At 38.7% G+C, this 121,896-nt stretch overlaps 3 protein-coding genes across 4 annotated transcripts in view; 2 read left to right on the top strand and 1 right to left on the bottom strand.

The window, feature by feature from the left end:
• The first annotated feature begins 8,149 nt into the window (after positions 1–8,149).
• Positions 8,150–94,814, top strand: tom1 (target of myb1 membrane trafficking protein). Of its 2 annotated transcripts, XM_039766443.1 has the most exons (16): positions 8,150–8,257; positions 27,747–27,831; positions 42,784–42,862; positions 44,812–44,961; positions 45,793–45,927; positions 46,344–46,502; positions 46,651–46,767; positions 50,163–50,296; positions 57,267–57,306; positions 57,406–57,556; positions 73,669–73,804; positions 78,158–78,233; positions 80,018–80,062; positions 84,071–84,130; positions 92,835–92,874; positions 93,332–94,814. In XM_039766443.1, the coding sequence occupies exons 1-16, from the start codon at positions 8,206–8,208 to the stop codon at positions 93,478–93,480; spliced, it is 1,608 nt and encodes a 535-aa protein (XP_039622377.1). In that variant the 5' UTR covers positions 8,150–8,205; the 3' UTR covers positions 93,481–94,814. The 2 variants fall into 2 exon arrangements, with proteins under 2 accessions (XP_039622377.1, XP_039622378.1); XM_039766444.1 differs by lacking the exon at positions 80,018–80,062.
• A 14,831-nt stretch (positions 94,815–109,645) lies between these two features.
• LOC120537478 (noggin-2-like) lies at positions 109,646–111,128 on the top strand. Its single transcript, XM_039766442.1, has one exon. It carries the CDS (start codon positions 110,047–110,049, stop codon positions 110,920–110,922), a length of 876 nt encoding a protein of 291 aa, XP_039622376.1. The 5' UTR covers positions 109,646–110,046; the 3' UTR covers positions 110,923–111,128.
• A 6,719-nt stretch (positions 111,129–117,847) lies between these two features.
• Positions 117,848–121,896, bottom strand: part of gcat (glycine C-acetyltransferase) — a 41,560-nt gene continuing 37,511 nt past the window's right edge. Inside the window, exons 7-9 of the mRNA XM_039766439.1 lie at positions 121,728–121,896; positions 119,581–119,702; positions 117,848–118,221 (exon numbers count right to left, since the gene is read on the bottom strand). The exon at positions 121,728–121,896 is cut by the window's right edge and continues 3 nt beyond it. Of these exons, the coding sequence (XP_039622373.1) occupies positions 118,070–118,221; positions 119,581–119,702; positions 121,728–121,896 (443 nt within the window). The 3' untranslated portion in view covers positions 117,848–118,069. The remainder of the gene's footprint in view (positions 118,222–119,580; positions 119,703–121,727) is intronic.

The raw sequence follows: 121,896 nt of genomic DNA, 5'->3' as shown, positions 1-121,896 counted from the left end.
CAAGGGGTACAATAAGGAAGCACAACTTCTTATCTCTGCCCCTCCACCAATATCCAGAGACCATGCAGGATCAAAAACCTATCAGCTCAGAAGCACAATGCAAGAATGAGAGAACTACCTGATATCTAGGCATATTGCAAAACTATACTTTCTAGTAAGAACAGCTGCTCATCCAGGTCATAATGTCAGATTCACTTACTTTGCTTCTGCTTTTGACATATTTAAGAATCTCATTAAGTGAATAAAGTTTTTATCTTGCTTTTCTGTTTAACTTTTCTTAATAAACCATTCTGGAGTCTAGAGATAAGAAATGGGAAAAAGTCTTTTAATCATAGGCTGTCATAACTAGTTCATCCTGACAGTGACCACAAGCAGAGCTGCAATACCAAGACAAGCTGGTAAGTGTGACTTAATAGAGTAATGGTCAATTAAATGATTGGGATACTCCGGTATGCACATAAAGACCTAAGGTGAAAATAAGAGTCACCACTGGACCCTTCCACAACAAAAAATTAATAATTGTAAGTTGGGTCTGAGAGGTAAGATAAGGATATGGTATTTAACAATATGTAACATGAAACACACATATAAATGAGAATATTTATCACATGGCAAAAGCCTGATGGCAACAGAGAAGGAAGAAACAGAGTAACATTCATTCTGTGTTGTACGTTGTGGAATACATGTTTACTCAAATAATGTGCCTAAACATAAAATGCATTAAATTTATACTTGTCAACTAACTGTAGCAGTCATCAAAATTAACATTTATGCGCTCGAGAGTTGCTGATTTATTATCTTGTAATATGGTGGATATAGCCTATTTGCAAGAAACCCATCTCTTGACGTTCACAGGGGTGCCTCCAACCGCTACTGTGTGGCGACATCCTCTTCTGCCATGAGTATGAAAGGCGGAGTTTTGGTATTAGCTCGTCGTGCTTTGTATCTGACGTTTCTCGGTTCCGGAGCTGATCTGGAGGAGAGATATTACTATGCTTTGACGGAGATCGATGGAAGGAAGTTTGCCTGTATTTCAGTGTATACCCGAACTCCATAAAATAATACTTTCTTCTGTGATAATACAAAACGCATCCTTTTCTTTCTGAATTCCAATTTATCATTAGTATGGACAAGAATACATCTACCAAGATCCTGTTTGATAAATCTCCCTCACTGATTAAACAACGCATAACAGCGAACAATCGTGTGACAGAAACCACAATCTCATAGGCTATCCAGCGGTCACGTTACGGTACTTTACCATGTGACATGAGGCTGCGGCAAGTTCTAAACCACGTGACATAAGGACGCACTCTGATTTGCCATCCAGCTCCGCTTCAAACCATGTGACATAAAGACGCAATCTGATTGCCGATCCATCGGCGCTGTTGAATCACGGAGCCTCTTGTTATGAGGTGCAAAGGATGTTTGTTTCAAATCTATTGATTTGACTAAGCTCTCACAAATTGGTTTTGAGATCAAAACCACAAAGCCCCAGACCCTGACGGTTTACAGCTAGAAGTATCAGGCTCGCTGTTTCAAATGACCAACGCGTCTCTCTCCTCATCTAACTTATACTGTACTGTACTCACAACCCAAATTTCTCCATTAGATCGCTCCTTCTCAAACAAGGGCAAAGATCCCACACTGTGTATCAGTTACTGTCCGTTGTTACTTAAGGACTCAGACGCCAATATGTCAACCACAATTTATGGCTCAAATGTGTGATTCCAAAACTGATTCACTCCAACCAAACCGACTTTACAGGGTCTCGTTAAGCAGTTAATAGCATGAGCCCTCCGGCTTTTACACATTCTAAGCCCGGCTCCTTAGCTCTCTGCCGTGACTGCGCTCTTCTCACTTGATACAGAAAAGGGCCCTGACAGGATAGACCGGACATTTTTGGTTTAGTGTAATGTGTGAAATGGGCTTTAATAGTTTATCAATATGATTACATTGTTGTACGCTTGTATTACGGCTTCTGTTTTAACAAACTCAGATTTGGCATGCTCCTTTCACGTGTTCAGGGGCGCTAGGCAGCCTTTTACCTCTGTTGCTTTTTATTATCTCACTCGAGCCCCTAGCCGTCGGCCGGAGTACATTAGACGCTTTTATTCCTACTGGCTCATAACACAGTCCACAAGGTACCTTTATTTTTTTTTATTTTATTATTATTTTTTTTATTAATTTTATTACAATCCATACAAAGCAATCAAGATTTTACAAAAAGAAAAATTGAGTTAAGAACAGATCGATCCCCACCCCTGACAGAGAGAGCAAGCCAAATAACGTTAAATTTAAGGCTTGTAAACATACCTAATTTAAAAAAAAAAATATCTGTGCTTTATGAACTTATTTTAAAATATTACTGATTAGATCCTGCCATGTTTTGAAAGAGGTCTGTACAGATCCTCTAACAGAGTATTTGATTTTTTCCAATTTTAAATAATATAACACATCAGTTTCCCACTGACTTAAAAGAGGAGAGTATGGATTCTTCCAGTTTATCAGAATGAGTCTGCGTACCAACAGTGTAGTGAATGCAATCATGATTTGTTTGTCTTTCTCCACTTTAAACCCCTCTGGAAGAACCCCAAACACAGCTGTTAATGGGTTAGGATGGATTGTGAGACCAAGGCTGTCTGACAGGTAATTAAAAATTTTTGTCCAGAATAATGTTAATTTGGTGCAGGCCCAGAACATGTGACCTGTTGAGGCTGGGACTTGGTTGCAGCGTTCGCAGGTTGGATCATGTCCTGGAAACATTTTGGAGAGTTTTAGTCGAGACAGATGTGCTCGATATATAATCTTATGTTGTATAATTGTATGCTTTGCGCATATGGAGCTTGAGTGAATTCTCTGCATTGCTACTTTCCACTCCTTTTCTGATATATTAATTGAGAGATCTTTTTCCCAGTGTACTCTTGGATCTTTGAAAGGGAGGGATTGTAAAATGATTTTATATATTGTAGAGATGGAGTCTAACTCCTTGAAATTGAGCAATAATTTTTCCAGCGTGGTTGAGGGTGCAAGATGAGGAAAATCTGGAAGGTTCTGTTTAACAAAGTTCCTGATTTGAAGATAGTGAAAGAAATGTGTAGCTGGAATGTTAAATTTGGAATGTAATTTTTCATAGGATGCTAAGACGTTGTCTATATAAAGATCTCTAAGGAGTACCTCCAAGGTACCTTTAAATGCGACATTCTTCTGTTTCTAGGAAACGCCCCTTCTGACATTTCTCATAGATTAACATTATTTAGTACATTCAAATCCTTATCGGGCTATAAAATCAACTGGAGCAAATCTGCACTGATTCCTATAAATCATGCCTGTCAATCTCCTTCTTCTCCTTCCGTCATTACAGTTGTTAAATATTTCACATACTAAGAAATCACCATTAGTGGTATTGTACAGGCAAACTTTCACACCGTGTGTAATGAAGTAAAACAGTTAATGCATTCCTGGAATAACCTCACTCTCTCTCCTTTCAGACTCGTTTGGCAATCCCTAAAATGAATACTGACCCCCGTGTGAAGTTTGTCAGCTCAATGCTCCCCTCTTCCCCCACCTTCTTTGTTTTGGTTCCAGGTCAGATCAGAGATCAGCCACCAGCTCCTTTTCATGGAACGATAAAAGATGTGCTATCAAACACTCCATTTTGATTCGAGCCAGGGCGGGTGGAGGTATCATTCTTACAGATTTTGAAATGTACTATTGAGCGTATGTTCTTAACCTGCTTTCCCCAAGGTTGAATCCCACCCCCCTTTACTATGTCCTAGCTACATATACATATAGGTGACAATTAATATTTTATCATTCATACTAATGGTTGCTTTTGAGACCCACTTACAAAGAAAATAAATAGACAGAAATTGGGGATGTCAACCACAAGCAAATTTTTTACTACAGTGTGTTAAGAGGATTAAAAGAAAAATCAAAAAATAAAAGAGCTCCATTTGAGAAAGAGGTATATTCACATGATTAGTTCAGTTTGGGATTGTCTAAGTTAGTGAGAACAGAAGGCTACAGCACTTGCTACTGCAACCTACCAGAACTTATGTTTTCTATATGGCTACATAATCAGACAGAAAATGTGATGGGAACTATATGAAGTGTTGGCTTTGCATAATTTTACAACAGTGGTGTGCACATTGAAACAACTGTGTATAACCTGCTATTTGAAGTAGACACATGAAGTTTTTAAAAAATATAAATCTAAGTAATTTTAAAAAATTATTTGATAAAATATGCAAAGCAACAACCAATCAAAAACAATAAACAAAAGAGTACAAACTTATACAGTATTTTGAAGGAAAAACATTACACAGCTAAATATCCAGTATTTACAAACTAACTTAAATATCCATGCTCTATATTCAGCCATTTTAAACTAGTTATAAGAAACTTTTTTATGGCATGTAAATGTAGTAGTAAATTACTTCTTCTGTAGTTTTGTCTACTAACCAATGATAGCATTAAACAGTGCAACAATTAAGAAACATTATTGTATATTTATTTTATATCTTTATCTAAAGTGACCACGATGTTAGGACACATTTCAAATGTTTACTGCGCAAATGCAGGTAAGCAATTTACTCAGAAGGCGTTCACTCAATGATGCACTTGCAGTGATTGAACAAACAACCTTGTGGATTAAAGTGCAAAGATTCAGTCACATGATCTGACAACACAGTAAAGACAAAGAGATGTGAATTAAACTGTCAGTATTACTAAAGAAGGTCAATAACTTTACTGTCTCTTAAAAATGTATATGTATAAATGAAAAAAGTGTAATATTAGCAAATACCAGCAGAGAGCAGCAAAACATTACACATATGCATTTAAAATACATCACATTACAGAGCAGTGTTTTTGGTATTAATCTATAAATGCACTTCCAAGTTAGTAGCTACTTTAAATATTTCTGTCATTTGATTGTCAATTCATAAAGCCATTTCAAATTGACCAGTTATTTATTAAAAAGGAGTTCTATGTAATTATTTTGTGTTTTATTTTGAAATGTATCTTGCAGGGGCATTTATGTTTATGTTTTCTTCATTTATGATGCAGAAGTTGTGACTAAGGACTTCATATAAATGACAATAAATCTACTTTAAAAGAACCATGTACACATTTTGTGAAATTAGTTTATTACTTACAGGATTTCGGGAGGGAGAGATTATCTTGGCAACACTGAATGGAAGGCATTGGGAGATTAGTTAGTCCATCACAGGTTACTCATTTACAATGGGCCAGCTTTGACTCACAAGATAACATAATGTGAAAACAAACCAGAGTAAGCACAAGAAATCCCTGTGGACACTCTCTTAATAGGATTTTTGTGAGCTGCATAACAATGAGAAAAAGATAAAATATACTGCAATCATTCCTAAACAATTTGAAAGGAAACCTGTGTCATAACCTAAAATATTAAAAAAGAAAAGATAGATAGATAGATAGATAGATAGATAGATAGATAGATAGATAGATAGATAGATAGATAGATAGATAGATAGATAGATAATTATAAGCAGTTAGATATGGTAAATCCTCATTGATCCATTACAGAAAATTCACAAAAGCTAAATTTTCCTAAAATGGTCTTTAGAACCAGTTAAGATGTGTCTCCGTTTTTTTTTTGGATTTCATGTTTTTAAATTTTAAGCAGAAGATCCTCTATACAACTAATCATAACATCAGTTTATCTCAGACTGAGATATTGACACATTCTCTGTTTTATATGGAATCAGATGCTGGATGCCCACTTTCATAATAAAACAAAGACACATTTTAAAAAGGACTCCATTCAAATCCATTAAAAGGTATGTCAGTACTCATGCAACTCTTTTTATGTTTACCTTTTCACAACCTGTATTAATCCAACCACACATCCATCAACAAACCTGCTCCATTAATTTTACAGGCAGGTGGGATTGGACCATATTCTGAAATAAGGCAGAAACCAAACCTGAATATGGTGTTAGTCCATCACAGTTCACACTCAAGAACACACCTATGCTCACTCATGTAGGGACACTTTGAAGTCACCAGTTAACTGACAATCATGTTTTCATATGTGGGTGTAAAATCAAACTACCATGAGAAACTTCCACAAGCACCCTTAGTATTACCTTATTACACTGCATTATATTACAAAAACAAGGCAGTAATCTAGTAACTGAAACCACATCCTTTACACAGTATTGCCATACCATAAATAATTAACTTGATAAACTCACTATTTACAAACACTCAGCTGAATGGGTGATCTACTGCCATTTAAATAGAGCTTTGGTGCCTTAGGAAACTGACAAATTATTTATAGGTCATGCAAAAACAGCACTGTTAAATAAGCAACAGTTAATGCTGTAGATTTTTGGTTCTACAGATAGATAGATAGATAGATAGATAGATAGATAGATAGATAGATAGATAGATAGATAATTATAAGCAGATGGATATGGAAAGTCCTCATTGATTCATCTAAACTAATCATAACAGTAGCTTCTCTCAGACTGCGATGTTGACCCTCTGGACCGGGAATCCTGTATGCCTCAGGCCATTTTATAAAATTGTAAAATAATAATTCCCAGCATCTGTGATTGGAATGGGGCCGAGTATGTCCACAGCCACTTGCTTTATTGAGCCTCCTATCTGTAGAGGCTGGAGAGATGCATGCAATTCGGAGGAGGGACCTTTGGAGCAGTGCAGTCATGGCAGCAGTGGACAAAAAGCTCAACATCCTGCCTGCAGCTTGTGCGGTTACTCAGAACCCCCTGGAAGTAGCAGCAAAGGAGAGAATTAAAACAAAACGGAGCGCCATTTTCAAGAATGCTGTACATCCTCTCCACAACATACTAACGAAGAGGACTTTCAGCCACTTAATCATTTAGCAGAAGTGTGGCAAAAGTGGGGCTCCTTTATACTAACAGCAATATGTCTGCATATTGCCTGTGACTACCAAGTCAGAAGTTTATTTGTTTTCAAATTTTCTTTCTTTTTAGTTATTCTTGTGTGTGTTTAGACCATACTGTGTGTATATTTGTTTATCTATTTATGTAGGACTAAGTTTACAGTTAAACTCTGACTGGTTTATTGTACCAAAACAGTTTAATATTAGCACAAACCAATATTGTACCCGGCTCTGCATATACTGTATCCTACCACAGATGAACCCAAGACACACTTGAGGACCACATCTCTCAAACTGCTCAGTCTCAGAACTTTTGAATTATCACTCACAACCTTCCACTTTCCTAACGTCTGCATAGCAGGAGAGCACATAGTGATCACAACAGCGGGAGCTAACCTCAGCATTCATCTCTTGTCAACTATTACCATTGTTTTCTTTGCATGTAACTACTTCTTTGACATCTTGTAAAGCACTTTGCACTACACCGTTTGTATAAAAATCTCCTACAGAAGTAAATGTCTCCTGGCTGAGACTGATTGTGGATCTGTATGTTGAAAGATTCTTAATATATGTTTAGACTTATTATTGAAGGGATTATTTTGTGGCCACACTGTAAGCGGATCAGCCTTTCCACAGTGAGATTTCCATCTTTGAATCCAGTCCACCCGTGAACCTAATGCTCTCTGCATGGCACAGACCCTAATGTGGAACAAGATCACACCTAAAACAAAAGAATGGAACCTACTTAAAGGATGTAAAACTATCAGTGTTACGGAACTGGCCTTCCATCAAAATGGAAAAAAGGGGCAAAGGTTAACCTTACACAGAAACTGTAAAAGAATTACCTAAGAAGCACAAATGTTTGGGCTACTTATTATCACAGCTTACTTGTCAGTCGCTTTTACGTAAAGGCGACTTAAAAGATTAGTTTTTTACTGCCCGGCTACTATGCCACCTTGCCTGACCGATATTCAACAGAAGAAATTTGACCATTGTTTCATGTTATTTTTCTGAAGTCGATTACCTTTCACCAATTGTTTCTGGTTCAAACACACGTTGTAATGATTTGACAAACAAAAACATGTACGATTCTTTAAAGCAATCGTAGTATTTTCAAATGCCAAATATCACGGGAACATGAACAGTCCTTACGTTTAAGGAGTTTAACTGAGTTTGCTCGATTTACTGGCCACAAAGACGCCACGCAACTATACGTGCCGCCCCTCGGGGCTGCGCAAAAAGTCACATGGGATGAAAGCTGTTGGCGCGCCGCCGTTCAGACGAGACGAACGATGGAGTTCCTCATCGGTAGCCCTTTCTCTTCTCCAGTCGGGCAAAGAATTGGTAAGTAATTATCACAATTAAATCCGAAACTCCTTCTTTTGAAATGGTTCTTTGGCGTCCCCCCTTCACCGACACATCAGCTAGGACTTTGCTAGAATTAATTGTTCGCAGTTGAAAACTACTGAGTTTACGGAAGAGAGTAAGTTGAAGGAGGGTGGATCTAGCCAATCAAAAGTGAGAGGCTGGATCTGAAACATTTCAAAGACCAATCAGCAGACGAACTGCTAAGATAGACAAGCAAAATTACCATTGAGAACTCGGTCTATGGTGGCGTTGAGCTGAAGTTCACTTAAGTTCTGTATGACCTGATTTAAGAAAAAAAAATTATTGTTTGTGATTTTACACAAATAGCTTTTAGTTTTAAAGCTGTATTCTTCGAAAACTTAGTTTGTCACATCGACTAATTTCAAATATAATATGACGTAACTGTACATTTCAAATTATGTATTTAAAAATATAAATGAATGTTTATTGATGACTACTCTCAATATTCTGAAAACCAAATAAGCTTATTTGTATGTCTCTAAGTGGAAGAACAAAATTATAACTAATGACATTGTGGGGGAGGGTATAGTAATCTAAAATATCAATGCGATTAGAAATCCTTGGCTTTTTAAATTAGGCTAAACAAACAGAAACGAAACATTACATTTAACGAGTTTAAGAAATAAAAGTAAACATTTATCATATTGTATACACTACACATAATACCGAGAGACTTCCAGATTGCAAACTGGGTGCTTAGTTTTTATTGTATGCCATCCGGTCATATTTTGCCTTGTTTAGTGCTAGGTTTTGCTTCAGTTTACTAAGTTGTTCATTATTCACATTTTATGGAAGTGCATTCTGGGTTAACTGGCACCTTTAAATTGGTCCAGCATGAAAGAGGGTGGGGCTATCAAAGGTTGCCATGTAGCAGGGTGGCTTCCTTAACGGGCACCCTCTGAGTTAGAAGTGTTGGAAACAAGATCAGGTAGTGCATGTGTTGAATTTCATTATGCTGAAGCCCTGCAGACAAATACGGTTATTTGTATGACACTAACATACTCATTTCTGTTTTTATATACAGATAAATAATAAAAACACTAAATAGCATGACAGGCTTATGACTTTCTACTGAAAAGAACTTTGTTTTGTCCGATTCATGGTTTGGCAAAATAAGCTGGTGTAAACCTGTCCTAACGATTATACAGTATTAGAGTAGGGGATAATCGCCCAATGGGCATGTGCAGCATAAGACATAAGGAGGGAATAAGTGTTCATAAAACCCTCAGATATACTAGGAGAAAATGCAAATAACACACAGGGCAGTGCAAATGCTGCAATTAGAACCCAACAACCCACGTACAGCTGTAAAGAAGCAGGGATAACCCCTCTGACACTGAGCCACCGTATTTTAAATATACTTGAAATATTAAAATTACTATTGTTAACATTGATATAAATGTTTGGGTGTCGAAAAGGCCCGATAATGTCAGCCATGAGAGATCACTTTATTAACAAAAGCTTTAACATTATCATCATACAGAGCCCACAACCATTTTAGCAACTGACTCCCTTATCACCCTTTTTGCATGAATAAACTATAGAACTTAACAAGATAAATATTAACATGGTTTTTGTTTTCCATGTATCAGAAGGGCAGACTGTATGTTGGCACTGCGGTTTTTGATGATGCCTCGCAGCTGTGGGAGACTGGGTTTGATTCCCCGCCAGGTCACTCCACATTTGCATATTCCCTTTGTGACTGCCTGGGATTTTCTCTGAGTGCTTCAGTTTTTCCTTCTGCATCCAAAAGAAATGTATTAGGCTATCTGGCAAGTTTAAATATGTAAGCAGAGAGTGTGGATGTGGTGTCTATAAGTGTGCCCAGCAGTTCTTAGCATTCCATCCAGGTTGTGTCATTGCTTGCTTCCAAAACTCCCAGGATTGATTTAAAATCACAGTAACACTAAAAGCTGGACTGATGTATCAGTAAATTATTGAATTCTAAAAAAGTAATTTATTTATTCCCAAATTCCCCACACAATATTCTTTCACTTTTCTTTAAAATGCAGTACATTTTGATACAGTATCACACCCACATATGTGTATTATCAACTGTTTTTTTACTGATAACAAGCTGTCCATCTATTATCCAACCTGCTATATCCTAACTGCAGAGTCACAGGGGTCTGCTGGAGACAATCCCAGCCAACACAGGGGGCAAGGCAGGAAACAAACCCCGGGCAGTGCGCCAGCCCACCACAGGGCACACACACACACACACACACACACAAACACCAAGCACACACTAGGGACAATTTTAGGATCACCAATGCACCTAACCTGCATGTCTTTGGACTGTGGGAGGAAACCGGAGTACCCGGAGGAAACCCACGCAGACACGGGGAGAACATGCAAACTCCATAACAAGCTATATAACTCTAAATACATAATTTATAAATGAATGATTTGGGTGGAAATGGAAAGACCACCATTCCTCAGTTTCTATAGCTGGACATTTAGGGCTTTCTCAAAGAACAGTGCTCTTCCTCAGGAACATACTGTATTTTATATACAGTTTGTCTAATGTCATGGAAAAATTGTTAATTGAAAATTGACTGAATTTGAACACAAATAAGGCAATTATCTTTAGACAATATAAAACTCTGTGGAATCCAGTTTCCCTCCAGCCAAAATAATGGCATTGGATGGACTAATTTCTGCCCAGTGTAATGAATTAAAGGTTCCCCAGTAGCTGAGATTCTGTTTAAGTCTTCCAAATTGCTCAGTTTGAAAAGAACAGAAGCTCATTGCTGCAAGGTCCATTTTTCTTATGAATCTCAAAGTTAAATATATAAAAAATCTTGTCATATTCAATCCTGTTGACTTCATTTGTGCTTTTTACCTGGTTAAAATTATCCTTTATTTTTTCTGCTATTCATTCTACGCTAAAATATAACCAACACTGTTTTGTTTGAGCAGTACAAAAAAATAACTGAAGTTTCTTTCTCTCTTTATAACCCAGCTTTCCAAACAGATATAAAGAAAATGTGTGTCTTAGAAAAATTAACTTTGAAACTGTATTTGTGGTGGATATTTCTGTTGAGAATATGTAATAATGAAAGTCCTGGGAGAGTCATCCTAGCCTGCCTTAGAAATATAATCTGAAGTGTGTAAAAACTATTATTGTAATTCTCCTTACCATGTGACTGACTGTCAGCTGGTTGAAAAGGGCGTGCCAACAAGACAACCAGAGCTGCTTATCCTTCTAAATGCTGCTTGGGGGTGTGGTTATTGAGATGACTTACAGAAATAGCAGTGTACAGATGGTATGCTGTTAATGCCTTTCATTATGTAACATATTATAACATTCTTAAACACACTTACTCCAGGTTAGGGTGGTGGTTGGCCTGAACTTGTGCTGGCTGTATTGGATGAAAGAGAAAAACTAAGCCTAGACTTCGCATCATTTAATCACTGGGCCCTCCCATGCATGCACCTGCATAAAAACTCACACAAGATCAGCTTGGAAATGCCAGTTACCCTAACAAGTTTGTATTTGGAATGTGGGCAGAAACCTAGAAAACCCAGAAAAAGATCCCACACAGAATAAAATAGCTCACGGTTTCATAGACAGTGAAATGACATAGGGCTTAAACCAAGGGCACTCTCTATCCATGAATCAGCAGTGCTAACCACTGCACCACTGTGTCTTTCATCTTTGTTTAAGTATTGTGGAGAAATTAATTTTGCACACATATTTTGATACCATAGTGCTTTGCCAGTTAAAGTAGATTCTCCTTGAATGGTTGCTAGGAGGTCTTGTGCAATTCTAGGTTACGTTCATAATAGTGTTTGGCACATTTCTTCACTTTTTATGTCATTCAATTTTTTAAACCAATTTTCTTTTTCTCTAGTAAATGGTAATGGTAAGGAGCACCCCCCCTCCACCCCCAGTAGTTGTCCATCTCAGGTGTACTTATGCCCACACTTATACCTGGTTATACCATGATATTTTAGAATCGCATGCACCATATCTATAAATTGTTTTTTAACTGTGCATATGGAATCTTATTAGAAAAACAATTGTATTGTTTTTAGCCATAATTTGGAAAAAAGCTATTATAAGAGGAGATAATAACCTAATGATTATCTAATTTCTAAGTTTAAAACCTGTAACAAGAATCCTCCTTCTCAGAGATAAAAACATTAATCATTATTTTATTTTTAATATAAAGACATGCCAAATTAATGTAATTAAAAACTACATGTGTTTAGTGAGGGATACATAAAAAAAGATAAGAATGCATCTCATGATGTTTATAGGATTCATTTAAAGGACAGTATATCCAACTAAATACGACCTTTTATTAATACTTGGATATATTGGCGAGGTAGTGCTAGCATTAGTAATTGAACTTTGTAGTTATTATTTATTTTTATTTTGGTCTGAGGCAAAAGCTGCAACATTTAAATGCATATATTTATTCAATCCACTTTTTTTGAGATGCTGAGAAACCAAAAAAAAAATTAACCTGGTCTGGCCCATCTAAAATATTTTTATTTTTTGACATTATCAGCTAGGGCTGGGAGATATGACCACAAAGGAATATCAAGATAATTTAACATCTTTAAATCAATAGCGGTACATTAACAATAATTTTGTAACAACTCTAGTCCAAAAGTGGCACTTTTTAACAATGTCTAGTTGTCATGGTACCCAGATATCTAAACTTGTGTGCAGTATTACATAATATGCTTTAAATATGAAAAACTATTAAAGCTGCACACATGATCTTTCAATCTCACAAACTGTGAAAATGCAAAGACATTTTTTATTTGACATTTTTTGAATTGTGCAAATGGTTTGAATATTTAACAGACTGAATATTCATAAAATGCAAACTAAATTTATGTTTCCAGTGTCATTACTATCACATACACAGAGTACTGTGAACATCTTGCATATGTGTCTATAGTTGGAGGTTTGTTTTTTTAATAAAATTCAAAGCCTTTTTTAATTGTGTTTTTCATTCTTCTAAACACATCAATGCTGGAAACAATATACATTTTGTGAGAAAAGATCAAAGTTTTTAATTGTTTTACAGTAAAAGTCAAGTTAAAATTAAATTAACTGATTAAACTGGAAATTTATGTCTTCCATCTTTAAAAATGATGTATGTAGTAGTGATAGTTATGTTGTTCCATCTATGTGAATATTTAAATGTTTTGCATATTGCATGGTTATTAGCCCAGGCCCCTCATGGACCCTGTGATCATCAGAGGTGACTGTGTGCAGAGGGTACAGACCTATAAATACCTGGGAGTGCAGCTGGATGACAAATTGGACTGGACCGCCAATACTGATGCTCTATGTAAGAAAGGTCAGAGCAGACTATACTTTCTTAGAAGGTTGGCGTCCTTCAACATCTGCAATAAGATGCTGCAGATGTTCTACCAGACGGTTGTGGCGAGTGCCCTCTTCTACGCGGTGGTGTGCTGGGGAGGCAGCATAAAGTAGAAGGACGTCTCATGCCTGGACAAACTTGTTAAGAAGGCAGACTCTATTGTAGGAGTAAAGTTGGACAGTTTAACATCTGTGGCAGAGCGACGAGCACTAAGCAAACTCCTGTCAATCATGAAGAATTCACTGCATCCACTGAACAGTGTCATCACCAGACAGAGAAGTAGTTTCAGTGACAAACTGCTGTCACTGTCCTGCTCCACTGACAGACTGAAGAGATCGTTCCTCCACCACACTATGTGACTCTTTAGTTCCACCCGGGGGAGTAAATGCTAACATTATTTAAAAGTTATTGTCTGTTTTTGCATGCATTTTCATTCCTCTTTGATATTGTTTTTGTATCAGTATACTGCTGCTATTGTTTTTGTATCAGTATACTGCTGCTGGATTATGTGAATTTCCCTTTGGGATTAATAAAGTATCTATCTAGCTATCTATCTAGGTAGCTAATGCTTGTATTAACAAATGCAGCTTTGGGAAATCTCTTTGGAGATAAGTGTGTTTGTCAGTGTCTCTCTTTTTTATTTTTTGGCTATAACACTTTATATTTCTCAACTTGATTATGTTTTCAAGTGATGAAGCAAGCTGTTTGGGTTATGTTTATTTGCAGAAATAGTTTTTTGTAAATGTTTACTTATGTCTCTTGTTTGTTTAGTATCCTGTTTGCTGATGCCAAAATATCATGATCGACAATGCATCTTATTTAGATATCAGCTCATCTTTATTTGTATCCAGCTCATTACTGCCTGTCTTTGGTTCAGCACAGACACTCATGTTGTCTCATGCTCGACACACTGCTTTTGTTTTGAGGGAAGTGCAAGGGTTGCATGAAGTGGAAGCATGTGACTGGATATTAAGTCTAGGTGCTGTGGTTTTTTAAGGTGACATCTACTGAAAGCACAGTAGTAGGAAAGAGATTCTTATTGTTGGTATTGGTAAATTTTTGGTGTATCACCTAGCCCTATAGGGGTGGCACAATGGTAGTGCTGCTGCCTCACAGTAACGAATCCAGGGTTTGTGTTCCAGGTCCTCCCTGCGTGGAGTTTGCATGATCTCCCCGTGTTTGCATGGGTTTCCACAGTTTCCTCCCATAGTCCAAAGACATCTAAGTTTGGTGAATTGGCAATCCTAACTTTGCCATAATGTGTAGTTGGGAGGTGTGTGTGTTCATCTTGCAATGGACTGGCGCCCTGCCCAGGATTTGTTTCTTCCTTGCATCCTCTGCTAGCTGAGATAGGCTCCAGCAGCCCTCCACGACCCTGTTCAGGAATAAGCAGGTTAGATAATGACTGACTGATCTAGCCCTGTTGTCAGCTATGTGATATGTGAAAAAATTTTTTTACATATTCACCACCCCTGCCCAAATCGCCCCCTCTTCACTGTCTAACTTTGGAATTTGCACTCTCAGAAATATCTTATTCAGAAGATAGGCTAACATATGGAATGATGAGGATTGACACGCTACTCTGTTTGCACAAAGCCTGAATGTTAGATGTTAAATGTGTATCAGTGCAGATCAAAGCCTAAAATCTTATACAAGTATTTTATGACCCAAACCTAAAATCTATTTACTTGGATGCATAGGTAATTTAATTCTCTCTATGGAATATTTCATTTTTGTCTGATGACTATTTAGAGAGCATTAGGGTCAGTTTTTACTCCCTGCCAGTTGAGAATTAATTTGGATATACTTGCACTACTATTAGATCTGGATCAAATGCTACAGCTTTAAATTTTAACAGTTCCATAAAGCCAATACAGTAAAGCATTGCCAATTTTCAGTTCACAATTTACTTTTACACATTTCTTAATGCAGCCACCCTCAGTAACACAAAACAAAGTGTTAATGCTTTTAAAACAAATTAAGGCAACATATGTATCTAAAATTCCGTTATACTTCAGTCAGTTCAGCTGTGAGGTCTAATTACAGAATACTGACTCAATGAGAGCTGAAATGATTACTAATGTATCTGGTTAATGGGAGTTTATGTAATAGGGTGGCAGTCTTGCATGAAGCTGGCTTCCTGTAGTATGCAATCATCAGAGTGTAAAAAACAAGCTGCCGTCCATTCCAATTTTTGTTTTTCAAGGTCTTTTGGCTGTAGGTGCTTACTTGTAACTAAGTCACAGGGCACCTCATTTGCAATGACCTAAACAAACAGTACCTATTTTAAAAAGTCTGCTTTGCTCTGGATTTGTCTATGTAGATTATCATTTAAACAGGGTGAAAATTCATGTTTTTTTTTGTCAAGGAGATTTTTTGTTTTTCTTTTTTAGTTCAAGAGCTGACTAAGAAAACCTCCAAAGCAGCAGCAAAAAAAGGGGCTTCATGCAACAGTGAAATTAAAAAAAAACAAAAAAAAAAAACGACATTAATATTGCAAGTCAGAAGTTTTTTTTTCTTGTGTATATTTGAGGTGGGGGTTATTAACGTTCTTTGTTATAATATGTCTTGAGCTTTGGAGCACAAAAGCACATTTATTCCATGTTGTGTAATATAAAATATCTTGGGTATGTACTGTAGTGTTCAGTTTTTTGGGGATAAATTCCTAAAACATCTAATTTTTTGTATTTTATTTAGTTGATATTGGTGTACAAGGAAGGTTTTTATTCATATAAAGACTTTATTTTAAAAATTTGATGTTATACACCCTTACAAATTTGATGTTATACACCCTACTCAATCATTTGAAGCTCCTTTATTACATAATCAGAATAGTTGCCATTCATTTTTGTGTATATAATTTAGGTGCAATAATGACAAAACCTCCTTGGTGCATAAGGGATTAACTTGGTAATCTTATACTATAATCAGGTTTTTCTTTGTGGAAATTTGATGGCACCAATTCAATTGTGAAACTAGCAGCCACCAACCTTGTTTGATGATAAGTGTCCAAGTAAAATGTTTCCAAGAAGGTAATGACATATTTTAATTGCCAGGTTGTTCTATTTATTGTTGGCTTAAAATGCTTATTTTAAAATAATTTGAGGGTACTTTTCTTTAATGATGTAGCTGCTAAAAAATGGGATATTAAGCCTTGACAATTTGACCTTTTTTACATTTTGTTTTTAAGTTCAGTACAATCTATTGTTCTAGTGAAAAGGCTGCAGTCTCTCATGATTCATTCCCCAACTCCTGTTTTTTTCTGTTTTTGTTTAAATTTTGTGTGTATGTATGTATGTGTGTATATATATATATATATATATATATATATATATATATATATATATATATATATATATATATATATATATATATATATATATATATATATATACATATATACATATATATACAGTTGTGCTTGAAAGTTTGTGAACCCTTTAGAATTTTCTATATTTCTGCATAAATATGACCTAAAACATCATCAGATTTTCACTCAAGTCCTAAAAGTAGATAAAGAGAAAACAGTTAAACAAATGAGACAAAAATATTATATTTGGTCATTTATTTATTAAGGAAAATGATCGAATATTACATATTTGTGAGTGGCAAAAGTATGTGAACCTCTCGGATTAGCAGTTAGTTTGAAGGTGAAATTCGAGTCGGGTGTTTTCAATCAGTGGGATGACAATCAGGTGTGAGTGGGCACCCTGTGTTATTTAAAGAACAAGGATCTATCAAAGTCTGCTCTTCACAACACATGTTTGTGGAAGTGTATCATGGCACGAACAAAGGAGATTTCTGAGGACCTCAAAAAAAAAAAAAAAGTTGTTGATGCTCATCAGGCTGGAAAAGGTTACAAAACCATCTCTAAAGAGTTTGGACTCCACCAATCCACAGTTAGACAGATTATGTACAAATGGAGGAAATTCAAGACCACTGTTACCCTCCCCAGGAGTGGTCAACCAACAAAGATCACTCTCAAGAGTAAGGCGTGTAATAGTCAGCGAGGTCACAAAGGACCCCAGGGTAACTTCTAAGCAACTGAAGGCCTCTCTCACATTGGCTAATGTTCATGTTCATGAGTCCATCATCATGAGAACACTGAACAACAATGGTATGCATGGCAGGGTTGCAAGGAGAAAGCCACTGCTCTCCAAAAAAACATTGCTGCTTGTCTGCAGTTTGCTAAAGATCATGTGGACAAACCAGAAGGCTATTGGAAGAATGTTTTGTGGATGGATGAGACCAAAATAGAACTTTGGTTATAATGAAAAACGTTATGTTTGGAGAAAGGAAAACACTGCCTTCCAGCATAAGAACCTTAACCCATCTGTGAAACATGGTGGTGATAGTGTCGTGGTTTGGGCCTGTTTTGCTGCATCTGGGCCAGGATGGCTTGCCTTCATTGATGGAACAATGAATTCTGAATTATATCAGAGAATTCTAACGGAAAATGTCAGGATATCTGTCCATGAACTGAAACTCAAGAGAAGGTGGGTCATGCAGCAAGACAACGACTCTAAAGCACACAAATCAAAGTCCTGACCTTAATCCAATGGAAATGTTGTGGATGGACCTGAAGCAAGCAGTTAATGTGAGGAAACCCACCAACATCCCAGACTTGAAGCTATTCTGTACGGAGGAATGGGCTAAAATTCCTCCAAGCCGGTGTGCAGGAATGATCAAAAGTTACCGGAAACGTTTAGTTGCAGTTATTGCTGCCAGGGGTCACACAAGATACTAAAAGCAAAGGTTCACATACTTTTGCCACTCACAAATATGTAATATTCAATTATTTTCCTTAATAAATAAATAATTGACCAAGTATAATAATTTTGTCTCATTTGTTTAACTGGTTTCTCTTTATCTACTTTTAGGACTTGAGTGAAAATCTAATGACGTCATATTTATGCAGAAATATAGAAGATTCTAAAGGGTTCATAAACTTTCAAGCACAATTGTGTATATATATATATATTTATACACACATATATAATTTGATACTATCCGTATGTATGGTGTTCGAATCAATACCCCGTATGTATGGTGTTCGCGTCAATACCTTGTTTCAATACAAGTTAGAACCATGCAATGGGACTCTGCCTCTGTACTTAGAACATAACACGGCAAACGTGGACGCAGTATTGCATGATTGGCTAAGAATGTTCGAATGCTTTAGTGACGCTGCTGGATGGCTGAATATAGTAAGTCGGTGTTGGTTTGAGCAGATAAGAGTAAGTTCGGTTGGTTTTTGGAACGTTTGTTTGGTGGGGCGTACTTTCCAGGACTAACATCGTCGACTGACTTAAACCCTTCGACAGCTCCGGAATCGTAAGTAATTTGGAACACGTCGCCATTTGCTTGGTACGTCGAAATTTATCTTTGGGCAGTTTGGTTTTAGCATCCGTCCTTCTGTAATGACGGCTGGGTATTAACAATGGTTATTGTTTAAATTTTAGCAGATCTCAGATCTAAAATGACCACACCAACATAATTATTACTGCGACTCTGATTAGAGTCGTAAAATACAGTTTGTTTTGAAAGTTGTTTGTCGGAAAAAATCAAATGAGGTGCGCTGAAGAGCTGAGTTCACGTCTCGCAGCCCCGTTTAAACAGGAAGCTCTTCATTACATCAGCGGAAAAGCTCTATTTTAAGCACAAATCAGTGCCATGATAACAAAATAATTTCAAGGACTTAAAAAAACAAATAATTCCTTGCAGAGAAAGTATGGATTTCACAAACGTAGAATTTGTAGCCCGATTTGATCGGGCTCCCAGTCGTTAGTATATATGATATGTGTGTGTGTGTGTGTGTGTGTGTGTGTATATATATATATTTGTATGTGTATATTTATTTTTTAATGATTCTTATTTGTTTTTGTATTTATTGCCATTTTGTGTCATGTTACTCACAGAGGTTGCACAGATGCTGCTCCTTTGGCGTGGCAGTATAAAGATTGGTGCAACAGAACCATAATTATGTGAGTTTGACTGTATCTGAATAAAAACTTTAAACTTTTTTTTCTTTTCTTCTTTTTTTGTTGATGCCATGCCCCCTGACTTCTTGCTTCTGTGTTAGTTTATAGACCTTGGGTACAATTTAGTTTTGACACTCTCAGTTTTCCGGTTACAATCTCTTGTCTATTTTAATGGCTCCTTTCTTGGAGTCAGATTTATAAAGCTTACATACTCATAAAAACAGTCTTGAAATGTGCATATGCAGCTTTCTACACAAAAGTCTGAATTTATAAAAGAAAACTTGATGGGAGATCCTGCATATATTTACAGCAACTCTAACCCATCTTTACACAACATTTGGAGAATGTGGAAAATGATGACACCATCAAGGGTACAGAAGTAGGAAAATCGGCTAAATGACAACTTATGAGTATAATAATTCATATCACTGAGCCATTATTATAATATGCATTGATGTGACAAACACATTTATTACTTTGGAGGTTTAATATGATGTGTAGACTCTTTTTTGGTTCCCTTTTAAGCTTGCTAATGCTGCATATTTGCATTAAAGAATGTTTTTATTTTTTTGTTTTCGCTTGAAGACTATGTAAATGGTCATATAAAAAAGGGAACAAGATTGTGGAGATTGTGTTTTTTTTTTTTGCCTCATGATGACTGGCTAATGAGCCAATTCAGACTTTCAAGATCAGTTCTCTTAGATCCATTCTGTTAGAAGTACAGTATGTGCTGAGTTGTTCCCAGCATTAGAATGACAGACTGCCCTAAATTGGCTCTACCTGTTTATACCCAAGTTTTAACAGAGGTTGGCTTTCTGGCAACAGACACCTTTGTGTGGAAACTGCCTGATGGGTCAGGTATATCTTGGCCAAGCTTCAGCTTCTTCATGCCTACTGTGCTGGAAGCCATAAATCAGCTGATGGGTGCTACAATCATTTTCCGTATGGTCCAGTTGTACATGCCAAAACAAAAAGGTAATTTGTGGCAGTGTCCAGTTTTCCCTAACATAATTCACGCAATTACGTTATTTGTATTGCAGTAAAGGTAGTGTTGGCCAGACGACTTACTCATAGTGCTGCTGTACATGATGGGTGGCTTCTTGGTGTAAGGTAACTGACTGTACTTACAGCTAATCATACGGCCTATACTAATCATTGTAACAGGAACCATGTCATTACATGTGGTAGGTGATAGTGGCTACCTGCTCATACACATGCACCTTATGCCCTTCTGCGTTCTTGCACTTCAATGCCATGCAGAGTGCATGCACCTCAGGACACCTCGCATGTAGGCAAGATGCTGGTGGCTGTGTCTCGATGGGAGGCTGCTCTGTATGCCAGTGAAGTTCTGCAACATCATGATTGCATATGTCCATACAGTATATGGTTGTTCCAGGGTGGTAACCTGGCAGTGTTAAAGCCATGTTCATGTGCTCACATTTACCAGATAATTGTAATTTATGAAGGTAGATTGCATAGAAATATGTGTACTCCAGGTTTTATAAACCTTTTTTTTATTTTGCCATGTGTATTTTCCTGTTTTTGGCATACAAATATTTTCATGTTTTAATCCATGTAAAGTTTTCTAAATAAGACTCTTGGTCTTTCCATTCAACATGGTTCCGTACAGTTCTACCAATACTACCTCAACCCAAGTACCACTTTGCATATGTGGCGTGATGGGTATGTTATTACGGCACTCAAAACTGATATATTTGCTTTAAAAGCAAATAATGCATATTGTGTTTGCAATGGAAAGATTAATTTGAGGCAAATATAAAAACATTTATTTTTGTGCCCAAACCCCAAAAACTGTTTTAGGAGAGAATTGGTATTATAGTAGAATAAAAATATAAAACATTTGATAGAAAAATGTTTTGCATGGTGTAATATCAAGCTTGCATAACATTACTTTCATAAAACTCTTAATTCTTTGTCTGTTTTCAGTTGCTGTTTATTTTAGGGGTTTGTAGCTTCAGTGTTCTTTCTAACATGTGAAGTACATGCTGTTTTAGGTCTAAATAAGGAAACTGACTTGGCCAATTTAAAACTTGGATGTTTTGCCAGTGCATTTTGGCTTATTGTCCAGCTAATAGTCCTGGAGATGTTTTCTTATACAGTACATACAGTAGACAGATAATATGTTTCTCTACTCTTCTGAAGTCATTCTTCCACTGTGAACATTGTACTCATAATATGAAGGACTTCATATCATAATTGTCTGCTGTGGTATACAAAAGAAATAATATACTATTTGTCTGCAATAACTGGTAAATCTTTTTTATAACTTTCATTTTTAGTTTGTTAGAAAATTTCCTTTGTTGTCTCTTTGTTCCAGAACCATTGCACATTTCATCTACTTGTGAAATTCTAGCCAAATCTTTCTGTTTCTTACCATGAGAGGTTTGTGTTAAATTGTGGTCTTTATAACTCTACTATCAAATTGTCTCAGTCATAGTCCATTGTAATACCTTGGTGTCAAGGGAGATGAAGGAGAGACAGTAAGAAGATGTGTACGAGAGTATAAGGACTTGGGAGTATGATAGTGAAATGGGAGAAACTGGTGGTGGACATATTGAACAAAAGTAGAGTAGATGTGTTCTGCATGCAAGAAATAAGATGGTAAGGTAAAGCTGTGAGAATAGTGGCAAGAACAAGTTTGTTTTTTTTTTGGCAGGGAGCAGTCGTGGCAATTCTATGGGTGATGTGCTTGTGCTGAAAAATGGGCAGACAAGGAAGCAGAGGTAAAAAGGGCAAGTGAGTTGTAGTTGTAATGATCATTGTTAAATGACTGATGAATATGGTAAGAGTAATGAAGAGAACGATGAGTTTTGGGACAAGTTGATGTTGGTGACATCTGATCTGCTTTAGGGGAATGCGATTGTCATTTGTGGTGAGTTGAATGTCGGTGCCAATGCTGATGATATGTGGAAGCCGATGAATAACTTTGCTTATCTTTAGCTTTGGTACCAGGGGTAATGAGGATGAGAGCATTCTTGGGTTTAGTGTTGCAATGGAAATGATTTTGTGCACCAACATGTTTAAGAAAGCAGTTGGTGGCATATATGTCTGGTGGTTTAAGGAGCACAACAGAGTATTTTCTGATATGGAAGGTTGATTGGAACACTGTGAAAAAATATGGAAGTGATCCTTGGAGAAGGCTGTGTATCATAGCATTGTTTGGTTGTAGGAGATCTTTTCATTAGGTTTAATTCAGATTAGCCAACCCGTGGCGTAGCATACGCCGCATAATTATTTATTGATGAGTGAACACTTCCTGAAAGACACAGTTGTCCAAATGGGGTGGGTTTGAGGATACGACTGTGAGTGAATGAAAAGATGGAACTCTGGAGAGAGGAACATACAATTGTCTGTGACTGAAAACTGGTTTTGGCAGATACAGGCATATCTTTTTGAAAGTTTGGCCCTGTGCCTTATTAATTGTCATTGCAAAGGCCAATCTAACAGGAAATTGTCTGCGTGTAAAAGTAAAAGGCAAATTTGAATCTGATGGGGTCAGGGAAATCCAGGGAATAAGGACAGTTTGTGAGGTAGCAGCTGCGATAGTTTTATACTCCAGTACGTTGCGGTGAATGCTGGTAACAGTCAGGCAGGCGGGCAAGCCAACAAAAACACTATGCTGTTAGTATGGTATGAATCAGGTTTTTAAAGACAAGGTTTTCCATGTTCCTGCAGGACCATCTAAGAAGAAGCATGTTTGTCGCGGATGGGAATCGCTGTTTGCAGCTTGTAAAACAGTTTGCAAGGCTGCACGCGGGAGGAGGGTTAGACTTGGCGGGTGGGGCTCTGTCGTGCGTATCCCATGACGCGGAAGGAGGGTTAGAGTTGGTTGGCGGGGCTCTGTCATGCGTATCCCTATCTCATGGTCTTTGTCTTGCGTGCCATGGTTGGCTTAGTATATAGAAAAGCAGCCGGAACCGAAAAGAACAATGAAAAGTCAACGTGGCTCAGAGGTGCATGTGGACTGTAGCAGAGACGAAAGCGACTGAGGCTGTGTTTGGTGAGGTGTTGCGTGCAGGCAGTGCGCATGCCTCGAGAGCGAGGGTGGACGCGGGAGGAGGGTTAGACTTGGCAGGCGGGGCTCTGTCATGCGTATCCCATGATGTAGGAGGAGGGTTAGAGTTGGAGGTCGTGGCTCTGTCGTGCGTATCCCATGGTCTCTGTCTTGCGTGCCGTGGTCGGCTGCTTAGTGAATTATATATATGGATGTTGTATTGAGTGTTATTTACTGTTACCACTTGTTATGGGTTTGTGCACTGATAGCTTTGATAGTTCTTTTTTATTCTTCATTATGTGCCTGGGTCATATATGACCAAAATATTTATGTTATTTCAAAAGGTAAACAAATGTTATTGCTAATACTGTGCACTATTTTGTTTTTATGTACTTTGTGATGTGCCTAGGTTATTTCAAAAGTGGAAAAATGTATAATACCTTGGATTATGTTCAGTTACAGTTTTTTTTTAATTGTTTTTTGTGCACTTTTTGAGGTGCCTGTGTCAGATGTGACTAAATTTAAAAGAGAGATAATGAATAAACATTTCCGTACATTAATTTATGTTGGATTAAAATTTATTACTTGTTATTTACTGGCCGCTGAAAATTTCTGGCCCAGCTAAGTTTCTTGGTTTGAAAATCTGGCCCAAATGAATTTGTGATTGAATAGCCTTTTCATACAAGAAAGCTGTCAGGCACTCATGCACAGCTGGAGACATGTGATATTCCTGAGTTTAGCTATAGTTTAGCAGGAGTACACTGTAGCTGAGGGAAGGTGGCCTGATCAATGTGTCATGCACAAAGCTTGAATGAGAAGAGCGTGGGTATCCAAGTGCTCATGGTTTTGGCTCTGTACATTTCTATTAGTTAACTATCCTTAAAATGATCACTGTGGGAGCATAAGTTTGTCTGGTTTACCCATTTTGCAGAGGCTCCCTGAAGCCTTTTATTTGTGGGATGGAATGTCAGGATATATGGTGGATGACTGATCCCAAGGCTAATGCAACTTTACCATTCGTTTTCGTAACTCACTAATTCTGAGCTGGGTTGCGGAGCAGCTGGAGCTTATCCTTGTGGTGTTAAATTTTATTTAACCTATGCAGTGAAATTTGGGCACTTCGATGTTAATTAATGTTGATTTATTTTGTTTTCTTATTGTGTCTTTTATTTTTCTATTCTTTATTATGTAAAGCACTTTGAGCTACTTTTTGTATGAAAATGTGCTACATAAATAAATGTTGTTGTTGTTGTTGTTGACAAGCAAGGCGGTGGCATGGTAGTGCTTGTTTGGTCTTGCAGCCAGTGCTTGTAGTGGCCTGTTAACCTGCAGCGCTCAATACTTCGTGGGTATCCCCTCTCCTTTTGATATCATAGATTAATATATGCATGCTCTGACCTCCAAGGGCTGCCTACTGCCCTTTTGTTTAAAAATAATAATGAATTGGTAGGTTCCACTTCAAGCACTGCTTGTTGGAAAATATTTATGTAGATATACTGTGTACATGAGATAACAAATGTGAAATAAACTGAATATACTCTATATCAAAGCAGTACCTTACAATTTTTTTAAAAGCCAGTACCATCGTCCTGCATGCACATCATACATTGCAAGCTCAATACCCGGCGCTATGCCCTTTTCATAGCATGTTGTTTATATACATAATAATAAAAGGAAAAATATACACTATAGCCAAACTAGTAAAATGAAAAAACAAAGTACAATTTTTACCTATAACACATGCAAAATCTTTTTTTATGTTCAGAACATGATAGGAAGAGAACAACTGAAGACACCATGTTTGAGGGAGTAAAATGAATTAGTAACTCCTAGCTTCCTATTGGTAGACATTTATTCAAATCCAGCTTTTTTGTTTGTTTTTATTTTAAATTAACTTGGAACAAATAACCTTATCTTGGTAATAACATTACTGGATACTGCTTTCGTGTGCTGAGTTGCGGAAATGTACTACTGCTGCAGAATCAATGAGAACTTTTAAAATAATGGAGGTAATTGTGGTAATGGTGCCAGTGTCCCCAATAAGGAGCTTTAGCTGCAGTACTAGGAAATGCTTCCACTTGCAGAACTGCCTCAAAGCAGCAAAATAACAATATAACAACAACCAAAACAAGCTATAACACAAATAATTTTATGTTTAGCCTTCTACTAAACAATGACTCAGCAAGTATATACTGTTATGGTGAATATAACTGTAGCAATTACAATGCTGTCTCTCTCAGACTTTCTCTCTGTCTGTCATTAGTTGAGCTGCACTGGCTGTTACCTTGTCAGGGTGCTGTAACTGAATAATTGTAGAGAGCCACAGTTCAAAAATGCCAGGATTGGGCAAGTCAGTGGTTGCAATGCTTGAACGTGTTTGGGGGTCTGAATGCCAGGGTGCATTTTTTTAAAAAAGCATTAAGATAATACAGTTTAGGTATAATTTACCAGTCTGTGTTTAACTAAGAGCTCCTGCCTTGTGCTAGAAATCTGGGATCAAAGAACTTTCCTGCAGTTCAGGGCAGTTTGCTACTAGATGTTTAGAGAAGAGAGGTTAGAACACGGGTGTCGAACTCCGGTCCTGGAGGGCCGCAGTGGCAGCAGGTTTTCATTCTAACCATCTTCTTAATTTGTGGCCAGTTTTTGCTGTTAATTACCTTCTTTTGCCTTCATTTTAATTACGTTGACTCAGACCCCTTAGTTGTTTCCTTTTTCTTAATTAGCAGCCAAACAATGACGAGACACAAAACAAGAATCCATATGACCAGCTCACCTGTGCCCATCAGAAAATATGTGAAAATAAAGAAAGGTGGAGGTCTCAGTAAGGCTGATCTCTCAGCTCACCAAAACATTGTGAGGGTGGTCTTAGAAAACACAGAAACATCAACAGTTCTGGAAATGTCTGCTGTGGCAGAATGAAAGCAGCAACAAGCCATTAATTAATTAAATCATGACTTTAATTAACAGCAAGAATCGGCTTCTCATTGTGAAACTGGTTGGAGTCCGAAGTCCCCATTTAGCTGGTCATCTGTTGGCTCGTTTCATGCCTCATTTCTGTTTGGCTGCCATTTAATGAAGAAAGGAATTAATTCAGAGGAATGAATCCTTAAGAACAGGGCTATTAAAATTAAGGGAACAGGAGTTAATTAGCAGTGAAAACTGGTCACTGATTAGGAAAAGGGTTAAAATGAAAACCTGCAGCCATTGCGCCCCTCCAGGCCTAGAGTTCGATACCCCTGGGTTAGAAGCACCACATGACAAACCAACTCAGAATCCCAGATTAGGACCCAAGCGCAGCCATGTTTGAGGGAGCACCACACTCGGCACCTCACTAGTTCAGATGGAAATGGAAGAGTGTGAGGTATGCCACCAACCCCCAAGGTTTTCCCTTCAGGTTGGAGTACCTATATGCAGGGCTGGAATGGATGCAGATTAACGTCATACCCTGGACGGAGCAATTGCAGGTTAAGGGCCTTGCTCAGCGGTCCAGCAGAGTAGAGTTGGTTTTGGCATTTTACGGGATTCGAACCGGCAATAGATCCCTATCCTCAAAGCCACCACTCCACCTTAGATGTTTAGACCCTGTACAATATAAGCAAAGATTTTAACAACTAGTCTCCAGTGTTTATAAAGAGTAATTGCTGTTTTGGCTAATTTCATTATTACAGATGATTATCCATTTTATTTTGTAGCACATGGACTTTTGAAAGGCTTTCACAAAATATTGATATTAAGGCACATCCATCCTAACCTGCAAAACCTGAAAAAGTATATATTGTATGAGCCAATTGGGCTACACTTGCATGCATTCCTTATACTGTATTTTTAAAGGCACTATGGAAAAGAAATGTATAGGGTGAGTCAAAAATATGTTAACACTTATGGTACTGCTATGTATATACTGTACTTGCATAAAATGTTTGTGGACAATTTATGTGCCACATATGGTACATGCATTGAACATGATGGTGAACAGGTTGAGACATTTCTGCAAATCACCTTGCACATGTGAAGTATGTTTCCACCATTCAAATGTTAACATAATTTTGACTCACCCTGTATAGTATATATTTTCTTACACCTTATTTTCTTTTCTTTAGAAAGTGCAACTGATGGATCTCTTCAAAGAGAAGACTGGGGACTCAATATGGAAATCTGTGATATCATCAATGAGACAGATGAGGGGTAGGAGTGCCTTTTGTATTTTTCCAGACTGCTTATTGCTAAAAAGAAAAGTCTTTAAATGTAATAGGGCCTACTTGCGCTTTTTCTGTTTTACTTCTTTAACTTCAGTGCTGTTCAAACCTCTTAGGTACATGTTAAAAATTCTGTAATTGTGAAGATACTTTCAAAAATAATGAAATGTTTGTCAATATATGAAAGTTTATATATTAAAAGTATATAAACTATATTAAACAAATATTTAATGTGACCACCCTTTTAAACTTTTAAGAGTACAGTACTTGCTGCCATTGTTTACCATTCCAGTCCTTATGTTTTTGTGCATAGGCGAGTCTTTTTGCCTTGTTTCCACTTCAGGAGCGGGGGGGTGGGGGGGTGATGTACTTGGGTTTCAGCGGTTTCTGTGAGTTCAGAGCAGAAAGCAGTGTTAAACATTCTAATTGCTAAAGAATGTCAGATTACTGTATATCTTATCTGCTGCACAGAATTTCCATGGCTGAACACTATGCATTTCTCGTCCTCAGCCTTGCATATTTCCATGTACTACTTCAGTACACTGCATCTTGAAACTCCTTTCTGCCATGAAATTTCTCCTTGTAAGACACCTTGCTAATGCAGTATTGAAAAAATTGTTGGTCAATCTTAAGACTATCTCTAACTTTACTCCTAAATAAGGGTCCGAAATATTTGAAATTCTGTATTTGAGGCAGCTTCTTAAACATTACCTGCAAGGAGTCAGACACTTGTTTCCAGGAGACAAACAACTTTAACTTTGAAGATATTGATTCTCATCACAGCCGCACTCTGATGGAAATAGTTCCAGTGTGCACCAAAATTGACAGTCTAATGAGGCTAAGAATAACATCATTTTCAAGCTGAAAAGATGCAGCTCTTATTCTCAAATTATTCTCTGTAATATCCTCTAAGCCTTAGTATCCTGATCATGTAAATGGTGAATAAAGGAAGGTGAGACAGCGTGGGTCAGCTCCATGCTACCAGGTCCTGCCAGGAGCTTCTTGATCCCACCACTGCCGATGACGTACCCAAGAGATGAGCCTAGCAAATGAGGACACTCGCACAAAGCAAGGGGTAGGTGCAGAAAATGAAATAGTACAGTTATAAAAATAATCCAGTAAAACAGTGTTCGAACTTCAGTGCAAAAATTCAGTAAATAAGTGGTGCCATAAAAAGTCCAAGTGATAGTGGAGGTTAAAAACAAGGCCTAAATAAATCCATTTACAGTCATGACCGAAATTAATGGCACCCCTGAAATTTTCCCAGAAAATGCACCATTTCTCCCAGAAAATTGTTGGAGTTACAAATGTTTTTGTATACACGTTTATTTCCTTTATGTGCATTGAACAACAAAAAAAACAAAGCAAAAAAAGCCAAATCTGACATCATGTCACACAGAACACCAAAAAATGGGCCGGACAAAATTATTGGCACCTTTTCAAAATTGTGGGTAAATTGTTTTATTTCAAGCATATGATGCTTGTTTGAACTCACCTGTGATAAGAAACAGGTGCTGGCAATATAGCAATCACACCTGAAGCCAGTGAAAATGGAAAAAAGTTGACTCAACCTTTCTGTTGTGTATCTGAGTGTGCCACACTAAGCATGGAGAACAGAAAGAAGAGCAGAGAATTGTCTGAGGACTTGAGAACAAAAATTCTGGGAAAATATCAACAATCTCAAGGCTACAATTCCATCTCCAGAGATCTTCATGTTCCCTTGTCCACATAATCAAGAAGTTCACAACACATGGCACTGTAGCTAATCTCCCTGGACGTAGACGGAAGAGAATAATTGATAAAAGACTGCAACAAAGGATAGTCAGAATGGTGGATAAACAGCCCCAATCAGCTTCAAAACATATTCAAGCTGTTCTGCAGACTCAGGGTGCAACAGTGTTGTCTCAAACTATCTGTCGACATCTGAACGAAAATGAAACGGTATGGCAGGAGAGCCAGGAGGACCCCACTGCTGACACAGAAACATAAAAAAGCCAGACTGGAGTAAGCCAGACTGGAGTTTGCCAAAATGTACTTGAGGAAGCCAAAATCCTTCTGGTCGAACGTCTTGTGGACAGATGAGACCAAGGTAGAGCTTTTTAGTAAAGCTCATCATTCTACTGTTTGCAGAAAACGGAATGAGGCCTACAAAGAAAAGAACACAGTACCTACAGTCAAACATGGTGGAGGTTCTAAGATGTTTTGGGGATGTTTTGCTGCCTCTGGAACTGGATGCCTTGACTGTGTGCAAGGCATCATGAAATCTGAAGACTATCAAAAGATATTGGGGTGCAATGTAGGGCCCAGTGTCAGAAAGCTGGGTCTGCGTCAGAGGTCATGGGTGTTCCAGCAGGACAACGACCCCAAACATACCTCTAAAAGCACCCAGAAATGGTTGAAGACAAAGCGCTGGAGAGTTTTGAAGTGGCCTGCAATGAATCCGAATCTAAGTCCGGTATTGAACACCAATGGAGAGGTCTTAAAATTGCTGTTGGGAGAAGGCACCCTTCAAATCTGAGAAACCTATAGCAGTATGCAAAAGAAGAGTGGTCGGAAATTCCAGTTGAGAGGTGTAACAAGCTTGTTGATGGTTATAGGAAGCGCTTGATTTCAGTTATTTTTTTCTAAAGGGCAAGCAACCAAATATTAAGTTGAGGGTGCCAATAATTTTATCCAGCCTGGCTTTTTTTCTGTTTTTTTGTGTTGTTCCAATGCACATAAAGGAAATAAACATGTGTATAGCAAAACATTTGTAATTGCAACAATTTTCTGGGAGAAATGGTCCATTTTCTGGGAAAATTCCAGGGGTGCCGATAATTTCGGCCATGACTATAAACAGTGTTAAAATCATGCAGGGGTCTCCTCTTTAAAATCACAGTCGCTGTATACCGGTCACCTGTGTGTGGACAGTACAGATGTAACTTTTCCTTTAAAACTAAGTTTGTATATCTGAGTTAGGGTTGGAAAGGGGTGCTGTTTTTGTTCTCATTATATTGCTTTTTACTACCGGTACTTATTATTTTAGGATAAAGTATTAATCACAAAAACTGAAGTTACTAGTGCTAAGAGAGTAAACACAGCACTTGACTATTGCTTCTTACCAGCCTTTTATACAAAAGCTAGAACACTTGTGCTGTTGGTGATCATTTTAAATGTTTCCTGATTTTATAAATGCACTGCTAAGATGGAAGCAACATTCATTCATTTTCTTATCAGTATAGAATTACACGGAATCTACAGCCCATCCTGACAGCACTGAGCAGAAGTGATGACACAGATGTTGTTTGATAGAGTTTATTTACAGCTCTGATTTAGAATTATAATCCAACATAAGAATGTGTCTTTGGGAGGTGGGAGTAGACTGGTGTACAGTACCTGGAGGAAACCTGTGACAACATTCAAGCAACATGCAGAATTTGCCTCTGCCATTTTTTTTTAAGCCAGCATTTTGGAGATGTCCACTATGCCGCTCAATGAATTAAACATCATGAAATAAACAAAGGAAATTCTACACAAAAAATCAGTCCTATTCATTGCCAAAGCCTAAAAAAAACAAAAGTCGTCAAAAAAATCGAAATGAAGAGCCTTTATGCTGAAAGTCAAGAAATAAAGCTAAGACCACACCACAAGTAAGGCATTTTTGTCCAAACACAGATGACCCAGGAGTACACAGTGCTAACCTTTTATACCATTGAGCTTATGGCAATATGCACCGCACCCTCCAAGATGGTAACCATAGCCTCTGGAAAAATATACATTCCACAAAATGGCGACACCCTAAACAAAAATTGTCATCAGAGAAAGACATGAAATTAAACAAACATCTTTAAATACATTTAAATTAATTACAGCATTGGATTCAGCTTATGTGAAAATTTCTCATACAGAGTAAAAAAAAAATCAAAAGATTAATAATAAATCCAGGAACAATTTAAAAAGAAACCGAATCATAACACAATCTTATTTGAGTTTCGCTTTGGGTGTGATATCATTATGAGTAATAACAGCAATGGTTAGATAATCACTCGATTGTTACTTTATTGTTTACCTCTTTTGTAAGTCACTTTGGATAAAAGTGTCCCCTAAGCAAATAAATGTAAATGTAATCATGTTTATATCAACTCCAGTTTACTTTTTTTCAGGTTTTAGTCAGAGGCAGCGGTAATAAGATCCACTGACTTACTCTTTAGAACATTATTTAGGGTGAAATTTGTAGTCTTTTAATATACTGTATTTCTTTTGATGTAATTTTTTTATGCACATATGCATACATGTATGTAAGCATAACATAAACTGGTACATTTTACACAATCTATGAGTTTTATATTGCTGGACTAGTTCTATACATTTTGTTTTTTTGAGTGTTCTATTGTAATGGTACTGCTTTTGTTTCAGTGTGAGAATCATGGAGACTAATTAAAACCCGAATGATGTATTTTTTTGTTACACTTTTTAGTTCCTTTATACATTCTTACGGTCACACCTGTTTAAACAACAAGGCACACCTAAAACCACAAGTTGCTTAGAATAGCAACCTGAAAAATGTTTTAATCAGGGAGGTGAGTATTAGACTATCAGATTTCTCAGAGTTACTCTGTAGCAGTGGTGTGAGACATTTAGATGTCATTCTTATAAAATACACTATAGTCATAAATTGATTTACTTACTTTAGGTTCAGACATTTTAGTAAAATATTACTTTCCAGTTGTATAAGGTGGTAAGGAATCTTATGAGCATTATGCAGCTAATTAAGGTTCAAACCCAACTTAAGTTTTGTTCGTCAATCTTTAAATGTCCCATTCATGAATCCATCTTTTACAATTTGAAGACTAACAACTGTGGTCCATGGTAGGTTCTGCTTATATTTATGATCTAGGCTAAAATTGTCATTTTCTATAATAATGTTATGAGTCCATAAACCCACTTTTAAATTTTTATCAGAGTAATATACATTGTGTATTTGATGGCTATATGTGAAATGCCGGTACAGGTTTAATGTGCTGTTTTTATTTTTATTCCATTGTCTTCAAAACCTAACTCGAAAACCATAATAGCCTAGGTATTCTCCTGAAGATTTTATAGTTAATTCAAACTATTTCTATCCTTGCAAAACTTGAGGGTGTCATCTTTGTTGCTTGTGCTTAGTTTTTAAATCTTAAGGGCTTTGTGTCATTTGAACAATGCATACTTTACGTACAGCTTATAATGACTCCAAGTACTGGAAGATCTGACACTTCAAGTTTCTTTCTGTTTTTGGATGAGCTGCTTGGCTTATTCTGATCAAGGCACAAGTTTTACATTCATCATACTCTCTTAAAAGATTAATAATATTAATATTTTTGAGAAGAGGGGACTGTCTCATGAAGAGAGAATTAATTTTTGCTTTCATACTCTTATTTGCTTTGATTTGGTGTAATTTGATGATAAGTTCTAAGTGAGCAGGAATTGGATTGTTGTAGCTTTAGACTTACCTATCCCACAATTTTGAAATTGCTTTAAAAAAAAAATCAACAGTATGTCTGTATACCACCACCTTTACATGTAAACAGACTGCCCTTTAGTCAGATAAAGCAAAGCTAAATACAACAGCAATTAAAGCAGTGATTTGCATTAATTGTGCAGTCATTCAGCTATGAATATACTGTAATCTTGAATCATGGTCAACTTATTCTGTAACATAAAAAGCATATGCAAAAAGATACACAACTGGCTATATTTCTGTAGGTGACTCAGGATATTTAGCATGGGTGGAACATTTCTGCATACTGTATATTATATGAGTCTGTTGTTACAGGTGTGCTGTTTTTATGCAGTAGGATGTGGGGACAGGGACATTTTGAAAGGAGATGCCAACACAATGAGCAAATATAATCAGGAACACTGTCTCTTTTCTGGTCACTTCCTTGGACACCTTTGCAGCAGTAGCAAAGAAAAAAATGTTGGATATGCTGCTGACTGTCATGTACAATGTTTTATACCATCAGCAGCATGACATCTTGGTAACGCATTTACCTGCAGAACACATTTACCAAAAGCCTAATTCTGTCAGCGTTCCAGGGGACACTACCCAAAATTTAAATTTTTCATCAGCAATCATTTGATGTTACAGCATAACCTCTTAATGCATTGATTTTGTTTCTTCTGCAATTTCAATGTTTAATTAGACGAGAGACATATTAATTTTTCTTGCTGTAGCTGTATTCTATGTCGTTTTTGCATGTTGGATTCAGTGTACCTCTGCGATCAATAAAGTATCTTATCAAGTCTGTTAAGAACGAGAGAGGCTTGAAGATCCATCAAGCCAGGATAGAATGCTTGCCAGAGGAGGCAATGGCACAGTGCACAGGTACCTCATCTGGTTAGACGCAGGAGGGGCCAGGCCCGTAGTCAACCCGCAGCACCTGGAACCTGTGGCACTTGAAACCACGATAAGCAGACCAACTGTTCAAAGGATCCATTGGCCTTTATTCAGCAAGAAAAATGAGTAGCAACAGTTTGATGGAGATGTCGATAGAGTGCTGGAAGCATATTTAAAAGTGAGTATGGATCACTGGCTGAAAACAATGGCAACCATTATCACCAGCTTTGCCCCAGAAAGGTTCAGGACAGAGGATTCCAAGCCAGCACAAATTTTTTACTTTGAACAGTGAGGATCCAGCAACTAAGCAAGCAGCTCAAGTCACTTAATAAGTGGTTCAAGGCAGAAAGAAAGAGCAGCTCTGGCAGAGCTTTGAGCAATACTCAGGAAGAAACTGTTGATGCTGCAGAGAGCAGAGGGGCACAGAAGCAGGAGAAAAGAGAGGGCAAGGAATAGAGCAGCATTCCTTGCCAACCCTTTAAGCTAACCAAGCAGTTCCTAGGATCAAAGCGTGCTGGCCTGCTGAAGAGCACCAAAGACCGCTTTGATGACTATCTGAAATAGACAAATAACCCTGAGAGAGACCAAGCTCTTGGGCCTTGCAGCACGTTAGTGCCTCCGCCAATACCTAAGATAGAATTCAAGCTTAAGGAGCCCAGTCTAAGTGAGGTAGAAGCCATGGTGAAGAAGGGGTACCGTACATTATCAACTTTGGAAGGGCTTGAAGGTAATCTGGAGGAGAGATAAGGTTGTTGAGTCATGAAGGTATGTAGAGGGTGTGTGGATACCCAAATGGGAGAGAACATTGATCAATCCCACATAATCACTTTACTCTGTGTCGAAAGGAAGGTCTTGTTCAACATTGTGGCCAAGCATCTCTCCAACTTCCTATTGAGCAACAGATGCATTGACACCAGTGTACAGAAGGGAGGTACTCCCAATGTCCCAGGATGTTTGGTTCACACAGGTGTGTAGACTCGGCTCATCAGTGAATCCAGAGAAGGCTGAGAGGACATAACAGTATTGTGTTTGGATCTTGCCAACACATATGGATCAATCCTACACATATTGGTGGAAGTGGCACTCATGAGACACAATTTCCCAAGGAAAATATAAGACCTTGTCATGTCATGTGATATTTGAGTGGCACCAGCTGTAGCTATGAATTATCACCGTTGCACCATCTCTGTAGCTATTTTTACGCTGGCTATAAACATGCTGGTGAAGGCAGCGGAGCTGGAATGCCGGGAACTGATTAGCAAGACAGGAACAAGGCAACCATCAATCAGGGCATATATGGATGATCTAATAGTGACGACAACAGCGGTTTCAGGAACCAGATGAATCCTGCAGGGACTGAAGAGGATAATGACCTGGGCTTGTATGAGGTTTAAGTCAGCAAAGTCCAGGTCAGTGATGCTGAAGAAAGAGAAGGTAATGGACAAGTTTTGCTTCAGAGTGGAAGAATAACAGATACCATTGGTAACAGAGTGGCCAGTGAAAAGTTTGGGCAAGGCGTTTAACAGTAGCATAAAAGACATGGAAGCTATCAAAGACATAAGAAACAAGCTGAAGGGATGGCTGGAGGCAGTGGGTAGGTCTGGGCTTCCCAGAAAATCTAAGGTGTGGATCTACCAGCATGGGATCCTACCAACAGCAATAAGCCAACACTCACATTTAGCTCAGTGAAGCAGGAGTTTATGGTCAGTAGAGCGAGAGAGCAACTGCAGTATACCAAGTCAGATGACTCTAAGCGGCCAAAACAGGGATCACAGTGAGGACAAGGAGGACGTGAAAGGCAGCCAAAGTTGTGAGACAAGCAGAAGCCCAATTTCAGTTCAGAATCCCAGTGGGAAGAGTAGCCCAGCGCAGAGCTGGGTTTGGGAGTGTTTTGACAGAAAGGTGTGATACTGTCCATGGTGGAAAAAAGTGAAGGGAGTTTGTGCTATGGAAACTTTGAGCAGCCATCGAGGAGGAAAGGAATCGGAGAACAATGGCCGTGGATCAGCAAGTAGCATGGATGAGGTGGGAGCACATTTTGGACTGGATGATCATCTAGGAGGACATCTGTAAGGGAAACCCCCCCCCGTAGGATTAAGTTCCTGATTCAGGTACTCTATAACTTCCTGTCAAGACCATCTAACTTTTTCTTATGGGGTAAAATAGATTCACCAACCTGTTACCTGTGTCCAAGGAAGGAAACATTGGAACATATCTTAAGTAGCTGCTCTAAGGCTCTAGGGGAGCACTGATATCGATGGTGATATGATCAAATGCTCAGATCAGTGACAGGAGAGATCAGCAAGGAGACAGACACCAGTATAAGTGTCTGCATGTCCATCAAAGTGGTTGTATTTATCTAGGAGGCAGAGCAGCCAAGGCAGCCATTAAAGCCCAGTGAGACTTGTCTGCTACACACAGCACGGGACTGGGCAATGTCAGTTTACCTAGAAAAGCAACTTAGAATACCATCTAACATCATCCAGACCACACTGAGACCTGACTTCGTTATCAGTTCAGAGACCACAAAACAACTCATCGTGGTTGAGCTTATTGTTCCATGGGAGGAAAAGATGGAGAAGGCCTGAGAGGGGAAGAAGGCAAAATACCAGGAGTGGGTTGAGGGCTGTCAGCGGCTAAGGTGGAGAACAAGGTGCTTGCTGGTAAAGGTGATGTGCAGCGGGTTAGAAGGACAATCCCTTTGGAAAGTCTATGGGACCCTTGGCATTATTGGTAAGCAAGGCAAGAGCCATCAGGAGTAAACTTGGATGCTTTAGAGAATGCCTTCCCGATGGCTCTGGTTGAAGAGTGGAGAGCCATGGCACTGTAATAAGCCAATTGGACTCGGGCTGAGGCCTGATCAACTTCAGTAGGGTCACCTGGAAAAGGGTGTATTATAGTTCGAAAGACCCTAAACACCCTATGACATCAGGTTCTATCACTGATGATGCATCCAAGTACTTGCATCAAATGATATATCATGTAACTACCAAAGTAACAACATAATCCACACGGACATGTGGCAACATGTACAAGTATGGCCAACTTGTGCAGTAACCATTTGTGTATCCTTGATAAAAAGCATAATACATTCTGTACTTACTGTGACTCAAACAGTACTTAAATTATTGAAAAATTCACTACTTCAATAGGCAAACAGATTCTCACACTGTCCTTTGAGGCACAGGAATGTCTTTGAAGGTGGGGTGTTGCCAACAATGTAATTTCTTTATGTCAATTGCTTTTTACTATTAATAGCTGCTTGTATTGCAGAAATGCACTTTGGAATTGCCAACATTAATTACCGTTTTTACTCGTGTACCACGTGCCCTCGTATAAGACGCGCACCCTAATTTTTACAAAGAAAACGACATGCATTGTAATTGTATAGGAAGCGTTTAGGGCATGTTTTCCGCAAAATGCCCTTCTGTTTTTGTTGCATGACGAAAGTTTTTCTTTCTTCCGTCCCCAATCTTGAACACATGACTCTGGAACACTGTACTTGCGACCTGCTGCCCGATTTCCTATCTTCTCTGCTTCCAAAATTACTTTTTGTTTCTCTCCTGCCGTTAAGGAGCGTAAACACTTGCTACTATCCATGCTGAATGACGACGCCAAACTGATTCAAAAACAAGAGAGAGAGCGAGAGCGCAAGTGAGAGAGAGAGAAAGCAAGCGAACCCAAGCAGAAGAACATTACAGAATTACATTTCCTCATGTATGACGCGCACCTGATTTTCTAATGCTAACTTTCGGGAAAGCATGTGTGCGTGGTACATGCGTAAATACGGTAAGTACCATACCATATAGTGCCCATAAAAAAAAAAATGTGTCTAAAGTGCAATTACAGTACAATATAATGTAAAGCAAATGTTCAGTTTTAACACTTTTAGAAATAATCAGGGTACAAAATATTTCTTTTTCATATTATTTCAGATTATCTCCCCATACTACTGAAACATTTTTTTAACATTCACCTTATATATATATGCATTGACTAGAACATTTAGCAGCATCACAGAAGAAGAGTTTTGACGTTTTACATGCTCAAAAAATAAATAGTGTGTAGTCCCTGAAATTATTATTGAAATTATACTTCATAAACGCAAAAATAAAATGATACTGATGTGTATCTTGAAATAATTCTGGAAAGTTGCAGACTTATTAGCATTCTTACCTGATTAACAGTAACATCTCTTTCTGTCATTGGATCCTTCAAAAGTGTTTTTTTATTTTTTTTTATTTGGGTCTCATCATTTGATTTCTTCCTTGTGCCAAGTGTTGCTAAGAATGGTCTCTGACACTCTGAAATGAGTTCAGCAGGTTGCCAAATTTTCCCCTGGGGACAAATAAAGTTCTACCAATCTATAATGTATGCTTCTGTTTTTGCATATCCAATATGTGATGAGGTGTCATTCTGCTTTTAGCATAAAAGTATGGTAATCTGTTATTCACCAATATTGAGTGGCAGCACTCTTGTTCATCTTTATTCCTTACCAATCACAATCTTCCAATAGTGATATCAATAGCTCCTTCTTCCTGAACCTTAGCAGTGACCATAGACAAATTAAGGATATTTCTAATGAAGATGAACACTCATAAAACTGCTGTCCAGGCAACATTTTAGGCCATGTACTCTGAGCATTTTTTGAATAGACAGTGGACATCTTCAGTAACATCTATAGCTTGTCCCTCGTTCAGGCTACAATACCTTCTTGAGATCCTTATCTCTTATAGGTGGCAGCAAATACTGTATTATTGCTGAACCTGTTACATTTTTAATCTGTCTTTTATCCAATTCCATTCTAAAATTTGGAAAGCTGCTTATATTTTCTCCCTACTTAAAGGAGGAGACCCTTCAGATATGAATAACTACCTTGAATCTGAAGTCAATCTGCAGTTTAAATAGTTTCTACTTGATGATAACATTTTAAATGACTTTCAATCTGGTTTTAGGCCTGGTCACAATACTATTCTAAGCAATGAGATGCTGCATATGTTCTATCAGATGGTTGTGGCGAGTGCCCTCTTCTACGCAGTTGTGTTCTATCTATCTATCTATCTATCTATCTATCTATCTATCTATCTATCTATCTATCTATCTATCTATCTATCTATCTATCTATCTATCTATCTATCTATCTATCTATCTATCTATCTATCTATCTATCTATCTATCTATCTATCTATCTATCTATCTATCTATCTATCTATCTATCTATCTATCTATCTATCTATCTATCTATGATTCAGTGGACCATGAATTGTTGTTGAACAAACTCAGGAATGTTGGTTATGGTCCAGAAATTATGTTGTAGGTTGAACACAGTGTGTTTATGCAAAGGGCCACAAATCAGATTTTCCAGAGATAACCTAAGGTGTGTCCCCCAGGGCTCCATTCTGTGTCCTATTCTGTTCTCTGTTTTTATAAATGACTTAAGTAAGGACAGTCAAAAAAAATACATATCTAGGCTGATGATACTCTTATTTATGCAGTACTTATGCTTCTTCTATAATGCTGCCAGCGAATGAGCTTCAGATTACATTTAAATAAAAACAGACTACTTTGTTGAGCTAAAAATTGGTTTTAAAAAAACAAAATGTATGGTCTTTTCAAAAGCTCATTTGCAGTTGTTTGGTAATCTTTGGATTTTCACAGTCAATGGTAAATCTATTGAAAGTGTACCTTCATATACAGTGCATCCGGAAAGTATTCACAGCGCATCACTTTTTCCACATTTTGTTATGTTACAGCCTTATTCCAAAATGGATTAAAAATAATTGTTTTCCTCAGAATTCTACACACAACACCCCATAATGACAATGTGAAAAAGGCTTACTTGAGGTTTCTACAAATTTATTAAAAATAAATAAACTGAGAAATCACATGTATATAAGTATTCACAGCCTTTGCTCAATACTTTGTTGATGCACCTTTGGCAGCAATTACAGCCTCACTTCTTTTTGAATATGATGCCACAAGCTTGGCACACCTATCCTTGGCCAGTTTCGCCCATTCCTCTTTGCAGCACCTCTCAAGCTCCATCAGGTTGGATGGGAAGCGTCGGTGCACAGCCATTTTAAGATCTCTCCAGAGATGTTCAATCGGATTCAAGTCTGGGTTCTGGCTGGGCCACTCAAGGACATTCACAGAGTTGTCCTGAAGCCACTCCTTTGATATCTTGGCTGTGTGCTTAGGGTCGTTGTCCTGCTGAAAGATGAACCGTCGCCCCAATCTGAGGTCAAGAGTGCTCTGGAGCAGGTTTTCATCCAGGATGTCTCTGTACATTGCTGCAGTCATCTTTCCCTTTATCCTGGCTAGTCTCCCAGTTCCTGCCGCTGAAAAACATCCCCACAGCATGATGCTGCCACCACCATGCTTCATTGTAGGGATGGTATTGGCATGGTGATGAGCGGTGCCTGGTTTCCTCCAAAAGTGACACCTGGCATTCACACCAAAGAGTTCAATCTTTGTCTCATCAGACCAGAGAATTTTGTTTCTCATGGTCTGAGAGTCCTTCAGGTGCCTCTTGCCAAACACCAGGTGGGCTGCCATGAGCCTTTTACTAAGGAGTGGCTTCCGTCTGGCCACTCTACCATACAGGCCTGATTAGTGGATTGCTGCAGAGATGGTTGTCCTTCTGGAAGGTTCTCCTCTCTCCACAGAGGACCTCTGGAGCTCTGACAGAGTGACCGTCGGGTTCTTGGTCACCACCCTGACTAAGGCCCTTCTCCCCTGATCGCTCAGTTTAGATGGCCGGCCAGCTCTAGGAAGAGTCCTGATGGTTTTGAACTTCTTTCACTTACAGAAGATGGAGGCCACTATGCTCATTGGGACCTTCAAAGCAGCAGAATTTTTCTGTAACCTTCCCCAGATTTGTGCCTCAAGACAATCCTGTCTCGGAGGTCTACAGACAATTCCTTTGACTTCATGCTTGGTTTGTGCTCTGACATGAACTGTCAACTGTGGGACCTTATATAGACAGGTGTGTGCTTTTCCAAATCATGTCCAATTAACTGAATTTACCACAGGTGGACTCCAATTAAGCTGCAGAAACATCTCAAGGATGATCAGGGGAAATAGGATGCTCCTGAGCTCAATTTAGAGCTTCATGGCAAAGGCTGTGAATACTTATGCACATGTGATTTCTCAGTTTCTTTATTTTTAATAAATTTGCAAAAACCACAAGTAAACTTTTTTTCACGTTGTCATTATGGGGTGTTGTGTGTAGAATTCTGAGGAAAATAATGAATTTAATCCATTTTGGAATAAGGCTGTAACATAACAAAATGTGGAAAAAGTGATACGCTGTGAATACTTTCCGGATGCACTGTAAGTGTCTGGGAATATGGATAGGTGATAAAATGTTATTTAAAGTACATATAGCTACATTTAGTTAGGAAGCTGAAGGTTTTTAGTTTAGAAATAGATCTGGCTTTACTTTCAATGCCAAGAAAAAATTTGTGGAAGCTACTGTTTTTTGCCTGTGATTGATTACGGTTGGCATATTGTATATGCAAATGTCTTCATCTGTCTTACAGAGTCTTGATTCAGTGTACCATGTTATTCATTATTGTATTCTTTATGATTGGGAGGTTGGACAACTCTAACTTACTTTCATGAAACAAACAGTTCATTGACTTTTCTTGAGCATGTATAATTTTTATCTCGCTGATATTAGCTATAAAGCTTGTGGTCCCAGAACTAAATAACACACTTTGTAATTAAATTAAAGACTTCTAGACTGTCAGGCTTGGAGAATACACATCTAACACTTTCTCACTGAAAATCAAAGTACCACAGTCATGTGTGCTCAGCCCACTGTAGTTTTTCCTCTTGACTCATGACACATCCTCTGAAACCAAGGAACAGAAGTGATCATCAGTATTTGTGGAGGAAATTAAATTCTTTTCTGAGTCAGGTAGAAAAAAAAATCTGTCCCACAACATCAGCAATGACAGATGATTTTTGACTACAAAAACTTTGATGAGTTCATGCTCTGGTTATCATATATAGCAATTACAAAAAAGAGAGGTAATACCTGTAATTTCTGAGAGGTTCATATCAATGAGGATCTCTTATAGTTGATTAGCAGTACTTTTTGAGTTGACTGGGTGAGATCAGTCTGTAATGTGTTCTCCTGAAATCCTCATTAATATCTGTAGATGATCAGCACCTTCAATTTTTGATGTTTTTTGGGCTGTTTGTTGTGGCATTATATGAACGCATAGTAGCAAAGGTTGTTTAAGCAAGTAAGCCAAATAAGTCTTAATGTCTATAACATCTTTCAATGTCAGTGATTTTCAATGTGCAAGTATCTGTGTATTATCAAAATGTTTTTTTTTTTGGTATTATTAACTTACATTTAGTAACCTTTTCTTATCTACATTAATATTTCATGTCATCTTAAATTTGCTCTATTCACAATTCTTTACATGCTTATAGTTTCTGCTTTTAATATTTAATCATCCAGCATTTCATATTTGACTGCTGTTCACAGTATTTTCTCCTATTCGGTTTAACTATTTGTTGTAGCTTCTTATTGGAAATTGACTGATTATGTCCATGTTTTTGTGTTCACAGACCTAAAGATGCTATTAGGGCTCTAAAAAAGCGGATTGTTGGGAATAAGAACTTCCGAGAAGTAATGCTGGCATTAACAGTAAGTCTAAGATATTAATATGCACCTTTTAGTCATGTATTTGTCCAAACTACAGTATATGTGGTTCATATAAACTAATGAGAAGTTTTGAGTCTTTGGAGTTTCTCTTGTTGCTCTCACTTGAAGCAGCCTGTGAGTATATTACTCAGTTTTACTGCCTGATCTAACTGAAGATGCATCATTTTCAATGTTATTCTAATAGCTTTTCGGAGATATGTTTTTAGTTTTGTTATTCTCCTAACATTTGCTTAGTGAAAGAGTTATCTGTGCTCATGTGACTGGAAATATTATGAGGATTTTTGTGATAAACAAGATTGACCAGACAATGGTTTTCAATTGCAAAGCAAAGAATAGTAGAAGATACCAGGTTTGAAACTGGGAAAACATGAGAATTATAAAAATGTCTTGTATTTAATTGGTAAAAGGAGGGCAAAAGGCATAAGGAAAATAAGAGATAACTAAGGGGCTCTGCCCCCTGCTTGTTTCGCTTGCCAACCCCTGTGCGGGTCCTAAAGCACTAGTCATTTCCTGTATCTGCCGCTTGCAACGAATCGTGCTGTGCTTTTGGATATCTCTGTCTTTTGAAACTATTATCGCTGACAATTCGTCACATGTTGGTTTATTATATATGCATGTTTTTCAGATAAATTTTGTGTAAAGTTGGGATACTTTTGGACGTATGGATTTGTATCCATTATTGGTTGTAAAATTTCTAATACGTCCGATCATTTAACTCTTTTGATTCTATGTTGCATCGTTTCTCTGTGATCATAAATATAAACCTGACCGAATTGAGGTTTCTTTGAAATTAAACTTGTAGTAGTATGTCCATATATTCGATCTCTTTTCGCTGTTCCGTTATTTCACCGAATAATAATTTATGTTTGTTAGCACTAATGCAATCTTTACTATACATTTTTTGAGACTTTCGAATTTTAGTACCTTCATAATCTCTAACCTGCTCTGCATGTGTATTGTGCCAATGTTTTTTGAACCTCTTTACGACATTCTACTTTGTCCTCTACTCTTTATCTTTTCTTTTACTACTGTTTGTCTTTTATTTCCACCCCGCTTGGACCGGTTAGGTTTTCAATTCGTCTTTTATTTCCACCCACGCTTGGACCTGTTAGGTTTTCAATTAATCTCTTGGCACAAAGTCTCATCTCACAGGACGTGAAATTATCTCTGAAAATGTCTTGTTTCGTCTCTCTGAAAAAGTCTTGTCTCATCCCAAGATCACAAGATAAATAAAAACAACTTAATTACTAATAGAATTAACATAGACATAATTAAAGACCTTTGGAAAGTGCAAATGTCCTTAAAAGGATAGCGTGGAAAAAAAAAAGGAAAAGAAACATAATCACAGCAGGAAAGAGCAAGAAAAAATAAATAAAGACCTTGGTCTTTATCAGTCCAAGAGTTTTATTTTTTTTAGTTTTATAATCTAGCCTAATTAATGTAGTTCAGGATTATGTAGCCTGTCTTGGCACAGCATTAGACGTAAAGCATGTATCAATCCATCATATTCACAACCACACTTAACCTGTATAAGGTCAACTTAGAGGCATTACTTAACCTAACTCTTACATTTTTTTGGATATGGAAAGAAAACCAGAAAAAAATGTGTGGGCACTAGACACCACACAGACAATTCCTGGGCTACAACTTGATTCCAAGACTCTGGAGCAGTGAGACAGCTGCACTAACATGCCTCCTTTGTTTAATCAGATTCTTCTTATTTATGATTTGTGATAAGAATGTCATTTGTCAAGTAGATTCATAGGTTGGGAGCATGTGCTGATTACAGTGCGTTGATGCACCCATCATCCGACAATAGGATTGCAGATAAATGTAAAAGGTTCACACACTTTTTCTCATCCCTATTTTATGTATGTGTATTCGTGCAAATAAAATATGAAATTAATCATGCATTCTTATATGATTCTTAGGTGTTGGAAGCCTGTGTGAAGAACTGTGGCCACCGTTTCCATGTTTTGGTAGCAAATCGGGAGTTTGTGGAAGGGGTCTTAGTCAAAACAATTTTACCAAAGAATAATCCTCCAGCTGTAGTCCACGACAAGGTGCTCAGCTTAATTCAGGTAATACTGAATCTTAGTTCCTAGAAGCAATGCTGAGACTACTGGAAGATATACATTAGCATCCACAAACAACAGTAAACCTCATTAACTAAGTATACGTGGCACTGAAGTATGTCATCAAGATAAATATACCTGCATATGAGGATAATGATATGTCTGATTTAGAACAAACAAACAAGGTTGGGTTGGCACTGCTAAACCAATTTAAATGCATTAAAAAGTATTAGGTTGAGATGAAAGGAAACAGTGAAGTGAAACTCGTACTCTCTCCTGCATACTGATGGTAAATAATAGCTAATCCCTCTAGTGAGGAGTATTTCAGGGGCAGGTCACTGGTCATCATCTAGATCTTTTTCTACTGTTCTGACAGCACAATATGAAACTAGATAAAGTGGCTGTACTGCCTTTAAATCCTTCCCTGTGAACCTATTATTAGCCCCCAAAAGTGACATGTCGTACCCATGTGTGTCGATGCTTAACACTAGTAAATGTCTATAGCCAAGTCAGCTAAACATGACAATCCTCAGATAACACAGCTGTATGTGCTATCCTTGTGGAAAAAACTGCTCAAACCTTGGTAAGTCCAGTGTCTTCTCTAGTAATATGAGTGCAGTTGTGAGCATTTAAACCGATACTGTAAAGTACACGCTGTCATATTTTAAGGTCATAAAGTTATATTTATTGCTACTACTCCCAAAGAGCAAAAATTTTTCAAAATTAAATTATTTTAGTTTACAGTACTTGTATATGGAGTCTTACAGTATATAAGTGTAGATAATTTCTGAGAGGTGTTCGGTGTTTCCCATTCATCATAATTTTCTTATTTTATAGGCCTGGGCTGATGCGTTCCGTAGCTCACCAGATCTCACAGGTGTAGTTTTTGTATATGAGGATCTTCGCAGAAAGGGGCTTGAATTCCCCATGACTGATTTGGATGCACTATCACCTATACATACACCACAAAGGGTAAATCGTTTTACTGTATTTTATTTCCTTAACAGTGTTTGTTGTATAGAATTTCATATGGCGAAACTCGTATACAAATAAAACATTAATAAAGACATGGAACACAAGGACTCAAGTTATCATTGCTCTCCTAAGAGCCCTCAAACAAGTAATTAGACACCAAATATGAAACTACTGTAGAACTCTCTTAAAGAAATACTCCACCCAAAAGTGATATTTTTTTGTTATTTTCTCCAAGTAGAGTGTAGTAATGTAATGTTTTCATTCATAATGGAAAGAGAACAGTAATATATTTTAGATCTATTGAATGTGTCCAAACTTTGTTTAGAAAAGAATCTAATAAACGTTTCTTCCTGATAACAACACAGTATGTTTTTCCTTCCTAATAGTGTTTTTTTTTTAACGTTTTCTGTTAGAGTATCCCAAATTTTGACTCTGTATCTCGACAAAATTCAGTTACAACTCCGGGTTCACCTTCTGCTGCAGAAGGTGGGAGATTGTTCCCAGTTGTTGAGCAAACTGTTCAGCCTCATGAAAGCAGCCCTGAAGGACCAATCGTCCCATCAACAGAACAGGTATATTATACCTACATTTTTCTGTCATTTGTTTTTGTTGTTTTATAAATAGTGGCTCCAACAACCATTTTTAACATATGCCCAGTTGTGTAAAGTTGGCAGGTGTTAAGGCAATTTGTATTAATTCTGTGTTTCTCTTTACTCCTAGATGGCTAAACTTTCTGGAGAGCTTGAAATAGTCCGTGGAAATGTCACTGTGATGTCAGAAATGTTAACTGAAATTGTTCCTGGCCAGGAAACAGCCTCTGACCTAGAGTTACTTCAGGTAAAATGACGGACTACCGGTTGAATTAAATTGATCAATGCTTCCATGAGTCTATACTAATAAAAGGCAAAGCCCTCACTGACTCATCACTAATTCTCCAACTTCCTGTGTGGGTGGAAGGCTGAAATTTGGCAGGCTCATTCCTTACAGCTTACTTACAAAAGTTGGGCAGATTTCATTTCAAAATTCTACGCGTAATGGTCATAACTGGAACCTATTTTTCTTCATATACTGTAATGGACATTAGCTTGATGGCCGTGGGGAACAGAGCTGCTTGTGACTTCATCACACCTCCCACATAATCACATGTGCTGACTGTGACCGCAGTACGTAGAAAAGAAGGAAGAGCTTCCAAAGAGCGCTGAAGAAAAACGCTGAATACTTTATTCGCGAGACACAAGTTTAATAAGAAGACACAAGGTATAAACGAGACTTTGGATCACTTTGTAACGGAGTTAAAATTGCTGTAGCGAGAAACTTTTAAGTGCCGGGTCTTAGCTAACATTAAATAAAGCCGTGGACATCGCAACATCACACAAGAGAGCAGCTCACGTGAACGGACTAAACGCAGTACGAGTGATCACTTCCATGCATCAAACCTGCTCAAAAACGCTTTACACAATTGACAAGGTGATGGCTTTATATGTCGTTCGTTTATAAAACAGCGGAGAGGCTGTGTAAAGGCTGTTTCACAAAAAACCAGCGGAGCGTCTTATATGAGCAGGCAGTCAGCTAAAGAAGGGAATCAATAAATATCTATAATCGTAATAAACAAGCAAAAAATATCATACAAGCCGCGGATTAAATAAAGGAAATAGGTACCTGAACAGTAAAGTAAGTCTCGAATAGCTACACAATAACTATAAGAATCGTAATAAACGAACAATAAAACAGTACAGAACCGCGAAGCAAGGAGAAACGATCTCCTTATATGGCATTCGTTTATAAAGCAGCGGAGAAGCTGTGTGAAGGCAGCTACACAAAAAAACAGCAGAGCACCACACTCTGAATGTATTCCTGGCATCACCATTATACCCTCTGATCTCCCATTTCAATTGAAATGCCTCAAATTTCCAGTAAGGCTCTGCTTCGTGATGACAATTAATAAGTCTCCGGGACACACCCTACAAAAGGTTGCCATTGATTTGAGGCAACATTGCTTTCCTCCTGGACAAAACTATACGTTGCATTCTCAAAAGTAAGCTCAGTGCACAGCTTGGTCATATTACAACTGCACTGCTGAACTGACAACATGGTATACAAAGAGATCCTTAACAGATAGTTATTGGTATATTTTCCCTCAGTTTAAAAAGATTTTCTTTTCTTCTTAATAAAAATTTAAAAGCAGTTCTTCGTCGCTGCGAAGCGCGGGGATTTTGCTATATACGGTGTGTGTGTGTATATATATATATATATATATATATATATATATATATATATATATATATATATACACACACACACAGTGGTGTGAAAAACTATTTGCCCCCTTCCTGATTTCTTATTCTTTTACATGTTTGTCACACATCAAACACATTTAACCATTAGTCAAATATAACACAAGTAAACACAAAATGCAGTTTTTAAATGATGGTTGTTATTATTTAGGGAGAAAAAAAATCCAAACCTACATGGCCCTGTGTGAAAAAGTAATTGTCCCCTTGTTAAAAATAACCTAACTGTGGTGTATCACACCTGAGTTCAATTTCGTAGCCACCCCAGGCCTGATTACTGCCACACCTGTTTCAATCAAGAAATCACTTAAATAGGAGCTGCCTGACACAGAGAAGTAGACCAAAAGCACCTCAAAAGCTAGACATCATTCCCAGATCCAAAGAAATTCAGCAACAAATGAGAACAGAAGTAATTGAGATCTATCAGTCTGGTAAAGGTTATAAAGCCATTTCTAAAGCTTTGGGACTCCAGCGAATCACAGTGAGAGCCATTATCCACAAATGGCAAAATCATGGAACAGTGGTGAACCTTCCCAGGAGTGGCCGACCGACCAAAATTACCCCAAGAGTGCAGAGACGACTCATCCGAGAGGTCACAAAAGACCCCAGGACAACGTCTAAAGAACTGCAGGCCTTACTTGCCTCAATTAAGGTCAGTGTTCACGACTCCACCATAAGAAAGAGACTGGGCAAAAACGGCCTGCATGGCAGATTTCCAAGACGCAAACCACTATTAAGCAAAAGAACATTAGGGCTCATCTCAATTTTGCTAAGAAACATCTCAATGATTGCCAAGAATTTTGGGAAAATACCTTGTGGACTGATGAGACAAAAGTTGAACTTTTTGGAAGGCAAATGTCCCGTTACATCTGGCGTAAAAGGAACACAGCATTTCAGAAAAAGAACATCATACCAACAGTAAAATATGGTGGTGGTAGTGTGATGGTCTGGGGTTGTTTTGCTGCTTCAGGACCTGGAAGGCTTGCTGTGATAGATGGAACCATGAATTCTACTGTCTACCAAAAAATCCTGAAGGAGAATGTCCGGCCATCTGTTCGTCAACTCAAGCTGAAGCGATCTTGGGTGCTGCAACAGGACAAGGACCCAAAACACACCAGCAAATCCACCTCTGAATGGCTGAAGAAAAACAAAATGAAGACTTTGGAGTGGCCTAGTCAAAGTCCTGACCTGAATCCAATTGAGATGCTATGGCATGACTTTAAAAAGGCAGTTCATGCTAGAAAACCCTCAAATAAAGCTGAATTACAACAATTCTGCAAAGATGAGTGGGCCAAAATTCCTCCAGAGCGTTGTAAAAGACTCATTGCAAGTTATCGCAACCGCTTGATTGCAATTATTGCTGCTAAGGGTGGCCCAACCAGTTATTAGGTTCAGGGAGCAATTACTTTTTCACACAGGGCCTCTGTAATTCAATGCTCTTCCAGACCGCAAGGTGGTGTCCGTCCTGGTTATGTTGGGGGCTTCGGGTAAAGGGCTTGGAAGCCCAGCCCTGTAGGGACCCGTGGCCACCGCCAGGCAGCGCCCCAGCTGATCCGGGTTCCTATCTAAAGGGGCCGCCTCCCTCCAGTCATCGGCAGAAGTCGGGTGGAAGAGGACGGAGCTGGAGGGAGGACTAGAGGCGGCCAGGAGAAAGGCAGTGGAACTGTGTGGCCTGGACATTGGGGGAATCGGTGCTGGAGGCACTGGGGTTTGTGAGTGCACGAACATTGTAAATATTGTAAATAAATGGGTGTGTTGGGTGAGAAACCGTTGTCCGTCTGTCTGTGTCCGGGCCAGCGTCCACAATATATATATATATATATAAATATAAATATATATATACCTGTATATATATATATAAATAATATATACCATGATTGTAGATGAGATTAAAGATGACCTTGAGTTTGCATGTGATTTTTCCAATTTTATATTTTACAGGAACTTAACCGAACATGTCATGCTATGCAAAAACGAATTCTGGAATTGATCCCACGAGTTTCAAATGAGAGATTAGTAGAAGAGCTTTTGCATATTAATGATAATCTTAATAATGCCTTCTTGAGATATGAAAGGTAAGGCCGGTACCAGGCACAATTTACTGTTTTTTGCATGTAATATTAATTTCCAGCTTTTGGACTACCTTTGTTAATAACTGGAAAATTTTAAATGTTTATCTTCTTATTAGCATTAGCCCTTATGACCTGTAGGGGCCATAGCAGCACCCCATACACCCAGACATAACTTAACCACACAACCATAGGTTCAAACAAAGAATATTGAATAGAGTACCTTTTACAGGTTCTTCCTTCACTCATCATAATCCATAATCCCAGTCACAGTTCCTTTTCCTTTCTCCTCCTCTACTCTACTCCACATAAACCTTGTCCACCATCTCCCAACTCCAACTCAATGAGTGAGAAAGAGCTGGATGCTTTTCATCCCATACCCAGGTGTACTAGCCACCTGGTAGCTCTTCCAGGTCAGGTGGAACCTCTTTGTGATAGGGGAACTTGCCTTGAGCAGCTTCTCCTAGTGACACCAGATAGGCTGCCCATCAAAACTACAATTCCCATGTAGCCCTGTGGGTGTCCAAAGGGTGCAATAGCAGAGGGATACCACCACCCAGTGTACTGGAGAAACACATGGCCCTGTGAAACAGCCTCCCTTTGTCATTCTCTTATATTGACTTCCTGGCCACTAACCAACCTGGTCCAGACACCTGTAGATCCATCTCATTTCTGTATAAAGGCTTTTCGGTCAGGTAAGGAACGATCCACCCTGACCAGGATGCCAAGCAACCTGTGTCAACTGTGACATCCTGTAAAGTCAGTCAGTCAGTCAGTGTCCAACCAGCTATATCCTAACCACGGTCATGGGGGTCTGCTAGAGCCAATCCCAGCCAGCACAGCGTGCAGGAACAAACCCCGGGCGGGGTGTCAGCCCACCGCAGATCCTGTAAAGTATATTTTTCAAATCATGATTACTTTTTAATATGTATAATTTGCTGTGCTATATAAGTTGCCAAAGCATGTGTCTTAATATATTACATGATCATTTAAAATATGGCATATGGAATAAGAATAAAAACATACATAGTTGATTTTCATAAAGGGCAAAATTTTTGATATCACCATTTTTTTTACAGTTTTGTCTAAACTGATGTGATTTATTTGAAATAAAGTTATGTTTTACACAAAATAGTGTTGATATTGCTTCAAATATAAGGTTTTCTTGTATAAAACTGTGAGTCTTATACTGTGTTTCCACATTTCACCACCACAGAAAAATTTCACTGTACTGTGTACATGTGACAGCCAGATTTAATATTATTAGACATTATAAACTAGAGACCGTGGAAAATCAGTTTGGGAAAACCCAGAATATTTAATAGTAATCATTTAAACTAATATTACAGGTAGTGTGGCCTTTGTATGAAAATGCAGTACATGTTCTAGCAGTAGTGTGAAATTAAAAACTTTGCTGTTCTTTTTCCAACATCTTATCTGACTGCAGTCAATTCTTATTCTAAGAAACCAGTACAACCTTCAGTTTTTTTGGCCTGCTCTGAAATCATTTACTTACTATATTAACACTCTTAATAAAACATTGGTGTTGTTTACAGATGTTTTTTATACTTGTTTACAAACCTTGGCGGAGTGGTGGCTCTGAGGCTAGGGATCTGCACTGGCAATCGGAAGGTTGCCGGTTCGAATCCCATAAATGCCAAAAGTGACTCTACTTCATTGGGTCCTTGAGCAAGGCCCTTAACCTGCAATTGCTCCGTCCTGGGAATGACATTAATCTGCATGTAGACCCTCCAACCTGCAGTGAAAAATTTGGGGGTTGGTGGCAGAATTGGCACTCCAGCCACCATTAAAAAACCTCACACTGTTCTACTCCATCTGAACTAGTGTGGTGCTGAGGTATCACCCATTGCATGGCTGCACTTGAGTCCTAATCTGGATCCTGAGTTGGTTTGTCGTATGGTGGGTGCGGCAAAGAGCTGTATAAGTGCGTTCTCCTAACCTCTCTCTCTCTCTCTCTCTCTCTCTCTTACAAACCTTAGAAAATCAATGATGTCATACATCTAGGGTGTAACAGTAGGTTTTCTGTTTCGAGGCGAGTTTTCTGTTTTAAGCATTAAATACATTTGGTGCCTTTTAAACAGTTTTCCATCACATTTACAAATTTAACATTTTCCCTGTTTTACTGAACAATCTCCTTTTTGTAAAAATTTTTCAGTACAGTTGTTACTCCTTAATTCCAGTGTCAGTTTATAATGCAGCCCCAGTGCGCCCATACCCCCCAAATATTTAAAAAACTCTACATAAAGTAATTGGGTGATACAAAATATTAAATAAATTTGTTTATTTGCACAGTGTGCCTGGTGTTGGCACATGTCAACATCCATTAAAAATTGGTTCCGACTTGTTTAATTTCTGTACAAATAACGTATATTTTCTGAGTGAAGGGCGCTATCCAAATGTTAGTATTTGTAAATTCTTGATCTTTCGGCAAGCAGGTGACCTGCTTTTTACTTTACTTTACTTTACTTTACTTTTTACTTGGTTGCTTTCAGATTCAGACTCCCAAATTTATTGGCAGGAAATTACTATTGTTTTAGTTTTTTTTAATCTAATCAGATTCACATCAGTAGTTTACAGTACACACCCGCCATTAATATAACTATAGATGAGCGACTTCAAGTGGAACTTCAGACATCAAAGAAAATGTGGTTATTTCTTCAATGAAATACTCCTTCATAAAACAGAAGATAAAGAAGGTTGGACAGGACTGACCTGACTTAAGAACTGAGCAGCAGGCAAGTGATTCAGGACAAGCTTACGCACTGACTTTTTTGCTCTTATGACAAATGGAGTTGGCTGACTGGATGTGGTTCAAGTAATGCTTTTTTTTTTTTCTCTGTTTAATGGTTCGAAGTGTTGAAGGATTGTGGACAATGACGAGAGTACAAGACCTCAAACATCTTTCTGAAAAATGCAAGTGGCATGAAAGTAGTCACAGTCATCTAGAGGGATGTTTTCAACCAGTACACTAAGGCACAGTGCTGTGGCATGGAAATAATAGTGTAGTGCACTTGGGTCTGAACCTGAGTGATACCAGCTCCATAGGTGGTTGAGACCTGTCTAAGGAGGACAGGTGTACCTGGTGAAGCTGAAAGAAATGCAGCTCTGTGATCGCTATATTGCAGACACAGCACTTTGGAGCACTTCAGATGCATCACCGGGCTGCTAGAATCCAACTGCCCTAGTTGTGTGGTCGCCAGAAAGCCTCACAGTGCTGGTGGATAGTGGGTGTAGAAGTTGCCTTTGAGGCAGAGAGGGGTGGGCAAAGGGGTGAAGCAGCTTGGAGATGCCACCAAAGTGTCTGTGAAAGCTGATCTCTGAGCTGCTTTTTTACAGGCTTCTCTGGTAGTCCCAACCCTTTGGACAGTTGAGGTAGTGTAAGACATATCATATATATTTGTTTGTGAGATAGCGGTGTGCCTTGAGATGATTTTGGTTACAAAAAAAAATTTTGGGACACTGATATAGACAATAGTATGAGGCAATTTTTTTTTTTGTCAGGCTTAGTGCTTTGATTCAATTTAATCAGAAAGTAAATGAGAAATATTCAGGAATACAGTATTCAAGGAAAGGAGGGCAAAACTTATGTTCAAGGAAATACAAGTATCCTAATTATAAAGGCAGATTAAGATTTAAGTTAACTTGCCCCCCATCCTGTCTTGTACTACGCCCACAGGACAAGTTCATATTTTAAGATGTGGGGGTCCCTGGATCTTACAATGTGGATTTGTGCCCAGTTGGGTTAAGCCTGGCAAACTTGCATAGGACTGGGCAGACTGGCAGCAAGTGTAGAATAAAATTAGGGTCGGAATGACTCTATGGGTGTTGTAAATGATAAACTGGGATGCAAGACTTGAGAAAATGTGTATGACGTGGATTTATGGAATACAGTGGAAATGGCCAATGACTGGGCACTCTTATTAGCAGAGGCAGAATACGATTTGAATTGGACTTAAGCTATGGATGTGTTGTAGGACAGACAAAAATTCACTTTATTGGAAGATTGCAGAGGTGGGGGTGCGGACATTATGGTGTGGGTTTTGGCAGAATGGGGAACTGGGCAAGCTGGCAGAGGATTGGGCAATTTAGAGATACAGTGGGTGCGGAAAGTATTCAGACCCCCTTCAATTTTTCACTCTTTGTTATATTGCAACCATTTGCTAAAATCACTTAAATTATTTTTTTCCTCATTAATGTACACACAGCACCCCATATTGACAGACAAAAAAAAAGAATTTTTGAAATTGTTGAAGATTTATTAAAAAAGAAAAACTGAAATATCACATGGTCCTAAGTATTCAGACCCTTTGCTGTGACACTCATATATTTAACTCAGGTGCTTTCCATTTCTTCTGATCATCCTTGAGATCACCTTCATTTGAGTCCAGCTGTGTTTGATTATACTGATTGGACTTGATTACGAAAGCCACACACCTGTCTATATAAGACCTTACAGCTCACAATGCATGTCAGAGCAAATGAGAATCATGAGGTCAAAGGAACTGCCTGAAGAGCTCAGAGACAGAATTGTGGCAAGGCACAGATCTGGCCAAGGTTACAGAAAAATTTCTGCTGCACTTAAGGTTCCCAAGAGCACAGTCGCCTCCATAATCCTTAAATGGAAGATGTTTGGGACGACCAGAACCCTTCCTAGAGCTGGCCGTCCAGCCAAGCTGAGCTACCTGGGGAGAAGAGCCTTGATGAGAGAGGTAAAGAAGAACCCAAAGATCACTTTGGCTGAGCTCCAGAGATGCAGTCAGGAGATGGGAGAAAGTTGTAGAAAGTCAACCATCACTGCAGCCCTCCACCAGTCAGGGCTTTATGGCAGAGTGGCCTGTCGGAAGCCTCTCCTCAGTGCAAGACACATGACAGCCCGCATGGAGTTTGCTAAAAGACACCTGAAGGACTCTGAGATGGTGGGAAACAAGTCTCTGGTCTGATGAGACCAAAATAGAACTTTTTGGCCTTAATTCTAAGCGGTGTGTTTGGAGACAACCAGGCATTGCTCATCACTTGTCCAATACAGTCCCCACAGTGAAGCATGGCAGTGGCAGCATCATGCTGTGGGGGTGTTTTTCAGCTGTAGGGACAAGGGCGACTGGTTGCAATCGAGGGAAAGATGAATGCGGCCAAGTACAGGGATATCCTGGACAAAAACTTTCTCCAGAGTGCTAAGGACCTCAGACTGGGCCGAAGGTTTACCTTCCAACAAGACAATGACCCTAAGCACACAGCTAAAATAACGAAGGAGTGGCTTCACAACAACTCTGTGACTGTTCTTGAATGGCCCAGCCAGAGCCCTGACTTAAACCCAATTGAGCATCTCTGGAGAGACCTAAAAATGGCTGTCCACCAACGTTTACCATCCAACCGGACAGAACTGGAGAGGATCTGCAAGGAAGAATGGCAGAGGATCCCCAAATCCAGGTGTGAAAAACTTGTTGCATCTTTCCCAAGAAGATTCATGGCTGTATTAGCTCAAAAGGGTGCTTCTACTAAATACTGAGCAAAGGGTCTGAATACTTAGGACCATGTGATATTTCAGTTATTCTTTTTTAATAAATCTGCAATAATTTCAAAAATTCTTTTTTTTTTGTCTGTCAATATGGGGTGCTGTGTGTACATTAATCAGGAAAAAAATTTATTTAAATGATTTTAGCAAATGGCTGCAATATAACAATGAGTGAAAAATTGAAGGGGGTCTGAATACTTTCCTTACCCACTGTAGGTGTGGTATAAATAAATATATAAAATAAATAAATATATAATAAATAAATATATATATATTATATATATGTATATTATATAATATATATTATATATATATATATAATAAATAAATAGTATTAATAAAGTATCTATCTATCTATCTAAAATTTGGGTGGCAGGTACACCTGTTCCTTTCCATATCTATAAGGCAAGTTATGGGAACTATGGATGTCATGGACTGAAGTTTTGCAGCACAGTCGAAATGGAAAAACTGACATCAAATTGGGCATCTGCACTATGATAAGGACCGCTAAAGCATGTGGAATGACCAGACAGATGTGAAAGGCACTAAATAATGGGCATATAAATGTGCAATGCACTGTATAATAGATAAATGCTACTTCAGTTTGTCCCCCCCAAAAATTGCGCACCCACCCAAATTTTTTTTCACCTGCATCCACTGTTTAGTTCAATCCTAGAGAAACGGTGTAAGTCTTAGTAATAAACTCCTAGTTTATCCAGTAGTGTTGTAGCCAGTAGTCTAGGAATTGTGAACCAAACAACAAGCTTTATTTTAAAAGTTGTACTTGTACAGATGCTTTACTAATCATCATTTAAAAATCTACCAAACTTCTGCTACAGGTTAAACACTATCTCAAAACAGTGTATTCCATTTTAACTCTTGTCACAAAAGAACAGGACACATGACAGTGCACAATTAATGTAGTCCACTTGTACTTGCTGTCCTCTCTGCACTCATACATCTTTCTACAGTTTCTTTAGTTACTGTACATAAATTGCAGTACATCACAGCTGCTCAAGGCCTATTAATTTATTCGTTGCAATGTTTTCTGATCTTTCTTGTTTGTTTCTAATGCCTTTTGACCCCGGCATCCTGTTTATGGTTAATTTGTAAAAATGTACCACTGTGATTATTTGGTCCTAAATAATTAATAATAATCTCAAAGTGCAACATAAAAAGATTAAACAAAGGCAAGGCATAATTATTATATATATATATTATTATTATAATAATTATAACATTCTTGTTAATAAGCTTTCCTAAATAGAAAAGCCTTTAGCTGTTTCTTAAAAAATAATTGACACATGAAGTGAAATTATTGATGTTTATGTAGTCTTAAGTTCATGTTATATGTGTTTTTTGTTCATTTTATAAGATCACCTGTATATATATTGCATATAAAAATATTTATATGATAGATATATTTCATTCAATTACATGCAGGTTTGAAAGGCTGAGAAATGGACAGGCTTCCGCCACCCAGGTGAGAATTCTACAGTACTGCAATCTGTAATTATCTCATCTCTATTATATAGATGTGGAATTTATTTTGGTGGTTTTTTTTTCCCTCATCTTTCTTTAGGAACAAACTTTAGAAGCAGTTTCCAGTAATGTCATTGACATTAGACCTGCTTACTCAGCTACCGGAGACACCACTTCAAATAATTTCCATCCTTCACATCCTGTTAGTCAGTCAACCATAAACTCTCTTTCATCACAACTTGCTGCTCTTGGTAAGTATCCTGCAGCAACAAACGTATGCTACAAACAATCTCTAGGTACTTTAGTGCACTACTTTATAATGATAGTTAGAAGGAAAGTGTTGACAATGTTTATGGAAGGCCAGGAAAAAAATAAATGGAAGCAGGATGACCATTAGTCAGAAGTCTAAAATAGATCCATCTGACCTGATGAGCTTCATTCAAGGGAAGCAAATACTCCAAGTTATATTTAGCGAAAAAAAGAAAAGTTCATCTGCAAATTAGAGGTTAGCTAAATTGTGCTCTTGGTTACCAAAAATAGGTAGTCTTGAATTTGTTCAGTTTTCGAACCACTTCTGAAATAACTTGGTACATCACAGTTATTTCTGTGCTAACCTACATAATATATGAAAAACATAAAATGAAAATTTAACATTTATAATGTAGACAGGTACACATTATTTAGGAAATATGTGGAAAAAAACAAAAAGAATTTGAATGTAGGTCTTCTTTAATTAGATGCTGAGATACTGCTTAAAGAAAATGTTTGTATTCAACTGGGCAGCATTAGGGATCAAGGCCTTATATAAGAATGTCTCACATATCACCTCATACAGATAAATAGCTTTAATTTACATTTTTAATACCATTAAAAAAAAGACAAATTTAGAGGGAATGTTATAGTTTTGAAGGACTTTAATTACCGAAAATGTTAATTGGGCTACCCTTAAAAATAGCAGAGCACAAGAACAGGAGGTTTGTGGATGTAATCAATTACTTTTTTTTAACATTGTATGTTAAAGCATGGATGAAAGGAAAGACTGTCTATATTTAGTATTCAGTAATAATCTGATCTGCAAATTTCCCCTTGACATTAATATAGTTTATCTAATCAGGATAGGATTCTGAGGATACATGTGATCGATCCATTAGGATCTAAAAACTAAGACAATCATGTAATTTTAGTAAATGAGATAAATTGGGACAGGCTTTTAAGTGTTGAGGCAGCTTGAGCAGATGTGGAGCAGGTTTAAAAGTATTTTATGTGTAATGCAGAACAAGGTCATCCCAAAATTTAGAAGCAGTGAGAGATTGTAATTATATATTCTTTGGAACATTGCAAACTTTAAGATGTAAACAGAGGAATCAAGTAAAAACTGTGTATATAATTGAGTAATTTAATTGAGTAAAATTGAGTATTCAGTAATGTCCATCAGGCCAGCTCATGTAGGATACTTCCTTTCCTTCATCAGAACTAACTCTTAAATACCCTTAAAAGGAACTAACATTTTGATAGATCAACAAGAGAGTGCATGTATAATCAGAATGCTCAGTGTTTTAAGGTTAATTTGAGGGTCAGCCCTGAAGGACATTTTACAGTACTATTATTTCTCCTGTGCACTTATTTAATTAATGTCAGTTCATAATTCACTTGTAATAGAACTGGCAGTTGAAAAAAACTCAGTCCATTATCAGCTGTTTCCTAATATAAGTTCTCAAAATTTCATTAGTTCTGCTCCAGATGTTTCATGTGTATCTGTGTGGCAGTACTTTGTCTTTATAAGAAATGATTAGCATTTCAGAATTTGAGAACCCCAAGATATATGCAAGCCTGTATGCAAGAATTTCAAGCAAGTCAATACAAAAACTTTTCGAGAGTTATCTTATTCCTAAATTACGCCAATATTAATAAATATAAACCAGTAAGCTGTTGCATTTGAAGCAGAGATGTGGCAGTTAAACATTTTAACCTGTGGAAAAAAATATTTAGCCAGTCAAAAGTTTAACACATCCTTGGTATGCCCATATACAACCCCAATTCCAAACAAGTTGGGGTGCTGTGGAAAATGTAAATAAAACCAAAGTGCAATGATTTGAAAATCTCACATACCCATATTTTATATACAATAGAACATAGAAAACATACCAGATGTTGAAAGTGAGACATTTTACTATTTCATGAAGAATGTTAGCTTATTTTGAATTTGATGGCAGCAGCATGAGTAGTGAGAAAAGCGCTATATAAATGCAAAGAATTTATTTATTTATGTCTCAAGAACGTTGGAACTCTCAGAAGTAAGGATGTGCAGAGGTTCACCAATCTGCAAAAACCTACATCTCTAAATTGTGGAACACTTTCAGAATAATGTTCCTCAAAGTAAAATTGCAAAGAATTTGAATATCCATTCATTTACAGTACATAATATCATCAAAACAAAAATTCAGAGAATCTGGAGAAATCTGCGTGCGTAAGGGACAAAGCTGAAAATGAATATTGGATACTCATTATCTTTGGGACCTCAGGTGGCACTGCATTAGAAACATGCTTGATTCTGTCATGGAAATCACTGCATGGGCTCAGGAACACTTCCAGAAATCATTTTCTGTGAACACAGTTCACCATGTCATCCACAAAAGCTGGTTAAAGCTCAGTCCTGCAAAGAAGAAGCCATTTGTGAATGTAATGCAGAAACGCCACTGTCTTCTCTGGGCCAAAGCTCATTCAAAATGGACTGAGGCAAAGTGGAAAACTTCTTTTTTTTTTTTTTTTATCAGACATATCAAAATTAGAAATTCTTTTTGGAAAACATAGACACCACATTCTCTGGACTGAAGAGGACAGAGACCATCCAGCTTGTTATCAGTGCTCAGTTCAAAATTCTGCATCTCTGATGGTTTTGGGGGTGCATTAGTGCATATGGAATGGGCAGCTTGCACATCTGGAAAGGCACCATCAATGCTGTCATGTATATACGGGTTTTAGAGGAACATATACTCCCATCCAGACTAGTCTTTTTCAGGGAAGGCTTTGTATATTTCAGCAAGACAATGCTAAACTGCATACTGCATCTATTTCAACAGCATGGCTTCATAGTAGAAGAATCCAGATGTTGAACTGACCAGCCTGCAGTCTGGACCTTTCACCAATTGAAAACATGGCACATCATGATTGCAATACTTCAATTAACATTTAATGACATTTGTTTCATTTCATTGTATTACTGCAGTAACAGTATTTGTTTGACTGTTGACTGGATTTAAGCTTCTTTTTATTGTTTGCAGAACTTTACTTATACCTTTTACAAGAGATTGCACTATCAGAAGTATATGCATTTATTTACTTAAATTTTTATTATTTGTTTTCTGAAATGTTAAGATTTTGATCCATACAGAATTTCAGTTTATTTAAATACATTTTTATGGAGTTAAATTGTGCATTGTATTGGTTATAGAAAATGGTTCTGAATTTGAACACTTTTCTTAGTATTGTATTGAAATTTTGAGTTTTGGTATTGTGACTACCCTAGTGTATGAGATAAATAATATATTTATGGTGTTATTTTGCATGTGTGGTTTATGCAAATGATAGCCAATAGGTAAAGTGAAGTTATCTTGAGAGGGCATTTTCTTTCTTAATCTTAAATCTAGCAACATACTGTAGGTACAGTTTACATTAGTACATAAGAAATTTGCCAAACAAGTTTAGACTATTCAGTCCATCAAACTCAGATTTTTAGCCAGTACCTAAGTTGTCCCATTATCTCATCCAGACATTTCTTAAAGGTTGTTAACGTGTCTGCTTCTGTGGTATCTGGGGTGAAATTCTCCAGGCTGGTGGTAAGGCTGTCTTCCAGGCATTGCAAGCAATCTTTGCTTCCATTTGGGAGACAGGCGTCATCCTAACTAACTGGAAAATGGGACTCTGGATATCTGGAAAGCGAAGGGTGCTCGCCTGGATTGCTGAAACTACAGGAAGATAATACTGCTCTTGCAGGGCTCTAGACTAACTTTTTGCACTGGTTGCACTGGTGCGCCTAACTTTTTTTCTTAGGTGCACCAGCACAAAAGTTAGGTGCACCCAAATTTTCAACCGCATCACATTTAACACCACAGTTTTACAAGTTCACTTTATTTATTTATTTGTTTGTTTGTTTGTTTTTTTAAACGCTGTCCATATAGGCAATATTGACTTGTAAATGATTAACTAACAATCTGGTCAATATAAAGTTCTTTATTTGAGGGCAAGCACAATTCTACAAGAAAGGTAACTTACTGAAAAAGTGTTGGTGCTTAAAGTGCTTTACTGAGCTGAAATTTAAACTTAAAAAATCTCAAGATAAATTAACTAAAAAGAAAATCTAAATTATGTGTTTTAAGGGCTTCAAACTGAACATCTCATGGCTCAATGTCTTATGGACTATCCTCCATTGCAGTCACATGCCCCTCGGATGATCTTCTTGATCTTTGGCCTTGACTAAACCAGCTGGCCACACTCTCTCTAGCATCAAAATCTTCCAGACTTGGGCATGAGCATGCTCGACCTCAATGTGTCCAATAAGTATATTCACCGGTCTTCCTCTCCGCAAGATACGACCGTACACAATGACGCATTCCTTTGTGGCGATATCGATCAGGAATGTCATGTACGCACTGTTCGCAATTTGCACAGACGTCTTTTTTTTCAATGTATCTGCGATGACTCCTATTAATTGGGCGCACGCGACATCATTGCTGTACGTCGGGTTTACGTTCAAGCCATTTTTCTTCATAAGAATTATTTCGGACTTGGATTTAGTGAAGGGAAGTTCTTCTTTTGCAATATTGTAGGCAACGTTAAACTTAATTATCATCTTGGCCTCGTCTGATGATCTGTTTGCTGCTGCCTGCGCTGAAAGGCAGCGGGAGAGGGGATACTTGAGCAGTGCATTTATCGCGGCATGTAATGTGTTTTATAGATGCATTGTGCTTTTTCAGCGTTTCAATTCTAAATGTGTTAGAACCAGTCACAAATGCACTACTGCCGGCCATGGTCTTCCCACACTCTTTACAGTAAATACAGTGCATTATATTATCAGCTTTACTGTATCTTAGCCAGGGAAACTGGTCAAGCCACTCTTTTCGAATGTATACACTTTACCCTTTTAATTTCAGTGGGCTCGGACTCGATCGTATGTGGCTCATTATCTAATGCCGTCTCCGGACCAGGGCTTGCTATAACGGGAGATTGATGGCTCCATGTCAGAGCATTGGTTATGATTTTCGGACGGATCAGGCCCTAACTTAACATTCTTAACGAAAAAGCTGTCAATCGTTCTTTTCATCTTCTCTCATAATCCGCGGCTACTTCCACTGTTTACCTGATGGGCTACTCACCTCTCTCGGTCTGACTGCATCACATGCATTTTCAAACGTACACACACGTACAGGAATATCTGGACCACGGCCAATGGGGGGTGGCGGGATCCGCCCTTCACTATCTCTAATTGGTTTAGACCACGATATGGGCCTAATGTGTGTCTGTTGTTGAACAACAGGGAGACTTTAAGAGTCACGGAGTTTCGTTTTTTTTCCCCCTCGAACAGCTGGTCGCACCGGTGCAACCTTTGATTTTTTTTAGTCGCACCATTGAGAAATTAGGTCGCACGTGCGACCAAATTGGTCGCACTCTAGAGCCATGTCTTGGTGCCGGGCAAGGTCCTTGCTGGGAGCATCCTCATTAGGATCTGTGATCACTTGCTGACCTACTAGTGACTGGAGCAATCAGGTTTTACACCTAAGAAGTCTACCATCGACCGCATCCTGGCACTGTAGGTTCTCACTGATTGTAAATGCGAATATTGGCAGAGTTTCCTTGTAGCTTTTGTTAATTTTTCATAAAGCGTTTGAGTCAGTTGATCGAGCTGCCCTGTGGGACATCCTGAGACTTCGCAGGATCCCCCTGAAGTTGCTGGATATAATGTCCAGCCTGTACATGGGTACTGTGAGTGCTGTGCAGAGCGGAGTCAAAACCTCTCTTTTTCCCAGTTGATTCTGGGGTTCATCAGCAGTGTGTTCTTGCACCTACTCTTTTCAGTGCTTGAATGGAGTGGGTGTTGGGCAGGGTTGTGAGGTCCGGCAGCTGTGGGACATCTGTTGGTGAAGAGAGATTCACTGATCATGACTTTGCAGACGATCCTGTGATCTTTGCGGAGTCAATGGAGGCTCTGATCGGGGCTCTCAAGAGACTGAGGAAGGAGTCTTAGTGTCCGGTCTTATGAGTGTCCTGAATAAAATCAAAGATCCAGGCCTTTAATGACATCTTGGGCATTGTTTGTCTGCGGAGAGAATGTTGACCTTGTTGAAAGGTTTACTTACCATGGCAGTGACATTCATGTGTCTGGTGACTCTAGAGTGACTCATGTGTCTTTAGAGTCCTGGTGCTTCCTGTTTTGCTGTATGTTTGCGTGACATGAATGCTATCCAGTGACTGCACTCCTTTGGTACTGTGTCTCTTTGGAGAATCCTTGGGTACCACTGGTTTGACTTTGTGAAGAATTAGTGGCTGCTCACAGAGTGCCGACTGAGGCACGTCACCTGCATTGTGAAGAGGCATTAGTTAAGGCACTGCAGCCACGTGGCACGTTTCACCAAGTGTGGTCCAGCTCACAGGATCCTTATTACTGAGGACCTGAATGGCTGGACTAGGCCAGAGGGACACCACCGTAACACCTGGCTGCATCAAACAGATGGTCATTTCCAGAGGGTGGGACTGGACCGCATGTCTGTTTCAGGGGTTGCTAACCAGGATCCCGAGCTGTTTCTTTGTGTGGTGGGAGCAGCAATGCTCTGTACCAGTGCATGCTCCCCAACCTGACCTGAGCTGATATTTGTCATATTAAGGAAAGTAATGTACAGGCTGTAAGTGCAAACATATTTATTTTCAGTGCTACAGCTATAGGAGATGCCAACTGATCCAGCACCTCTAGCTCAGGGTCGTTGAACTGGAGGAAAAGTTGGTTGGCCTGTGTTGTAGTAGAGAATTGGCGGACCTGGCCCAGGTATACTTTAGAGAGAGAGAGTGTGCACCCCTAAGGGAGGAGTTTCCAGACCAGACAGGTAGAGAGATAGGTGGGTCACAGTCAAACAGCGTAAGGTAAAGGGTGCATGTTGTCTGGGGGCATTAACTTCAAAATTGGAAGTGTCAAACCATTTTCAGGTCCTTGTGGAGCTAGATGGTGTCTCTGATGAGGAGGTTGTTGGCAGGGATGAGGAGCTCCAATGGGCCACCTCAAAACCAGCTCCCTGAAAGAGAGAGGCAGTAATAGTTGTGGACTCAATCATTAGTGGGATTGAAGCGCAGGTTTGCTCCAGACACAGAGAGTCTCGCACGGTGTGTTGCCTTCCGGGTGCACAGGTAGGAGACCTCCCTGAAGGCTGAATGGTGAGAACATGTGGCTTCGCCTGGAAAGCATTAAGGAACGAGGCCTTATTTTAGGAATGTGTTATAGACCACCCAATGCAGACAGTAACTTCAACACACATCTTTTTAATAATATTAAAAAGGCAAGTTTACAGGGGAATATTATAGTCATGAGGGACTAATTATCCAAATATTAACTGGGATAACCTTGCAAAGGGCAAAGCACAAGAGGAGTTTTTAGAAGTAATCAGTGACTATTTTTTAACACAATATGTTAAAGCACCAACGCAGTGTGTAGCTAGTCTGGATATAGTATTTTGTAATAATCAGGATAGAATTGAGGGTCTATAGGTGATTGTACCACTAGGGTCAAGTGACCATAATATAGTTTTCATTGTTTTATAAGAGTGCAAATGCAAAGACTAAAATTGTCAGGTTTAACTTTGGTAGGGCAAATTTTGAGCCGATGCAGCAAAGTCTAAGCAGGATAGACTGGGATAAGCTTTTAAGTGTGCCGACAGTCAAGAAGTAGTGGGAGAGGTTTAAAAATGTTTTACATATAATGCAGGACAGGTACATACCTACATTTGGAATTAATAGGAAATTAAAAAAAAACTCCACAGTGGGTTAATAAAGAGTTAAAAAAAAGAATCTGCAAAGGAAAAAAATTCTTTGTAAGGCATTTAAAACTAATGATTGCAAAGTGAATCGTAGAGCTTATGAGAACATTAGGGCAACCATTAAGAAGGATATCAGGGAGGCTAAAAGAGAGTTGGAGAGTGTCACACACGTGTGCATGGGAAGCAGCTGAAGGGCTTAGACAATACTGTTTATACATCTGCCCAGGGGGGGGCGGGGTACGCTGACGCTCTTTCTGAGTTCTCTGCAGGTCTTACCCGGGAAATCCCACCAGGAGCCGCCATTTCCAGGAAGGACACACCACCTCGGTTCCGCCCCAAGAATGAGGTCACTTCGGTTCCGGCCCCAAGGGTGATGTCACTTCCAGTTCCGGCCCAGAGGACGACATCATTTCCGCCCTCTGAGCTATAAAGCTCACTGCCTTTGCTTAGGCAGGCAGTTCTGTTTTGGACTCTGTTGTGTAACAACTGTTTAAATATGCCTCAAAGACTTTTGCAGCCGGAAACCGATTAAGCGGGTGGCTGCCCCAAACCTTCACGTCTCTGGTCTCCATCTTACAGTGGCGTAGTCGGCAGGATGGTGTCCCGATGAACCGGGACACGAACTTCATGGAACCAGGTGGGTGAGTACGGGGCCGAGTTTCAGGGCAGGGAGTGCCGGAGGGTCAGGAAGGACGCTGTGCAGGCTCTGCTCCATGAGCATAACCGGGCTGACCACCCATCTCGTGGAGAAGGTAGAGGGGACCCACAGGCGTGGGCTGGCTTCTGGGGAACACACTCGAGTGGCTCAGTATGCTCTCCTTGGCAGGAAAGCCGAGCTGCCCATCGTGACCAAGGTCCCTGTTAGCGATGGGTTGTCCCCAGGCTGGCAGGTGAAAGAAATAATAAACTGGGAGTTTAACCCAAACAAAGGGCTGTCAGAGCAGGCTATGGCTCTCTGGCAACAGGTGGGTGAGTGGCTACGGCCATTTGAGTTGACCCCTTACAAATAGTGCAGCAAGTGGCCTGTTTTTTGCTGCTAAAAGCTACCCCAGGAATTTGCCCAGCCGCCTGGGGCGAATTCCATTCTATGGACGAGCTGCTAAACCTTGCAACCCAGAGGCCGGCTGTGAAACCTGGGAGGCAGAACAGCCGCTCTGTGGACTACCCGGGAGCTATGTCCTACTAAAGCAGTCCCTTCCACGCAATCCAGAGCCTGTTCCGAAGTCGCCGGGCCGTCTGGCTTGCGACCTGTCGGGGAACAAGGCGGACCGTAGGGGACAATGGCGGGTTGTTTGTGTGCCCTTAGCAATCCCTGGCGGATAAACATACGGGGAGCTTATTATTAATGGACATAATAACAGCGGTGTTTGATTCCGGCAGTAACGTGTCTGTCGTTGCTTGCCGTTTTATTCTACCGCAACAATGGATTAAAAAAAAGACCAGTCTAAAATGTATACACGGAGATATCCGCGTACAATACCGCCCGGTGTTACGTATGTCTCGGAGGAACCCTTCGCGCTTACGTGCGGTACCCCGGATCCTCCGTTTCCCGTAATCCTCGGGCGGGACTGGTCTGACAGTAACCGCGGTAGTTTAGAAAGCATTCCCCGAAAAGCTTTTGGCCTCGTTATAGATGATAAAGACTCATCTCAAGCTGCTTCCACACCGTGTAATCAGCCGACAGGGAGTGGGGCGGTAGGCCAAGAGAGTGACGAAGATACTCCCGGACCGTCGCGGGCTACTACGTCATCCACTAGCGCCCCGGCAGCGAGGAGGATTCTCCGCCCCTTGAGGTCAGACCGGACCCGCTCTCTGAGTTGCACTTTCAGTTTAGAGCGACTCCGGCTTCTTTCAAGAGAGAACAGTGGAATGACGACTCTCTGAAGCACATAAAGAATGCAGTGGTTCTCGTTAACGCCAACGCGCATTTGCCCATGCCACAGGGACCTCACTTTGTCATGGATAATGAATTATTGTATCGGGTTGCTGAACATGAGGGAAGGTCCGGAAGTTGTTGCTAGTCCCGCGGACCTACCGGCAGGTTTGCGAAGTAGCCCACTCTCACCTTCTTGGAGGCCATCTCGGCTCCGATAAAACATTAGAGCGCATTAAGCTCCGTTTTTTGGCCGGGATTAATGAGGAGGTTCGCGCTTTTGCATTTCCTGCCGGAGTGTCAACTGCGGCAAATTCCTAGGAAGGACCGTGCTCCTCTGATTCCCCTTCCCCTTATTGACGTTCCCTTTGACAGGATTGGGGTGGATATAGTAGGACCCTGGAGCCCTCAGCCGAGGATATAAATATATACTCGTCCTCGTGGATTATGCAACCCGATTCCCTGAAGCCGTTCCATTGCGCCGCTACCACTAAAAATATTGCACGGAACTAGTAGGAGTCTTTTCACGTGGGCATTCCTAGAGAAGTCCTGACGGACCAAGGAACGCCTTTCACCTCGGAAACGTTCAAGGAGACTGCCAAGTTACTGAAAATAAAGCATTTAAAACCTCGTGTATCATCCTCAAACCGATGGGCTAGTGGAGAGATTCAATCAAACTCTCAAGCAAATGCTACGTAAGGTAGTCAGCAAGGATGGGAGGAATTGGGACCAACTCCTCCCCCTTGTCCTCTTTGCCTACCGGAAGTCCTCAAGCCTCTACGGGTTCTCTCCCTTTGAATTACTATACGGAAGACAGCCCCGGGCTTATTAGATATTTTAAAAGAGGGCTGGGAAGGGGAGGCACAGCCCTCCACTAACATTTTGGAGTATATCGCCCAATTGCGCGATAGATTTGATGTAATAAGACCTATACTAAAAGTCATATCGAGGAGGCACAATCAGCACAGGCCCGCCTGTATGACCGTGTACGACTCTCCGGGAGTTCCAACCGGGGGATCGCGCCATGGTATTGGTTCCTACTTCACACTCTAAACTGCTCGCACATTGGCTAGGCCCCTACGAAATTAAGGAGAGGAAGGGATTGGTCGACTATTTGGTGAAACAGCCCAATCGCCGACCAGCTGAGCGAATATATCATGTAAACCTGCTGAAACCGTGGAAGGAGAGGGATCCCGATCCCTCCTCCGACAGCCCTGCTCTCTCTCGGAAGTAAGTGCCCTTAATTTCGCGAACAGCTATCTCCCAGACAGAGACAGGAGCTCAAGCAGCTATCCGCCGGTCCCAGAGGTGGTAAGTGAACAACCAGGTCGGACCTCTCTGATTGCGCATCGACATAGTGACTGACCGGGGTGATCGTCCGTGAGCGACCCTACAGACTCCGGAGGCAAAGAAAGTAGAAGTGGAACTGGAAATCAAGCGAATGCTGGCACTAGGAGTGATCGAGGAAAGTAGTAGTCCCTGGTCCAGCCCCATCGCCTTGATTGCTAAGCCTGACGGCAGTTGGAGGTTTTGCAATGACTTCCGTCGGCTCAACCAAGTTTCCGATTTGATGCTTATCCCATGCCTCGCGTGGGCGACCTCCTCGAGACTGGGACCAGCCAAATTCTTGACTACACTTGACATGACAAAGGGGTACTGGCAGGTTCCTTTTACGGAGTCCGAAGGAAAAACGCGTTTAGCACTCCTAGCGGACACTGGCAGTATCGTGTCCTTCCATTCGGGTTACACGGGGCGCCTGCGACTTTTCAGCGTCTGGTGGACAAAGTGCTCCGCCCCATAACTCGTTCTGTGCTGCCTATCTGGATGACGTTGTCATCTATTCCAGCACCTGGAAGGAGCACATACAGCAGGTCACAGCAGTATTACGGACATTGGGAGAGGCGGGCTCGCATCAACCCCAAGAAATGTTACTTGGGTTGAGAGAAGCCAAATATTTGGGCTACCTAGTGGGCGGGGTACTGTGAGGCCACAGTGTTCCAAGTTGCAAGCCATAATGGCCTGGCCCGTCCAAAACCAAGCGGCAAGTCCAATCCTTTCTCGGTTTGGCGGGTACTACCGCCGGTTTGTGCCTCGTTTCTCCGAGAGCGCGCCTTGACCGACTTGACAAAGAAAAGAGCTCCTAATACGGTGGTATGGTCTGATAAAGCGGGGCTGCATTCAGTGACTTAAAAGGGCTCTGACTTCAGCACCTATCTTAATCTCCCCTAACTTCTCTCTCCTTTTGTCCTCCAGACGGACGCCGGACACAGGCTTGGGAGCCGTGTTGAGCCAAAGCGTCGGCGGTGTTGAACACCCGTTATGTACCTGAGCCGGAAACTGTTGGACCGGGAGACCAGGTACGCGGCGGTGGAGAAGGAGGCTCTGGCGATCAAATGGGCGGTGACGCAGCTGCGGTACTACCTCTTGGGTCGCGTGTTCACTCTGGTGACGGATCATGCGCCTTTAAAGTGGATGGCCCTTCACAGGGAGTCAATCCAGCGGGTCACGAGGTGGTTTCTTGACCTGCAGCAGTACAAATATACGCTCGTTCATCGACAGGGGTCCCTTCATGCCAACGCCGATGCCCTCTCCGGCCCACGACCTCGGTGCAGGTCGCCCGACCCGGCGGGTCTGGGCTGAGGGGGGAGTCTTGTCACACACGTGTGCATGGGAAGCAGCTGAAGGGCTTAGACAATACTGTTTATACATCTGCCCAGGGGGGGGTACGCTGACGCTCTTTCTGAGTTCTCTGCAGGTCTTACCCGGGAAATCCCACCAGGAGCCGCCATTTCCAGGAAGGACACACCACCTCCGGTTCCGGCCCCAAGAATGAGGTCACTTCCGGTTCCGGCCCCAAGGGTGATGTCACTTCCAGTTCCGGCCCAGAGGACGACATCATTTCCGCCCTCTGAGCTATAAAGCTCACTGCCTTTGCTTAGGCAGGCAGTTCTGTTTTGGACTCTGTTGTGTAACAACTGTTTAAATATGCCTCAAAGACTTTTGCAGCCGGGAAACCGAATTAAACGGGTGGCTGCCCCAAACCTTTCTACGTCTCTGGTCTCCTCATCTTACAAGAGGAATATAGCAATTAAGGGGAAAGAAGACCCTAAGATATTCTTTCAGTATTTCAGTAGTAAATGAACAGTCAAGGATGAGGTAAACTGAATCAGGAATAGTAAAGGGGAATTAAAAGATACTTAAAGTGAAATAGTGGACACTGTAAATTTGCATTTTTCTGAGGTCTTCACAAGTGAGGAAGTGGATAACCTCCCAGAGGTAAACGTGACTACTAAGGAGGTTCTGAGTGTTTTAGAAATTGTAGAGGGAGAAGTACTGCTCAGATCAAATAGTGTGAAATCGAACAAATCTCTAGGACCAAATAATATTTTCCCTCAAGTTCTTAAGGAGGCTAGTGAGTACATATATAAACCCTTGACACATATTTTTAGGAAGTCACTGGGCACTGGGAGATTCCGAAGTACTGCAGAATAGCAAATATTATCCCATTATATAACAAGGGTGACTAGGCAGATCCAAGCAACTATCGGCCAGTATGCTTAACATGCATCACAGGAAAATTAATGGAATTAGTTACTAAGGATAAGATTGAGCAGAACGTGGCAAGTACAGAAGTTTTTCTGAATAGTCAGCATGGGTTCAGAAGAGGGAGGTCGTGTTTTACTAACATGCTGGAATTCTATGAGGAAGCAACAAAAGAATGCGATCAAAGTGGAGCTTATGATATTATTTATCTTGACTTTCAGAAAGCATTTGATAAGGTGCCACATGAGAGGCTGGGCATCAAATTAAAAGAAGTGGGAGTTCAGGGTGATGTTTTTAGATGGGTACAGAATTGGCTCAGAGACAGGAAGCAGAAAGTGATGGTGTGAGGAACCTCATCAGAACTGGTTAATGTTAAGAGTGGCACTCCACAGAGAAGACCGACTAGGCTCATTCCAGGGCTTTAGGGGATGAATTACGAAGGAAGATTAAAATAGTTGAGCCTTTTCAGTTTAAGCAAAAGAAGGTTAAGAGATGACAGGATTGGAAGTGTTTAAAATCATGAAGGGAATTAGTACAGTGGATCGAGACTGTTCTTTTAAAATGAGTTCATCAAAAACACAGTGACACACAGTTGGAAAGTTGTAAAGGGTAAATTTTGTACTAACATTAGGATATTTTCCTTTACACAGAGAACCACAGACACTTGGAATAAGCTACCAAGTAGCGTGGTGGGCAGTAAGACTTTCTGGATTTTCAAAACTAGATTTGTTGTTTTTTTAGAAGAATTAGGTGGATAGGACTGGCAAATCTTGTTAGGCTGAACGGCTTGTTCTCGTCTAGATTGTTCTAATGTTCAAGGTGGTTTTAGTTATGAAAACCACAAAAACAAATTATCTCAAATTGCCCTGCTGTTTATTTTTTTTTTTTTATGTTTGTTGCAAAATTTGAGAACAAGAATTACTATCAGCGTAATTAAATTAAGTTTTCATCAAGACATTATTTTACCTATATCATTACAATTACCTTTTATTTGTTTTGTTTTCCTTAATATTGTCTATATAAATCTCAGACTGTGGTTCCCTGTGTGTTTCTTACTGTGTTACTAATAGAGCCACAGAGTTAAACCAGAGTCCTGGTTAACAATTACTGTATATCAGTAACATTTCGTTATTCTTTTACAACTGTGTTGCTTTTATGTTATCCTATGCCAGAACACATCATTTACATATGGTTAAATGTTTTTCCTTTTATAAGTGTGGGCTCTCAATATATTCAAAACAGAATAGTTGTATCATGCTGTGCTCATGCTGAATATTTTTTTACCTATAATGAAAGACACCTTTTTAAAAATATTTAATCTAGCTTACATTGATCTTCTCATACTCAGCCTTCAGCAGTTTTCTATCATATCAGCTGACAAATTAGCTAATGTTACAAAATTATTTTCTAGGGGGTTTACCTGACAGGCTGAACCTTAAATTTTAGATGTCAAATTGCTGTTTCAGCTAGATTATCATTTGATTTGTGTATTTTTAATTAGAGTATCATATGACAGTGTATCATGGTGCAAAGAAATGTTGGCAACCAAATAGAGCATTGGAGAATGTTGAAGGCACCAGAAAGATGAAGGATTATAGCAGCCAGCACTGCAAAGGATATGAGACATGAGTAGTCAGATGAACAAAACAAAATAGTGTTTGTCCCTCACTTATTTTTTATTTCTTCCAAGTGTTTATTATAGAGTTATCATTTAGTATTTGTAGAGCATTTTGTAATATCTACAGTACATCTCCTAGATCAGTTAATCAGACCTTAAAATCATACTTGGAGATCTTGTGGACTTCAAGATTCTGCTTTATATCCTGACCTCATCAATAATTATGTACTCAGATTTAGACTATGTCACTTATTTATTTCTAATGTCAGTAACATAATATCACTGACTTACTGCTTGAATGTTGACAGTTATACTGTAGGGTTTATACTACCTCTTAGCACTCATCCTATAGACTCATAGCAGGTTAAACAATCATACCTCTGGAAAAGCTATGTTAAATGTGCGGGTAATGTTTTAAGCACAGTGTAGCTGCTTTTTTTTTTAATTAAAAAATAGTAATTTCAACTACTCCGGCTGCAGATGGTAAAATCATTGTTTTTTCATTTCTGGTACTTTGATTATGATCCTATCAAGATGGTTTGAGGACCTGTTGGGAGTGGTATTTGGAAAATTCTAATATTTGTCTGTGTCTTCAGGTTCTGGTATTCTGTTAATTTACCCCTACATAAATATATTATTATTACTGAATATACCTAGTTGGTCACCATGACATTCAGGTATTATCCAATGCATCAATATAGTCTGTGTGATTAATGTGCTTTGGACTAATATAACATTCCTATGAAAATTATTCTTCCATGTAAAAAATATTTTATTTCTAAATATTATTTTGCATTGCATGGTTTTCATTTTTATTATACATTCTTGTTTTTTGTTATTATTATCATGCTGTATCAGTCTGTCACAAAATTATTTTTTGGGCTCTGCCAGGAGAAACAATGAGAAGGTTCTCTGTTTCCAGAGACTTCAAGATTTATTATCTTCAAGTTACAAAAAGTATTACCAGACACACTGGTACTTGAGACCCCACAACCACTGATCCCCAGACACGGTGGAGCACCACAGTTGCTGACCTTTTCAACCTTGGAACTTGCGTATTTTGTCCCTCCATAACTCTCCAACTGCATGCTGTGACAGCATGTGGAGAAGATAACAGCAGGTTATCTAAAAGATTTTCTTTAGATATTGTCAGAGTGCACACCATCTTGTTTTTAGCCAGTCTTAAGGGGTTTGCTATTTTTCTTGATTGTTGTTTTCCACGTTGAAATAAGCTTCATAATCTGTTGATAAACTTTTCATGCTCACATTATATTTCTTATTTCTGATTTGCCCTTTCATATATTAACACAGGTTCAAACCCTGCTTCTGTTACTTCAACTCTGATGACTCTGAATGCAGAACCAAAAACTTCTAAGCCAGGGGAAGAAGACGAATTTGACATGTTTGCTCAGACAAGAACTAGTTCATTGGCTGAACAACGAAAGAAGTAAGTGAGCTAAAAATGGGAAAACATATGGAAATAAATACAGGTAAAATTTCTGTTACAATGAACTCCCAGGGTGCCAAAAAATATTTTGTTGTAATGAAAATTTCGTTATAATGAGATTCTGTATTTGTTACTATAGTGCTTTCTTTAACTTGCGCCCAGGCATTTGCAATCATTTCAATAGCTTCTTTTGCGTTAATTTTAATCTCTTCCTGCCTATAAGTTATGCTGATGAGAATTTTTCTCAGCATTTCCTTGTGATAATACACTTTCATGGTGTAAATGATGCCCAAATCCAATGGCTGAATCACTGCTGTGCAATTGGGTGGGAGTAATTCAATGCGAAAATTATCTAAATGCAGAAGCATGTTGTGGGCAGCACAGTTATCAATCAGGAGCTGAATCATCCTTTTCTTCTTCATATTGTGAGGTTTCTGAACTCTTTTGAGACACTCACCCCCACCCCTACTCCCCACTCAACAGGAACGCACCCTGAAGTGCATCCTAAAGCGCGATTGCAGCGTCTGTGGAAGATTGTTTGTCCATTGCTGGGACAGGGCAAAAACAGGCTCATAGCGTTGCAGTGAAGCGACACAGAAACCAATCATAATAGATCAGGGTAGTGCTATAAGTCCCTGTCTTACACCCCAAAACACAAGGCTTAGTCTCAGTACTTTAGCAAAACCAGCTTTATTCAGCTTGAAACAGCAACGGCACACTTATAGTGTGATCTGCCACTCTGCTATACACAGACACAGCAGTCAGGCAGGGTCGTGGCCAGATCAGTGATCAAGTAATCCTGTTACCTGCATTTGTACCTGCAATGTACCTTGCACCAGCCATCGAGATCTTTTCTGTTTGCTTTTGCTGGAGAGACGCAGCATAGCTTTGAGCCTACTGCTGCCATGGCAACAGTCTTCCATAGATGCGGAGATCGGACTTCGGGATGCTCTTCGGAGTGTTTTCTAGTTGGGTGAGGTCCCAAGAGAGTTTACAAACCTCACATTTTCTTGAATGAGTGCCACATTAATAGGAATGTTTCTTGAACGAGCATCACTGAAACACATAAACTGCTTTTTTGACGTCTTCAAATGCAGCAGTTCACATACGTTTGCAACCCAAGATTTTCAAGAAAGTTGACAGCGTTGATGGTGAAATTCCGAAATCACTGGCAATGTCTTTTTGCTTTTTGCCACAATCGAGAGCTGCAAAAATGTAAAGTTTTTTTTTTTCCTTAATATGAGCTGATATCGTTTTTTCATGTCCGCCGTTTCTATAGGAGGGTCACAATGAGTTAAATTCCAATGGATGTTTTTCAAATGTTGACAAGCAATAACCAAAAGGTGTCACTGAAAACCACAGGAAACAAAAAATGCAAAAAAAAAACCCAACAAGTACGAGGAAAGTTTGAAAAAAGAAAAAAAAAATACAATATTTCTGTTTGGGGATCGTTGTGCACAACTGAGCTGCGACCACAGAACTACAGTAGCTGCTCTGTGGATGATTTATTCAGGCATTTCAAGGTCTTTTGTGGACTTCGTTGCAATGAAAGTATCTGCTGAATGTACTTCATAGTAATGAGATTTCTATAGACTTGCGTCATATGGGGAAACTGTCAGGATCATAAAAATACTTTGTTGTAATGAAAATTTCATTTTAAAGATATTCGTTGTAACGGAATTTTACCTGTATAATAAAATAAAACTCCAGTGTAATATCTAAGGTTGTTTAGTACTGTGTGGGCAGCTTACTACGTCTGTGTGTGTAACCCATAGTTAATAAATTGTAGTCTTTTATTAACCAGCATAAATGTACATAAAACTAGCCAAAACCTTGTTTTCTCATGGAATTCTGGCAATTAGACTAAACCACGAAAAAGCAGAATACCAAAAGAGTACCATTACTGACCAAGCTTCAAAAGCAAGAAAAGGACGTTCCTCTTTTGATTGCATGACCCACATGTCATTACTATCTTTAGAACGTGTGTATCTAGGAGCACACAGCACACCCTTTTATCTTATAGCCTCCTGGAAGATTATGATTATGTTAAAAGAGGGTTTACCAAGTCATGTACTATATATGAAATGACATAACATTAGGGCTGACCTATTATAAGCAGAAAAGGATTAATCTACTATATATGGGTATCAGAATATACAAAATTTTTGCCATTTAAATTGAAATCCTGATTAACTTTTTAATTGCTTATTTAGTTACTGGGACACTGGAGGCCTGCATCTGTCACTTTTATAATTTTAGTCAATTTTATTATTTAATAAATAAGCACTTTTTATGTTGTACATTTGACTTTACATTTAAATTGTATGATATTGTCCACACCCTCATTATTTGCAAGAAAATTTTATATCAGTAAAGTCTATTTGTCTGATCATATTTTCATAATTAGCATTTCACCCACATTTCATATGTCTAAAAGAAAATGCAGTAATGCCAGTGGAGTAGATTTTTTTTCTTATCATTACTGAACTGTTGTTTATAAGAGTTCATACCAACATTTCTCATATTTAGGTGTCATAATTGGTGGTTCCAAGGAGAGTAATTTTGAATGAAGTGTCCAAATTTCATAGAGTTCTGTGGCTGCAAATTATCAAGAGATTTATATAATGCAGCAGCAGGCAAATGAAGGCATTTCTGTCGTCTCAACCGCCCACATAGTCCTTTCTAACCTCAGTGTAACCTAATACACTGTAACTCTAACATACCTGATTCCTTGCACTAATTTCCCTGAGTGAGCATATTTATATATTTGGCATGATGAAACAGCCTTGTCACTTCTAACTGGTTCTCTGACTAGAAGATTTTTGGCAGTCAGCACACAAGCAACCCGTGCTGCACTGCCTGGAACAACATAGACTGAGATCCCAGGGAAAAAATATGTTTTTGCCTTGAATTTAAATAAATCTGAACCTCTTCCCAGATTTTCTACATTTTGGGATTTGTGGAAACTTTCTGAAGATTTATGTCAAGGTCTATCAAGAAGCAACTTCTCAAATTCTCCATTTTCATTCACAGGATCTTTTCAGGCAGCATTACTACAGGGATTATTTCATACACCTATGGATGAAAGATCGTGAGGATAGTTCTTCAGTATTTAAAGTATCTGACGTCTTTTCATATGAATGTTAAAAGGAACAAACTGAACCATTCACTGGATTATAGATCTTGACAGAAATATAGTCAAAACAAATGCTTAAGAGTTTCAAGTTTACTGTGCTGAAAAAACATTTTTAAAGAATGGATTCCAATTGAGGGAAAAGAACATATTCTCTGATGTCAGCTTTTTGAAAATTCACTAAGTTACTTTGTGAAATATAGCCTTCTGCTAGTCAGAAAGTTGAAATCTATATCAATTTTCCTTTTTGTCCTGCGAAGCCAAGCACCCTGGAAGGTACTGAAAGTCTTGAGGGGGAGTCTTCATTCTCCCCCTTTCCTCCTCCTGCAAGCAGTACACGCCGTCCTTCTCATGTGCGTAACATAGGAGGTTGTGGCTACACAGCTAGAGTATACTGGATGCATCTGCGGCCCTTTATCCCTTTCTTCCTTATCAGTGGTATGGTTGTGGTCCTGATTTTTATCCTACACTCCATTATTCACAGTGGGCCTTTTACTGATCCCAGTTTCTTTGAAAAATTTGACAAACGCTGGCCTAAGCCACTTGGCTTAAATCTCAACCAGGTACACAGTAAGAATAGCAGCAGTTAAAACCAGATGGTTGGAATGAGCCCAAAACCTGCCATGGTTTAAATCTGAAAGTTCCAGTTAAATTGCTTAGAACAAGTACTTGCATTTGGGGATAAACTTTGATTACATATGCATCTTTCGTACTGCACCTGTCTTATAGGTCTTACTAGCTGAAACAGAGTAATTTTGAGTTGATGTGGAGCTATATCATATGATGATCTTTTTGGTCTATAGCACTGTGAATCCTATTGCTGCAACATGAAAGAGTGTACCATGCCTATCTTTTATAAGGGCTGTTGGACTGTTTCTCTCATATTCTTGCTCTTGGCTCACTGTTCAGAGATTTCGATAATGCTTTATCCTTTTTGCAATGGATACCACTCAAGTCAAAGTAGCAAATCAAACTATAAAAAGGTACAGTCTTTGTCCTTGACATTGTTTTTTTTTTTAATTCTGAGAAGTTTCTTTCCTGAGCTTGTCCTGGATCACGTGCATGTTTTTTTTTTTTGTTTTTTTTCCTGCATGGCTTTGGTGTGTTTTGTGATCCAGCCATTCTTCTCCCCAGCCAAACTCAATCCCTGTGCCAGTTATAAAGCTGAGCCAACCTAGGAAATGTGAGTAGTAAGAAAATGCTCTCTTGCCTGTTTACAGTGTTCGCTACGAAGACCCCCAAGCTGTGGAAGGGCTTGCTGGTGCTTTGGATACTAGGCTTCAAAACACTGGAGCTGTGAGTATGGAGAATTACATGGAGTATAAAGCTGTCAACACATGTAGACACAATACATTTCAGTTTGTTTACCCAGAGAGGGCTCATTGAAATTGAAAAAGGTGAAAAATGTTACTGTGCAAATAATTCAAATTATGTAGTAAGACATCTATAAATACAATTAATTATTAACCCAGAATACTAATTACTGCTATATGGAAACTTGCTTGATGCTAAAACAAGCTTTCATTACATGTTTCTTGCATTACCTCCTTCAGCCTAAAGGATCATGCTGATTTATTAAAATGAGCAATAACCGTGTAATTAACTTGTGGCCTAGCTACTAGGTTAGTCTGTAATTCTACGTTACTAATGTTATTAATGTCCAGAGATAATGTTGTTAATGCTATGATTGACACATTTACTTCAGGTAAAAGTTTCTTAACTCAGACAGCTTAAATCATGCTTGAGTTTCATATAGTAATTCGAGCACTAAGAGAATTTGTTGTCTTCTGTTAGACAGGTGCCTTTCTGTTTAGTGTAGTCATTTCAGAGAGTAAATTCTAAGGTAAAATTAATTGAGAATGGGCTAAAATATAAAAGCTGCGAGCAGCCATACAGCAGGTAGTGTTTCTGTGTTACAATTTCTAGACCCCCACATTGATTCCCGCCTAGGGTGCCTCTTTTCTTGAGTTTTGCCGTTTCTCCGTAACAACAACAACATTTATTTATATAGCACATTTTCATACAAACAGTAGCTCAAAGTGCTTTGCATAATAAAGAACAGAAAAATAAAAGACACAGTAAGAAAAGAAAATAAGTCAACATTAATTAACATAGAATAAGAGTAACGTCCAATGGCCAGGGTGGACAGAAAAAACAAAAAAAACTCCAAAAATAAAATCTGTAGGGATTCCAGACCATGAGACCGCCCAGTCCCCTCTGGGTAACCACAACTGTCTTCCAGTATTCTGGCAAAAAAAAAAAATGGTTGACGTTCGGGCTCTTTCGTTTTCAGAAAGTCCAATCAAAAAGCATAGTAAAAGAATAAATGTTTTCCATCATTCTCATAATACATATGTGTATATATTTTGCAAGTATTGCAGATGTCAGGAAAGTGTAATATGTTACTTTTACATACACAATACCCCCTTATATCTGTATATGTACTGTTTTAGGTAGAGTCTTTGAAATGACTATTTTCAGTTTGGCTGGGTTATTCTTGATACTTAATTTATACTATATGTTCACATTTTCTAATTAATATTTTCATTATTCTTCATTTAAATGTTTTACTGTACATTAGGATGGTTGCCACTAAGCATTAGAGATTAGACTCAACTACTGTAATACTTTAGAGCATTAATTTTAAAATATGCCCTGTAAGATAGTCACTAACACACCCCAGATACGAACAATTAAAAATTACTTAAAAAAGAATAAGGCATTACTTTTGGAGTAACTCTGTACTATAAAGCCATATAAAGATATGTGCCTTATTAGATATTAATAAGAAATAAGAGTAGTTGGATCCGTTTTCCCTGACATAAAGCAATGTTTGTCCTGTGACTGTGGGGTTTTATCTACTTTAGGACATCCTTGACTTTAGTGAGTGTGTGTGAGTGTGGGTTTATATAATCTAACAAATAGTGCCATTGTCATGAGCAGTAATTGCAGCAGATAATTCTACCTGGTTTACATTGTGTATAGCTATTTATAAAATATATATTTCTATGGATGTGTATCTTGTTCCCATTTACCATGTCTATGATAGCATACTTAACCACCCCTGTATCTTTTTCAAGGATTTAAACAAGCAGCTACTGGAGAGCCCTCTCAGTAACTGGATGGTGAGAAAGGGCATGGTGGGTCATTTGGTGGGCGACAGGTTGCCTCTTTTTAATACGATGGTGGATTTTTATTTAGATTGTAAAATTCTTTTTTCTGAAACATGCAGGCTGAGAGCCACAATCAAATAAACCATCCATATCTAAATGCCTATCATTTTGAAAAATGACACCTACCTAAAAATCCACACCAGACAGCATATATCTTTATTCTGGTGGTGACCTGTATCATTTCTGTACAACTGGTTTCATTTTTCCTTTTTTTTTTCTTTTCAATGCTCTAATACCTTATAGTATGTTACATTTAATTTTAATGCAAACTATAGAGCTTATTAGTTTGGTTATAATTCTGCCATCATATTAAATAGGTTAAATGAATGTTATACTTCTGGCTATGTAGTTTTTACACAGAATTACAAAAGTAAATTCAGTTTATCCAGTCTTTTTTCCACATTTTTGGACTTCTCATCCTAACATTGGTGAGAATTCCTTTGTTTTGGCTGGTAAATTGGATGAAATTGCAGAGGTGATGTGCACTTTTCATTTCTCATGATGCCTGTTTATGTACATATTACTTTTGATATTTTTGCATAAATCTTGGCATAGATTATTAGCGCTGGTTTGTTTAGTGGTACAGTATGTGTTTGCTGCAGTGTGTTGTTATATGATGTACTTGTTTTGAACCTGGATGTTTGACATTTCTGCCCCATGGAGCTACCACCAAGTAATTTTCATTGTAGTTTATGATATAAATTGAACTGAATTGAATACTAAAATATGTAGGGTGCATTGTTTATTTTCCCTTTGGAACTATTTTATATACTATAGCAATGAATTTATGTACTACACATATCATATATACATTGATATTGCAAAAACATAGGCAAATTTATGTGCACAAACTGGATTCCTTTGTTTCCTTTTAAATTGTTCTTTTAAACTGTAGATGGCAGTAATTTTGCATTTGATAAAATGAGAAAGCATTCTATATTCACTAAATATGTACAAACAGATGTGAAGACTGTTGTGGAATGGGAACATAAAACATGAAATCCCATTTGGGCAAAGAAGCATGTACAGTATATAGCAGGAACCATTATCATTTGCTGTATAATTCCACAGTTTACAAAAAGCAGAAAATGTTTTGGAAATATCCATCCATTATCCAACCCGCTATATCCTAACTACAGGGTCACGGGGGTGTGCTGGAGCCAATCCCAGCCAACACAGGGCGCAAGGCAGGAAACAACCCCCAGACAGGGTGCCAGCCCACTGCAGGGCACACACACACACCAGGGACAATTTAGAATTGGCTTTGGCAATATTTTAACTTCTTTTTTTAATGTTGATTAATTTGCAGAAATAAGAAAAGCACATGAATTCTGTATTTTTATAGGTACTATTTTTAAGTAACGAAAGTGTAAAATATCATATATAGGGAAGAACTTCAAAAGTGTATGTCCTGAATTTCACTTCACCAAGCCCTTATAATGCACCTAGACTTCGGTCGTAAATGTTGTTTCTTAATAGTGTTATTTATACATTTGCCATTTAAAAACTGAACCCTGGTTGCAGGATATTTATCAAGATTATCTCACTGTCCTGATCAGTGGATTTCAATGCCAGTCCTGGGAGAGGAGCCTTTGGATGTTCTTTTTTTTCCCCAGAAAGTTTCATAATCAGTGATTTATTTTGCCTGTAATTGCTCAGTGTTTAATCATCTGCTCCTTTAATTTCTCTTAATCTGAATTGAGAGAAGATCAGCAATTTTAATATTCATTCCAAACATTCATAGGAAATTTAGAAATATTAATAGTTTTGCCACCGTTTTAAGATCTTGACCCTCTGTTGTAGTTTCCAATAAAAAAAAAATAAAAACACCTTTTTTTTTTCTTTGGTGTTCACTCTATTCATTGTATACTAATGACAACAAATGTATAAGTTAAATTACTTAAGTTTGGTCACTGGTAAATAACAGCTTAAATAATTACAACACCTGGTAAAGGAAAAGGAAAATGTTCATGATGAAAATGTTAAACAGCAAGATTAAAAGAAAAAATAGTATATCTCCAATGTAAAAAACATAACTCCTAACTACATTTCCAATAAAAGTTAGCAAACCGAGTCTTGCAATTTTTTTGTGTCAAGCCTTTCATCATTCTGTCTCATTTGCTGAGGGAGCAGATTCAACAGAAAAGGGAAAATTAATAGAAAAATAACACAAGGGGATTAAGAACTTAAAACTATGGCTAAATACAAATAGTTTCTAATTTCTTAGGAATGTAAATCTCACACTTTTGCTATTTTCTAAATGTAGAATAACATAAGAAAACAGAAGACCAGCTGATTAAACACTGAGATCAATTAGAGGTGAAATGACTTAATGCTTGCAAAGTTGGTTGTAACAAAAATCTGCAGCCATAAGGCTCCACAGGGTTAGTATTGGAAACCACTGATCAAGCCGATCCTTTATTTGAGTCAATTTGCAATTTAATGTTTTGATTTCAGTTGCATTTTCCATCTTGTGGTTTTGTTCTAGACTTTAATTTGCCTAGGACATTTATTACTGATGTGACAGATCTGCTCTCTGGCCCTTTTTTATCATTAACTTCACCACTTTATTTTGCCTAAACCTTGCAATTGCCTTTATTTGCCCATAGTTCCATCAGGCTAGTTGCAGTATTATCTTATGGTGTTAAGACGAAGTAATAGTAATGACATTTTTCGATTTAACCATGACCAATTTAGGTTCTACTAACTCAGACTATCTGTTTTACCTTTTTCATTTTTTAAGAATATCTGCATTCACATCTATATCTTGTTTATGGAAATTAGTTTTATGTGTAGTATAATTTTGAAATCATGAGTTTTCATAATTTTTACCAAATCTCCCAAGATGTTTTGTAATTAATACTAACATAGATGTAGGTGAGAATTACTTTTAAAAAAAGTTGTTAAACATATCCATGAATAATAAAATTGAGCAGCAACAGTGAAGCTGGCAATGTAAAAAATGTAGTTTACCTGCATTCATCTAAAATACAGTAGGTTTGCTTGTAATACATTGCACAATACACTTTAAGCACGGCCCTGACTTCCCACTTTGTACTGTTGTTTCTGTTCATCTGGATAATAACCCGTTATTCTGCTGCTCTCCTTCCTTAAAAGGGTACATCTGTTGGCAATTACAAATTTATTCAATCAGAAGTATTCATCCCAATCAACATCCCAGCACTCACGAAACACAATGTGTATTTATTATGAAAAGGTGATGGCAGACCGAAAGATGGAGAGTTGCAAATCTTAACAAGAGTGGTAGCGTAAGCATATTCTGCACCCCACTTTTTTTCCCTCTGAAAAAGGGCAGGGAGAAATGTGACTGGAATTGCGCCTAGGAATTCAGTTGCCACACCATGACTTGGCATTTGATCTGTGTGTACTGTGAGACTCCCTAAATGGAGCTAGCATATGGAAATAAAGTTGGACTACGCATGTGTGAGTGTGTGTGTGTGTGTATACATGGTTCTTTCTGGGATTGGGTTCTTTCTTGGGACATTGGAATTTGCTCTTGGGTTTCTGTATGCTGAGCTGTCAGAGTCATATCACCAAATCATAAACCTGATTAAAAATAAATTTCATGGTTGCATATTATTTTTTAAGCTGTCAGTAAACAACCTGTTATTTTTCAGTGGTGTTTACATTGTTTTCTGTAGCCTTCTATTTTTTTTCTTTTACTTATTTCTTAGCAAAATAAAACATGATTTGGTGATTTTGAAGTCAGGAGGTGGTTTCACTGGAACATGTAAACACTAAAATTAATGTTATTCTTATCTAAACAATCCAAAAGATGCATGTCTAAAAGTTTTTCAATTAAATGAAAAATTACTTACCAGTGAAACTGACTTGTCTTGTGGTATGGTATTTTATTTCCAAAATCATCAGTTATGAGAAGATAATCCATGTAGAGTAAAGTACATCTGCGAATCCTACTAACCATTTAATCTTCCACAGATCCCTACAACTCAGGCCTGTTTAATGGATGATATTGAACAGTGGCTATCTGTGGATGTGGTAAGATACTTTTTGTTATGTAATGTGAACATCTATATTCTTGAAGTTGTCTGCAATTCTGCTTGCCCAATAGAAAAAGCCAGACAATCTAGCACACTTTACACTGTTTTTTAAATACAGTTCTATTCAACAGAAGTTTGAATAAATGTGTCAGTAGCCCTTGGACCAATTAGTTCTTAACCTAGCAAAAGGTAAAGACGTCTGTAACATTATCACAGAGGTGTAGTAAATGGAAATCCGGTAAAATATTTTTTTTTTCACAAAATAGTCTTTTATTTTGAGTGTTGTTGTATTTCACACATCTGTCCAGTAAAGCTGCATAATTTCTGAAGTACATTTTGGTTAGAGTTTCAGTTAATCTACTAAAGTGCACATCAGCAATATTTCACAGTATGTGGAGAATTTGTTCAGAATGAAAATAGCAGTTTCATACACTAGAAAAAAAATAGGTATTTTTTGACTTGCAAGTAATCTCTTACAATTTTTATAATAAGAATGAAGATTCGGTAATAATGCAGGTTTCAGGTAGATGGCAAGCTAATAGAGAGTTCTATACAGTATACATTAAAGCAAAATTTGATATTTTTGTATACAAAAGCAATTCAAATTTGAGAGAAATCTACTCTCTCTCTCTCTCTATATATATATATATATATACACACACTAGCAAAATACCCGCACTTCGCAGCAGAGAAGTAGTGTGTTAAAGAAGTTATGAAAAATTAAAGGAAACATTTAGAAATTAACGTAACATGATTGTCAATGTAATTGTTTTGTCACAGTTATGAGTGTTGCTGTCACATACATACATACACACACATTATATATAAAGTGTATATATATCTAATATCTATCTCTCTCTCTTTATATATATATATATATATATATATATATATATATATATATATATCAAAATACCCGTGCTTCGCAGTACTGCCTGTACAACTTTAAGTACTGCCTTAAAACTTTTATTAAGAAGAAAATTAAGCCTTTTTAAACTGAGGGAAAATATACCAATAATTATTTATTTGTTAAGGATCTCTTTTGTATACCACATTGTGAGTTCGGCCCTCCGGTTGTAATATGACTAAGCTGTGCGCTGAGCTTACTCTTGAGCATGCAACGTACAGTTGGCCATGTGAACAGTAATCTTGTTTCAAATCTCACAGCTTGGATTGCTGCTGTCATAATCGGTTTGAGTTTCATGGTTTGTTTCAATTACGTTAGTATTTGCAGGACTTGTTGTGTTGAAGTGACATTCGGCATCTGTCAAGCGTTGTAAGTATACAACCAGTTTCATCGATAACTTCACATCCAGCTTTTGAAAGTTTAAATATTCATAAACATCAAAGTGTCCACTACTGAAATCGTCATCTGTGAATCGAAGATGTTTAAGAGGCATTGGCGGTTGTCCAAAAGGTGTAAAATATTTGGCCATTTCAGTACACTTGAAAGCGACAACTGAACAATTCAGCCGCAGCCATCAACTCGCATACAGAACCATAGGTGAAGGGCTTAAGCATTTCACTCTTATAGTGCTCCTGTGTAGTATAATTATCTCCTGTACCGTCATCAGTCCACATCTTGAACCTGTCCCAGTCATTCAATACATAAGACACAATGTTTCTCCAGATATCAAGAGTGAGCCTGATATGGCCGTGCAATATGTAACACAGAAAATGGAAAAGATAGGTGCCATCTCCGGGCATGGAAACCACTCAGTAAGTGACAGTTCTTTGATCGATGGTGATCACCTTGATAGACATGTTAATGCAGGTACGGTTGGAATGATAAAGGAAATGGGTACCTGAACAATGTAAAGTATGTCTAAAATACCTAAACAATAACTGTAATCGTAATAAATGAACAGTAAAACAGCGGAGAAGCCATGGATTAAATAAAAAGGCTGTAGTTATTAGCAGGGAGACGTGAATCCCGTGGCGAAGCAATGAAGGGAATGAAGAGAATGGAGCGACGGACGGCCTTATATAGGCAGGCAGCCAACAACGTGAGAGGTGTTGGGATGGGGGAACCCAACGCCGCCTCACACGGTGACTGAGCTGCAGGCTATGGACATATATATATGTACGTAAGTAGGATTCAGTTAGCGTTGGGAACCCGCGTACCAAATTTCTTGAAGATGGGCCCATAAGTAACAAAGACTGTTGAAAAGTTCTATATGGCGGCCGACAGTGGCATCATACCACCGAAATAAGTACCAAATTTCAGCCTTCTACCTACACGGGAATTTGGAAAATTAGTGACGTTGGAAAGTTCAATATTGCGGCTGACAGTGGCGTCATACCACCGAAATAAGTATGTACATTGGTTTCAGATAGCGCAGGGAAGCCGCCTACCAAATTTCATGAAGATGGGGCCATGAATAAGAAAGTTCAACATGGCGGACGTTGTTGACCGTTATGCATAGAATTTCGAAATGAAACCTGCTTAACTTTTGTAAGTAAGCTGTAAGGAATGAGCCTGCGAAATTTCAGCCTTCTACCTACACGGGAAGTTAGAGAATTAGTGACGTTTGGAAAATTCAATATGGAGGCCGACAGTGGCGTCATACCACCGAAATAAGTTTGTACATCGGTTTTGGTTAGCGCAGGGAAGCCAGCTACCAAATTTTGTGAAGATGGGGTCAGCCTTCTACCTACAAGGGAAGTTGGAAAATTCCGGGGCGGCTGAACACACGCTTAGGAGATGCCGTTGGTTCATCTGCTGTCTTTCTGCTGCTGGGAAGCTGCCTGATCTGCTTGTCTCTTGTCGTTGTTTTAAGAGCTGGGAGCACATGATGCATGTCTGCCAAAATCAATCCAACAACTGCTAGGTTAGATGTCTGTGGACTTTTTTTAAGTGTTGGCTCAATGCCTTGTCTTGCGTGACATTGTAAATACAACACTTGTCCTTTATTTCCGGCCCCAGGCATGGTTAAATGTCTTTCTCGAGGACGTCTAATGCTGCTCGCGTTGTGGAGGGGGGCAGCGTCGATCATTTTAAAGCCTGTACAGCCGCTGTCCTTTTTGCCACTTCGTGTCTCTGCTGCTCACGTTGTGATCGCTTCTCCGTGATCATAAATATACACCTGACTGAATTGTGTTTTCTTTGAAATTAAACTTGCCGTTGATTTAACTGTTGCGGGACCACAGATTCTCATAGCGTATGGTCTATTATTGTGTAAATCTACTTTTTGTGCATTGAATGATGCAAAGGCAAAAAGGCTTTTTCTGCTCTTTGCCTTTTATTTCTGACCTCACTTTGTCCTGCTATGTTTTCAATTACACCTGGTCCTGGTGATTAATTTCCTTTTGTTTACGCTAATGCAATCTTTACTATCTTTTTTTTATACTGTAGCGACTGACGTAATAAAGTGTCACAAAAGTTTTACTTGAACAATCGCCGACTTTGCAACCCCAAACACAACTTTCTAGCACCCTCTCCAACCCCTCTTCCCCCGGGTCTCACCCCCCATCCCCCTTACCGTATCAATCAATACCCCGCTATCAGTCTTCCGTGCTGTACTCCGCCCTCCCCCAATCAGACCTAACAGTCACTTAAAACAAAAAAGGCTTCAGCCTGGCTGGGACGCTACAATACTTTCGAATTTTACTGCTTTCACATTCTTTACCTTCCTCTGCATGTGTATCGCGTCATCGTTTGTTTGAGCCTTTTCTTTCTCTCCAACGCTTTTGGGTCTCTTTCCTCCACGCTGCTCTTTCTTTCTTCTTTGCTTAGTCATTGGCGTTTCATCTAGAACATATTGTCCTTATACGCTTTATATGTGCTGAGAGCACAGGATCTGTGTGTGCTATGTGCCTTTACACGACTAAGTGTTTGCTGGTTGTGCTCTTTTATTTGATATTGTTTGCGTCTCGCAGGTCTTTTAAGTGTCTTCTGAGAAGATCACGTCTCGTCGTCTTGGTTTTCTTTTCCAGGATTTTTTTTATAATAGAGATATATAAAATCCTAAGCCTAAAATTGCAACATTTTATGTGACATTTTATGTCACGTTTTTTGTCACTCTTTAAGTCGGGCTTATTTTAAAACCTACATATATATGTTTGGTATCATTGTTTTCAGAATTTATCGAACTTTAATGTGATGTTGTTAGATTTCCAGATTCTTATTCCATTTTTAAATTATAAACTAAAAAATATCAAGAACTTGCGTCCCGTGAGACGACACTTTGTGCCAAGAGATTTGACCACGCCCGAGGCCGGAAATAAAAGACAAAGAATATGACAGCTGCTGTGCAGGCTTTTAAATGTTCAAAGTGGCGCAAGCAAAGCGAGCAGGGGGGAACCCCCTAGTATTGATATAAAGTTAAAAAAAAGTAAAGCTTGCCATCTTAAACAATATAAAGAGTGTCCAGAAAATAACATCTCCATTCCAGTGAAGGATAAGTATTGTTCAAATCCTTGTTCAGCTTCCACATTACTGGACAGAAGGTTTTGCTGTCTACCTAGTGTGGAAGATTTTGACATCAAAAATTAAGAGCAAAACACCATAAAGGTGCAAAAATGTCTTTGCAATAAAAACAGAAATGTAGGATTAGAATGTGTTTTTAAAGATACAGAGATAAGCTAAGAAAGTCTTGTGGAGACACATGGACCTAAATGATGCTGAGGCAGAGTTAAAAGGAATAGAAATAAAACCAAGATGACCCTAAGCCTAGTATATGTCATGTGTGTTAGGTAATAGACTTTAATCCCCAAAGTTACTGGTTACTAGTTTAGTAGTTGTGTCAGACTGTACTATATATCTGTATGGTTTTAAATTGCATTGGGATTGTGATAGTTCTAGAAAGGTGCTATACTAAAAAAAAAAAAGTCTGATGGTTTAATTTTGCAACGTTGTAGCTTTGACAAACCTGGTTCCTATATGTTTATTAATGTTGACTGGCAATGTACAACAAAATAGAGTCAGACCTATTAACTGACACTTAATTATGCCAGACAATCACACACTGTTAGGACACAGAAGAGATACATGATAGGTAGGAAAAAAGCGGAAAGTCTCAAGTGCTCATATATTGTAGTAGGTACTAGTGCCAAATGAAAAATGCCAGAAAGTTACATTTATCTTAAATTTTAAACCATATATGAACTGAAATTAAATATGACATTATATGTTTTAGCCTCTTATGATTTTACTTATCTCAGATCCAGATTTCTAGAATACAGTGGCAAAAAAAGTATGTAAACTCTATGGAATTACTTGGTTTTCTACATTAATTTGTCATAAAATGTGATCAAATCTTCATCTGTGTCACAAGTTTAAACAAACACAATATGCTTAAGCTAATAACACACAAACAATTATTATCTTTCCTGCCTTTATTGAACACACCCATCAAATATTCAGTGTTCTGTGAAAAAAGTGAACCATTGGATTTAATAATATCTAACAAGTATTTCCAGTAGCTGTGGATCAGACCTACACAGCATTTATGAGGGATTTTGAACCATTCTTTGTTACACAACTCCTTCAGTTTAACCATATTCTTAGGGTGTCTAGTGTGAATGGTTCTCTTGAGGTCATTTAACAGAATTTCTATTGGGTTAAGGTCTGGGCTCTGACTGAGCCACTCCAAAAAGTGTATTTTCTGTTTTTGAACCATTCTGTAGTAAAATATCCGGTACAACCTCATCGTTCCATTAAACCGGGTCTTTTGGTCACTCCCTCAGCTATGAAAAAATCAGTTGCAATCAGAGCATCTACCTATTGTGCCATTATGAGTAAGAGAAGCACACTCAGTTGAGACTTTTAAATCAAAAATAAAAACCTACCTTTACTCCCTTTATTACAGTGTGCGTTAGAATTCAGTCAGGTCTGTCATCCTTGAAATATTTCTTATTATATTATTTCTTTTTTGACATACATTAACTTTTAATGTTATTTTATTTAAATTCTATTAGTTATTATACCCTATAACATTGATTTTGTGTAATTTTAATTGACGTTCTTATTTTATTTTATATCTTGTCCCATGTATTCTTTGTACAATGTACTTGGCGCATGCTGCATGGTGATTTTGCACGTTAAATAAAGTTGATTGATTGAATCTTTTTTTATTGGTTAAAGTAGCTCTAAACTGTAACACAAACTCCCGAGACAAGTTAGCTTTTGTTGAAGTCAGTCTAGGGCCAGACTATGTAAATGGCAGTACGTGGGCCACATGCAGCCCAGAAGCAACTTCCAAGTGGCCCAAACCAGGGTCCCACCAAAAACACAGAGAAAAAAACAAGAAAAACACATTTTGCGGGCCTTCAGAAATTCCAGCATAAATTCATATAGTAGTATAGACCATGAATGCAACACTCCATGTAGCCTAGCAGATAACTGGGTCACATCCTGGGTCCTCCCTCTGTGGAGTTTGCAAAGCGCTCAGAGTAGTAAGTAAAGCACTATGTAAGCATAAAGAATTGTTATTGTACTTGTCAAATTGTCAGTTTCAAGTTTTAAATACTATGTTTTTTCACCAAATAATTAAAACATGTAGCGCTAGGACTCTCGGTCTCTATATACATTCACAGCACCTCAAACTAGATCTAAACGCAACGTAACCATACCACCGCCTTTTCGTTTACAAAAAAGTCACTGCTAATCACACGCGTGGTGATTTAAAACACTTCTGTGTTCCCTCAGTGTGCAGGAGATGTTGTACTCCTGTGTGTTAGTTACTGTTCTCACTTGTTGCACTGAGAGCTTAGATAGCATTCATAGTTCTTTTTTATTGTGTTAAATGTACTTTGTGATGTGCCTGGGTCATATATGACCAAATTGTTTATTTTTTAATCTCAAAAGTGGAAACAAAGTATTGGTACTACCTCAGATTCTGTTTAGTTATAGCTTTTTTATTGTTTTTTTATGTACTTTTTGATGTGCCTGTATTAGATGTGACCACATTTTAAAGGGAAACAAAGAATAAACATTGTATTTCATTAATTTTTCAATGCATTAATTTGTGTTGGTTTAAAATGTCTTATTACGTTCTGCTTACCGGCCACTGAAAATGTCTGGCCCAGCTGAATTTGTTACTGAATAGCCATAGTCTAGGTGTTCACATACTTTTTCCAACCTATGCTGTAAATGTTCAAATAATGTATTCAATATGTACAAGAATAATACTTAAATCTGTGTTTCTGTAGATAAAACAGGTTGTGTTTGTTCATTATTGTAACTTAGACGAAGATCAGCCCATATTATAGGACAAGGTTACACATAAATGGAGTTATTTTCAAAGGGTTCACATATTTTTTTCTTGGCACTGTATAGAACAAAAAAAAATATTTTCACTTAATTTTCCAAATATTTATGAAATGCACAGTAGGTAAAGCACACACAACTTAAGCCGTAAATTTGTGTATCTGGAAAAAAATAATTCACACAGGAAGCACAGACCAATAAATACATGAAAACAAGCATACAGCTGCTCGCCATAACTGAGTAAACAAGTGAGAAAATTCATCATCTAGACTTCTATTAATAGTAAGCTGTATAGTTAACAATGTCTGTTGGCTCATGTAACTTTCCACATTCCCCAAAAGCAATGTAATTTTAAACACAGACTCGAGCCTAGTAAATGAATCATTTTATTTAAAGAAGATAAAGTAAGGAATTCAACACATTATTTGTAATCTGTGCTGCCTATTCATATTTATTTAGAACAGATGGCATTTTCTCCTGGTGTGTGTGTGTGTGTGTGTGTGTGTGTGTTTTTCTTTTTTTCCTATTTCATATATGCTCTTTGTAAGTTGTCCTTCACCTGTGTCTAGAAAGGCAGTTGGTACAGTAAGCTTCAGATAGGTTCCAGTCTCTTTTGAGTGACTCTATCCTAACAAAAAAATCAAATCAATGATTATGGTTAGCAAAGACATCTTTTTCATCTTTTTTGTCTAATAACAGTCAGAATGTTTTCATTTTTCTGCCAAAACAAGGTTTAGATTTTGACCAAAAAAGTGCTCATGTAACCATTTCGCAGCAGAAGTTATGCTCAAAATTGCACGTTTTGTCAGTTTCAGCCCACAAACAGAAATTGAGTTACGTTTGGTCACTATTTCCTGTAATAGCCACATATTGTCTGCCAACATTTGTATATTTCTGAAAGTAAAAATGATTTGGGTGAAAGCTACCTTCATCCTTTCTATTTTTATACAGTCCCGTAAGAACAAGTCCTACTGATTGTTCAATGGAAATTGCATAGAACTGTACAGTTTTGGAGTTTCGTGAAAATCGGTTAGAGATGACATCCACCAATAATTTTTTCATTTGTTCTGCCGGGGTGTGACATTTGTTGTATTGGCACACAGTCGAAAGTTTCACACAAATATCTTTTACAAGTGGCGGCTAGTGGGAGAATTGGTAGATAAGCTGCCACGTGGACCTGACCGCTTACTTGATTTCATCGTAGAAAAAAGATAAAAGCAATCCTGTAATTATTCTTCTGAAGAGATCAGCGGTGGTCACCTGAAGTGCACTTGAGCAGAATGAAATGACAATATGTGATGTCACAAATGTTAACTCTTATTGCCGTAACAACTTGATGCAGAATTATACATACATGGAATTAAAATTGTTGATGGAACTGTTGTATTATTAGTTGTGAAGCTCCCAGTAAATTGTGCAAGTTTGCATTTTGAAAATCCTGCAAGAAGCACATTGGTTTATTGTATTTGTGTGTGTTTTTTTCAATAAACAGGATGATGAGAGTGCAGACACAGAAGGAGTCACAAGTGAAGGTTAGTCTGATTATTTTTAAATACTTCCAGATACAACAACCAAGGCCTTATACTTTAAGCCCATGAATAACCCTTAATATAACTAACTAACCAGACAAGAACTTGTTCTCCTTGCCTTTGTTCCTATGATGCATTTTTAGATCTATATTCATAGTACGCCCCCCTCTACACTCAGACACTAATACAAACATTACATAGAATAATCAAGATGTAACCTAAACAATACTGCGAGAAGAGGGAAAAGTCTCCTGTAAAACCTACATTTTAATTACACTTTTAAAGGCATTTTGTATCTGAATTAACCTGACCATGATGCTAGATCAGTTAATTAAAAAAGCATAGCGTATCTCATCACAGTGTCACACTGTAGTTAAAGATTCTGTTATTTACCAATTTCTGTCACAGTTTGTCATGCAAGTGTACCTGAACTTTAGATTTCCGTATTTATGTGTTACAGAGTTTGATAAATTTTTAGAAGAACGGGCAAAAGCAGCTGAACGACTGCCGTCTCTCCCAACTCCCCCCTCTTCGGCACCACGCACTACATCCACCAATTCTAGCCGGCATACGCAAGAGACTGCTGAGGAGAACCTGTTTGCTCTGTGAAGCCCAGTATGCAGCACATCCCATGCCCAATGTCAACAGCTGCATATTATGGATGACATTGAAATGAACTGCTGTATGTTAATCGTGCAGTCAGAGTTTTCATCTAACCTGGAATTGATTTCATTGGGTTGAGAAGGGGCAGGAAGTTATTTACACATTATTGATAAAAAGCATGTTATCACCTTGACCACAGGGGGACTTTGCATTCTAAACATATCAATTGTTATGTGTTTGTATAAAAATATACTTTTTCTTTAGTTCTATGTAAAACAGGTTATTTGTATTTCTAATGGGCAACTAGTTTACATGTCAGAAACTCAGCCTGCAGTAAGAGACCAGTAAACTTCAAATTGAAAAGACAGTAGCACTCCGTAAGTATATAGGGGGAGTGGGGAGTCATTCTTTGAACACTAACAGCAGTATGACAATCGTATTATCTGTGGTTTTAGCTAATCTTTGACTGATGTGGGGGTATATTTAGAAATTTAATTGACCGCCCTATATGCATCTTAACCATAGGAGTATTCTGCATTTCAGCCGCCAGGTCAGTTATTATATGTTTATTTGAAGTATATAGTTTGATGAGTTATGAACAAATCCTCTAAGTAGTGTTTAACTTTAAAAGACTCGGATCCTATTACGGTAGTAAGAGACCATCTGCACACCGTCACTGAACGTGCATGTTCAGTACAGATTTACTAATACTGTAGGATGAGCTGTAAATTTCTAGCATAAAACGCTGCCATTCTTTTGCTAGGTGGGGAAATTCGTCATTGGAAAATCTTTCTGTCAGCGGGCCTGTTTTAATAGGCACACAGGTACAGATAAGCACAGAAAATCTTAAGGAAATCTCAACCCCACCCAGTTTATGCTGGTATCCAAAACTGATTTATCCAAGCAGACCGCTTCCTGCAAGACATGTTTAAATAAAATAAATTGTTATTTAAATAGTCTCTGAAATGCATAGAGTAAAAATTCATTGCAATGCTGTAATAATTATGTTCTTTTTTATAATGTATCCTCTGCTTTAATTGCTGATTGTATTGTTTACATTTAAATTACATTTTCTGTTGTTTTGAAGTTGAAGGATTTAGTGGCTTTTCTTATAACAGAATTTTACTTTTAATGTGCAACAGAAGGATATTCTGCAATTGGTATTTACATCTATTTAATTTGCATTTACCAGTTAATCGGTTAATAATTTTTTGAAGAGAATGACCTGATGATTTTTTTTTAACTTGGTGCAGAATTATAGCTGCTTAGCTGGTATATTTACATCTATGTGGGTTGAACAAATAAGATAAGCAATTTAATAAATTATACATATTTATATTGAAATTAGTACCGCTGCTGTGTTGTTTTCCCTTTTCTTGCCAAATTGTTACAGTCTTCTATACAAAAATATAGTGGCATTTACTGTTACTTGCAGAAATTCTTATCTCACTCTGCACTTATTGGGTGTATCGATAAAGGGGATCAGACAGAGTATACGAGTCAGGAGCAGAACTTTGAGTTTTCCGCATCCTAACATCAGCAACACCAAGGAACTGGTTATTGGTTTTTGTCCAGTCACTATCCAGGGAGTGCATGTGGCTCTGGAGGTGGTACACCACTATAAGCACTTTGGGGCTCCACATCAATGACAGCTTGGACTGGTTGGTCTCATAACACAAAGAAGGTATTAAGAAAGGGCAGAGCAGGCTCTTTTTCATGTGGGTAATGACGTCCTTCACATCATCTACAATTCTGTTATGGCAGTATGATTTTTCCATGCTGTGGTGTGTGAGGGCTGGTAACGTCACTTCAGGAGAGGCCCACCGAATCAACAAGCTAATTAAAAAGGCAGGCTCAGTTATGGGAGACTGTTACGGCTGGCTCGTAAGTCGCAACATAAAACTGGCACAACACCACATTCTTGGGAAAAACTCCATTTATTTACCCAAAAATAAGAAAAATTTACATACAAAACTAGACGTCTACGGGTGTAAAATAAAATTATACACGCGCGAGTAATTAATAGAAAAGCTAAGAAGAGGGGAAAGAAAACACACAAGCAAACACAAAACCTGACTCCCCTCCAAAGGAAAAAAACAGTTTTTTATACATCATGACCCTCCCAGAGGCTTAATTAGTGATTAATATCACCTGTTGCTCAGCCAGCACTTTCACTTCCCACAAAACCAGCAAAGGAGCAGTACACAGGCGTAACACCTCCCCCGCAAAAGTATTCCCCGAAGGAATACAGTATGTAAAGGGAAAAACTTCACAGATCCCGACTCACTTCTACTTCAATTTCCACTTCCTGGGCCCTAGGAAACAGGATAGAAAAAGAAACGATTAGGGAAAAGTGGAGAAACTCATACTCGAGATAGGGCATCCGCAATTATATTATCACTGCGGGGGCGTTTTAAACCCCAAACTGCATAACCCAATACTGGAGAAAGTCATCAGGTGTCACGAATGCTGACAGTTCTTTGGCCTTAACAGTCAATGGAACCTGCCAGTATCCTTTTAAAAGGTCAAATTTGCTCACAAACTTGGCTGACCAATCAACTGGCTTTTAACAGCCCTCAACATATCCTCTTTGCTCTTTTTATCATCGCTAGTCAACACAAAATCATGACTATCTGCAAGTTCTAAAAGTTGTTCTTTGGTGCACCGATTTAAAAACTTTTCAGAAAGTTCAACACTAAACTCCCCAATGGAAGTCATTTTAAACTAGCAACTACTTAACCCCACAACAAATATTTAATATGCCAATACAGACATACTTTAGCTTACCAGCCTACTATAAGGTTAAGATCAAGGCAAATTAACTACCAGTTCTTATTACTCAGTTTATTCGAACAGGTCGTATAATTACTGCTTTAATACAATTAAATTTCTTTGTTATAGGGACAATAAAGCACTATCAATTCATAAGAGGATTTATTACATCATGCACAAGCCATCGATATAAAACAGTAAACAACCGTCCACTATCGATCGGCTATGCCGCTTCAAAAACGTATTCCTCTTATTGTCTACAATTACTATTGTCTCTAAACTCAAATAGATGCCTGTTAGTTAAATCAATTTTAACCTATACAAGCAACCATGTACTTCCCGTTTAACAATAACAACAATACCCATAATACTCACGCAAACACAAAACAACGCTCTCTTTATCAAATTTAATAAAAGAGAAACTCAAGGAAAAGTACTCTCCGGGATTTCCATTGACTTTTCATCTCCGATATACCTAAATATCCCCAAACTAACCTCTCTAGTCTTCAAAGGACTGCAGGCGTAACAGAGACACTGTGGACCCCCTGGAAGGATTAAAACAACATCAATGAAAGAAAACAATGAGGGCCATTATGAATAATGTCTGACACACTAACAGCAGAAGTATGTGAAGGAGCGCTACTAAAGCTTCTTTATACCAACAGTAATACTCCTGTGTAATGCCTCAGTGGGACTGTGACAGTCAAGTGAGAGGTTTTCTTGCTTTTTAATCTTCTCCATTTTTAGCCATTCTGATGTGTGTTTATTTATTTATTTATTTATTTAAAGAGCAACTGTAAAAATCCCACCCAGGGACAAATAATGTGCTATCTGTATAAATCCCCTTTACATCTAAGCAGCAAGCATAATTATTTAATAGCTAGTCTATAAATTCACAACTGATCATAAGTTAGTATCACGTGATATTATACAACAATTACAGCTTTGGAGGAACTTAACACTTCTGTTGTAAATACCAATTTTCTGTCATTATTCTTGGTAAACTGATGAGGCTATCAAATTAAAAAAAATCATAAATATTTGCTAAAACACTGCAAGTTTAATTTGATGATGTTGGTGTTTGCTTAAAGACTGTATTAGTAACAAAGTACAGAATATATTAAATTAGCCTCAAATCCTTAGTGTACCAAAAGAAAAAGGTTCACACATAATCCTGCATTTCAGTAAATTTAGAAAATTATGTTTTCATTAGAATTATCAGTAAGCCACAATATTTTACTAATTAAGTAGTACACTGTATATCGCTAAATAGTCAGCAACCATTCAGCAAAGGCAAAAAGTCATGTTGAAGACACTTTTACCAGTGCTGCTAAAGATGCTCTGTCGTAGATATTCAGTTGTAAGTACTGCCCCAACTATTGTGGGGATCCACAACATATAGAAGATGCAGCTTTTTTGTATTAGCGGCAAGAATGTTTTTCCCTTTTAAAGTGAAGACGTCTTGTTTTTTGGCCTGACCTTGTCTGTGTTTGGAGCTGTCGCTATCAGAAATGCTAGAAGGTCGCAGTGAACTCTTAAGGCCCTTCTGAAGTTCATTTTACACAGTCGGTGTGCTGAACAAGATGTTAAAAACGAAGGCCTTATTAATACTTAGATATGTTATATTTAACAAGTATAGTCATTATACTGTTTATCTTTGAAAAGTGATCTTATTATGTATTTTCTGTTGTCTGCCACTAGAAACGTTCTGATTAACAGCTCATTTTCCTCTTTAATTTAGCTAACCTTATAAAATAACCCAAGATGTTTTGTTATCATAATTATATTATAATTATATAAAAGCAATGCATGTGATAAAGTAAAAAAAATCATTAATAATATCATTTTTATATAATATTTTAGTACATGTAGTCAAAAGAAGATTTCTATTTTTGCCATTTGCTTTACTGTATTAAATATTTAGTGGGATAGATCTGTTTGGCCTGCATAGCAAATCTGCCAATGAACACGACTAAATGGACTTGTGGGTAAGTTTGTTTTTATATGTATAAACAAAAAAAAGATATATACATCTCTTTTATCAGATCCTCATTCCTCTTAAGTATTATTCTAGTACTTTTTACATGAAAGCAGTAATTTTGCTTTGTAGCCGTGCCAGAAGTAATGTCCTAAAATAGACTGTTCCAGTTCATTCAGTGCCTTGACGGTGCTTTGTTGTTTATTAGCTGCTTCTTCATGGTGTACGCTCACCTCTGCAGTGGTAGCTAATTAAGTTGTCTTCAAGGTTCTTTCGTGTGGTCTTGCCACTTGAGTGAACTGATGACGCCAGCATATATTTGCAGCTTTTATTGTTTAGCTTAGGCTCTTGCAAAACAATTCCTTGTTCCTCTTTCAACAGCCTTGGAGTTGCGTTAAGAGGTCACCTGTCTGTGAATCCCATCTTCTCTCCAGCAGTCTAGGCCATCTACAACACCTCCTCGCCAGAGTCTGGCCAAACCCCTCTCTAGGTAAAATTTAGCACCATGTTGTGTGTTTGTCACTTCTCAGTCGTGCTGCCACAGTTTTTTTTTTTTGTTGTGTTGCTTGTGTGATGTATGAACAGAATTTTGCTGCTCAAATCCTGATCCAAACAAAACACAGTCGGCTTATTTGCTGTTGCAAACACATTTCCTTTAAACTTCTACTACTGACTCCAAACTCTAGAATGTTTGTCCACATGACTGGCACCTGTTAGACAGTTGAGATCATCTCACGCTGGCTGATTTACTGTTGCGGAGCTCCTCATATATTCCTACTCAGCTTTGTGGCTCCTACTCTCTGGAGCTCTCTCCCTAGATCTATTCATGAGGCTCCATCTGTTGAAACATTCATATTCAGACTGACAACCCACCTGTTCTCTCCAGTTTTTTAATTGCTGGGCACTCATTTTGAGTTTCCACGGTCCCGGCTATTCATTCCAGTGCCATCCTCCGCACGATACTAACTGAACTTTCTGGTACAAAATGTCAAGTCTAAATTTAATCAGTTTCTTCCTGTAGTGTCACTTTTGTCCTGTCTTCTTTTTGAAAATACATACTGTAATTGTGCGCCTCTTTTTGATGCTAATTTCTCTTAAATTGTTAAATATGTCAAGTTATAATTCTCTAGCTCTCCTGGTTTTTTTTTTGTCAGTGCTGCTACTTTTTGTTTTTTATTTGGTCTTTTTGACGATAATTGTTGCATTTATCTTTTTGGTTATTTAATCCTGCCTGTTTTGTAAGGGCTCATGCGTTGGCAAATACTAGTTCTAAGGCAATATGAAACAGATATTAATGTCAAATGAGATACTCTCACAAGTTGATCTGAGACTCTGCTTTTACACTGTATGAGTAAGCGTAAATAAAAAACAAAAATGGTTCTCCAGGATCAGTTCCTGCTTTGTGCCTGACAGGCTCCAGCCCTTATGACTCCGAACTAAATTAAGCAAATGTGCAAGTGGCTTTATGACCCTGGCTTACTTTGTGCATGTGCTCCATTACTGCATTAAACATCCTACTTCAGTATGTTTTTTATTTTAGTGTTCTAAAGAAGAAGTTGATATTCTGTGTTCACTGGTCTGCTTTTTCTGTTTGAGTAAAACATATTCTTTCAGGCTTTATCCACACTGCTCTGGTGTTTTTTTAATAATAGAGTTTTTAAATGAAAACAAACTCCAGCCACACAATCATTTTCACATTATTTGCAAAAGTATCTTCCATCCACATAAAATGAGTGAAAATACATATGACATAGACATTCACCTATGCTGGCCATGTGCACATCGGCAGAGACATCTTTGAAGGGACTGAAGTGCTGCCAACCACCGGGTTTATCTCAGAACTGTGTGGCGGCTGGTAAACTATTTGCACATGCCTTGAACGTTCTGACTGTACAAACGCAATGTCGATGCGTACGGGTAAGCAACACAATAAGCACCCTGGAAGGCAACTCCTGTTTGTCACTATATGGTTTTCCTCTGTGAAGGATGACCAATCAGGGAATGAGATGTCACAATGAGCAGGATCCAATCAGGGATGGGCTACAAAGCATTACATATGATAGGATGATTAGAGTCGGCATTTTCACCCATGCACATTGCTACGCCAAGCTGGCATTTTCAGAACTAGATGAACTTGCAGAATGTTTTGAAAAGTCTCCATTTGCAAAGGTCAAAACCACAGGGGTAGTTTGAACGAAAAGCAAAAACAGCAACTAATTGTTTGCATTTTCAGACAAAAACATAGTAGTGTGGATGTAGCCTCAGGACAACAGGATGATGTTCCTTTCTTACACTTTGTTCTCTTGTCCCCGTGAAGTCTCCCCATATATATATTCTTTGGGTATTCTGATTTGATTCCACGTCCCAAAGGATGTGTATTAACTTAACTGGTGTCTCTACGTTACATCAGTGTGAGTGAAGTGTGAGGCACCACTGTGAGAAACTTGTTTCCCACCCGTGGTTAGTTCTGTTCTTGGCACTGTCTGGATTAGCTCTGTTTCCACAGGCACTTGGAATTAGCAGGTTCAGAAAACTTGATGATTATAGACTTCTTTCTAAAACGTTTTTAAAACAAAGGTAAAATATTTATTACTAGCCAATCCGCGGCTTACCATATGCCGCATAATCAGGCCGGTTTTTTAATGATTTTTTAAGCACAGGGAGAAAATGAACATTTGAAAAATCGGTAATGTAATAAATCAGCAAGAAAAGCAACATTGTAATAATGCACGGAACAAACCAACACACAATCGTCCGTGACTGAAAACTGGCGGACCGCAATCGCGCCTTCTCCTCCCAGACGGAGGGATGGGGGTGGACGGCGCTCAGGCACAGAGGGTGGAATGAGAGGAGAGAAGGACGACGTCCATTCCGCTTCCTCCGTCGTGCTAGTCTGCTGATTTCTCGTTCAGTATGCACTGCCCACTCATGTGCCCACCTCTAACTCCTCACTTGAGTCGTTGTCGTCTTTGCACGGTCCAGATGCACCTGTGACTCACATAGACTTTTCATTGCTCTGAGCGGTTTTGGCTGCTTTTCTGTATATAATCCACCAAGACACCCGACCACGGTAGTAGCGAGGTGGGAGGGTCAGTGTGTACAAAGGATAGGGACGTAATCAGTGGGAGTGTATGAGTCACACTTAGTGGGAATTCCATGGTTTGCAGCCCGAATGGGGTTCAACGGCTTACCCACGCCTAGACACACGCTCAGTCTCATGCATAATTATTTATTGAATGCTAAACACTTCTGGAAAGACATGGTTGTCTAAAATGGGTTGGTGTGAGAATACAACAGTAAGTGAATGAAAAGATGGAACTCTGGAGAGAGCAAAATACAACACAATAGTGAACCCGCGGCATAACAAACATGGCATGATTATTTATTGATGTTTGAACACTTCTGGAAAGACACAGTTGTCTAAAAAGGGAGGGTTTGAGGATACAACAGAAAGTGAATGAAAAGATGGAACTCTGGAGAGAGCAAAATATAATTGTCCGTGAGTGAAGAAGACGCATGTTTCTCACGGATGCGAATTGCTGTATGTAGCGTGTAAAACAGTTTGCTATGGTGCACGCGGTCATGTGTCGTAACCGAAAACTCGGTTTTTAAAGACTGCTTACTTTATTGTGTTTTAACTTCAGTTATAAAGGATTGTTTTAAGGATCCCTTGGGATACCCCTCACAAACTGTTTTACACGCTGCATATGGCCATTCACCTCCGCGAGAAACATGCCTCTATGAACAGTCAACGTGGCTCAGAGGTACATGTGGCCTCAATGACAGACGAATGCAAATGACGCCGTTTTTTCTGTGTCGTCGTGTCCCAGTTGGTGGCCGTGGCTCTGCGTGTTGTCGTCGTATCCAATGGTCTTGGAGTTGGTGGGCGTGGCTCCTTCCTGCGTGCGCCATAGGTGTCTTACTTGTCCGCGGCTTAGTGAATCCACGCCCCTTCCGGAGTGCTTTCCATGGGTGTCTTGCCTTAGTGAATTATATATATAGATTATTCATCAGTCATACAACTCGTCACAAGTGGTTTACCATAAAATATATGAAATATGACAACATTGAGCAGGCCTATTAAATGAAATGCAGACTTGGAACCCCTGGGTGGCCGAGTCCTGCGTAACCTGCCACCTTCAGCCAGCCGCCATCACACAGCTAAAACAGCCAGACCTTCAACTGGCTAATTGAGGGCTTCATTAGTAGAGTGGCCCAGGGTTTGAATTTCAGTTTAAGGGAGGGCAACTACAGGGAAAGGGAGTATCGGCCTGGGCTTTTTAATCACTGGTGCCATTCTGTTTTTAATCTGACTTTATTAGCATGTTGATTTTTTTTTTCCCCACCATCCTATTCTTTCGGGGTCTGTTCACATTTAAAACAAGGTGTTAACAACTCTTTGTGTTTTGATGATTCCTGCTTTTTAGGACCGTACGTGTTTATTCCAAAATACTTTTGTTGTTTAAAATGCTGCTAAAGGAACAGAGATGACCCTAAAGTAGTGAATTCTTTTCTACATTCATTACATTTTTCCCAAGTCATAGCTGTGTGTTTATTTTTATTCTTTGCATGGAAACTTGATACTAAAAGTGAATTACAAAAAAAGATAAAATGCTTTATGTATTAACAAATATGACAAAAATTCAATCTTTCTTAATGTCTTGTAAAGATAAATCACAGTCTTCGTGACTTGCCAATGTAAAAGCCTTGTCTTTTTTAGACAAGAATTTGGCGTATATTCATTTCAGTCATTTTACTATCTACAGAAAATGCCAGGTATCGGGAATTTTATTTGTATTACTATATTACTTCATGTTTGAACAGATGTGTTTTGCTAATATGTCTGTAAGTACTCTATGGTTTTATATTTCCCATTACTGTTTTACACATGGGTTATGCTGTGGTACAATAGCAGTGTGCCTACTTTACAGTTCTAGTGTCCTCGGTTCAAACCCCATACCCAGTAGCTGCTCTCCCCATATCAGCGTGGGGTTTCGCTCTGCACTTCAATTTACTTTCCAAGTCCCAGAATTGTGGAGGTGTATGTTCATTGTCGACTCTCCACTGGCTGTGTGTGTGTGAGTGGGCCCTCAAGTGAACTGGCACCCTGTCTTGATTTGGTCTCTGCTGGGTACCCAGTTCTGTCTGGATAAGCATCCAAATTGTTTTAAGTGTGTGTTATGTTTTATATTTAAACCAAATTAAACGTCTGATAGCTTAGGTTGTTTTCACACTAGTAAGTGCTGTGGCCTCTAGGCCGCCGAGAGCTGCTTTTGATTCCTGATCTGTATCAGTGTGGATTTTGCATGTCCCCAAATTGTCCATGTTGGCTTTCCCCACATTTCAGAGGTGTGCTGGTTAATGAAGCTGGTGCCATAGTGTGAATAGGAGCTCGCATGAGTGTGTAGTTTGATGGGCTTGTGTCCCTTCCAGGCTTGGTTTCTACTTTATGCTCATTGCTACCATACATAACCTGAGCCTCCCAAGACCATGAATCCGGAAAAAGTGGATTAAGAAACCAAATGACATTTAAATTAGTGAATGACTTACTGATTATTTAATTAGCTGCACCTAAAATTTACGACCATAAGGGCGTCTCCCAGGACCACAGGTAAAAGCAATGCAAACATTACAGTGATAGCTAAAAAGGCAAACATCATTTTGTCAAATTGTTTGAAATGCAGAGGCAATCAAAGGGCAGAATTAGGCAAAAGGTCCTGATCTTGGACAAGGATGCACAGCTGGCAGAAAGGCTGGTTCCAATTAATATCTGTGGACCTCTGTCACTTGGTATGCCCACGTTTACTCTAGAGGATGGCATGACTACAGTGCTGTGCCAATAAACAGGTTAGGTACCACTCATCCATGTTTCCGAACCATTTTCAACTCAAACTGTCCATCATTCATATCCTTAGCATTACTTTCATTCAGTACAGGGTTGTGGGGTGCCAGGGCCAATGCCTGCAAAATGCCCAAACAAACTCTGAACGCGAGTCTAGTCCAAAGAGAGGGCAAAGGAACTTACTAGACCAGCCAACCTATTGGTCTTCCTGTTTATACAGTGAACTCCATCCCAAGGTGCTTTCCAGGAGACATACTCTCTTAAAAATGTTGTTTCTTTAATGGCACTTTACTGGGTTGTGTGGTCCCTAACTGACCCACTGCTTGACAAACAAGTATTTCATTCTGGGAAGGGTTCTTTGCATATGAATTTAGTTCTTTGAAAAAGGTTCCTAATATGTGTACAAAACATAAATCCTTACTGTATAGTAGGCTGCTTGGCCTGAATATTAACAGACCAAGAAAACCTGAACTTAGTCTGTGTTAATGTATGCAGTATATGTCCTTGTAAAAACAGGAATCCATTTCACAAATCGGTTGTCATCTATTCATGGCATTTAGGGAAACTGATACAGGTCTAAATAAGTAAAGGATGTTCCCCTGTAGCATCGCTCTGATGAACCACTCTGGCTGGCATCATTATTTTTAAAGAATGTATATACAGTACAGTGAGCTAGAGATATATATTGAAAAGGTAGCCTTGTGGTTTAACGACCAAGAGCTTAACTGCTTGCAAAACCAACAGTCTGTAATTTATATACAGTAGGTATCTATCTGTAATATTCTAGGTGCAAAATATATTTAATCATATATACTTGCGTATAAGTTTGGTCTTGAAACCCGAAAAATCGATCATAAAATCAGACCCTGACTTATACGCCTGTTCAAAAATATGACACTTAATTTTTTTTTTTTACATCTTCTTGAATCCTCCAATCTCGCACCAGTTTCTCAGACACGTCGAATTTTGGTGCAGCAGCACAGCTACAAATTTCTTTCACCACTTCAACTACTTTTATTTTAAAACCAGCTTCATATTTTCTTCTGATCGAACGCGCCATCATAGATAAGGGTTGTTCTTACAATAAAGGTGGATGAGGTTGTGAAATACACAAATCAGTGCAAACGTCACTTCAGAATAGTTTGGGTATCACTGTGTGGTCACGTAGGCACAATACATAGGAAAAAAAAAAGGCCGTGTGCTCCGTGGTTACTCTCTCAGGTGGACGTTAGTACAGCGTAATCTCTTGGAACAACGGCGTGAGTTTTCAGCATTTGACTTATACGACCGACATTATAAAATACCAGAAATTATACGGTAAAGTCCAGCCCCGACTTATCCACGTGAGAACTTAAAACACAAGTATATACGGTACATATTTCTACATCTGGAGCACTACTGTGAAAGAAATGTCACCAGTAAGTCAGTAGCAGACTTTAAACTGAAAACCAGACCATCTTACACTGACTGTTAAGGACACACTGGCAAGCAGCCCATCTGGGCACCCCGTGTAGTCAACTACAAGTCTAAAGTTGAGCTATCAGTTCTAATGTGAACCATTAATTCACCAATGTGCCTAACATGTGTTGGCATAATGACACAATTACAAAGCGAAGAACTGAACCCAAATTCATGCTTGGTTAAGGTAGCTACTTTAATTATTGTGCCTCCATGCTACGCTGTCTAAATTTGAACTTTGTTAATTCATAAAGTAAAGACAAATAGTTTATTTTGGTTCTTCAGGTTTTTCAATTATTACTTGCTTGTTGTCTGTCTTAAAGTTGGCGCCACTGAGAACGGTTGCTGTTCTTCCAGTTCCAATGAGACTCTGTGTTTACTTTGTGTTGTGTTATTTTAATTTACTTTTTCTACATCCATTGTTGGGATTCATGAGTTATGATCACCACTTACTTCTAAACATGGATTGCAGGTAACTCACCAGCTTTAAGACTACATATTTGGTGACTCAGCTTAGTCGAGTGAGATTCTTCAAAAAAACAGCAGCAGATGCACGTGAAAGTGAAATGACTCGGGGCTGCTACATTTTGGGGTTTTTTTTTTTTGCCTCTCAAAGACATAATTGAATCAGTAGATACCAGATCATGCAATTTTGCCAGATAAATCTGTCACCATTTACCGTATGGGCAGAGCCGAGGTGTCCAGCAAGTTGAAAGGTGGATAGAAAGGTATGTCTCATGGAGCAGTAGCAGGAATGTAACAGTCTTATCACACCTCTGCTAGCACGATCTGAAGCTCATGACGATTAAATTCAGATCATTTTATCTTCCCTGGAGGTTCACTCCCCTGGTCAGTTGTCATAGCTGTGTATTCCACCAGCACTACCCAGCTAGAACTGTATGAGACACTCAGTCAACACCAGGATGATAACTTGGACGCTGCCCACCATCTTGGCTGGCGATTTCAACAAGGCTTGTCTCAAAAAGGTAATACCAAACATTTATGAGCACATTGTATGTTCTACCAGAGGGGACAGGACACTGGATCACTGATATACTCTGTATATATACGGCTGTAATGCACACATGCCTATTTCACTGGACAGATCTGACTATGCTGGTGTCTTTCTTATGTCCAGACACAAAACATAAATTGGGAAGCTCCAGTCATGCATGGGGTCACTCGTTGAACAGATCAGTCAGAGACAATTCTCTAAGGCGTATCGAGTGTTGTTGACTGGGATATGTTCAGGCGCAGCTCTGATGGTAACATCAATGTGTTTACAGAAACTGACACTTGTTACATTGTATATCTCTCTAATATAGAAGAAAATCTTGAGACGAGACTATCGCCAAGAGACTTTTTCAAGTCCCACCCTCCTCTCAACCATTTACGGTTAATGGCCCACACCGACAGTACTCTCACCTCATTCATGTGAATGCTTTTGTCAGACACCGTTCCTGCATTCTTAGCTCTTTATACATTTTTTACGTTTTCCCCACTTTAAGGTCCCAATAAAAGAAGACGTATTATGTCCAAATCTTATTGAAGAATTTCATCCCAAAGGGTTATCAACAGAAGAAATTAGTACACACACAGAGAAACAATGAAATCAAATGAATTAATGTGAAAATTGGTTACACGGCAAATTGGTTTTATGCGTATCAAAAGACTCTGTTGAAACAGTTGGTGGTGATGGTGCGGAAGAAGAAAACATCAACTTACAAAATCCTGTAGAATATCTACAACCATTAATATCATCTGGTCTTCCACCACTTGAATTACTGTAGAAAGAAGGACGTATCGTAATGTTATTGCGTAATTTACGTATCAGTGATGGGCTGTACAATAGGACAAGATTGGTTGTATTCAAAATTGGTCGAACAATTCTGAAGTGTAAAATTTAAATACTAACGGGCGACAAGAAAGGCAATTTAGTACATCGTCCGCGGATAACATTAGACACCAAAGGAGATCTTGATATGGCATTCGTATTAAAACATTTACAGTTTCCCATGATAATAGCTTTTGCTATGACAATTAGCAAATCACAGGGACAATCATTCGAAAAAGTTGTTTTATTTATTAGAGAGAAAGAAACGATATTCACTCACGGGCAGTTATACACTGCGTTGTAACGATGTAACCCCACACACGGATTCAAAATTAAATGCAATATTGACAAAAAGTTAACTCAGAATATTGTTTTTACTGAAGTTTTACAGTAAAAGTGTAAGTTTAAAAAGTATCTGCTTGTTAATTTCAAAGCCAAACCGAACAAAAACGTATAACGCACTGAATACCCCTAATGCAAAATGAAACATCATTTTCTTTCTATCTATTATGTTTTACTATTTTTTACTATGGTTAATTACTTGCTGTAATATAAAGTAGTTAAGTCTATTATGCATATGTAACAATTCCCATGAAAATAACAATCTTTTTAAATTGTACATGCGCTTCCCAATACGCTGGGCGCAGCTAGCATGTAGCACCCACCCGGGGGTTGGCGAGCAGGATCTCCTAAAAAATCATGATTACAAAGCTGCCATGTACAGTCTAAGGACAGCCATGATAAGCACCAAGCAACGATATGGGGAGACCAGGAAACAGCAATTTGAACAGTCCAAGGTGGATGTGGCAAGGTGTACAGACAATACACCCTATATACTGTAGCAACTACTCCCAAAAGGGTGAGCACCAACGCCTCTCTGGCAGAGAAGCCTAATAATTTCTAGGCGTGTTCACTGTGAATGCTGCTAATGCCAGCCAGTGGTTCAATACATCTGCAGTGGGAGAACAGCTCAGTGAAAGAGCTTTCAGGAAAGTGAACTGAGGAAGGCAGCAGACCCAGATGGCATTCCAAGACGTGTTTTCAAGATCTGTGCTGGCCAACGTGCCCCAGTGCTTAAATATTACTGTAATCTCTCCTTAACCCAGTCTGGTGTACCAGCATCTTTTAAAAGATCCACTATTTTCCCCATAGCTAAGAAATGGCATGCAACCTGCCAGAATGGCAATTGTCCTGTTGCACTAACCCCTATAGCATTGAAGTGTTTGGACAGGATGGTCAAAACTGATATATTCTCTTCTCTGTCAAAAGAAATAGATCTACTGCAGTTTGCATTTTGCTCCAGTAGACCCACAGAGGATGTCATCACCTTGATCCTTTACTGGCCCACGTAGACAACAAGAGAAGGAATTATTTATAAACTACTACTCTGTATTTAACACAATACCCCCTCTAAGCTTACCACCAAGCTCAGGGACCTGTATCTGAACACCTCTTTGTGCAGCTGAGTTTAACTTCTTGCCAAGCTGATCCCAGGTGGTTTCAGTGGGTGGCTACACTTCATCATCCCTCATTCTCAACACAGGTGCCCCACAGGGTTGTGTTCTGCGCCCTCTGCTGCACTCCCTCTACATACAGTATGACTGTATGGCTGCACATGACTTTAACATCATTGTCCAGTTTGGCGAAGAAGGCATGACAACATCTTTAGCACCTCAGGCTCCCCTCTATATACTACACATCCACCCAAAGTACCCTGACATGAAGTATTACCGCCTGGTTTGGAAATGGCACACAACAGGACTGTAAGTCTCTGCAGACTCCCAGGACATCTACACCACCAGGTGAGGGAAAGTATCTGTGACACCAGCCAACAATGGCCTCTTTTCTGTATTGTGATAGTCAGATAAATGCTACCTCTGCCTAAAGTCCAGTTCAGGGAGACTGGGAAGTGGCTTTTTCCCACAGTCCATCTGCATGCTGAATAAGGACGGTATCTAGAAATACATAAGAGCATTTACGATAGGATATAGTGGGTTGGATAATGGATGGATTTCCTAATTATAGGGTCACAGGGGTCTGCTGGAGCCAATCCCAGCCAACACAGGGCGCAAGGCAGGAAACAAACCCTGGGCAGGGCGCCAGCCCACCAGAGGGAAATCAAGTTATTTGTTAACTATTTATTTCATATAATTCTATGAATGATTTTTGAATGTTTATAATTTATTACTGTTCTTAAAGGCAGTCATTGGAGATGAGCAACTAAGCATTTTATTACATATTGTACTGTTTGTATAAGGTGTGTAAGACATCCAAAAAATGGATTTGATTACTAAAAATCAGACAGCAGTTCATTGAGCCTTGGTCTCACTCGAGTCGCAGTGTGGGTCTTTAAGTGTCTCTCTTTAGCTGTGCCTTTCTCAATGTCGGGGGGCGGGGGCTTGTGTACCAAAACAGCGACAAGTCGTTTCCAAGAAGCCTTGGCTAGACTAGGCGGCCTACGTGAACTTGTCTCTATAGGGAATGTTGTCAATAACTCAAGGATTCGCTGATAATAAAACAAACATCCACGGCGTGCGTTTTCTATAAGGGTCCTTCTGGAGTTTTAAAAATCCAAACCACTCACTGCACAGACAGTCGTCATATTCTTCCGACTAAAACAGCAAGGCAACATGAAGCAAGTGCCTTAACTAACTGAACAGTCACAGACACGATAGGAACTCCCTGCGAATGTTGGATGACCCGATTAAAAAGACAAATCGGACCGCAAAGTTGGGATTGCTGAATGACAGAAGTGTTCTTTGTTTTTGTTTTTTTTTTTCTTTTCTAAAACGGATTTCAAAACCTCGGCAAGTCGGAGCAATGCGCACCCCTCTGGCGGGCAGATTGTGTCTCCTCTACTGCGTCCTCCTCTGGACCATTCCGGTCTCCACTAAGACTTTGGGAAAACCAGCTAAATCTGGATTGGATCTGGCTCAGGACCCCCTACTTTTCCTCCGCTCGAAGCCGTCATCTTCTGGCCTGGGCATCCGCCCCTACACCTTATCTCTAGCGCAGGAGGACTACCACTACGCACCCAAACCCAAACACATGAAGCCGGCGCGCTTGCTGCGTGTCCTGGGTGCCTCCTTCGATCCCTTCTGGATGTCCGTAGAAAAGCCTTCGCAAGTGGACGCCGCCGAGAACGGGACCTCAGGAATTACCACAACAAATCCCGAGCTGGCCGAAAGTGCGGCCCGCTACCAGCGCAAGCTAGAAAGCGAAGTGCAGCATCTGCGGATGGACTGGCTTAGTGCCGCCGACTCGGAGCGCTTCCGCGCCTGGCTCGTTCACATGGCCACCTGCCGACTCACCTCCCGCTGGGTGGATCTGGGTCCTGTTTTCTGGCCGCGCTGGATTCGTCACACGGACTGCGAGGATGACGGCTCAGGGCACAGTTGTTCTTTCCCGGCCGGGATGGCGTGCAAGCGGGCACAGGTGACGCAGATCAAGATCCTGGCGTGGCACTGTTGGTTCGGCTCCGACGGAGTAGTGGCTGAGCAGCAGTGCACATGGCGTCAAGTGCCGTACCCTGTGGTGACCGCCTGCAAGTGCTCCTGCAAGTAGAGTCCACTCGCTCGATTGGGAACTGGCCCTGGAAAACGGAATACACGCCCAAACTTCGGAGTGAACCCGAGGAGAGTGCAGCACAGCACCTAAGAGGGGAGACTTTTAACTTTGGGCATGTCACCATCACTCCGCTGCAGACATCACCGCCAGGCTTGTCAATTAAATAATCCTTTTTCTCCCCCAATAAAATATTTTCTAAACAATTTTAGTCCACTTTTCAGATGATGGTCTATCTTGTACTTTTGGCTGAAGGCAGGGTGTCCAGTAGCACTGTGGTCCTTGCCGTGCTCACGACAGTCTTCCGCATTACACCTTTAAGTCACAGATAAGTTTATTAGATTCATTAAACGGACCCCCGTATTCACTGTATGGGTAGGTGGGATGCACTGGGTTCCCGTCTAGGCTTTACTCCTGCTCAAGACTGTAATGAAAATGCTACAAAACAGAAAAGATGGGCTCAAACAATAAACGATCCTGTCGTTTGCTTTTCAGCTGGATGAGAGCTTGATGGTTGTGTTCAGGAAAGACTGTGAGCGGCGCTCCCCGTGTCCTTCCATTTCCACGTCAACATTTCCTTTATTTAATTTGAATCGATATTATAATCCGTCTGCGGTGGGTTGGCACCCTGCCCAGGATTGGTTCCTGCCTTGTGCCCTGTATTGGCTGCAGCAGACCCCCGTGACCCTGTATTCGGATTCAGCGGGTTAGAAAATGGATGGATGGATTATAATCCGCTTTCCTTAAAACTTCGAGGTAAAGGAGTCCGCTGCGGTAGCAATTCTATTATCGTCACAAAATGACCCCAAGTTCGGTTGAAGACGTGTTGTCGGGTGGACAAGTCGCTGTAATTCCGCTATTGAGGATTCATTTGTCCCAACGATGAACTCTCGTGCCCCGTTGCGTCCATTTCAGTAACGAATACGCACAGATTGACACCTTGTTGGTCATAAACGGATAAGGATAAGGGGACATTTTTCCTTTAATAAAAAACGGACAGTTTTTTCCATCAATAAAGTCGGATTCGGAATATTTGCTTTACAATTCTGTAGGTCAAAAATCCGTTCGTCTCAGGGTAGCTACTGACTCGAAATTGGCCCCGTGTGCGCGAATGTGCGCCCCAGTGTCCTGGCACCCCGTCCAGGGTTGGTGTCCTCCTTGGGCCCTGAATTGGACAGAGCGAGTGTCGATGATCACTTTTCGTACATTTCCCCTAAATCTGATGGCCGGAGGAGAGCAGGAAAAGTAACCTGCCAGTGTCCCATGTAAACCTATAGTCTTAATGTCGTAAAGCCTTCAGCCAAAAGGAACAAGAAATCTGTGAACATAAATGGTCATTCCTGAACAAGGTGTCATGTTTTTGGAGTATTTTAATGCTAAGATTACTGCATTAAGATATTTCTTTTATAACACGCATCTGTCACATTGCCAGGATAGGACACTTGGTTAAAATAACACAAAATGCTTGAAATTAATACATTTCTGATTAAACAATGTTCCGAAGTTCAGCATACAAAGCAAACACAAAAGCAAAGCAGCCAGAAGAAACAAAAAAAAAAAGGCACCACGTTAATGTAATTGATATCAATACAGGAGGAAATGCACATGACTGAGGCAAAGTCGTTCAGAGTTCCTGTAAAGTTCTTGCTGTTAGGAGAAACTTGGAATAAGAGGGGAGTACAGTAGCTCTACAGCCAACACATAAGCAGGTAGTGGAAGACACTTTATGGAGGATTGTGTGTGTTGTGCTACTTCTGGAATATATATTTTGTGTAATAAAAGAAATCAATGTTTAGACCATAGGCTGCAATATCATTTATTTCAACTGAATCTAATCATGAGACATGTTAAGACGCCTTTAAATATTTGCCCCCACTTACAGGATTCCTTGCAAATAAAACCCTGCAGGTCTGATATTTTCCTGACTTTATACGCTGCCACAATGTAGAAATCAGACAACTTCTGAGAAATACATTTAACTGATGAATTAAAAAACACACACATACACGCAAAAAACTGATGTTATCGCTGCTTTTTAGATAGTACAATACAAATAGCACACTTACCAGAAGGATAAGGGTGGACGCCCCCGCCACCAATCATAAAATTCAGGGCACGTTGCCCTCCAAGTCCCACAGCAATGCTAGAGAAACGTTGTGATGGTAAAAATGACTTAAGTCCGTACTGGCTGAGTTTGAGGTTGCTTCAGGCTACCAAAGCTTCATTCAAAGTGAAGTTAAAAGTGAGTCTATTCCAATTTTTCAATCATATCCAATTTTGCTTTTCACTGTTTAAATTAGTTTGAAAACGATTCAGATCTGGTATGATTACATATTCATATCTGTCCTAAATCTGTAAAAGTAATAATTAATTCAGACAGATACAGCTTAATAGAAAACTCTAAATACCAGTAGGTGCTGATTGCTGACTTTAATTTATTTACAGTGCAGGGCTTCAGTGAATTTGTTATCTCTATTGCAAGTCCGAAAGATTCTTTGAGTAGAATCATCACCGCCAGTCCTGCACATAAAAACCTGTGGATACACGGAAAAGCAGTCAGGGTTTTTGTGAACAAGATATAAAGGGGTTGTCTGATGCAAAACTGAGTTTCAAGCAGGTATGTGGCCTTGGAAAAATGTGCTTAAGGTGTGATAACGTGTAGCAGTAAGGCTGTATTAGCAGGTTTTCTTTCTTTTCTTGTTTATTTGCATTACATGCTTCTATAAAAAAGTGAATCTGTGCCCCATGAGTGAAGAAACAAAATCACTATTGAACAACAGTATGATCAAAACCTACCAGGGTGGCTCTCTAACCTGCCAGCCTACAACGTAGCGTATTGGGATTTGACTGTACAGCCCCATAAACATATCGATAAAATTTAGGACCCTGAAATAAACTGAGCAGTCTAATAGGATCACAAAATGTAATGACATATATATCGATTCCCGAGAGGGAGTGCAGTGAGTGTGTACGCCTGATGAGCCCAGGATTAGGGTGAAACACGTGTCACGTACTCTTTGCATTATTTGACAGTAAAACTATTTCAACCATTCTATGATCTGCTTGTCGCAACTGAAAGAGGGCACCGTGGCGGATGTTAGCCAACTTGCTGACCGACCACAAGCGTTACCTGGTAGATAACCACTCATACAATCAGATTGTGATTCAGACTACGAATGCCTTGAATATATATATATATATATATATATATATATATATATATATATATATATATATATATATATATATATATATATATATATATATATTATATGGAAGAGAAGGTCTGTGATACGGTTTGCATAATTTGCAGCTGGAGATCCACAAAGGGAGAAAATGAATCACGTATCATAAAGTAGTTTTTATTCCTGAGCTTTCAGCCCCTACCGGGGTCTTCAACAGAGGATAATGCTTAGACTTACAAGAATCAAAGGCAATATATAGCAATAAATTACGTGGCGGGGGTGGCTAAGTCAGTGTGTTGGGGTATTGGGTGTAAAGTCTTGTTTATTATGAAAATGTTCTTCTTAAGTTTGCATATGCTGGATTTATGTCCAAGTGTCTGTTGATGGCGTTCTCATTTGATAACCAGGATTCAGCCAGCTGTCTGGCACTTTTAGTACTGGCTTTAAATTTTACGTGTACATTATCCCTGTTAAATTTATGTCCTGTTGCTTTAGTATGAGTATAGATTAATGACAGTGCGTCCTTTCTTCTGACGGCGTTGCAGTGTTCCTGTATACGTGTTGCAATTCTTTTTGAAGTTTGTCCAATGTATACCGTGAGCACGAACTGCATGGACTGCTGTACACTGCATATATATATATATATATATATATATATATATATATATATATATATATATTACCTTTAAACATTTACTCATGACAATTTATGTAAAGAATGAAATATCACCATCCAATTAATGCACAACTGCAAAGAGTTTTTGCAGTGAGAAACCGGGTTGGGTTCGCCTCCTGGTTCCTCCCTGTGTGGATAGCGCTTTGAGTACTGAGAAAAGCACTATATCAATGTAATGAATTATTATTATTATTATTATTATTAAACCAACTATCGAACGCTTTTCTTGTTTTAGCATGCCAGAAACAAATTTAAAGAAAGTGATTGATCCAGTCATAGGTGAAGTTTTAATGTTAAAGTTATAATGCAGGCTCATTTTAGGGATGCTTGTACTTCAAATTAATCAGCCTTCAGCAATGCATTAAAATCCTAGAGTTTCAGCGCTGTTGCTCTTTTAATTTATTTTGGCGTTTCCGCGTCTCATATATTACCACAATTTGAGTATTATTGCTGTTTTTGTTGTATTTTTATCTTTGTTGTAGCCTGTAATTTCATCTTACTACAAATTAACAGCAATTGTTACTATGAGAAAAAAAAACAAAATTAAATGAAAGGCTGGGTATTCAAGTTTTCAGCAGTTAAGTTGAACGATTGGTACAGATAACTGATAACCATTTTTTTAACAACTGATACCAAGTACCAAGTGAACACTGTACGCTATCCTAAGGTGGACAATTTGTGCCAAACAGTATAATTTTGCAATGTTATGGGATTTGACATCTACATTTGGTAAAATGAGAGCTGACAAACTGGGGTACAGAAGAAAACTGATTCCAGGGTTGTACATCATAAAATGCCTTGGGTATGTACCGTAAAATCCAGTTTTTTGAAGAGAAACCCCTCAAGTACAAATTTTTGTGTTTTACTTACCGTATATACTCAAGGATAAGTTCTCCTGCTGATAAGTCAGGATTTGATTTTACAGTATAATTTCTGGCATTTTATAATATCAGTCATATAAATCGAATACGGTAAACTCACGCTATTGGTACAAGAGATTATGATATGCTAACGCCCACCTGAGAGAGTAACCACGGAGCACACGGCCTTTTCTTCTATGTGGGTGCGGCAGTGCGCGGTATCAGCGTGTGCTCCTAACCTCTCTCTCTATTGTGCCTACGTGACCACACAGTAATACCCGAACTTTTCCGAAGCGACAGTTTGCACGGTTTTGTATTTTTTGTATCTCACACCCTCATACACCTTTATTGTAAGAACATCCCTTATCTACGATGGAGCGTTAGATCAGAAGAAAATATGAAGCTGGTTTTAAATTAAAAGTCATTGAAGTAGCGAAAGAAATTGGTAACTGCGCTGCTGCAACAAAATTCAATGTGTCTGAGAAACTGATGCGAGATTGGAGGAAGCAAGAAGATGTAAAGAATAAATAAATAAGTTTGCATCTTTGAACAGGTGTACAAGTCAGGGTCTGATTTTTATGATCGATTTTTCAGGTTTCAAGACCCGACTTACACGTGAGTATATACAATAGTTGATAATAATGTAAACAAAGGTTTTGAATCATATAAATGCTTTCTTTTAAAAAATATGAAGTGTTGTACTCACTATTCTTCAGCCATATGTAGCTCCTTTATTATATAAGTGGAGTAATTGCTGTCAGAGGTGGGTAGTAACAAGTTACATTTACTCTGTTACATTTATTTGAGTAACTTTTTAAAAAAATTGCACTTCTAAGAGTAGTTTTACTGCACCATACTTTTTACTTTTACTTGAGTACATTTGTGAAGAACAAACGCTACTCTTACTCCGCTACATTGGGCAACACTCGACTTGTTACTTTTTTCCAATTATACATTAAACTATATTTTTGCAAGAGAGAAGTTGCCAGTGGATCTAGTGCATGACTGTTTCACCAATCAGATGTAGCCATGCAGTCACATGACCACACACAAACTTCCTGCGTCTTGCAGCCTGTGAGAGACTTTTTAGTCATGCGGGGCTCCTGTTCACTGGTAAACGGTCACAGCCTCACTGCGAGAACCAGATCACCATTCCCAAGCCTGCCTTTCATGTCTTTTAACATTTTCTTTGAATTCCCCTTCTTTTTTGTGCTGACCTGTATATATACACTGCCATCTCTGTGGGCCTTAATCACACACCGCAGGAAGCTGATAAAGCAATTGAGAATAATCAGACCCGCGCGTGCAGGTGCGACTCGCTCCAGCTACCTTATTAACTCCCCGCGGTCGTGCAATTGCGCCCACAGAGACTGACATGGCTATATGGATTTGAAACTGGAATTTTTTTTTTAAAGCTGCGGACCCGCTACACCACAAAGTGAAGATGCAGTATTATACTGTCAGTGTACAGTACATCTTGTCACTGTATATAAAGGTCATTGTGAATTTCCCCTTGGGATTAATAAAGTATCTATCTATCTATCTAGTTTGCACTGTTCAAACACACGGCTTCAAAAGCTTTGTTGTGAAAAACTGAGATTTGGAACTTTGTGTTATTTGTGCATCTATTTTGTAAAGATGCGATTTATTTTTACTCATTCGTTTATTTTATTATTTGGAAATAGCAGAATTTGCACATTACTTTATATTTTTGTCTGTCTTATTACAACATTTCTAAAAAGTAAATCATTTATTATGTTCAAACAGATACTCAGTACTTGAGTAGTCTTTTCACCAAGTACTTTTTTACTCTTACTTGAGTAAGTTTTTGGTGGACTACTTTTTACTTCTATTTGAGTAATATTATTATATATAAGTAAAGCTACTCTTACTTGAGTACAATTTTTGGCTACTCTACCCACCTCTGATTGCTGATTATTTTTGGATATGTTGTTCAAGGGCAATAATGCCAAAAAACTCCTAAGTGCATAAGGAGTTAAACATTGAGTACAAATATTGAATGCACTTTAATAAGCCTAAAAATGTAGGGGAATTAATGGCATAATTATTTTAAATCGGTGGTAGCAACTAGAAGAATGAAAGTAAAGAAAACTGAAGATACACAATACTACCCACTTAAATGGACAGTGACAATAAGTGAATACAGCATGCACACACCCCAGCTAATAAAATGCTCTGAATAATTTTTACTTTAGTATTACTTGATCTTTATTTAGAATCTTCAACCACTGCCATCTGATCGGAAAGCTTCTCCTGCCATGTTCAAACACCAGATAAAGTTCTCAGCTTTATGACTTGGCATATATCCAAATACAAAGAAACTAGACAGTGAACCGGCCTTCCCCAATCAATGGTGACTCCTCTTGCTTGATCCAAAACAGGTAGGTGTTAAATTGACAATGGCACTAAGAAACCACACCATGTTTGCGTCCTACTTCTCTGAATGAATCTACACAGCGGTCAATGTCTTCGTTACTGTGTGCAGCAGAGATCTGCACACGAATCCTAGCCTTGCCCTTTGGCACCACAGGATAGCTGAATCCAATCACATAAATTCCTGTTTGGAGAGTGAAAGAAAAGATGATATTAAAATAAAATATACAGAAAATCTTGTGTTAGAAGCAGCTGATTAGAGGAAATAAATCCCATCTACCCCTGCAGTCATGTAGAAAAAGCTTTTTAAATCCCAAAGAGGTTTATGAGTTCCTCAAAGTGCTCCTTGAACCAATATCACTAGATCAATGTTTCTCCATCCTTGCTGAGTGAGATTCCACCTGCCCTGCCAAAGTTTTCTTTAACGCCACTGTAATGTCAAATCTGGAGACCATAATTCTAACATTGCATGGAAGACTTCTTCAGCTTAATGGCTTCCCTCCCTAATGTCATTCACCAATAAGTCCTAGAGTTGCCCCCATGATAGACACCAACAACATTTTTGCCACAGTGTCCTGCAACTGCTGACATCTTTTATGGAGTCTATTCAGGCTCACTCTCCCTGACCTTTCCTATGATACAGGTAAAGGTCATCCATGGGTGAGAGTGGAACTCCTCCTGAACAGACACATTCACTAGTTGCTCTCAGTCAATCCTCACTATCCATTGTGGTTTTCCAAGTCTCCTCAATAGGCACTATACATCAATTTGAGCCAATTCACCACCAACTAGTGATCAGCTGATGACTCAGCACCGTCTTTACCAGACTATACCGAACATATACCCTCAGATCAATAAATCAGTAACATCTGGTGCAAGGTATTCTGGTACCACATCAACCTTTGAGCTTCCCTGTGTTTGAACAGAGTGCTCATTATGAACAGTCCATGACTACCACAGAAATTCAGTAAAAAGTCTCCATTCAGGATCCTTTCTGTCAAACCCCTCCATGTATCTCAGTTATTCCCCACATGTGTAGTGAAGTCTCCCAGTAGGACTCAGTAGAGGGTATGCTTTCATACACCAAAATATAGACCAATCAGAATAGCTGTTTAGTACACACAAAACCAGTCTGTATTTGAACCTGCGTTGAGATAATGCTTCATTCTTTGACTGGCACCATCCCTTAGAATAATTTGCTATTGAAAGAATTTTCTACTGAAAGACCAGACTTGGCCAACGACACAAACGCATTTGAGAGTTTTAGAACTTGTGGATGGATTATTAATAGCTGATCCTACTGAAATTCACAATTCACAGTAAAACAAATATTAAGAATTACTACATTGTAGAAACTAAAAAGATTAAAAAATTATGGGAATATTTTAAATTTTACAGCTTCTTGAAGTGGATAATGTTAATGTAAATAACCCATTTATCTTTCTCACTTATAACTAAAGTGAAAAATGCAATACTGTGAAAGCTAAACAACAAAAAAATAAACAACTGATCTTTGAAAATCAGTGCAAGTGAGCATTCATACCTTTCTTCAGCATGTCATCAGCCATAAGAGAAGCAAGACGTGCATCTCCCAGCATCACAGGACAAATGGGATGATCTGCACCTCCAATTTTAAACCCAGCAGCCTGCATTTCACTGCGAAATCTGTAAAGGCACAAGTCACAATGGCGATACTTAGAAATCTTGACTGTCAAGACTTCATATTGTCCGTGAAAGAGCTATTTGAGTAACAATGTGTATTTTGTTAACTGCAACTCTGTAAATACTCTGGGTTTGTTCTTGGTGTCTGAAAATGTACTAATAAAGGACTTAGTTATGACAAATGTCTAAGATGTCTAGAGAGGCAGTGAAGAAGTGCCAGAAACAGCACCGTGCCATCAAAAGTGGAAGACAAATGTGATTCATCACCTAACAGACCCTGCTACAATGTGATGGGCGTTTGTAAATATGAACTAGGATTCCTTAGATTCATTTATCAAGTATATCTAGTTGAGTGCAGTCCAGCGTTCAGCCTGATGATAGATATGCTCTGCTGCTCCTACATTATCCTTTTCCATCCCGTTCAATGAACAAAATCAAAAACGTTAAAACAAAAACTTTATTTAAAAAGCAAAAAAAAATGTGTATACAATCTGACCATTTGTGTACACAAATGTTTTAAGAATACGTATGAAATGTACAATAAGATTGATTTATTTGGTTTACACATATGTAGGAGCTGGTTTGTTGAAAAAGGCACAAATATCCTGAGTAAACCGTTCTCGCTGGCAGAGGCACAATATGGCAGGCTGTCTGTTTCAGTAGAAACAGAATTATCCTGCTTTGCTCTGAAGTCAATGATATCGAGTCAAATTTAAAAAAATGATAGAAAACAAATTCAAACATGTATTGTGAAATAAGTCAATCACATGACATGACATGGCCGAGTCAGGCATTTATATTCTTTCTATTCAGACACACAAAAAGAAGGCCAGATTAAGCCAGAATGACACATGATTCCATGCCCCAACTGGCCTTTATCAGTCTTGCTCAAACAATACAGTATGCATTGAACGAAAACATGATGACTGGAAAAAAAATTAATTAAAGTAAATCAGAACTAACACTTCAAGTAACAAACACAACACAATTATTATGAACATCATTCATACATGAATCAAGTGAAAACGTCTGTGGTAATGTTCATTTTTGCATCCAAGTCCACTATATAAAGTCTGTGTCTCCTCTCCCTCTGTGTTACAACTACAAATGTTTCACTCCGTCTAATGGTCATCATCTTCCAGTTCACCACACGGAAGGTGCATGCCAGCGTACACAACAATAACGGCACAATTAGTATTTAGGTGAACATCTAAGTCACATAATTAATTTGTGTAGGCACTGAATGACAATCTTCCAAAGTACTAAAATGTGCTCCATAACACGGGACATCCTGCAGTGTGGACTGTTATGCCTCCCATCAGTCATAGATTGGGGATTCAGCACTAGAATTAGAAATAATGTACTGAAATGATGTCTGCTGTGCCCCAAAATGAAACTGGATTAAAGGATTATTCCATTATATTTGAAAATATATTATGCCGGCATAGTAACAGTGATTGTAATCTCAACTTCATTTTTTTGCTTTTGTAGTGCATCTCACCTGCCCTCAGCTTGAACGTCAATATTTAGTTTGTACCTCACTTGCAGGGTTGGGATGCAAGTGCCTTAAACCGACAGGGTAAACAGTATGCAGTGGAAACTATGCAGCTAGAGGGAAGTTTACCACAGCCCTACCCTAACGTGCACGTCTGTTAATTTCCTTGTATCATGATGAGTGGCCTCTGATTTTGTAGTCAGAACTGCTGATAAGATACAAATAATGAAGCTGTTTGTGAACAACAACTAAGTTGGGTTAGTCGTTAATTTACAAACAAACTGTCATACTACTTTAGTTATGAAGGGTTTTAGGAAAGAACCATTAGTTAATCAATCTTAAGATGAACTTAACTCCAACATTATTTTGTTGTCACTGCATATAAACTCAAGAAAAGAAGCAGATAGAATAACTATGAATAACAGCCAAGAACATTAGCAACATTAGTCCACCAGCTACTTCTGGTATTCCCATGAAACCACTGCACACACATACTTTAAGTTTACTTGTGTGAAACTGGGGGTCAGGCTTACCTCTTGGTTTTGGCTGCCATGCTTTGTGCAATCTCTGCACTTGCCATCAGCAATTCCAGTGCTTTGGTGGCACAGCCCACAACGGGTGGAGGAAGAGTATTTGAGAAAAGATAAGGTCGAGAGCGTTGTCTTAGAAGGTCAATTAGAGCCTGTGGTCCCACAGTGTAGC

The sequence above is a fragment of the Polypterus senegalus genome, chromosome 10 (assembly GCF_016835505.1).
Source record: "Polypterus senegalus isolate Bchr_013 chromosome 10, ASM1683550v1, whole genome shotgun sequence".
NCBI classification, from domain to species: Eukaryota; Metazoa; Chordata; class Cladistia; order Polypteriformes; family Polypteridae; genus Polypterus; species Polypterus senegalus.
The sequence above is the reverse complement of the archived record's forward strand: the minus strand, read 5'-3'. Positions and strand labels throughout refer to the sequence as shown.

What these genes read in the sequence shown, in the direction of transcription:
- tom1 (XM_039766443.1), top strand. Translation starts at nt 8,206, where the DNA reads ATGGAGTTCCTCATCGGTAGCCCTTTCTCTTCTCCAGTCGGGCAAAGA. An exon ending in CTGACCTAGAGTTACTTCAG is followed by an intron (nt 46,768 to 50,162) that starts GTAAAATGACGG and finishes TATATTTTACAG; the next exon opens with GAACTTAACCGAACATGTCA. An exon ending in GCCCTCTCAGTAACTGGATG is followed by an intron (nt 80,063 to 84,070) that starts GTGAGAAAGGGC and finishes AATCTTCCACAG; the next exon opens with ATCCCTACAACTCAGGCCTG.
- LOC120537478 (XM_039766442.1), top strand. Translation starts at nt 110,047, where the DNA reads ATGTTGGATGACCCGATTAAAAAGACAAATCGGACCGCAAAGTTGGGA.